Below are 144179 nucleotides of genomic sequence, written 5' to 3'. Positions count from 1 at the left end.
CGGATCGATCAGCCTAAACCATAACAAAGAGTCGGAAGGATACCTTTTAGACTGACAAGAATTATCACCAATGAGAGGTCCGAAGGAAGGGGAGGGTGATTTCTCTTCCTGATTTTCCGGCGAATTCCTGCCACGTTTGCAGTAAGGGAGTGCCTGGAACGGAAGACTCTCTATAACACCCTCTCTATCATTGGAACTAAAACAACAGGAAGTAGCCGCGGGGCTGAATATCCGTCGCACTCGAGTTACTTTCAAATCATTCCTGAAGGAATAACCATCGAGAAGAGGCGATAGAAGGTCTGCAGCACTAGTAACTTCCTGTTTACTTCCTGATTAATCCGATCTAGAGCGACCGAAAAAACTCACTGGTATTTTAAAACTTTAAAATGCAATTTTAAAGCCAATTTCGACTCTTTTCAACCCGAAAAAATTACTAGGCTGATCTTTGAACTATCATCTTTTAACCAGCACCTTAAAGGCCCTGTCGGTGGACATGTATTTTACCAGCTTTTTTTGAATGTAAATGTCTCGACCCCGCTCTGGCTCACTACATAGCCCTGCCTATACTAAATTAAGGGACTCTTTACAAACCTCGACCATGGAAAAAAAGTTACAGGATATGCTAACTAAACAAACTGAGGCAACAAATAAACAGTTTGAACAGATGTCTGCACAGATGGCACAGTTGACTTCTATGATGACAAATCTTGGTCAAGCATCCCAAGCTATTAATCAGAAGTTGGATGTGGTCACTGGAGACTTGAAAGAAGTAAAAACTCAAATGACTGTTATGAAGACAGATATGCAAGCGATGGATGTATCAATTAAGAAAGTGATGGATGAGCACAAGGACACAAAGAAAAAATTAACAAGCCAAGAAAAACAGATTGAAACAATACAAGCGGATCAGATGGCGGCAAAAAATCAAATGGCAATGATGGAGATGAGAGTGAAAGAGACCAACCTTCGTATACGCAATTTTCCAGATATGATGGGAGATAATAAAGAATCTGCAATACCAAATTTGGCCTACTTATTTCAGATAGATGAACAAGAATTAAAACAAGCCATTAATAGAATATACAGGATACCACTACCTGCTAGAATGAGAAGATCTAAGCCAAGAGATTTGATGATAGTGTTCTATGACACCAGAGTTAAAGACAAGATTATGAAGATTCATTATGAAAATCCAGTGTCAGCAGGAGACTCCTCTCTTATACTATTGAAGGATATTCCAAGGCATCTACTTTCACAGAGGAATAACTACAAAGATTTTGTGTCTATACTGAAAGCTAATGGCATCAAATATCGTTGGATTATGCCACAAGGTTTGGCTTTCACCTATAAGGAAGTGAAAACGACAATTCTATCCCAAGCAGATGTGGGGAAATTTTTGAGAAAATATAAAATGGACCTTAAAGAATTACCTGGAGAGAAGGAGGAAGAAGAAGAGGAAGAAGAAGAAGTACAGGGTGCAGAAGGTGGTACTAAACTATAGACTTTTTATTTTGCTAAAAAATACTACATTATGGCAAAAGCAATTTCTTGGAATGTAAATGGACTGAATGAGAAAACTAAAAGGGCCAGAATCTTCAAATATCTACAGAAATATAAATACTCCCTAATTTGCCTACAAGAAACCCATATAGCTTCAAAGCATAAAAAATACTTGGAGAAACAGATGCTTGGACAAGCATTTATTGCTTCTGCTAAAACTAAAACAAAGGGAGTGGTAATCTATGCCCACCCCAGTCTCTGTCCAGAACTAGTATATAAAGACAATGAAGGAAGAATTGTAATTATCAGAACTAAAATATTGGGACAAAGGACAATAGTGGTTGGAATCTATGCACCCAATGAAGGGAAAAAATCCTTCTATGAAAAATTACATGACCTGATAACCCAGTACGCACAAGACCAAATTTTACTGATGGGCGACTTCAATGGAATTATTCTCCCATCTCTGGACAAAAAATCAAAAGCAAAAGATATCAATGATGGATGCTTGCCTAAAACTTTCTTTGCCATGGCTTCAGAATTAGAATTACAAGACATTTGGAGAACAATGAATACAACAGCTAAAGAATACACCTTTTATTCAGCAAGACATGATTCACACTCCAGAATCGATATGATATGGGCCAGTAAATCAATTTTCACGCAACTACGTAAAATTCATATTTTACCTAGAACTTTTTCTGATCACAATCCTGTTACCTTTGATTGGAACAATAAACAAGCATTTAGATGGCGAATGAACGATAAACTTTTAAAAGACAATAAGATACAAAAGGAATTACAGGTTTTAATGAAAGACTTTTTTGAAATTAACCTTAATGGGGAAACTTCTTTAAATACAGTTTGGGACGCATTCAAAGCTGTTCTGAGAGGTTTTATGATACAGAAACACTCGGCCTGGAAGAAGACTCAATTGCAATTTACAAACAACATACTCTGGAATTTACAAAATTTGGAGCAGAAATTGGTAATGGTAACACAGGAAGAGGAGAGAAGAGAAATTCAAATACAGATTTCTGCATCTAAACACCAATTAAATTTGGTAATAATGGAGGAAATGAATAAAAATCTGAAACTTGCTAAACAAAAGTATTTTGAATATGCAAATAAACCAGGAAAATTTTTAGCAACACAACTGAAGGACTCATTTCAAAAGAAGATTATAACAAAAATCCAAACTGCTAAAGGACCAGTTTATTCAACTTCAGAAATTCAGAAAGAATTTGTTTCATTTTACTCTAAGTTATATCAGAAAGAAAATACTCCAAAACAGAAAATAGACAAATTTCTAAACTCAATACAGATGAAAGCTTTGTCAATGACCCAGAGAGAATGTATTGAAGCTCCAGTAACAAGGGAAGAAATACAAGAAGCAATACTGAGACAGAAAACGGATAAAACACCTGGACCAGATGGAATTACTGCACTATTTTATAGAACTTTTAGTGACAATTTAGTTGGATTTTTTGGTTCACTTTACAATGCAATTTTGGACGAGGGAACATCCCCGGAGACTTGGTCACACGCATTTATATCACTGATACCCAAAGAAGGAAGAGATCCAGAAAAAACATCTAATTACAGACCTATATCGCTCTTAAATGTGGATTACAAAATTTTTGCTTCGGTTTTGGCATGTAGGATAAAGCAATTTATTAAGGATCTTATACATGAGGACCAAGCAGGTTTTATACCAGGAAGGCAAATAAAAGACAATGTAAGAATTTTACTAGATTCACTGGAATATTATGACCATAATATTCAACAAACTGCGGCTTTTGTATTTTTGGATGCAGAAAAAGCCTTTGATATGGTCTCTTGGAACTTTTTGAAACGGATTTTGGATAAATTGAATTTTGGAGATCGTTTTCAGAAAGGTATATCGGCTATTTATACCTCCCAACAAGCTAAAATTTTGGTTAATGAATCAATGTCAGATAACTGCCAAATCACGAAAGGGACTAGACAGGGATGTCCCTTGTCTCCACTTTTATTTTTGTTGGTGTTGGAACCGCTATGTGTGAAACTAAGAAGTATGGAGGACATCCGCGGGCTAAGAATTAAAAAACATGAATTTAAGTTGAGAGCATTCGCGGATGACCTACTGCTAATTTTGGAAAACCCAACACAGTCAATGAATATACTTCAGGAGACATTGGATGATTTTGGAAAAGTATCAGGCTTTAAAGTGAATCAAGAAAAAACAAAGATAATATTTAAAAATTTATCGGAAATACAACAACAGGAATTTATATCATATACTGGCTGGGAGAAAGCTAACAAAGTTAAATACCTGGGAATTTGGATCACTGCAAAGAATAAAGATCTGTTAACCAACAATTACCTCAAGTTATGGGGTAAGATTAAAACTGATATGATTATATGGTCAAACAAAAAATTGTCATTAATGGGACGTATCTCAACGATCCAAATGAATGTCTTACCGAGGATGCTCTTCTTATTCCAAAATTTACCAATAATATCACAAACAAAATATTTTGAAACTTGGAGGAAAGACATTTCAAACTTCATCTGGCAAGGAAAAAAACCAAGGACTGCTTATAAATACTTGGTGGATCTAAAAACTAGAGGAGGTTTAGCACTGCCTAACTTTCAACTCTATGCTGAAGCGGTAGCTTTAGTATGGCTAAAAGACTGGATGAATTTGTCAAATGTACGTTTGCTAGACTTGGAAGGTTATAATAACTTAAGTGGATGGCATGGTTATTTGTGGTATGATAAAATTAAATTACAAGCAACATTCCGTAATCATATAATCAGGTCCTCTCTACTTCGTATTTGGATGAGATATAAACACATTTTGGAACCAGAAACACCGATGTGGATATCGCCCCAAGAAATGCTAACTTTGCGCCCACTTAGACCAGACAAATTTATTACTTATCAAGATCTAACTAATTGGGAAGGAATGCTCACTAAAAGACTTTCAACTGCTTAAGGATGATTTACAATGGCTTCAATATTACCAAATCAAATCAGTTTTTGTACAAGACGCAAAAAAAGGTTTCTCTAAAGAAAAATCTCCTTTTCAAAGGATTCTACTAGACAATAATACAAAGCTGATTTCTAAAATGTATAATCTCCTTTTAACAATATATTGTGAGCAGGACACGATTAAACCAACTATGATCGATTGGGCTCAAAATGTGGGACATGATATTGTTTTAAATAAATGGGAAAGATTATGGTCTAAAGATTTAAAAGGAATAAAAGCACAGTCAGTGCGAGAAAACATCTATAAAATGATGTATAGATGGTATTTAACACCCAAGAAAATTGCAAAGATTTATAAAACGATGTCCCCTACTTGTTGGAAATGTAACAAAGAAATTGGTTCCTTTTATCACATGTGGTGGACCTGTGACAAAGCCAAAGACTTCTGGGACATGATTTATAACGAATTGAGATTAATACTACAAAAGAATATATCCAAAACACCAGAAATGATGTTATTGAGTATGATTCCAGACGACTTAGCAACACAAAGAACCTTTTTGATATATGCCACAACAGCTGCGAGACTGCTTTATGCAGCGAAATGGAAAGGGCTAGAAACTCCAGAGAAAAAAGACTGGATTGTTAAAATGTTTGAAGTGGCAGAAATGGCAAAACTCACAGCTATTCTAAATGAAGAAAATGACGTTCGGTTTTTGGGGGAATGGGGGGCGTGGATGCATTATTGTGAATATGAGTTAAAATTGGGAAGAATGGAAGAATATTTTCTAATCTGATCCAGAGGATTATTTTTGATTTTTTTTTATATTGAATAAGCATAATTATATTTACTAACAGATTATGGTTTTTTATATATGGTATTGATATTTTATCAAGATTAGATTACCTATGACGGGAGGAACTTTTTATTAAGAGGCAGATAGAGGTGATGGGGAAGTCAAAAAATTTTCCATTTCTTTTTTTTCTTTTTTCTTTTCTCTTTTTTATTATATGATATGGAATTATAACAACTTTAGGTTAGAATTGAAATTCGATATTGTTATAGATGTTGTTTAATGCAATGGAAAATTTCTATCATAAAACCCAATAAAATTTATATAAAAAAAAAAAGAAAAATGTGCCTTTGACATAGTGAACTACTAGGGAACTATTCTAATCCAGCAAATACATTAATATCAAGTAAATGGTACGGGCATGAGCTTCTTGCACTGAAACAACATATCATTACATTTTGGAAAACTAAGGATATGGCAAACATAAGTGAATTTATACATCTGATAGATGAAAGGAAACATATAGAAACTTTCCAAAAAGCCTTTGACAATATTTCCAAAAATAGTTCACATCTTTAATTTCTGGATCCAGTTAGGAATGCTTGTAGCTTTTTTCTACTATGTAATTTCTAGATTTGTATTTGTGATGTTTTCCCATTAAAAATAGAAAAATATATGCTTGAATTAACAATAGGAGGCCAAACACAGAGGCCTCAAAAAACACCCTGCCCTCTTGAGTAGAGGATACACCTCGCTGGTGAACATGAGTCTGTCTCAGCCAGTATTAGGACTTGGGAGTACATGTCAAATTAGAATATTGCAAAGAGATTCAGGCCCTAAAAGGTTTGGAAATCACTGCATCCAACTGTGTGTATGTAAAGGGCTGTCAAGTCGCAGCCGACTTACGGCTAACTCCACTAACCCAACAGAAAAAAAGAGGATCTTTGTTTATGGGGAAGGCCTTTACAACGGATATTAAAATAAAGCACAATTGCTTATTTCCACTTTAACATGTTTGTGGGTCTAGGTAACTTTAGTCTGGAAGTTAATGGCTCTGCTAGGGAAACAAAACTTTCTCCTGAAAGCACTAGTTTTTGGCTCCAATCCCATTTGCTAACCATGAAGTATGGCATTGTTCCTTTTCTGGAACTGCAATAAGATCTTGTTTACATTTTCTTTTGAAATAGGTTATTTGTGACAGCTTTCATATACATCCAAGCTGTGAAGAACAACTTGTTTGTTCCAAAAAAATGCTTATATTTCATGCAATTTAGATTAAATTACCGGTTTAAGGTAGGATTCATAGATTCCCACTGTCATATAAAAAATAGAGAGTACAAAAATACTGTGGGATATATAGATATGCAGTTGCAAGTCCTGTCTGTAAGCATGTTGACTATTTGTATATGTGGGCATGACTGGGGGTGGGGAACATAACAAAATCCTCAGTATCCGGAAATAAACAATAGATCTGACCAACCAATTTTATACAGTGTGAAGCCACAGTGATTTCGCAGGGAAAGATAAACCATGCTTAAACCACTTCTTCTTAAGAAGTGTGTGGACCTGATCCAAAGAAATGTGCTTACATTTAAAGCTTTTGATATCAATCAGATTTCGGTTAGCAGTAGCTAACTTGCAGTGGATATGTTTTGTTGAATCTTGCCATGTAAGTTTAAAACAGTTCTTAACTTTTGCTAGTTTGGAAAAAAATATATTCTTAGAAGATTACACGTTAGGAAATTTCCCTCAAATCCAAACTTCCTTCTCCGATGTTCCCTCTCTCTCTGATTTTGTTTCCCCATCTTTTGCTGACTCGGAACTAGGGATGCCAGCCTCCAGGTGGGACCTGGGGATCTTCCGGAATTACGGCTCACCTCCAGACGATAGAGATCAGTTCCTCTGCAAAAAATGGATGATGTGGAGGGGGGACTATATGGCATTGTACCCCACTGAGGTCCCTGTCCTCCCCAGGCACCATCCCCAAATCTCAAGGAGTTTCCCAACCTGGATCTGGCAACCCTACCCCCATCCCCCACTGGTGGCCAAGGGGGGACCTGGCAATGCTACTCGCAACTGCTCCCAACATTACACTGGCAATTGACACAAGCCTCATCAGGCAGTTTCGGGAGTGGACTTAGGCAGTCCTCCAAGTTCTTATCAACCTATTACTTGTCTGCAGCTGGCACCATTTTGTTTCATTGCTTTCTTGATAGGCTCTCAACTATGAAAGTTACTATTAAAGAGGAAATTGCAGGGATAGTGGAGGAATAAACCATTTGGAATTTCCCCCCCCCCCAACACACAAATGTCGCCCTCTGACATACTATAGGCCTTTGGGGGGCTTGAACAAGCTGATTTCTTCTCCCTACTTGTTCCCACTTTCACTGGTTCTCAGGAGTTCTCAGCTTTCCATGCGTTTCGCTGAATGTGCGTTTGATCCTGGCTGAATCCTGGCTGAAACAGGGAATAAAGGAGGCTAAAGCGACCATGCGTTTTCGCCCCATATTTCAGGACTTATCAGCCATTTTTTTAATTTCCCCCCTCTTTTCATTAATTTACAAAGTCTTTTAGATAGATAGATAGATAGATAGATAGATAGATAGATAGATAGATAGATAGATAGATAGATATTTGTCTGTGGATGGCCTGATTTTGCTGCTTTGTGATTGGAATGAGCCACCCACTTTACTGTTAGGTGCAGCAACAAGAATAGGCATTTAAAACCTTATTTCGAAACATGTTATCTATTTAATATTGCATGTGTGTGTAAAATATTACCAAGCATTTATATATTGCTGGTTTTCATTATTCTGAAAATGAAAGCATTATCTCTGTTTGCTGCTCCCACATTATAAATTTACAAATCTAATAATTCACAATATTCTTCTGTTGATTCCAATAATTGTTCCTCTCCATCTTCATCCTGTCCCATTTACCTGAAATGGCACTGGATAGGAAAATAAAACCCATATTATTGATACTGTCCATTCTCTTAAGTTTTCCTAGAATTGTCAAAGTATATATTTATGTTCACCTGACTTGGATAGCCCAGGCTAGCCCAATCTTGGCAGATCTCAGAAGCTAAGCAGGGTTGGTGCTGTTCCGTATTTGGATGGGAGACCACTGAGGGTAGCTATGGAAAGGCAGGCAAGGGCTAACCACCTCTGAACATCTCTTGCCTTGAAACCCCTACAAAGTTGCCATAAGTCAAATGTGACTTAACCACACACAAAAAATCTTTATGTTGTTTTGCCCTTTCATATGTCATATCTGACAAAGGATAAGAATCCTGAAGGCTGCATTTGTTCATATTTACATGGTTATACTGTTCCTTCTATCCAATCCTAGAACTGAAATAGCTATATAAAGAGCTGGTGTGGTGTGGTAGTGGGACCTGTCTATAAATTTCCACTCGGCCCAATCACCTTAGGCCTGGCATTCTCTCGAACTAACCTGCCATGCACTTTGTTATGAGGATAAAATAGAGGTGGTGACACTAGGCACCCCACTCTAAGCTCCTCGGAAGAAGGGCACCTTTAAAGAACCCTTAAGAAATTCAAGAACATTCTAAGATTTCCCCTTTGCAAACCTCTTCTTAGTTGTCAACTTGAGCCTGGTTTTTTTGGAGGCCCTGAGAGATGGTTTGAGTACCTTTAAGAGCTCCTGTGATGGTCACCAAAATACGTTGTGTAATCCCTGGGAGATTCTTTGTTTTTATTTATATGTAACCACACAATGTCATTACTAGAATTCAAGAGGAGGGGAAATTCAAGCAAATCCTCCTAATTTGTATTTGCTTGCAAAAACTCAAAGGAATCTCATGGTGCCTTTAAGACATTGTGGCATAAGCTTTCACAGACTAGGGCTCATCGTCAGATGCTTGCAATGTTATCCTCAGGCGACTGTGAAGGCAACAAAATGGCAGTAATACAGTCTGTAAAACTTCTGTGTAAAGCTCAGTTGTACATAGGAAGAGAATAGTGACTGTTCATGGTAACAGTAACAAGTGATAACACTATCTTCTAAGACTTGTTAAATTAAGCTAACAGTTGTAATGAGCTAGGAATCCATAGCCCTTATTGAGTCCTAGGGCGAAAACGCATGGTCGCTTTATCCTCCTTTAATCCCTGTTTCAGCCAGGATTCAGCCAGGATCGAATGCATGCATTTCGCCTAATATGCGTTCGATCCTGGCTAAAACAAGGATTAAAGGAGGAGAAAGCGACCATGCGTTTTCACCCCATGTGAGATAGATTAGGGCTAGTTACTGAATTTTAATTCAGCAGTCTCATTCTTGAATCTATCTTTGAAGTTCTTTTATTGAAGAATGGCAACTTTTACACTGTGGCATCCCAAAACCAGTAATTTACGTTTTGCCAGTTCAATTTTTATTTCAGTGTTGCTAATTATGGCTACTGTTAGATTTTAAAAGGGAGGTATAAAGGTTGCATCTGGCATGTTGATATCTAACATTAATTGTGTTAAAATTCCTCAGTAAGGCTTCCCTTTTTTACTGTGCATGAAGCACTTTCAAATGCTTGAAATGTACTTATAAATGCTAATCGTCTGACTGTTTTTGCTATATTGTTACTCAAAGTATCCTTCAGTCTTATTTCAAAATCAAATATAACCATGCTGATAATGCAAAGATGTTGAATCGGGATCTCAGCTGAACTTTCTTGCTAAATGGGGCTGTCACATCACAGAAATCAATGGGGGAAAATTAAAACGAACACTCTTTTAGCATCTTGTTGTCAAGCCCAAGGTTCTATGTGTATCTGAACTGCATCAGAAGCATATGGGATTAATAAAGCATGCTTAATCAAAAAAGTTATTATTAACTTCAGAAAATTTTACATATTTATAACAATCACCTTTCTTTAAAAAAATACATTTATTCTTATTGTTTCGAACACCTTCCCATGATTAGAGTCTACCAGGAGATTTCCCCCCCCCCCGATAATCTAAGGGGTGAAAAATACACAATCAATATTTTTTTATAATATATATATTTATTTTTCTTCATTTAATATATCAACAGAAACAATATAATAGTAATAATAAAAAGAAAAACAAGTAATATCTCTAGTTTAACAATCAAATGACTTCTCCCTCTCCCTCTTCCATCTAAAATTAAATCGTATAGACTTTTGCTAACGGAACTAATCCCAATATTATTTTAATTAACCTGTTCTCATCGTATCCAATATTATTGAATCAATACCTAATATAAAAATTAATACAAAATATAAATAAGGGATTAGATCAAAGAATACCCTTTAAATTGTCCCGTTAAAAAATGATTTTCACAGTACATTCTCCAAACCTCCCATTCCCCCCAAAATTGTACATTATCATTCTGTTTTATCAAAGCTGTAAGTTTCGCCATCTCGGTCAGTTCCAGCATCTTTTTTATCCAGTCTTTTTTGTCTGGTATCTCAACTGTCTTCCATTTAGCTGCATATATCAATCGAGCAGCCGTGGTGGCATAAATCAAAAAGTTATGTGAGTAAAAATGGTATCCGGTATCATACTTAATAGCATCATTTCAGGTGTTATAAGAATATTTTGTTGTAAAATCAACCTTATTTCATTATATATCATCTCCCAAAATTTCTTAGCTTTTTTACAAGTCCACCACATATGATGAAAAGATCCTATTTCTTTATTACATTTCCAACAATTTGGTGACATTGAAGCATATGATTTTGCTAATTTCTTCGGTGTTAAATACCATTTATACATCATTTTGTATACATTTTCTCTTAGTAGTTGCGAAGATATAAGTTTCAGATCTCTCGTCCAAAGCTTCGGACGATCGATAATTTTGTGTGGGCTGAACCGTGTGGATCGGATGGGTAGAATTTGGAGCACTTCCAGTGTGCGGGAGGTAAAACTAGCCACCAATTACTTTGAAAAACACACAGAACCATTCCTATTCTTAAAAAAAGAGCCCCATTCTTCAAATGGAAACAGTGAAAAGTGCACCCCACTGGTCCTACCCTTACCAGGGTGATATGTTTGCAGTCTAGTTACAAAGGGCATCCACAATGACTTTCAGATGTTGATTGGAGTGTAAGGAACTAAATTCAGCCACTGTCCCCATACTGAACAGTTCATCACCATTTCCCCCCTATTCTGAGAACTGCAAGCATATATTCAGACTGAGGTTGCCAACCTGGCAACCTGCAGGAGACCAGGAGGGAATGAGAAGACAGCCATCAACAATGAGGTGATGTCACTTCCAGAAAAACCCAGAAGTGACATTAGGACTTTCTAGGAATCGTTAGAAACTCTATGGTCCTTTATGCATGGGTACTTGGACTCACATTCACCCCCTGTCTGACTCGGTTGTTCCTTGGAGTTCTGCATGAGTTTTCCATCCATTCGAAATGACTTCGCTGCCAGCCCTCGCAATGTCTGGGTCTTCCCGTTCCTCTGTTAACCTGACTCTTCCCTCTCCCATGAGCTCAGCTCAGCTGAAATTGCCCTGCAGAAGGCAAAGTGCGGGCCACAGGAAGATTGCTTTCTCTCACAGCCAATCCCAAAGCAGTGTGTAAAGAGGTGGGGATTCAAATACTTCCTGCTTCCTCTGAGCTCTTTTTGAGCAGAAGAAAGGCTTTTTAAAATCGAGGCTTGGATTTCTCCCCCTCCCCCTTTCAGATTGCTCTGTGTTTTTGTTTTTGTTGTTGTTGTTCTTAAAATACTTTTTTATGTGGCAATTGGGTTTGGGGGGATCTTCTCTCACAGTGAGCACTGCGAAGTAAGCCAATTACAAAGCAGCATTTAAAAGGGGCGCACTTGATTTGAGTTTGGAGACTGCTGGTGCAGAGATTCCCAACTGGAAAGTGTGGGTCCAGCCAGCAACGAACCTTAGGTAAAACTCCCATGCATAAATGACCTATGGTAAAACTACAGGGTTTGGAGTGATTCCTAGAGAGGTGTGATGTCACTTCAGGATTTCGGCTGGAAAACCCCTGGTTGGAGACTGGCAACCCTCAGGAGAACTGCCAGCAGATCAGCTATTTGTGCATGCAGGTCTTCATCCTGTTAAAAATAGATCTGTGAAAGCCAAGCTGGATGAGGACAAGCCAAGCTGGATGAGGACAAAAAAAGTCACATTTGGACTTTGAAATTTGGCCAAATTGATTTGTGTGCTGTTTTATTTCACTTCCAGATTGAATGCATTCTCTGATAGTGAAATATTTGGTGAAGCTAGACTCGTTTTAGGCTTTTAATACCAAGGCTTTTCTTCAGCTGTTGAAGCATTAAGAAACTTTTCTGTGAAAGATATGGTGGAGGAAACTAATTTAGACAACAATTATTAATATGATTCTGGTTACAAGATTGTAGATTGCAGCAAATTGCTCAGTGCAGTATAGTGCTTAGAGTGTTGGACTGGAAACCCAGGTTCAAATCCTCACTTTTCCATGGAAGTTTGTTGGGTGCCCTTGGGCTAATCTCTCTCTCTCTCTCTCAGCTGAACCTATTTCCCAAGGTTGTTGTGAAGATAAAATGTAGGAAGGAAAACAATACTATAAGTCAGTATTGGGTCCCTATCAGGAATGCCAGCTTCCTAGTGGGATCTGGAGATCTCATCTCCAGACTGCAGAGATTAGTTCCCCTGGTGAAAATGGATGTTTTAGAGCAGGAGTGGGGAACCTTTTTCATGCCAAGGGCCATTTCCATATTTATAACATCATTTGGGGGCCACACCAGTCGAAGATCTCCCGGGGGGGGGGGAGGCTAGGGTTGCCAGGTCTCCAGCCACCACCTGGAGGTTGACAACCCTAGGAGAAACTGCAGAGAAGGAAGGGGAGGGAAGGAAAGAAGGAAGGAAAGGAAGGAAGAAAAGAGAGGGAAGGAAAGAGAGAGAGAAAGGGAGAGGTTCCCAGCCTCGGCAGCTTCCCCCGCCTTTGCGCACGCGCACACACACACACACACACAAGCCAGCCCACTCCCAGCTGCGTGAGTGGAGCGATCAAGGAGAAGCCTCCGCGGCTTCCCCCACCTTCGCATGCATGCATACACACAAGCAAGCCAGCAAGCCAGCCAACCAGCCAGCCCCCTGCTGCGTGAGTGGTCAGGAGTGATCGAGGAGAAGCCTCCACTGTTTCCCCCTGCTTCACGCATGAGCACGCACACAAAGCACACTCAAACAAGCCAGCCAGCCCCCAGCTGCACGAGTGGTGGAAGCAATGGGGGAGAAACCTCCACCTTTGCGCGCGGGCATACACACACATACTTTACCATTGGCCTCGGGGGAGAATGCAGGGAGGGCTGCATAGGAGCCCACCGAGCCAGCGGAGGGTGCAGAGTGGCCATTGGCAGGGCGATGAGAGCGGGGGAGAGTGGCAGGAGATTCGGGTGCCCCCAACAACGTTAAAATGGGGCACCGCCGCCAGCATGCATGTCGGGGAGAGCAGCAGGAGATTCGGGTGCCCTAACAACTTTCTCTCCAGGAACAGGAAGCAGGGAGACTTGGGGAAAACGCCCCCACAGTCACCCAATCAGCTTTTAGTTTTGTTCGCATGCTCTCCTGCCTCCCTGCAAAGCCCAAAGCGCTGAGAGAAGGGCCTGGCTTGCAATAGCTAGCTCCTGGCCTCGCCAGGTAGGCCATGGTGCTCCCGGCCTCGGCAGGCGGGCTGGGAGCCGGATAAAATGGTCTCGCAGGCCGGATGCGGCCTGGTGGCCAGAGGTTCCCCACCCCTTTTAGAGGGTGGACTCTGTGGCATTGTACCCCATTGAGGTCCCTGTCCTCCCCAGGCTCCATCCCCAACTCTCCAGGAGTTTTCCAACCTGGATCTGGCAACTCTACCTCCTCCCCCACGGCCAGTGACCAGGGGGACCTGGCAAACCCTAGTCCCTGTTGGAGCAAAAAACAGGGTATAAGTAAATTAACATGTCCAGGGAAGATGCTCCAGGGTGTCTGGAATAATTTAGTGCAATTTGGAAAATACCCTAAATGACAAAAAATATTGTGTAAGAGATTGGGTGAAAATGTACAGTTCTGCAGATAAATTTGTTGAAGGGTGTTCTTTATTTATTACGTATCAGAACTTTAAATTACAAGATGGTCTTTGTCCACATGCATTTTTTAAAAAACGGTATAATATTATAAATTATTTATGTGCGTGTTTTGTTTCTTAGAATCATAGAGTTGGAAGGGATCACCAGGGTCATCTAGTCCAACACCCTGCATAATGCAGGAATTTCACAACTACCTCCCACACACACACCCAGTGACCCCTACTCCATGCCCAGAAGATGGCCAAGATGCCCTCCCTGTCACAATCTACCTAAGGTCATAGAATCAGCATTGCTGACAGGTGGCCATCTAGCCTCTGCTTAAAAACCTCTAGGGAAGGAGAGCCCATCATTTCCCGAGGAAGCCTGTTCCACTGAGGAACCGCTCTGTTAGAAAATTCTTCCTAATGTCTAGATGGAAACTCTTTTAATTTAATTTTAACCCGTTGATCCTGGTCCGACCTTCTGGGGCAACAGAAAACACTGATTGCTTAATTTAAACACTGATTGCTTAATTAAAATATAATAACTTACAAAACTGGTCTATTGTAAATAAACGGCAAGGGAGAACACCCTAGACTTTGGCACCTCCTAAATCCCAAGTTGCCTTTGTCATTTCTCGGGCTGTGATTGTGCTAATGTTAATGAATTGTTGACTGTCCGCCCTCTGTCTCCTGCAAGGAATGGATGTCATCTTTTAACATTATTTAGCAAGGCATTCCTCTCTTTTTGGTCTGTGGCTCGTACAAAAATAAAAATGGAGCGGAGCTAACAGCAAGGGTTGGAGGATGGGTGAGGGGGGGGGGGGGAAGATGGTTCATTGACTGAGAATTCCATCTCTGTAGCCAGAGCCCGGTTCTAGCTGAAATACAGCATTAGTTGACTTTAGGAATCAAAGCTCTGCGGGCCACACAAAGAAGAGTTTGTAATTGCTGCCTGATGCTAATCCCATTGGCATGTATTAGTGAAACATGCTCAGCGCTGCAGGGAAGTTGTCAGGATCTGGTTGCAGGAGCCAGCCTTCAGGCGAGAGTCTCGGGCGGAGCTGAGACGGCCGGCATCGCCACCCGTGAGTCAAGAGTCCATCTGCTTCGTTGACTGACAGCATTTCCAGCCTCAGACAATGGTCATGAAAAAGGACATGGCTCTTTTGCTGCGGCTCCATTGTGCCTCCGATTTAGCTTCTTAACCCCATTGCCTGCCAAAGTTTCATTCCCTATAGAAAAGGTCTCTTGTCGCAGCGCTGATTAAATTTCCCTTCCTTGCAAAATGGGATTATGTAGCACTGAACAGCTTACATGATTCTAAAGAATATTGGGGAAACAGGGCTGGTTCTTTAGTAGCCAATCATTCCTAATTATAATATTTAGGATTTTTGTTTTTGCTTTATAGGGGACCAAAAGGGGCACAAAGCCCATTTTCTGGTGATTTTATATGTGTGTGTGTGTGTGTTAAGTGCCCTCAAGTCACTTCTGACTCAAGGCGACCCTATGAATCAATGTCCTCTAAAATGTCCTATCTTCACCAGCCTTGCTCAGATCTTGCAAACTGAGGATTGTGGCTTCCTTTATTGAGTCAATCCATCTCTTGTTGGGTCTTCCTCTTTTCCTGCTGCCCTCAACTTTTCCTAGCATGATTGTCTTTTCCAGTGACTCTTCTCTTCTCATAATGTGACCAAAATACGATAGCCTCAGTTTAGTCATTTTAGCTTCTAGGGTCAGTTCAGGCTTGATTTGATCTAGAACCTACTGATTTGTTTTTTGTTTTTTTTGGCAGTCCACAGTATCTGTAACACTCTCCTCCAACACCACATTGGCAACCCTAGCAACCAAAATGGGTCAGTGGAATGTGGATGTCAGGCACTGCCCTCCCAGGATTCTTTCAAAGTACACCTTTGGACCTATAGACGGAATGTCTCTGACTTTTTAAATGCTTCTTTCTTATTTAACAATTGTTTGCCCCATATATTGGAGACAGTGGCACAGTTTTAAAAGCTTGTTTTAAAAGTCCGCCAAACAGTTAACTAGATGGCACTACTCAATATAATTGTCTTTTAACCATTTTGTAAAGGCTACATTTAATATTTCCATTCCTTTTTGTAACCCTTTAAATTGTGATTTTATGCCAGTAAAGGAATGATGATGATGATGATCCTTTGGACCTGCTCTTTGAATTCACTTAGCACATAAATGTTAAAACAAGAATTGAAGAGGCTTCATACAGGTTCTGGATCCCAAATACAAAACATATCATAAGCACCACCAGCCCTGACACTAAAAGTACAGATGTTATAATATTATGGTGTGGTCATTTATTGGCAAAACTCATAATGGGAATGAATCGAATTAATGAGAATGAGACAGAATGTGCACAAATATTACTTAAGCTTCCAAAGACATTGCACGTGACTCGTGACCTGAGAAACCTCAGAAAGTTCGCTGCTTGTTCTGAGCTGGAAATACAGATAGCACTGAATGATGTGGCTGTTTAATGAACCTCACAACAGGAGCAATATTTTAAAACATCAGCTGGTCAGCCCTGTTGTTTTTCCCCCACTGCCTGTGTTATTTCAGATTAGTTTTCAGGCGGTGTTGTTTTCAATGGGTTGGATCCAGCCAACATTTTTGCTCAATCTCACCCCAACTTCTCCCCCTCTGCTTATTAACACCCGATCCCATCTGGCTTTGGTCCATGTAGTTCCTGTGAGCCCCTGGCATAACTTTTTTGGTGGTCAATTTTGAACAAAGAGGACCCTTTAAACAAAGGGGACCCTCTTCTCCTTTTTTTATCCAGTGGAAAAGCTGGTTGGACACAACCCAGCATTGCCACAATTAAAATTTGGAGTATACAAGCAGGAACCCACAAGAACTTGCGGGAGACATCTCTTTCCCCATGCACTATTTTCTCTTTCTCTTCCCTGAAAGCCCCCATAGCCTCTTCCCTTTTCTTGCTTCCTTCTCTCTTTCCCATCCAACAGTTAACCTGCATTTATCTACCCCTCTGTCTTCAGCTTTCCCTCTTCCTCGGCAGTCTCTACGTAGGAAAACAATTACCTAGTTGTGTGGTGCCAGCCATTGGGCCAGGCCCACTTACATGGTAGAGAACTCTCAAGGACTTGTGAGGTGGCACCTCACTTTTCCCTCTATCCCCCCATACACTATTTCCTCTTTCCCTCCTCTTGGCAACCCCCATATCCTCTCCCCTTTCCCTTCCTCATTCTTCTCAGCCACTCACCAACCCACCTTTTATCTGCCCCCCCCATTTTCAGCTATATTTATTATTTATTTACTTCATTTATACCCCACCTTTCTCCACAATGGGGACCAAAGCAGTTGACATTATTCTCCTCTCCTCCTTTTTTCTCCTCACAACAAGCCAACGAGGTAGGTTAGGCTGAAAGTATGTGACTAGCCCCAAATTACCCAGTGACTTTCCACAGCAAGATGGGGATTCGAACCTGGGTGTCTCAGACCCTACTCTGTAGCTGAGCTCTGAACGCTATACCACACTGGCTTTCATAGGGTAGCTGCTATTGAAGAGTAGCAAGCAGCCAGGCCTAGGTGAGTCACGCAAGTCAAGTGGTATTAACCCAACGATTACTGTCAGGCCTGGTCCCAATGAGTCTTCCTTCAAAGGCCAAAACAGCCCTGGAAAGGATCATGCCCCCTCCAACTGTCCTTTACTCACAGAAACCAAGCCTTGGAATGCTGTGATTGCCTAGCAACGGGCACTGATGTGATCGATTTGTTCAAGCCACAGGTGCTCCTTTTATTATTATTATTATTATTTTAAACCTCCAATGTATTTTTTTATAGGCCCGTGAAACTTGTGGAGGGGCGAATCCCATCTTCCCACCTTTGCTTCCTCTTTTCTCCCTCTACTTCTCTTGGTTTCTCCCTCTTTCTCCCTCTCACCACCACTTTTCTTACTCTCCACATGCCTGTCACTTCCTTTCTCTCTCTGGCCCCCCACCCCACCCCATCCCTCTCTCTTTCTGCCTCCCCACCTCACCACTCTTTCTCTCTCTTTTTGCCCTCTACCCCATCACTGTCTCTTTCTGTTCCCCACCCCATGATTCTCTCTTTCTGCCCCATCACTCTCACAGCCACCCACTTGCTTCTCCTCGCACAGCAGCACCACTCCCAGCTCCTCGCCTGCTTGCCCCCCACACACACAGCAGCATAAACAGTGCTCCTGGCCTCCTGCCTACTTTCTCCCGCACAGCAATGGCAGTGTTTTTCTCCCTCTCCCATAATACTAGAACACGGGGTCATCTGCTAAAGCTGGAGGGTGAGAGATTCAAAACAGATTAAAGGAAGTATTTTTTCACACAACGCATAGTTAAATTGTGGAACTCCCTGCCCCAGGATGTGGTGATGGCTGCCAGCTTGGAGGGCTTTAAGAGGGGAGTGGACATATTCATGGAGGAGAGGGGTATTCATGGCTGTTAGTTAGAATGGGGACTAGTCATGCTGCATACCTATTCTCTCTAGTATCAGAGGAGCATGCCTATTATTTTGGGTGCGGTGGAACACAGGCAGGATGGTGCTGCTGCACTCGTCTTCCTAGAGGCACCTGGTTGGCCATTGTGTGAACAGACTTCTGGACTTGATGGGCCTTGGTCTGATCCAGCAGGGCCTTTCTTATGTTCTTATGTGTTCCAGGCCACCCACCTGCTTCCTCCCCACATAGGGCTGCCAACCTCCAGGTACTAGCTGGCGAGCTCCTGCTATTAAGACTGATCTCCAGCCAACAGAGATCAGTTCACCTGGAAAAAATGGCCGCTTTGGCAATTGGACTCTATGGCATTGAAGTCCCTCCCCTTCCCAAACCCCGCCCTCTTCAGGCTCTCCCCCCAATATCTCCCGCTGGTGGGAAAGAGGGACCTGGAAACCTGCTGGGGCCAGGTGAGTCTTCTGCCCTGGGTGGTTGTAGGCATGGAGCACCTCAACTGCCTGAGCTTGCTCTGCCTGCTGTGGTTCCTCCCCATCAATGGAAGCAGTTTCCAGATCTTGTACTCCTGAGGAAGCCTCAGCAGACTGATCTCTGGCAGATGCTTCCACAGGCTGACCCATGACAGCCTCCTGAGATGCTGGTGCAGGGATGCAGGCATCCCAGGAGGCATTACCGGGGTATTCCAGTGCCAGGAGAACATTGGTGGGAGGTCATACTGGTGTTCGGGGGGTGGGGGGCGCTGCCGACGTGGTCCAGGGGGACTGCCGTGAGTACCTCTATGCCGGCAACCATGCCAGTTTGCACAGTGCAAGTGGCATGGACACAGGCATAGGGGGTCACACCACCTTCTAAGACCATTTCCCCACCCTTCAGGAATGCACTGTAATTATGATTTCATTCATGCTAGCACTGGCGTCTGATAAACTGGCCAGTTATGCGTGCAACTCACCTTCTGATTTTATACACACAAACTCCTTTAGAGGGCAATGAAGAAACTGTCCAAGCAGTTTGGTGATTAGAGGAACAAAGTCATGTTAGGAGGAGACTTATTTTAATGGTTAAAGTCTGCAAAATGTCAAGATGAAGAGTGTATACTTTTTTATGGAGACAAACTGTTTCAAATACTTGACATTTTCTACTTGTACAAGTAAAGTTTTTTTTATGCTGTTAAAGGCAGGCCTGCGGATTTCCAAAACCATAAGAAACTCTAAACGGAAACCACCCTATTGTATGCATGTTTACTCAGAACTGTGTGCTACTGAGTTCAATGGGGTTTAATCATAAGTAAGTGTGTATAATTGGCAGCCCAGGACTGTAACTAAGTTTAAAGCTTATTTCCAAGAGAGCCCAAGACTGTAATTCAATGTAAACTTGCCTTGGAGAAGGTCCTATTGAGTTTGAGCTATGGTAGCAATCCTACAGATACACCTCAGCAGAAATTTCAGCTGGTTCAGAATGCAGCAGTCTGCTAGCCAAGAGGAACCTATCTCCCTGCCAATTTCTTTCTGAACTCAATTCAAGATGCTGGTTATAACCTTTGAAATCCTTCAGTGCCTACAACCTAAATAATACACCTACAGGACTGTCTCCTCTCATATATCCCTGTATGCCAAGTAAGCCCCAGGCTACCAGATACTGTCTTGAACCATGAAGAAAGGCGGGAAGTAAATAGTTTAATATAAATAATTAATTAAACATTTAGTCTCCTTCTTAGAGTCTATGTGGGAAGGAGATCAATCCACCAAACCAGGTGGAAACATATTTTCCACAGAGTCCATCTGTAGTCTTTCCTCCATTATTATGTTAAAATCCTCCCCCTTTCCCAGTGTCTCCTTCAAGACTCTGGGCCCAACTAGGCAAGATGCTGGAGGATCCATGACTACCTCTTCCCAGTGTTTCAAAAAAATGGGTATTAGCTGATGCTCAATTTGGATCAAGATCATAGAGTGGTGTGAGAAGGGATTTAACCCTTTCACCCCTGAAAATAAAAAAAGCGTTTTCCATTGCTAATCACAGCATTGTGTGGTAGGCTTGCCATTTGCCCACTGACAGCAGGCAAACCTCCACCTTTAACCCTCCACCATCAAAGATTTGAGGGTCAGGGGAAAATGGAGGCAATAGCATTGATAGTGATGTTCTAGGAATTTCCTCAATCTCTATGGAAAAAAACCACAGAAATTGGAAGGATTCCTGAAATGTCACCTGGAAATGACATTACACACATCCAACCTCCACCTGGAAGTGATGTCACATCTTCCATGACACTCTAGGTATTTTCTCAGTCTCTCTGGTCTTTACCATTACTAGACCATCATGGAGGATGTAATGTCATATCTCCTAAAACTCCACTTTCCCCAGGCACCATCCCCAAAATCTGGGATTTGCCTGCACTGGCCTGGAAATGGGAGTTTCCGGCACTGGTGCCCAGTGGAAGACTGCAGAAAGTGGGGACAGAGCAAATCAGTGTCACACCAACACTGTCACATTTACCATAGAGTTTTTTTTGGGGGGAATCCTAGACTATTGTGTTGACACAGTGACTTTTTAGGTTTGTGCCAGAAGTGACATTGTGGATTTGACTCATTGCCACTTCACCTCCCCCCCCAAGAGGCAGGGACAGAGGGTTCAGGGTAGGAGGCCTCCCACCATAGTGGGAGACCTGGCAGTCCTACTGGCAACTCTGCTGTTGGCGGTGGGGAGGAAGAAATTTTTTTCGATTAGTGAAAGTGTGCTTGGCCAGATGGAAGGGTTAAACTCTGTCTTAGTTTGCATGCCAGAAGCAAGTGTGCGTAGCTAATTTGCATGGGTTGTAACACAGTACAAAATGAGGCTCTGAGCTAGGGTTGCCAGGTCCCTCTTTGCAACCGGCGGGAGGTTTTTGGGATGGAGCCTGAGGAGGGCGGGGTTTGGGGAGGGTCTTCAATGCCATAGAGTTCAATTGCCAAAGTGGCCATTTTCTCCAGGTGAACTGATCTCTAACGGCTGGAGATCAGTTGTAATAGCAGGATATCTCCAGCTACTACCTGGTGGTTGGCAACCCTACCCTGAGCCCATGCAAAGTCACAGGGGAAAGACCTCTTTGTCTTAACCAGCTTCAAGACCTCAGAGACAGCTTACAGCCTTAAACTGGAGAAACTGAAGTAGTATATCAGGTCAAAGGTACAGCTTTGTTGCCTCCACAAGGGTCAAAGGCCAGTCTTCCAATATTTAGTCTAGCCAATCTGGAGGCTTCATACTGTCTGCTAATAGCATGGGCTGATGTTTCATGTCTTCTCTGCACCCAATGGAAAATCTAAGGCCTGTACATACAACAGACAATTCAGAGTCGATAATCACTTTAAACAGTAGAGTCTGTCTTCAGAATAGATCGAAAGCTACTCACATATTTTTTGCCTGTTTTGCTTATGGAATGTGGTAGCCAAACAATCGTGATTATTCCTTCCTCTTCTTTATTAGGGTATTTTGTCCTCTAAGGTAAAATACTCCTTCCTCTTCCCCTTATGGTGGTACATATACTTATTTAAAAACTCTTATAATATGATTCCCTGTGCTGTTGCCGTGAGATGACCTCTTACAGTGTCTCAAGGCAGACTCTAATTCTTTTCCAAAGTACTGGATTCTTTGGAGCGTTTTAAAAAAACGGTATGTGAACCGGAGAGGATGGTACAGCATTGACAAACACAACCCCTCTATGCGTGGTCTAGCAGCCACCCTGCTAAGATCGGTTTTGATCAATAAAAGCTAAAAGATGTCGAAAAGCGGCTGTTAAACCAGGCCACATAGCTGTACCCTCTTCTTAATGGTACAAGAACAAAGCAAAGGTCCAGTTTCAGCACTCCTTGTGCATCCCAAGTGTTCGCTGACTCCATTTACAACTATAAAGTCAATTGGAGTCAAAAGGCACTTGGAATGCTCCAGGGTCAAAAGATAAGGCTCCGAGGACCTTTATGACCTTTGGACTGGACTAGCACAGCTCTGTATACCAAAAATATGAGGGCTGGCCAGTAAAAGCTTCAATTAGTGTAAAACTCAGCAGGCCTGCCCCTCAGCCACACCAGGCCCTGAGAGCATACCACCCCAGTCTCCTGTTCGCCCCATCGATAGCAGGTCACATTCAAGGACATCGTGTTAATCTTTAAGACTCTCCGCGGAATTGGTGTGAGGTAGCTCAAAGAGGCCCTTCTGTTTGTTGTGACGGCCTCCTTCCACATGTCTGTTCCTCGGAAACTATGAAGCTGTCAACCTCCCGGGTGAAGCCTGTGAGAACGAGACGCAGGGCTTTCTCGCCAACAGGGGCAAGGCTTTGGAACCCATTACTCAGGGAGATAAGAAGGGCCACAATTTTTTCGCAGCTTCCAGAACAAAGGGGAGAGCTTCCAGGTTCGATATAGCTGTTCCCACAGCTGTTGCTATAAAGAGAAGCCAAAGAAAGGAGAAGGAACACTAAAGGAAAGGAAAGAGGAAAGTATAATCGGTGAAAAGATAGGAAAGATTTTCTTTAATAGGGAAACGTAACCTACGTAGAAACACATTCAGAATTCGTGGTGACATATTTAGAAGAGGGAAGCTGAAAGGTAACATATTTAGAAAAGGGATGTTTTGGATATGTATTTGTCCTCTGTAATCTGGAATGCTGAAATTCTGAGAATCTTGTTGTGGGCTGACAAGTGGTTAGATGCTTTATTTTTCTTTTCTTTTTTTTGTAAACACGAACTCTGTCTCTTTGCTTGAGAAGGATGCAGAGAGAAAGCTTGCTTGAGGAACCCCATCAGATAGTTTTGAAAATAGTTTTAAAGTTATAGTTGCAGATTTGGGCCTTGCTTTATGTTCTGAACAACTTGGAAATGCTTATATTGAAGGGATGTTAATACAAGTCAATTATATGGGATTTAACATGGCCGACACCCAAGTATTTGGGTTTTTAATGGTTACGACATTACTAGTTCATACCTTTACACTGAATGGAATTTTCTCTCAGGTGGGGCTGAGAGAGTCCTGAGCGAACTGTGACTGGCCCAAGGTCACCCAGCAGGCTTCATGTGGAGGAGTGGGGAAATCAACCCGGTTCTCCAGATTAGAATTCGCTGCTCTTAACCACTACGCCATGCTGAGTTTCTTGAGGAAAGGACACTGAGAGAATGAGGCTGTACCTTTGCTGGACATTTTACTGAAAAACTGTAACTGGGCTCCTCTCCATACTGCTACAGTATGTTACAGCTTAAATATGTAATGCACCATGTTGTGGAACCATACTTCGGAAGTTCCAACCCTGATCCCCAGACTGCTGAGTTATTGCCTGTTACCACCTGTTGAGTGGTGACTGCTATCTCACGGGGTCCATCCCATGCCATTCTAGCTGGAATGCAAAAACTACGTGGGCAGATACCACAGTAGGAACCATGAGCATTAAAGGCAGGTTGGACTGTGCCATGGATTTTCTGGTGCGTTCCTGAGCATTCAAATATTTATGCATGCCCACAGTTGGTACCATACAGACTGAAAAAGCATGTACAAGCAAAAATAACCGGATTGTGAAGGAAGACTGTATCAACTTGGAAGCTGTAGTGGGTAGAAGATACCACGATGTTTGAGTCATGCTATAATGGTCCTCTGCAGTATTTATCACCAAATTATCAACTTTCCATTTGATACAGTATTTTGGCTTTTGTATCTTATGTGATTAAACAGACAGCTGGACCCTGGACAGATTTGCCTGCAGTCACTATATTTAGAACCATTATTTTTGGTCCCTGCTCAACAGTTGTGAGAAGCTTCCTCTGCTGAATTTTGTGAAATCTGTTACGAGTATTAGTGTATCTCGAGTTAGTGCATTGTTTTTGTTTAGGGATTATCATGGTCATACAGTAGCTGTAGTTCAATCCTATGCAAAGGATTCAATCAATGAGACTGGAATAATAATAAATACGACTGCTCTGATAATTTAATATGTAGAGGACACACTGATAGAATTTTTTTGTCATTTATGATGAAAAGGGTCATCATGAGCAGATTACACCAGTCCCCCGACATCAGAATTGTCTTCCTGTTGCCTTCCATATTCAATTCAAGATGCTCATTAAGGCATACAATATAAAGACTTAAATGACCTGGGCACAACACGACTGACTGTCCTAAGCAGAGTTACACCCTTTTAAACCGATTGGATTTAGAAGGTTCTGACTCTGCTGTAGGGACTGTAGATCCCTTTCTCTGCCTTGATATTCCAACTATGTTACAAGGACTCAGAGTGGTGTTCTTCATAGCTGCCATTCACTCACAGAATACCCTTCCCCAAAACTTTTGCCAACTGGTCCTGGATGGCCCAGGCAGGGCTGATCTCACCAGATCTCAGAAACTAAGCAGGGTCGGCCCTAGTTAGTATTTGGATGGGAGACTGCTGAGGAATACCACTGAGAGGAAGGGCTGTGGCTCTGAGGTAGAGCATCTGTTTGGCATGCAGAAGGTCCCAGGTTCAATCCCCAGCATCTCCAGTTGAAAGAACCAGGCAGTAGGTGATGTGAAAAACCTCTGCCTGAGACCCTGGAGAGCCGCTGCCGGTCTGAGTAGACAATACTGATTTTGATGGACCAAGGGTCTGATTCAGTATAAGGCAGCTTCATGTGTTCATGTGTACCAGGATCACTAAGCAGAGGAAGGCAATGTCAAACCACCTCTGTTTGTCTCTTGCCCTAAGAACCCAACAGGGTTACCATAAATCAGCTGCAACTTGACAATACTTTGCTCCACCAAACTCTTGCCCAACCCCAAGCTTGAGCATCTTTCAGGATCAATGTAAACCTTTTCTACTTCAATTGGCTTTTGATGGTCAAAGAGTTAGATACTATGAAGATTTGGTCTGTGCATACATTGCCACTGGCCCATTCAAATGGAGCAGGCAGACATTGAAAAGGGAGGCTCCCATGCCTAAGTACTTCTGCCAGTCACATCTCCTGGAAGCCACATCCAGAACATCTTGCTTTCTAAATATTGTCAAAGGCTTTCACGGTCAGAGTTCATTGGTTCTTGTAGGTTATCCGGGCTGTGTAACCGTGGGCTTGGAATTTTCTTTCCTGACGTTTCGCCAGCAACTGTGGCAGGCATCTTCAGAGTAGTAACACTGAAGGACAGTGTCTCTCAGTGTCAAGTGTGTAGGAAGATATAGTCAGAAAGGGGTTGGGTTTGAGCTGAGTCATTGTCCTGCAAAAGTAATGTGCTAATCATTGTCCTGTAAGTATCAAGATAATGTGCTAATGAGGGTATGGTATGTTAATATGGAACCATTGTATTCTGAAGTGATCTGTTAATGTGTGAAGTCCAAAGCTAATCTCCATGGCTATTGTTGACTATAGTCTTTGTTAGTCTTGTCCTAAAAACCTCCAGACTAAAAAAGACTATAGTCAACAATAGCCATGGAGATTAGCTTTGGACTTCACACATTAACAGATCACTTCAGGATACAATGGTTCCATATTAACATACCACACCGTCATTAGCACCTTATCTTGATACTTACAGGACAATGATTAGCACATTACTTTTGCAGGACAATGACTCAGCTCAAACCCAACCCCTTTCTGACTATATCTTCCTACACACTTGACATTGAGAGACACTGTCCTTCAGTGTTACTACTCTGAAGATGCCGCCACAGTTGCTGGCAAAACGTCAGGAAAGAAAATTCCAAGACCACGGTTACACAGCCCGGGTAACCTACGAGAACCAATCTTGCTTTCTAGTTTCAGATAAATGAAAAGAGGCAACAGCTAATCAAATGTGGCTCAAAGACACTCTTCACATGCCCGGAGGCACTACATTAATGTATATGTTTTGTGGCTCAGTCATAGTACTGAAAGATTATTCCAGGTTTAAGCACTGATGTTTAGGGCATTTTAGGGCCAATTAACCACACAATATTGATACAACAACCAGAGTAATCTGGGCGTTTATGTATTATGGAATTTGCACGTTTATTCTGACGTGTAAGGTCAGAGAATCTTACAGCTGAACCATATTGAATTTATTAACATTAACTCTTATGTTGAAAATATCTTGACAGTCCATTGTTTGTTGGTATGTGGAGTTTTTATATTTGAGACTGTTGACAATGGAAAGTAACAAAAAGAAATTGATGTCTGCAACCAAAGGATCCAAAGCATACAAATGAAAATGGTAAGGGACCAGTGGAATGAAAAAAACAAAGCAAAAACTAAAGCTGAATTCCTACCTCCTCCTCCTGAGCAAAGAAAAGAGAATGATCATGAAATATAACCATACCCAGGATGAAAAGACGTATGTTAAAGGGCCTTTCTTAAAAGATTTCACTGCCTATGTTGGAAACATATATAGCTTTTCTCTGCGAAGATTTGGTTTATTAGTAAAAGTCTGGGTAAAATTTCAGGATTTAAGAGACTACCAATAAAGTGAAGATTGACATTAACCAGACCAGGCTATAAATACCACACAAAGAGACCAAACAAACCCTCTACTGAGTGAACTGGCCAGCACAGTACTTTATCACTAAGCTAATAATAAACCAAATAAGGAAGAAACCTGTTGTCTTTATAGCATCTGTTCAATCAAACACGGTTAGTTTGGTATGATATAAAGAGCTTCTGAGGACTCTTCTGAGGGCTCTTCTATGTCCCGCATTACAGTCAGCTGATCTAACTTAGAGTTCAACTGGGCTAGCCCAACTAAGGACCCATAGAAGGGTGGCATCCAGCCCAACGTCACACAGTGAAGGGAGAGGAAACACCCTGCAACATAACGATATTATCATCTGATCTCCTTAGGGTTGCCAACCTCCTGGTGGTGGCTGGAGATCTCCCACTATTACAACTGATTTCCAGTCAACAGAGATCAGTTCACCTGGAGAAAATAGCTACTATTGGAAGGTGGACTCTATGGCATTATGCCCCATTGAAGTCCCTCCCCTCCCCAAACCCCATCCTCCTCAAGAACCACCCCCAAAATCTCCCAGTATTTCCCAACTCAGAGCTGGCAACCCTAGATCCCCCCCGCAATAGTTATTTTTAATATTGAAGAAACTATTGGAGACCTAATCATGGACAGGCAATATGGAGTGGTTATGAGAGTGTTGATCTAAGCTCTAGGAGACCTGGGATCAAAACCCACTTTGACTTGACGCTCACTGGCTGACCTCAGGTCAGTTGTTTAGCCTCAATTAGAGTGAATAAAGACCAATAACCTGAAGCTCGATTGGGATCAGACTAATGAACTAGCCATGTAGACATAACCCCACCACCTGTTAACTGAATGCATGGAGAGGGAGAACGGGCATGAGATTGTTGGTCCCACTATCACCTCTAGGTAGGATTGACAGCTCTGGGTTGGAAAATACCTGGAGATTTTAGGGGTGGAGTCTGAGAAGGGTGGGGTTTGAGGAGGGGAGGGACTTCAATAGGGTGTAGTGGCCACCATCCAAAGTGGCCATTTTTCTCCAGGTGAACTGATCTCTGTCACCTGGAGATCCGTTGTAATAGCAGGGGATCTCCAGCCACCACCTGGAGGCTAGCGACCCTACTTCCAGGCTCATAATCAAGGTGCCTTCACACAAAGGCTGTGTCGACATTAGGGTTGCCAGGTCCCTCTTTGTAACCGACGGGAGGTTTTTGGGATGGACCTGAGGAGGTGGGGTTTGGGAAGGGGAGGGACTTCAATGCCGTAGAGTCCAATTGCCAAAGCGGTCATTTTCTCCAGGTGAACTGATCTCTATCGGCTGGAGATCAGTTGTAATAGCAGGAGATCTCCAGCTAGTACCTGGAGGTTTGCAACCCTAGTCTACATATACACAACATCCCTGTGATTGGGGATGCTGCTTTCTGAACGTTGCTGACTGGAGGGTTATAGAGTTAGCCAGTTCTGTTCCGGATTGTACTTCCTTTCAATTAGCCAGGACTCTTACATCTAGACCCCCAGATGTAGCTCCAGGTATGCTCTGTAACTTTTGTGCAGCTTTAGCTGGTATTACCTGGTGTTTACAACTGCACCTTTTCCTCAGTAGGCAGTTAAAGACCTGTACCTGAGGCCCTGGAGAGCTGCTGTCAGTCAGAGTAGACAATACTGACCTTAAGAGATGAATGGTCTGACTTCATGCATACTTAAGACCATTCTTTTCTCTTACATACGTGGTAAGGTTCCCCCACCCACCAGTGATGGGGCTTCCTCTGTGGTAGCACCTTTACTTCTGCAGATATTGACCTAGTACCTAGCATGTACAGTTTTAGGCTCCAGGTAAAAACATTTCCTCTTTTCTCCTAAAGGCGTTTAGCTGATTTTTCTTTGTTTCCCCTTGTGTTTTTAGCCATTTATTTCTATTGCCCTTTTATTGGTGTTTTATGGTTGTGTTTAGCTACTTCTCCACCAGATTTTATGGCTGTCATGTTATTATTATATTGTTTGTTTACTTAAGGGTTTTTTGTGTGTAGATTTTTAATGATTATATTGGAAGCTGCCGCAGGAACCTTTCCTGGCTTAAGAATAAAGCAGATAAGTAGTCAAATCACTCAGTCAATGCCTATCTGAATTTTACAGTGCTTTTCAAATACAGATAAAGAGCGGAAAGGCAAATATCTAGGTTAAGGTGAATCATAGAATCATGGGGTTGGAAGGGGCCATACAGGCCATCTAGTCCAACCCCCTGCTTAATGTAGGATCAGCCTAGAGCACCCCTGAGAAGTGTTTGTCCAGACTCTGCTTAAAGACTGCCAGTGCTCAAAAGTAGGGTTGTCTGTATTAACTAGAAGAGAATAACTAGACTGGGGAAACATTTCAAACTAATTCCTCAAATACTAGGGTTGCCAGGTCCCTCTTCACTATTGGCAGGAGTTTTTTAGGGTGGAGCCTGAGGAGAGCAGGGTTTGGGGAGGGGAGGGACTTCAATGTCATAGAGTCCAATTGCCAAAGTGGCCATTTTCTCCAGGTGAACTGATCTCTGTCGACTGGAGATCAGTTATAATAGCAGAAGATCTCCAGCTAGAACCTGAAGGTTGGCAACCCTATCTAATACATATTTGCTTGAATGCAGATGTGCATAGATTGCACTTGGTATAAAACATTATATTCATGGTTTATGAAGGAAGGATCATTAGATCTCAGAAGCTAAACAGGGTCAGTGTTTGGATGAGAGACCACCAAGGAAGGCTCTGCAGTGGAATGCAATGGTGCACTACCTCTGCTTCTCACTTGCTGTGAAAGCCTCTTTCTGGGGTCTCCATAAGTCAGTTGCAACTTGATGGTACTTATGTATGCACACATGCAAGAGGGTATTTATGTATGCAGGCATGCAAGAGGGAGGCTTACTTCTGTACCTTACTGCAATGCCAGAGACAAGGATTAGAGGGGGCAATTCAGACAAGGCACCTTAGTCGGGTGGGGCATGGCAGTTGAAGCCTGATTAATGTGTCTGAAAAGTTCTCATCTCCCATGGGTCCCAAACGGGGCTTGTTGGCAGACATGTTCTGGGAGTTCAGTGCTGAGAGCTTAATTCCAGGCACATTTGGGCCCAATTCAGACAGTGCACAATGAGAGGGGTCTTAAGCCTTCCTCCCTCCACCATTTTTCCAGCCTCAAATGATCCTGGAGAGCTGCTCCTTGCTCCATTGGGGACATTCTGTGTGCTGATAGGCGACACCAAAGATCCTCCAGTTGGCTCCCTGGGGTTGTTTCAGGTCAGGGAAATGATGGAGGGATGAAGGCTTCAGTCAGCATGCTGGGCCCCCAATCTGGATCTGGGACACATGCCCCTAGGAATTACATCCTGAGCATAGGTCTCCCGGTGTTTGCAGGCCAATAGGACCTGTAACAGAGATGTGGGGGATGCAATAGCTGGAGATCTCCCTCTATTTCAACTGATCTCCAGGCAACAGAGATAACCTGGAAAAAATGGCCACTTCGGAGGGTGGACTCGTTGGCATTATGCCCCATTGAAGTCCTTCCCCTCCCCCAAACCCCACTCTCCTCAGGCTCCACCCCCAACATCTCCAGGTTTTTCCAAACCCTGAGCTGGCAACTCTAGGACAAGAACTCTGTAAGGTGAGAATCAGGTTGAGAATTTTCTCACGCCACCCCTAACTTTCTTGGGCACTCTAAATGGTGGTGCTATTGGATGGTGAGCTAGGATTTCCTGGCTGATCCTGGCAAACAGTGGGAATGTTGGGTGGTGGGGACATGGGGTGTGTGTGATGTCAGCAATGTTTCTGACATCACTGTGTCACTTTTGGGTACAACCTAGGAGTGACAATGGGTAGCTCTAGGAGTTCCACTGGAACTACCCAATGTCATTTCTGGTTTGCACCTGGAAGTGACGAACCAGTGAAGAGGTTGATGGCATTTTAAAAATTATTCTCCCGCTGCCATTCTGAGCGGTAGCAGGCAGTGGTGAAGATGGTGGGAGGCCTCCTACAGGCAACCCTACGGTGGGCCCTTTGCAGTCTTGGAAGCCCCCAATATTTGACTTAACTGCCCTCTGAATCTAGGCCATGGCCAGTCCCATGTATGTCTCAGTCTTCTTTAAAAAGCAACATGGATGAAATCAAATGCAAAATAATTATATCTTCCCAGTCATCATAAGGAGCACTAGGGCATATTTTGTGAACCTAATAATGGAATTGGGGGTTCTGAGGGCCAATACAAATCATGTGTTTCCAGTGAGGGTCCTGTAGCCATTATACAGTCAGTGTAAAGTCTCAGCTGGCGGGGGCAGCCTTTGATCTGACAACTGGTGGATAAGGTCCTAAATCCTGTACAGTTTTAGACAAAATAAAAGGGAGCATTTTCTTTCTTTCTTTCTTTCTTTCTTTCTCTTTCTGTTTAAATTTGGAGCCAACCGCAGCCCAGATTGGTTGTCAAAATTAGGACAAGTGTCTGTATTATCTGGGTAGTATATCAGATGTCTAAACTTCCTCCTTAGAATAACAAAAATAACCTTTATGGTGCCATAGGTCCTCTGTGACCTTTTTAGTAGTCATAACAATGACTGATAAGCAACAAAGATATATCAAGGCGGTGGCTATAAGCTAGAAGCTGGAGGAGGAGGGCTTGAATTTTACCCTTAAAGCTTGGACCCTAGCAATACAGGGGATGTTTTCAGGACAAATCCATGACCTTGAGGTGACGCCAAAGCATACTGTTTAAGATGTACTAAACACTCATTTTACTTTTCAATATCATGCACATTTTCAGAACACTCTTTTTTTAGAGTACCACAGGTAGCAAAATTTAAAAAGAAATTGAAACAGCCACACATTTTGCAGCTCAAATCAGGAAAACTAAATAGCTTGGAATCTCTTACTTAATGGACTGTTGATTTATTCAGAGATGATTTATGCTGAGCTGAATTTTTAATTTTAAAAAACATTTGCCTTAAAATTAGCCCATTCATTGCAGATTACTAAAAAAAGTCTTGCCGAACATTCGTATTTTTGAGATGCTATAGGATGCCATTTTGTTTCCCTGCTTGCCGCTTCTCATAGCCACCACTTGGTTTCTGCTTTCTGAGCCTTCAGCCTTGTTTGCCCAGTAGGGTTGCAAGCTCCAAGTTGGAAAATACTTGGAGATTTTGGAGGTGGAGCCTGAGGAGGGCAAGCTTTGAGAAGAGGTGGGACTTCAATGAGGTATAATGGCAGACTCCACCTTCCAAAGTGGCCATTTTCTCCAGGTGAAGTGATCTCTGTCTCCTGGAGATCAGTTGTAATAGCAGATATCCAGCCACCCCCTGTGGGTTGGCAACCCTATTGCCCAGGCTGACATCATGCTGGACTGTTAATAGCAACAAACTGGTTTGTGATGCTATTTTAATGATGTCATCAGCAAGTATCATGTGAGTAGCTACTGGAAAACGGGGCTGAACATTGTAGGGGGCAAAGAAGAAGGCAAGGAAAATAAGGCCACAATGATGAACATCAAAACATGAATGTTCTTGGAAGTGTTGAATGTTGCTGAAAAACAGAGGCACTTTTTGATGAAAGAGAACATGCAACAAAGTCATTATATACAGCTCAGGCCAAGATGTCATTTGGAGCACGTTCTAGAATAACCCTCAATTTTTTTTTCCACAGCCTTACAGTCAAACTAAGCAAGATGGACGATCTTTTGTTTTTAGTCAAAAGGAGCCCTTTTGGGGCTCCTTGGTCTTGGGGAGGTTTTATTACCCCTTTCCCCATATCATTGTCCTGATCTTTATTGCTTGCTCCTGCAAACTACTATGTGCTCTGAGGAAGAAAAAGGGGTACTTGCACAGAACATGTGTTTTTCCCATGGGGCAAATCACAGAGGGTGATTTGTATTAGGGAACATACTGTGGGAAAGCATTGCCCCTATCCAATTTGAGTTACCACACAGCTGCTTTTAACTGCAAATAATGCCCCCAGAGAGAGCTGATCACGGATTTCCCCACCTCTTGTCTTGTTTGGTCATTAAAGAAAGTATATACCAGTTTCCAGAGGATACCATCTATGGGTGTCCAAAATAACCTCGATCACTAACATACTCCACATTGTTTTAAGAAATAAAACCACTCATGCTTGTTCAAAGCCATTTTGTTTTTAAAACAAGTTTGTTTTGTTTCTAGTTTCTAGCCCACCCTTCGGCAAGGCTGCTTATAACATATCTCACTCTGACAAAGTGCAGAGGAATGAAGCTGAAATGGATCTATTCCATTGGTTAGCAACTAGTTTTCCTGGAGAGAAGCTTCATTTCTCAAGATGAGCAGGCGGGAGCCAGTTCATCCTGGGAATCATGGAAATGCCTTGGCACTGTTGTTAAGTTTCGCTATTGAAGATGTACATTTCCCTTAGTACATTTGATACTTTAGGAGCCTTTTGAGCATGCATGCAGACAGCATCAGAGACAGAGACCTGGCGATGGATCAGTCCTATAATGGGCAATTCAGCGTGGATAATTTCTTCAGCTCCTGGAACTACCATATATGGAATGCATTACCTTCATTATTTCACAGCTGAAAACAGAGTAGGGTTGCCAGGTCCCTCTTCGCCACCGGCGGGAGATTTTGGGGGCGAAGCCTGAGGAGGGTGGAGTTTGGGGAGGGAAGGGACTTCAATGCCATAGAGTTCAATAGCCAAAGCGGCCATTTTTCTCCAGGTGATCTGATCTCTATTGGCTGGAGATCAGTTGAATTAGCAGGAGATCTCCTGCTGCTACCTGGCAGTTGGCAACCCTAAAACAGAGGCATGCTTAGCACCCCAGTTCTCATCCCAAGGCTCACTGCCTGAATGCCTCCTCCTTGAATGTGGCCAAAGGCTTTTCTCCTCCAGTTTTATACGGGAGTGTTTTTCTTTGCAGCAGCTTATTCTTCACTGGCTTAAATGCTATTAGGACGGTGTTGGCTAAAGGTATATTCGACAAACCAAACTGTCCTACCATATGTTATCAGCACTCAAAATATTCTTTGGCATCTGTAGTGTGTGAAAGGGTATTTCATGGCATCACAAGCCATTAATGTGTTGGGAGGATGGAGCTCACCAGTCACACATATCTGGATCATATCCCCATGATGCACCTGATATGTGTAGTCACCCTTATCTTGCAAACTGGGCAATATGTGAATTTTCCATGCAGGTATGGCTTCCATTCATGCAAACCAGAATCCTGGAAAATCAAGAGTTCTGGTTTGCATGAATGGAAGGTGTACCTGCTCTATCTAAATAATATGGTGATTGATGGGCTCCCACAAAAGTATACCATTGTAACATCTGCCTTAGCATGCATGCAATTAACCATCTCATTTTTTTATTCCACCCTTTCTCCAAGGAGCTTCAGGTAGTGTACCTGGTTCTTCCTTCCCCCATTTTTTCTTTACAATAACCTGGTGAGGGAGTCTAGACTGTGAGAGAGTAGGACTGACCTAACGTCATCCAGTGAGTTTCATAGCTGAGTGGGGCTTTGAGCTTTCACTTCTTCTTGTCTAACACTCTCACCGCTATGCAACACCGATATCACCACACCTATATGTCCACTAGAGACCACTGAACAACGCAGGGCCAAACCAAATGACATCTCATTAGGGTTGTCAGGTCCCTCTTCTCCATTGGCAGGAGGTTGTTGGGGCAGAGCCTGAGGAGGGAAGGGTTTGGGGAGGGAAGGGACTTCCGTGCCATAGAGTCCAGTTGCCAAAGTGGCCATTTTCTCCAGGGGAATTGATTGGCTGGAGATCAGTTGTAATAGCAGGAGATCTCCAGCTAGTATTTGGAGGTGGCAACCCTACTTTCCATCCCTTAGTCTGCTACTGAGCCATGGCAACATTTTATAGACTTTTAAAATCACTGTGGGGGCCCAATCCTCCTGGAGGCTGTAGTGCAGGAGAGGGGGGATGAAGGGCTCCTGTCTGTCCCTGTGCCACTTCTAGAAACACAGGGAAAGAGCTGAACAACAACACTAACCATTCACACAACCCTTCATTTTAGCCACAAGGTAGAAACCAAGAACCTAAATAAACGTGGCGATTTGTTGGAGTACTTTCCAGAACATAAAACAGGAGTACTATCCATGACACCTTAAAGATTAACAAACCTTATTTCAGCATAAGCTTTCATGAAATTCACAAAATCTGATGCTGGGAAGCTGTTGCAAGTCTTTCACATGCCAATGTACTCCTTTTTTATTCTGCCAGTGCCTTCCCCAGTCATCTTCTTTTTACCCCCAGCAAGCTGGGTACTCATTTTACCGACCTCGGAAGGATGGAAGGCTGAGTCAACCTTGAGCCAGCTACCTGAACCCGACTTCCGTCGGGATTGAACTCAGGTTGTGAGCAGCTTTTGACTGCAGTACTGCAGCTTACCACTCTGCGCCACGGGGCTCCTAATGTGTAGTTAGGCTCTCATAAAGGTAAAATAAATAAATAGATTGAGCTTTGCAGTAGCATGGCATTTTCTTCTCCATAAATAAGAAATACCATCCACATTAGAAGGAAATCGTCACGATCAGCCTGACCCAAAAGGAGCAGGAAACATCAGTGTTATCAATAACATTTATGGAAGACGGGAGAACACCATCGCTGCCAACAGCACCCTCTGTTGAATAAGTATGTTTCTCTGCAATTAAATCATGACCACAAAATATTATTTATATAGATCTCTCCCCAGCGTGGATTGAGGTGTTGTTTAGACAAACCTTATTAGAGGGGGAAATAAAAACGTCTATCAAGAAATTACGCAAAAGGGAAAATGGACGCACCAGCTGGGTAAATCTATCATATGCTGGCAAAAAGAAAAGAAAAGAAGGGCACAAGCACTTTTAATTAGCTGAGTGGATCTCATTTGCTGAATGCTGAAAGCCCAGCCTCCTTGCTCATATTAAAATGTGCCTAATTTTCTGTGTGTGGGGAAAAAAAGTCCCATCTGAACAGCCCTGACCACAGTCAATCATACTAAAAGCCAATGGTGCTTAATTTGATTTACCAATATAAAATGCAAATGAGGTGATTTAAGCAGAGTGGCAGACAGAGCCAGGCCTCTTTCAAACCATCAAGTTAAATGCGAGCAGACAGCAAACTGCCTGGGCAAAGAAAATTTTAGCATATTCGTTTGATTAGCGCTACAAAAATTTAATTAGATTGGCTAATTACTTGACAAATTGTTCCACACTAGAGAAAAGGCAGAACATTTTTTATTCGCGAGGGAAAGGATTGGGGAGTGGGGGGGGGAACACTCCTCTGTGTATTTGAGTCCAAATGCTATTTGCCAATTTGCAAAAGCTTTATTAATTGAATGCAAGATGCTACACCGGTCTACCACACAATGCCAAATTGTATACTGCATATAATTGGACCAGGCACATGCGGCTATATCCGTGTGCCCAGGATCTCTCCTGTCTAGTAAAATTAAATACAATATTTCTTGGGAAACACTGTCAAAACAGATTATTACAAGATACTTGGATCTTTCTAAGTAGTGCAGTCATTGGCAGAAAGTATGACTTATTTCAAAACGAGCGTTTACTGAAATGAAATTAAAGCTCTTCAACCAGAGCAGCTCTGCTTGGCGTATAAGTGTAGCACACTAAAATCAAAGCCCTCCCCCCAATATTCAGTGTATTCAGCAGCTACCGCTAATATATGTGCCAAGAACAAAAAAAATCCAATTACTTGGCATTTGCAGTAGATAAATGCGACAAATTGATTACATTTTATGGTTCTTCCAGTGCTGGAGGATAAACATTGCCAGAGGCGCAATACACTGGGTTTCATTCTTGTATTACCTTCACTGAAATAAATGGGAAAAATTCTAGGGCAATCCTAAGCATTGAGTTAAATGGACTTAGAAAGGTCGAACTCTTCTTAGGATTGCACTATTAGTAATCATAATAGTGCTCATTACATATGTGCCGTCAAGTTGCTTCTGACTGACAGTGATCCTATGAATGAATGACCTCTGGAACATCCTATCATTAACAGCCTTGCTCAGGTCTTGCAAACTGAATCACTATTACACATATTTTATATGTATTTTATATTGTTCGTAGTGCATCACATATATGATCGCAGTAATCTTTATGACACTCTTGTAAGGTAGAGAAGGATGATCCTCTCCAAGAACATAAGAACAGCCATGTTGGATCAGACCAAGGCCCATCAAGTCCAGTAATCTGTTCACACAGTGGCCAGCCAGGTGCCTCTAGGAAGCCCACAAAAAAGACAACTGCAGCAGCATTATCCTGCTTGTGTTCCACTGCACCTAATATAATATGTGTGCTCCTCTGATCCTGGAGAGAATATGTATGCATCATGACTAGTATCCATTTTGACTAGTAGTCATGCATAGCCCTATTCTCCATGAACATGTCCACTCCCCTCTTAAAGCCTTCCAAGCCATCACCACATCATGGAACAGGGAGTTCCACAATTTACCAGTACCAAAACCTTTAATGGCATAAAGACACAATATAACTATATTGATGTTGGTTAGGGTTGTGCAAAAATAAATAAATAAATAGGTAAATTTCTGGTTCGGATTTATCGGGCCTCATTTTTTTCGGTAAACCCAGAATAAGTCGAATACCCATACTGGTAAATTTTGGTATTCGGTTTTTCCGGGAATCGCCAGTTCAGTTTCGAGGAGATCCCCAGGTTTTGGCATTTGGTAAACCTGAAAATTACTGAAAACAGCTAATTTCAGGCTTATTTTCAGTTTTTGTTTATCAATATGCACAACCCTAATGTTGGCCCAAAGCTAGGGCTAAGAGATAGCAGCTGAGAAAGAGAAGCTTAATAAATTAAATTTATTTAGATATTTATATTATACTACCTTTTCTCCCCAATAGGGATATAAAGCAGCTTACAGCACCATTCTCCCCTTCTCCATGTTACTCTCACACCAACAACTCTGTGAGGTAAATTAGGCTGAAAGAGAGTGGTTGGCTCAAGGTCACACTGCACACTTCCATAGCAGTGTGGATTCGAACCTGTGTCTCCCAAATTCTAGTCTGACATTCTAACCACTACACCACAGTTGTGGAAGTATACATGACAGAAGAGAGATTTTGATGTAGGCCATCATTCTCTCCTGCTTTGCAAAGTTGTCATCAAGCTTAATGAGATAATGTTGTATGAAGCAATTTGAACAATGAAAAGCGCCATGTAAACAATGATGAAGAAGAAGAAGAGTTGGTTTTTATACCCGCTTTTTTCTGCCTTTAGAAGTCTCAAAGCAGCTTACAATTGCCATCCCTCCCTCTCCCCACAACAGGCACCTTTTGAGGTAGGTGGGGCTGAGAGAGTTTGGAGAGAATACTACTAGCCCAAGGCCACCCAGCAGGCTTCATGGAAGGAATGGGGAATTCAACCTGGTTCTCCAGATTAGAATCCGCCGCTCTTAACCACTATGCCACGCTGGCTCTCTGAACATTACCATCATCGAGCATCTCCACTTTACATTACATTACGAGAGAGTAACTACATGTTTTGTGCAAATGCATTACAGCACCAAGACTGTTTTTAAAGAAAAGCAGCTTAGGGACAGTATGATCATTACCCTTGAAAGATTCATTTGACACTAGAAGGGAAGGGAAGAGAAGAAAAATATTTTGGAGTGGCAAATTGATGTGGGGAAATATTGAGTGGGAAAAGGGTAAAGCCTTTCCGAACTGCTGTCTTTTATTTTATTTTTAAAAATACCATGGGTGGAAGGCTCTATCACATACATTTGCGTGCAACATCTAGCTAGCACTTCCACCACTGCAATACAACCTGCTCACCTCCCTTCCTGCAAATCCCATAACAGGTAGGGTTGCTGCAATTTCACCACAAATGTGTTTGACAGTCAAACCACGTTCAAAGCTGTCGATCAGATGTGCGCCAATCACACCGTCTGTTCAGTTCATGCCGAACAGTTGCAAACACCAGCTGAACAGGTTCACATTGAATTTTTGCAATATTGTGCATGCAGAAATATGTGGCCGATTCAAACTGATCAGCAGTCATTAGCATCACCAGCGACTAATTAAGCAAACATGGAATGATGAAAATGCAGCATATATTTATGACTGATTTATATGGTTTGAAGTCACAAATCATTTAATTTGTCTATTTAATCAACTGCCTGAAAAGTGGAGCAGTTACACAGCAAAGCTGGGGATAGTGGTGGGGATTAGAACTCAGTTGAGCTGTGTGAAAACGTGCAGGCAGGGAAAGGCAATTGTGTCGTACTGCATTGTTTGCAAGGGATATAGTGAAGCAAGCTGCTGAAGTCATGAGCAGGTCAACAAACACGCTGGAGAGCCAGTGGGGTGTAATGGTTAAGATTGGTGGTTAGGAGTGGTGGACTCTAATCTGGAGAACTGGGTTTGATTCCCCACTCCTCCACATGAACGGTGGACTCTAATCTGGTGAACTAGGTTTATTTCCCCAGTCCTAAACATGAAGCCTGCTGGGTGACCTGGGGCTAGTTACAGTTCTCTCAGAACTTTCTTAGCTCCACCTACCTCACAATGTGTCTGTTGTGGGGAGGGGAAGGGAAGGAGATTGTAAGCTGTTTTGATTCTCCTTTTAAAAAAGGTAGAGAAAATCAGCATATAAAAATCACTCTTCTTCTTCTTTATCATCATAAAAAAACAACTCCATATTTGTGACCAGCAAACAGGATGTGAGCTGAACTGGCACATGAGCTGAACTGGCATATGTCCACCTAATTACTGGTGGAGCAGCCTGAATACCCCAGACTTGCCTGAGCTTGTCAGAACTTGGAAACTCAGCAGGGTCAGCCATGGTTAATACTTGGCTAGGAGGCCACCGGAGAAGACCAGGGTTGCTATGCAGAAGAAGGCTTTTTTCTTGTTTGTGGGCTTCCTAGAGGCACCTGGTTGGCCACTGTGTGAACAGACTGCTAGACTTGATGAACCTTGGTCTGATCCAGCATGGCCTTTCATATGTTCTTATGTTCTTAAGGCAATGAGAAACCATCTCTGATCATCTCTTGCCTTGACAACCCCCATGATGGGTCACCAGACGTTGGTTGTGACTTGACAGCACTTAATCTTTTATTGACAATTGGTGGACTATTCCAAGATTTCAGTCTCTTTTGCTGCAGTTTTGTGGTTGTAACTAAACAAGTCGTCCCTTTGGCAGAAGACGGAGAAATCAGCTTGCGGAATATTTCAGTTTTCTGTTTCATAAAAATGCATCTTGCCATCTCCTTAAAGCAAGAATAAGATTAGAAACACATGGGGATGCCTCACAAAACATCTTAGAAGTGATTCAGGCAAGGGGATGAGAATCCACGGATGGAGGTGGGATTCAGCGTTGTGACCGATAATTATGCAAACATATAAATCTGCTTTGGGTGCAAAGCATCTAGCTTTTCATCCTGCCCGGTTTGGCTCCAAAAAGGAGCTGAATTTTCGATTGCACGGATTTAGGCGCCGTTCTGATTGCGCCCAATGAATACAGAGATCACGCTCCTTGCATTTTGTCTTTTCATTTCCACGTGCTGCACCAGTTCCCATCTCTTTCAGGAGGCTGCATCTGCTTCCGCTGGCTTCCAGCGTACCTAATCAACCTCTAGTGACTCAACCATCATGATAATATAAATAGATACCCACTTTATCTGCTCAAGTGGAAAAAAAATAAGGATCAGATTGTATAAACATAACACATTGCAGCGAGCAATTAGATCCTACATTTAACTCAGGTTAAAGTACCAGGAGCGGAAGCCATGGGAGGATACATGAGACCGGTGCGAATGCGGCTCCTCTGTGTTCATACAGGCATAAAATGGCATTTCTTACAATTAGCCATTCTCAACATCTGGCCCAGAATGCCAATTGGTTTTAAAACGTATAATTCTTTTTGTTTAAAGAAACTGAACATCCTCAGAATTGAGGGAAATGGATAATGAAACCCCAAGCCAAGGCAATTAAAATAAATATTGCTAGGTGAGCAGTGCACTTACCAATGGAGCACGGTTGTGTTAGTTTGCATCTAAAGCAGTGAGTTGGAGAACAATATAAGCTTTGATCTGAGAAGTCTTGTGTTCAACCTCTTAACCTCAGTTTGGAATACCCAAATTAGTAAATGCATGACACTGCCTTATATTGATTGTGTGTGTGTGTGTGTGTGTGTGTGTGCGCCGTCAAGTCACAGCTGACTTATGGAGATCCCGTAAGGTTTTCAAGGCAAGAGACATTCAGAGGTGGTTTGCCATTACCTGCTTCCATGCGGGCTGAGAGAGTTCTGAGAGAAGAGTGATAGTGCCAAGGTCACCCAGCAGGCTTCATGTGTGGGGAGAGTGGAGAATCGAACACAGTTCTCCAGATTAGAGTCCACCGTTCTTAACCACTACACCATGTTGGTTTTATACCAATCGACACTTGGTCTATCAAGGTGATTCTTGTCCCCTGTGACTGGCAGCAGCTCTCCAGGGTCTCAGGGAGAGGTTTTTCACAACACTTACTACCTGATCCTTGTAAGTGGAGATGTAGGGGATTGAACCTGGGAGCTTCTATATGCAATGCAGATATGCTACTGCTGAGCCACGGCCCAAAACAAAACCCAATAGAACTGTGATTTCAGTTGCAAGCGGCCCTGACTAAAAAAGTGCTGTGTATGGAGGTGAGAGGGAGGGAAGGCAGCATGGTATAGCCCGATCTCATCAGATCTCAGAAGCTAAGCAGGGTCAGTGCTTGGAAACGAGACCTCTGAGGAAGACTCTGCAGAGGAAGGCAATGGCTAACCACCTCTGCTTCTCACTTTCCTCGGAAGTCCCTTGCTGGGGTTGACTTGACAGCACTTTACACATACATGGAGGTGAGAGGAGCCTTAATCTTTCCTTACATGATTTAATTTATCAATATGACTGCCCCAAACAGCCTATTAGACTTAGACAGATAACACAGATGGGTGTTCATCTTGGGGTTTTCCCCCTTTCAGTACCAACAGGAGGTCAGAGTGTGTGTTGCAATGAGCCAAACTATTTGCTCTGGAAAAGTTGTGCTATCTTTGCACGTCTGACCTTACTAACCTAAATTGTAGGGTTGTCATTAGGATTCCTGAATTACTGTATGTAAAGTAGGGCTGTTGGAAAAAAAAATGCAGCATAGTTCGGATTCAGCCGAATTCGGCCCGTCTGGATTCGGCATATGCCGAAGTCCGAACTCCCCCACTTTGGGTCTGTGCAATTCGGCGCGAATTCAAAGTTCGGGAAAAAATTCGGCCGAATAAAGCCATTAAAAACACAACCGCGCCTTTCCGCGGCTCCGGGGGGGCATTTTTGGGGGTAGAGGTCCCAAAATTTCAGCGGAGCTTCAAAGGACGCTTCTTGCCAGACCCCCCAAGTTTTGTAAAGATTGGGTCAGGGGGGGGCTGAGATATGGGCCCCGAAAGGGGTCCCCCCACCCTTAATGTGCATCTGTGAGCAGAGCTTGCTGCCCACGCACAAAGCTCCCAGCCCCGACAAACAGCTGAGCTGCGGGGAGCAAGGGCGGGGCAGGTGCGAAGAAGTTTGCAAAGCAACACAACTGCAAAGCAACACAACTGCAAAGCAACACAACCATGCAAAGCAACACGTTTGCAACCATGCAAAGCAACACCTGACACCTGGGAGTTTGCAAACCATGGAAAGGGACAGAGGCAGCTAGCTATGCATAATGAGCAGGAGGGGGTGGAATTTCCCCTTTTGCATCGGACTCGAGTCGGGACCAGGCAAATGCATTCTTTAAGTCACCATTTGAAAACCAGTTTTGAGCAAGCATTAAAATAGAGACTCGAGGGGGCACACACACCCCAGGCAGAACGGGCGAAAGCCCCCTTTGGCTTCCCCTCCACCCACAGAAACTGCTCCCTCCCCACACACACACAGACTCGGCTTCCCCCCCACACACACACACAGGAGAAAAATTATAGATTAAAGCCCCCAAAGGGGTCTTACTATTGCTGTCTTCTGTTCCATCAGGAGGGGCTGGGAGGAATGGGTAATACAATACGATTCTATTTAAGCACAGGAGGTTTTGCCTTGGATTTGCCGCTCTGGAGATGCATACAAGATTGGGTGATCCATTCTTCCCAATAGGGAAAAGGGGAAAGCCCACATCTCGGGACCCCCTGACCCAATGTTTACAAAACTTGGGGGATCTCTTAAGAAGGCTTGTCTGAAGCTATGCTGAATGTTTGGGGGTTGCACCCCAAAAATGTGCCCCCTGCAGCCACGGAAAGAGAAAAGGGGGGAGCACATATTTCTGCCCCCACTGAACCCATCTTTACAAAACTTGGGGGGGGGTCTCTTAAGAAGGCTTGTCTGAAGCTATGCTGAAAGTTTGGGGGCTGCACCCCCAAAAAGCGCCCCCTGCAGCCACGGAAATGGAAAGGGGGGAGGGAAAAGGGGTAGAGCCCGTAACTCGGGACCCCCTGACCCAATGTTTACAAAGCTTGGGGGGGTCTCTTAAGAAGGCTCGTCTGAAGCTCTGCTGAAAGTTTGGGATCTCTACCCCCAAAAATGCACCCCCTGCAGCCACGGAAAGGAGCGAATGTGCTCACCCCCCCACGAGGATTTCTCTCTCTTTCTCTCCCCAGCCTGGCCGCGCAGCAGCTGATTCCTTCAGTACTCAATCCTGACTGATTGGCCAGAAGAAGACCCAGCTTGGCCACCGATTGGCCGGGGGAGAATGCTGCTTACTGACGGTTATGCTGCTGCGCCCAGAATTTGCCTAATTTATCTGTGAACTCCCGAACTCGCTGAATTCGGCTCCCCCATTTTCCCGCCATTTTTTTAGTTCGGTTCGTCCCGAACTAAAAACTGCTGAATCGGGAAATTCGGCTGTTTTTCGGTTCAGGCCGAACTGAATCGACAGCCCTAATGTAAAGTGTTTAGAACTCTTGAAAGGTGCTTTGCTGGCTGGGTATAGGCAAAATTAAATTCTATGAAGGCTGTTATATACTTTGCTGGCTCTTAATAGATTTTGATGGGTCACAACTACCATGCTAGCCGCTGGATATACTCCAATATGTTTGTGCCATAGCTGTAGGAAAGAGTCTGGCAGTTAGTGCGAATATCGTGGATAACAGTCAGGGTTTTCCAACTTGAGTTCCAAGAAGCTTGGAAGAGGGGGGAATCAACCCTCAGGTACCCAAACTGTTAGTGTGAGCCAATGTGCACATGAATAGATCTCGACCCATATGAGCTACGCAGGGGGGGGGGCATAGATGGAATGCGTACACACCAGAAGGCAGTGGAGATTGTGGTAGGCTAGTCTAGTTCTATAGGTAGAGTTGCCAACCTCCAGGTACTGGCGGCACGAAGGCTCAAAGAAAACAATTGTGTTGAATAAAGCAATTTAGTAGAAAGGTATACAGGCATTAATCTCATGCCCATAAAAATTATTATACAATAATACAATTACAGACTGATATATAGTCGCAAGTATCAATCACTATAACAAACCAAAACACCCATAATGGTAACTCCCGCCCGGGAGAAAACTAAAGTCCAAAGTAAAGCCTCTGAGGTGGAAACCTCCAGACGAGGAGTCGTAGTTCATAAGCTGAGGAAACCTCAGTGGCTTTACTTTGGACTATAGTTTTCTCCCGGGCAGGAGTTACCATTAAGGGTGTTTTGGTTTGTTATAGTGATTGATACTTGCGACTATATATCGGTCTGTAATTGTATTATTGTATAATAATTTTTATGGGCATGAGATTAATGCCTGTATACCTTTCTACTAAATTGCTTTATTCAACACAGTTGTTTTCTTTGAGCCTTCGTGCCGCCATTTTCTTCAATTTATATTAATTGTGGCACAGGTGTTTCCACTTATAGTAACCTCCAGGTACTAGCTGGAGATCTCCCACTATTACAATTGATCTCCAGCTGATAGAGATCAGTTCACCTGGAGAAAAATGGCTGCTTTGGAAATTGGACTCTATGGCTTGAAGTCCCTCCCCTCCCCAAGTCCTGCCCTCCTCAGGCTCTGTCCCAAAAATCTCCAGGTATTTCCAAACCCGGAGCTGGCAACTGTATCCATAGGAAAGCAAAACTGCCTTAGATGCTGTTTGCTCTCAGCTTCCCCTGGTGTATCTTATTACATTTTCCAACACTAAGATTTATGGCAGTTTTACAGCAGTTATGCAGCACTGTAAATTACTGAGACAAACAGGTGCGTCCCAAACACTATGATGCCAGAAGGGCAGGGGTGTGTGCCCGGGACAGGAAGTGGCACACCAAACAGCTCCCCTGGCACCAGCGCTACCACTGGAAATCTGCTTTCATGGCCTGCCTTCCTCATCCCTGAAAGGAGGAAGGGAGAAGGAAGAGTGGGCAAGTGCTAGCTCAGATGTCGCCGCTGCTCGGCTTCCCATTCATCTGGTTTGTGGCTCAGTTCACCTGCTCTCTCTCCCAAGTCTGTGGCTTCAGTAGGGTTCCAGGTCCCTCTTTGCAACCGGCAGGAGATTTTGGGGCGGAGCCTGAAGAGGGCGGGGTTTGGGGAGGGGAGGAACTTCAATGCCATGGAGTTCAATTGCCAAAGCGGCCATTTTTCTCCAGGTGATCTGATCTCTATCGGCTGGAGATCAGTTGAATTAGCAGGAGATCTCCTGCTACTACCTGGCAGTTGGCAACCCTAGGCTTCCGTGAAACAGCTCGGGGCACAGAAGCTTGGATCTGAGTGTGGTGGTTATGCCTAGGGTGCTGAAGACCCATGAGCTCGCCCTGGAGATAAACAACTTCCTGTTGGAGCCAGTCTGCTGTTTTAATGTAAGGGATGCAGGAGGAGTTAGGCTTGAATACACTTAAGTATAGGGTTGCCTGGTTCTCTTCACCACCAGTGGGAGGTTTTGGAACCTGAGGAGAGCGGGGTTTGTGGAGGGGAGGGACTTCAATGCCACAGAGTCCAATTGCCAAAGTGGCCATTTTCTCCAGGTGTAGGGCTGTCAAAAAAAAAATTCGGTACAGTTCGGATTCGGCCGAATTTGACCCTTGTGGGTTCGGTACGTGCCGAAGTCCGAACTCCCCCGCTTAGGATCCCCGGTAATTCGGGGGGATCCGGAGTTCGGGGGAAAATTCGGCCCCAGCGCGCCTTCAGAGGGATTCCCTGAAGGCGCGCGGGGGCCCTTTAAACTGATCTGAGCCTCCCAGCTGGGAGGCACAGATCAATTTAAAGGACAGCCCGCCCCCCTTCAGTGGGCTCCGCTGGAGAGGCGCGGGCTGCCCTTTAAACTGACCTGCGCCTCCCGACCAGGAGGCGCAGATCAGTTTAAATGACAGCCCGAGCCTCTCCAGCGGAGCCCGCTGAAGGGGGGCAGGCTGCCCTTTAAACTGATCTGCGCCTCCCAGCCGGGAGGCGCAGGTCAGTTTAAAGGGCAGCCCGCGCCTCTCCAGCGGAGCCCGCTGAAAGGTGCGGGCTGCCCTTTAAACTGATCTGCGCCTCCCGGCCGGGAGCCGCACATCAGTTTAAATGACAGCCCGAGCCTCTCCAGTGGAGCCTGCTGAAGGGGGGCGGGCTGCCCTTTTAACCTGATCTGTGCCTCCCAGCCGGGAGGCGCAAGTCAGTTTAAAGGGCAGCCCGCGCCTCTCCAGCAAAGCCCGCTGAAAGGTGCGGGCTGCCCTTTAAACTGATCTGTGCCTCCCGGCCGGGAGGCACAGATCAGTTTAAATGACAGCCCGAGCCTCTCCAGCGGAGCCCGCTGAAGGGGGGCGGGCTGTCCTTTAAACTGATCTGCGCCTCCCAGCTGGGAGGCTCAGATCAGTTTAAAGGGCAGCCCGTGCCTTTCAGCGGGCTCCCCTGAAGGGGGGCCGAATTTGCCGGATTTATTCGCGAACTCCCGAACTCGCTGAATTCGGCCCCCCGTTTGCCCGCCAGTTTTGAGTTCGGATCCGTCCGAACAGAAAATCACCGAATCAGGGGAAATTCGGTTGATTTTCAGTTCGGACCGAACCGAATTGACAGCCCTATCCAGGTGAACTGATCTCTGTCAGCTGGGGATCGTTGTAATAGCAGGACATCTCCAGCTAGTATCTGGAGGTTGGCAGCCCTACTCATATAATTGTGAAACTGGCTTGCACATTATCAATTCCCCCCCAGAGCTTTCAGAGAGTTGTATCAATAATTTTTTTCCAATTTAGCATATTGCTGTGTTGTCTCATGATACAATGGCCCTTGGCTAGGGTTGCCAGCTCTGAGTTGGGAAATCTCTGGAGATTTTAGGGGTGGAGCCTGAGGAGGGCAGAGCTTGGAGAGGGGAGGGACTTCAATGCCATAGAGTCCAGTTGGCAAAGCGGCCATTTTGTCCAGGTGAACTGATCTCTGTCAGCTGGGGATCAGTTGTAATAGCAGAAGATCTCCAGTCACCATCTGGTGGTTGGCAACCCTACCCTTGGCCCATATTAACCTATAGGTTTGACTTCTGGTCTATGAATTTCTTTGTAATAGCAAGTCATAAAGAGAAAACTCTTAGTTATTAATTCAGATTTCTTCTGAGCTGTTTGGGTGATTTATATTGTGGTGCATTGTAGAGCCCAGTGTGCTTTGTTACATTGCCTTAAAGTCCTTCATTTTAACTCGTTTACATACACATAAAGAAGAGGAGAAACTGGCCTGCAATACCACATCCTGACCCCTGTAGGAAATCCTTTCCTCCTCTGACAATGTCTCCAAAGCCAAATTCTAAAGCCCGGAATGCTTCGGAGAAAGGATATGACCTACTTTTGTTCACGTGTAAAGGAGAATTCTTTGTTGATACAAAGGTGGGTAAATGGTCACCCTGAACATTATAGGTACTCACTCAGGCATCCCAAATATATTCATGACTTGAAATGGTATATCATGAAAAAAAACTCCAAATGCTTTATACAAGTGTGTAACTAATACTTCAGGGAATATTGAGAAATAAAAGACGGCAGGCATTTTATCAGACGCCACCGTGAGACAGTTGAGCGTGATTGACAAATGAACTGCTGATCATGTTTTATTAGTAACATTGCTCAGGAAGTACTTTGTTGATCCTCATCAACCGGCTGTCTTTTGTCCTTACATTCCGTAGTCAGTCTAACGCAGCTTTAGCTGAGACCCTTTCCGAGCCTTTGAGCACTTCCCAGTGGTAGCACAGTTCAGGGCCATCTCTCTCTTTTTGTTTTTTTACCATTTCAGCTTTTGGCTGGTGCACTTCGAAAAGAAATATCGTTCCGACGGACAGGAAATGAGACGCTAATGAAGACGAGGCAGACATTGGCAACCATGCTGGCCAACAGACCAACTTAGATGAGAGGACAGGACCCAAATCCTTTGGATCAGGGTTTCCAGCATGGTGTAGTGGTTAAGAGCGGTGGTTTGGAGTGGTGGACTCTAATTGGGAGAACTGGGTTTGATTCCTCTCTCCTCCACATGAGTGGCGGATGCTACTCTGGTGAACCGGTTTGGTTTCCTCACTCCTACACAAAAGGCCAGCTGGGTGACCTTGGGCAAGTCACTAGGGTTGCCAGCTCTTGGTTGGGAAATACCTGGAGATTTTGGGGGGTGGAGCCTAAGGAGGGCAGGGTTTGGGGAGGGGATGGACTTCAGTGCCATAGAGTCCAATTGCCAAAGTGGCCATTTTCTCCAGGGGAACTGACCTGTATTGGCTGGAGATCAGTTGTAATAGCAAGAGATCTCCAGCTAGTACCTGGAGGTTGGCACAGTCTCTCCAAACTCTCTCAGCCCTACCTACCTCACAGAGTGTCTGTTGTGGGGAGGGAAAGGTGATTGTAAGCCTGTTTGAGTCTCCCTTAAGTGGTAGAGAAAGTTGGCATATAAAAACCAAATCTTCTTCTTCTAAAGCCCTTTCTCCTCACTGCAGGTGGCAGTGACCCTCCCTCAACATCCTGTCAACACAAACACCAGAACTTGTTTCAACCAAGAGGGAAAGAAGAAAAACGACAGAGAACAAGAGAGAGGAAAAAAGGAAAGAAGGAAGGTATTTGATATGCACTTTATTTATTGATTTGTCTGTCACATTTTCTTTCTATGGGGACCCAAAAGCAGCTTGCAAAATACAATATAAATAAACAGCCCCCACCCCCCAAGGTATATTAAACATTCTGAGCTAGACTGGGAATCCACTAGGGATCAGCTCCAAAGGCTTGCACCTGTGGCCATGACAACGCTTTAAGTACCTGCAGCAGGAGGGTTGGGAGCTCAGCCTCTAACTGAAAGAGTTGTGAGCTATTCCGTACCATTTCCCTTCCCTTGAGGAAAAAGCCTCTGGTCATATGCAGGGTTGAAGTACCTGCAACAAGACAGAAACAAAAACCCAGCCTCAATTTTAATCAAGAGCCAGGGACACATAAGTAGGGTTGCCAACTTCCAGGTACTAGCTGGAGATTTCCTGCTATTAAAACTGATATCCAGCCAATAGAGCTCAGTTCACCCGGAGAAAATGGCAATTTAACTCTATGGCACTGAAGCCCCTCCCCTCCCCAAACCCCGCGCACCTCAGGCTCCGGCCCAAAAACCTCCCACCGGTGGTGAAGAGGGATCTGGCAACCCTAATTACAACTGACCTCCAGGCAACAAAGATCTGTTCACCTGGAGAAAATAGCCACTGTTGGAAGGTGGACTCTATGTCATTATACCCCATTGAAGTCCCTCCCCTCCCTAAACCCCATCCTCCTCAAGGTCCCCGCCCCAAAATCTCCCGGTATTTCCCAACTTGGAGCTGGCAACTCTAGATTCCCCCCTCGTCTGTAGTTATTTTTAACACTGAAGAAAATATTGGAGATCTAGTCATGGACAGGCAACATGGAGTAGTTATGAGAGTGTTGATCTAAGCTCTAAGAGGGACCTGGCAACCCTACACATAAGGCTGCCCCCCATTCTTTTCATATAATACATAAGATGAGGCATGTTGGATTGGCCCAAAGGAAGTTCTGATACGATGGTCAGATGCCTTCAAAAAAAGCCCTTCATATTTACTTATCTCTGGCATCTGGTATTGAGAGAGATGCCTTTGAACACAGAAGTTCCATTTAACTAGTGTGTCTAACAGTTCTATCATCCATCTCATTTAAATGCCGCCTAAGCTGGTGACCCAGTTACCCCCATGGGTGCAGCCACCCCATTCTATTTTTTTTTTAAATCCAGTATTTTCGATTCATAATCTTTTCTGATTCTCACATCTCATCTGTGTCTTGTGAGTATCAGGAAAGGGAAAACAAGTACCACAATATCTGAATTTGTTTTGCTTATGACCAGTTGGTCCCCAAGCATAAAGAATGGAATAAAGGAAAAGTACCACAGTAAATGGTTACCTTTTTCTTATCCAACTCCCCCCCCCCCCAACCCGGCAGACAACAAAGACATGTATGCAGACAACTTTACAACTGTGAAATGTGAGGATGGAACTACATCTCCATAAGGCTGTGCAAAATTGTGTATGCCTGAAATAAGATCAATAACAGAAACAACACACAATAAGACTTTTAAAAAACATGCAATGGTCTACCTTCAGCCCTCCTGGATGGCAGATATCACCGCATTCCTCTTTCCCAATGACTTTGTCCATGCAGAACAGGGAAAGTGGAAACCATAGAACATGTCTTGCTGCATTGCCTTTTTATAACAACATTAGATTGCAGTATATTGTCCTCATTCTGTCAACCTTTCCTGGAAGATGTGAAGAATATTATGTTTCCCTTCTTCTTGCAGACTTTTCTCGGGAGATAACCATCCAAGTAGCCAAATTCTGTTTCCGGATGTGTGGGACGTGTGGCTGACTGAAATCAATAATCTTATTCCATAGATCGCACTACCTCCCTTTTTATAGCTTTATAAAAACTTAAAATTATTATTATTGATATTGCTAATCTGCTATTAATACTTTTAATCTAACTTTAACTTCAGTGCCTTTTATTTATACATGGAGCTGATTCTGTATCGGAAAAAATATTGATTGATAAAAACAGTTTTTGTAATTGCTGACTGATGTATTGATTTGCTCACTATTTATATGATTGGCTGCTGCTTGGCAGATCATGACAACAGGTTGGTAGCACAGGGGGAGGGGAAATAGGATTCTCATTGGGCTGTGTGAGAATTTTCATGCGTGAAATAGTGCTGAATGCACTGCAACATGCTGTTTTAATACCTGAAAAGTATCCAGATGAAGAGGTTCAAAGTGTTTGTGAACAGCTAAATTGACTGGCAAAAAATTGGCTCCTTGTTCATAACCGGTGAACAGAATGTCAGCATTCCTGCACATCACCTCCTACGGGCAGAGCTAGACACTGCGGGGGAAATGTATTTGTGTTTGCAGATGTGGAGGTGTAAGTGTGGGATCCTTGGAAAGGGAGAATTGGCAGGTTAGGAGTGTGGTACTTAACAGCATTGTTAGGCAAAATTGTCTTAATTCCTCTTTATTCAATTTCTCTCTGAAATCAAATAAATCCATTCCCCTTCCTCTTTTTTAGGAATTTGGAGTCAGTTTCAAATCAATTCCATTTTGGTCAAAAGAGAAATTCCAAAAGAGGATAGGCATGATGGGAGGTTTTGCAAAATGTCAGCATTTCACTCTGCAGGTGCTCAGAGGCAGGTAACATCTGCCCAAACCGTCCTTTCCCACTGCTAGAGCACCACCCTGTGGTGTGTAACCAACAAAGACCCAACCCCCTGCAAGGGATGAAGTTATGTAAGGATGCATATATGGGTAACAGGAAACTACAAAGATACATCAAGGAATACAGATGCCCCATTTTATAATGTAAGAAAGCAAGACAATACTGATAACAATACATGATGGGCAGCCCATTCCTGAAGTGGGGGACAGTTAGGCAGCGGCCAGGAGTGGCACAGCCACACTGCCTCCACAGAGGCTTCTTGGCCAGAAAAAATAAAAATAAAAGCAATGAATTAATTAAAAAGTTAGAAAAATGCCCCATAGATTTTAGCGAGGCTATGCCAGCTATTTTGCTGGCATAGTTCCGTTGCAGCATGGAGAGGCATTCCTGGGGCAAAAGGGGTTAGGAAGTTGCCTAAAGGCAGCTCTGCCCCAAGGAATGCCCTGGGAATGCCTCCAAGGGCGCCAGCATGGGGAGATACACCAGGGACACGCAAGTGGGATGCTGCGCTGCCGTCCAAGAGCCATCTGCCGTTGCGGTCTAGGGGGACCTGCATAAGTCACCCTACGCTGCTGTCCATGCCAGTTTGCATGGCGCAAGTAGCAAAGACGCAGGCGTAGGGGGTCACACCAGCTCCTATGGGCATTTGCCCTCCCCTTCAGGATTGCATGGAAAATGTAATCGATACTAAAATTTAAGTTTGCGATAGATCTGAAAAATATGTTGCTAAAAACTTTACCAAAGTAACATCCCAAAAATATATAGCAAATTATTTAAGTATATGGTGACAGTGTCAAGAGTAACAGCAAAACATAGGGCAGAGAAATACCCAGATTATGGCAAAATTTACATCCTTTATACATAATAGACAAATTTCAGAATTTCAGAGGAAATGGAATGTCTTTTTTTATTATATTGTTGAAAATTAAGAAGAAAATTAAGTTAAAATAGATGAAGAAAATATTAGGCAATATACGTTCTATAATAAATATGTTATTAGATGGGAAGATATATTGAGAATATAGAGTAATGTAATTCAAAGACATGAACTGCTAAAATGTAATTTTAAAAAGTGAGCTTCATATAAATTATAATAATATGATTGTGTTTAAATATTATACAGTGAGGGGAAAAGTATTTGATCCCCTGCTAAATTTGCCCGTTTGCCCTCTGACGAAGAAATGACCAGTCCATAATTTTAATGGTAGGTTTGTTGTAGCTGTGAGAGACAGAATAACAACAGGAAAACCCCCAGAAACCCAGAAGACAAAAGTCAGAGATTGATGTGCATTATAATGAGGGAAATAAGTATTTGATCCCCCATCAACCAGCCAGATCCTAACCCTAACCCTAACCCTCAACCTCCCTAGGTCTGGGACCCCATGCAAGATCTCATCTCGTGGAGTTGCAATGATCATGAGAACGGTGATGAAGCAGCCCAGAACTACACAGGGGGAACTTGTCAATGATCTCAGGGCAGCTGGGACCATAGTCACCATGAAAACAGTTGGTAACACACTACGCCGTGAAGGACTGAGATCTTGCAGAGCCCACAAGGTCCCCTTGCTCAAGACAGCACATATACAGGCCCGTCTGCAGTTTGCCAATGCACATCTGAATCACCCAGTTTTCCTCTTTTCCCTCACTGTATGTTTTTCCCCTCACTGTATGTTTGTGTATAGAAATAAAAGTTTTAAAAATTAAAAAAAGAAATCAAGGAGATATTGAAGAGAAACCCCCCCCCTTTTTTTTTTTTGGAAGAGAAGAAGAATAAATGTCTATATTTAAAATAGTGAATTTTGGTAAAACAACGCTAGTGCTTAACCATCGACACCTGCATTTTCCTGCTGCTAATGTACTCCAGCTCAAGGCTGACTCAGCCTTCCATCCTTCCGAGGTCAGTAAAATGAGTGCCCAGCTTGCTGGGGGTAAAGTGTAGATGACTAGGGAAGGCACTGGCAAACCACCCCATAAACAAAGTCTGCCTAGTAAACGTCGGGATGTGACATCACTCCATGGGTCAGGAATGACCTGGTGCTTGCACAGGGGACCACCTTTACCTTTAATGTACTCCGGGACATTTTAAACCATATTTTTCCCAATTCCAAATCTGGATGTAGCCCATCTTGGTGGAAGAAATGGTCCGGAGTTGCAATCGCAAAAGAGAAGGAAGAGTTAAACCCAAGGTAGTTAAAAAAATAATAATAATTCAGGTGACAGTCATACTTTGAGGGTGAGGAGGAAGTCAGAAACTCTTTGCCTATTGTTGAACTAATCTAAATACAGCTGTTTATTTGATCAGGACGGTTATGCTGTTCAGCGAGCATTCGGGAAAGTACAAATGTTGAAAAGGAGGTTAAAAAAAAGCATAGTGTTTCATTTGCATCTTAAGAACAAAGACTCAAATGAAAATGCGACTATTGTCTTTTCAGCACTGTTATTGTACGTAGTATCCATTTATAATCTTTGCTTGTAATGATACTTAATAGCTGCCTTCGAGATATTAATGGAAATTGTCACAGACAAGGGAGGTATTACTGCATCTAATGAAGCAAAGTAGGACTAAAAGGAGGGAGGGAGGAGCAATAAGTAAAACACGAGCAAATAAAATAATGTAAAACATTTCTAAAAATTTAACCCTGCCTTGGTCTCACCGGAACCAAAGGAACATTTCTGATATCTGTGGGTCTTGTATGGAGGCAAGGCTTCTTTATAGCCTTCATTTATATCAATAGGGCACACAACTGATCTATAGGGCAAACAACTGCTGGCTGCAGACTGTTATACCGATGAACGGCGCCAATTATATTAGTTTTAATGTCAGATAATGCTGGTTTTTATTGAATTGGAATTATTTTCTATAGTATGTATTGATGTTATATGAATTTTAATAGATGTTAGCCACTCTGAGCCCGGCCTTGGGCTGGGAAGAGCGGGATGTAACTGTAAAGAATAAGAAAAAGGATTGCCTGAAAGTCTGACTGAAAGAAAAATTCCTTCTCTGCTCTAACAGTCATCCAGGTATTAAAGCAAAACCTGCCTATTAAATCCAAAACAAAATCTGCAGAAGTGGGAAAGTGGGTGTGGTCTGGAGCTAGGGTTGCCAGGTCCCTCTTCGCCACTGGTGGGAGGTTTTGGCGGCAGAGCCTGAGGAGGGCAGGGTTTGGGGAGGGTCCAATTGCCAAGGCGGCCATTTTCTCCAGGGAAACTGCTCTCAATCGGCTGGAGATCAGTTGTAATAGCGGGAGATCTGCCACCACCTGGAGGTTGGCAACCCTATCTGGAGCCCTGCATGGGTCCCTGCTTTTCCAAACATCCCCTCAAAGATGAATGCATGCACACATGTTCTGTCTGTCTATCATACAAAAACAAGCACATTTGCACACATCCATGACCTTTCCTTTTTTAATAATATTTTATTACATACATAAAATTCAATCACAATTACATCCCATTACAGATAAAAGTAATAATAATAACAAAAAAAAAAACAAAGAAAAAAAAACTACACATATTAAGGTGAGCAAAAACATTACTCCTCTTACTCTCTGTGTAAGAGAGAGATTGGAGATTTTTGGGGGGGTCCAAACATGATCCAGATCTTTCAAATCTTTATCCTTTTTATAACAGGTCAGCTTAATTAATACATAAGTTTGTTTAACCTTATCTATCTAGTTATTTAGATCTGGGATTTTTATTCCTTTCCAATATCTTGCAAAGTTAATTCTAGCTGTTGTTATCATATGAAGGAATATGTCTCAAACAGCCATGACCCTATCTGTTGCTGCGCTGGCAAGCCAGATCGTCTTTTTCCTTTCCTTTGCTAATGGTGGCAGCAGGCGAGCCTCCCAGGACAGGCAGCCTGACTGCTGTGATCAGGAGAAAAAAGAGCCATTTCCTGCCCAGGGTAACTGGCCTGGACATCGAAAAGGGGCCACCAGCCTCCGCCCCTATGCTCTACGGGCCACAGCTCAGAAGCGTCCTGCTCTGCCTTCAGAATATCTAATGGTGCTGATTTGCGCCCGGCACACAGGTGAGACAGGACAGTCATGTCAATCTGAAATTTATAGCTCAACTGTGATGGATGTTTTGTCTGCCTCTGCCCTTCAACTCATTCAACATTCTCCTTCGGCTGCCCCTTACAAGGGAAGATCAGGAGTGCGAGACAAGCAAGCGATGCTGAATGAACTGCTAATAAATACGACTGTTGGGGCCTATGTAATACCTTCAGGTTCCCCCCCCACACAACCGATAACCTGTTGCTGCTGCTCTGTTTTAATCGCTGTGGCTGTTTTTAGTTATTCACATTTTAATGCCGTTCTCTGAATTGTTTTGACTTAAGAAAAATGATTTGCAAACCCCTCGGTTGCCTTTGGGCTTAGAGGGCAGCCGAGAGAAGAAAGCAAAATAAACAAGACAAAAACCATTAGATTTCAAATGTCAAGAACAAAGACGGGTTCTCTCGTGCTAAATATTGAGTATCTTCCAATCAGTTTCTCGTTGTTGGGTCAGTAGCAGCAGCCTGCGCCACCACTGGGCCAGAGGTGCTGTTGGTTCCACAATCCACTCCCGCCACCTCTTTTTCTCAGCCCCGCATGCCAGCACAGCGACTTCACTTCCCCCCCCCTCCCAGCGAGAAATGCAGTTTCTAATCGGTATGCTACGTCTGTAGCAGACACACACATGCATTCTCCATATAAGGGATTCTGAATTGATCAGCCGCAAAAGCCACGTTCTGTTTCATTCCCCTTGATCAATACAGGAGAACAAGAAAACATGGCAAGCCTTAAAAATAAAAGAAAAAATCCTCCTCGTCACTGCCAGACAGGTTATGAAGCATTCCCTGCATTTTCAGACAATCGGTTAATACTTAGCCTCTGCTTAAGCAGAATTGCTTTGGCTCCTCTTTTTCTTCAGTTGTGCATATTACAAACAGAGATTAGTGGCCTTTCACTTCTGAGCTGTCAGCGTTCAAGTGACATAAGCTATTAACATTCTATTTGTAAGTGGCCAGCAGCTTCCTTTGACATTCTTGTAAAAAGGCCACTGAACTCTGCAGTTGGTGCTGTTTTCGCTGAGATAATCCATTCCTGTCCCATTTGATTGGCTAGTGACATACAGTCTGTCAGAATTACCGATGATCCTATGCAGTAATATATTTTTTTTAGAAAAAGAGAGAGGCAGGAAAGAAGTCAGAGAGAAAGAGAGAGAGAGAAAGAGAGAGAGAGACTGGGGTGTCACATTGATGATGCCATGACGTTATGCCATAATGCTAACACCGTCCTTCTGAGCAACCAGGAAAGTTCACAATCCAAATGCCAATTTCCGCTTCAAAGACAAGCAGTACTTTAAAAGGTTTTGGCATTTTCCACTTAAAATATGTATGCCAAATTAAACTGTCAACTGTACCAAACAGCTGTCTTTCTGAACCAAACACTAATAACGTTGTTCATCAAATTTATAACCCGGCAGGTTCTAATCTGCAAATAGCAGATAGTACCAATCATGTTAAAAGAGGGGAGAGGGAGAAGGAGAGCCTGGATTCAGGGTTCAGGTGCATGGCGTTTTCTATGCTGACTGTCCTGGTCCATGGGGAAATGTGTTCAGACCATATCCAACAAGAGTTTCTATATGCACGCCCCAAGTTGCATGAGGGAGAGGATTATCATGCCACACTGAAAAAAATGGTCGCATCAAACCCATCCAGACAGCTCATCCTTCTGCTTCCAACTCAACAATCATAATGGATGGGATGGATTAGCCTAACATCAGCTGGATGTCTCCACTAGCCATTAACTAGGATCTTTATACCATTTTGTACATTCTGGGGTATTTTGGGGAGTACACTTAAAAGGTCTTGCGTGGATGAGATGGGTCCAGATACCATATAAGTAATGCACCACAGAACCAAGATGAACAGTAGTTTCCTGTCCAGCAGTCACTTGGTCGCAAAGCTGCGTTTATTGCCATGTAGGTGTGGATAGCCCCTAACCAGAAAACCAGGGCAGCTTCTCATATCCTTGCTTTCATGAATAACACTCCAAAGTAAATCCAGCCTCCTGTGAGATGAAGGCATATGCCAGTTTTGCTGTGTGCATAAACAATAAGAGTACACGCCACCAGCCATGCTTGGAATGCTTCCTGCTTTCCTCTCTGGTCCTGCAACCCTTCTGACCCCCTAGGAAGATCATTCCTGGAGTTGCAGGATCTGTGCAAAGGAACACCTGTGTAGGCTTGTTGTGAGGAGATGAGGGATAAGGAGATGACATGAATCTGTCTCCTCAGCAGTGCTGCGCTTGAAGAAGAGGAAGGAGGATTGAATTCAGTGGCAGATGCTGCCAATTTTTGCCGCAAACAGGTTGAACAAAAAAAAACTTATTGGGTTGGAAGGTGTGGGCCAGACACCAGCTGATCATTCAGCATGTTTGGTTCATGCTGAAGAGCTGTGAACATCTGCTGAACAGGTTTGTACCCCTTGGTTTTTGTTTTTTCGCAAAATTGTGCATGTGCAAAAACGCTGCTGATTCAAACTGACTGGTGGCTATTATTGCCACTGAGGATTAGTTAGCCAAACACGGAAGGGTAGTATTTTAAGTAAAATATCGCATTTATTTATAGGATTTGTGACGGATGTAATTGTCTATTTAAACCATTGCCTGCTGAACGGATCATTTACAAAGTCAGGATGGGGGGAGGGTAGTACAACTCATTCCAGTTGTGTGAAAGCATACATTTTGTAGTTGATTTCTGTAGTCTTAGGATTTCACTTTAAGGAGAACAGAAAAGCACCCTTTCTTGGCTTTTATATAAATACATAAAGGTTAACACCTGTCTATAGCCACTTAACAAAACACCACCTTCCTTGTCTCTTTTTACTTTATTTCTCAACTATTGTGTTCTCCTATTCTCTCTCCCTCTCTTTCTTCCTTATCTTAGTTTTGAAGCGCTTTAATGAGGCTTTTATATGGTGTTGATATTTTCTCGCCACCTCGTATAAAACCTGTTAAAAGAGCCATGCCAGCCCTTCTCCTGGGTAAGATGTTTTACACTCGAAGCATGGCTAAAGGAGATTGCCCTTTAAAAGTCTTTTAAAATGCTGTTAAAGAAGCAATAACTTTATTAACAGCCTTCAGGGCTGAATCTCTTCAGCATTGTCTTCTGCCCTGGCTCTGGGAGGAATAGGCTGGTTTGCTTTTAAAGGCTTTTAAAAGATACTATGAAAATTAGCTGCAGGATTCAGAGCCTTTGAAAGCTCCCCCCAGGTCCTTCTTCTAGTTTCTCTAGTAGGAGCTTTGCATGTGGTGAGGTGTTCACTTCATAGTGATGATGAGAAGGCATAAATTACAACCTGAGTTTGCTCACTCAGGAGGGCTTTCTCCCAGCCTCCGTACTCTGCTTCCCTCCATTCTATAATAAACTAGCAAAATGTCTGCCCTGGTGATCGTTGGACTGTTTGTGAGGGGTGTGAGAGAGCTTTTGGTTCATTTTTGGGTTTTGCTCAAGTTTGCTTATTTACCTTTATTTTTGTGATTGTGCTTGGTTCAGCAAGCCCAGCAGTTGTCGCCATTCTGCCCTCTGTGGGAGGTAGGGTCGCTAGCTCCAGGTGGGGAAATACCTGGAGATTTTGGGGGTGGAGCGTCAGGAGAGTGGGCTTTGGGGAGGGGAAGGACTTCAATGAGGTGTAATGCCATGGAGTCCACCATCCAAAGTGGCCATTTTCTCCAGGTGAAGTGATCTCTGTCACCTGGAGGTCAGTTGTAATAGTGGGAGAACTCTAGCCACCACCTGGAGGTTGGCAACCCTAGAGGAGGAAGATGTATTAGGCCCTCTCTTTTTCTTCCCACGTGCATTCCAGAGAATTAAAACAACCCATTGCCCTTTCTCACCTGCAGGTTTTAGTGCCAATGCTCAGAAAGTAGAAGAAAACAATTGCCCTTGGGCAGAACAGCACCAGAGCAGAAATTAAATATCAAACAAACAGGCCACACATCTGTGTATATACCGGTATTATGAAATCAAGATGGCCTCCTTCAGGGATGGGAGGAAAGAAGAAATGTTATGCGTATTCAGGGTTTCCAGGTCCCTCTTCTCCAACCGCAGTAGATTTTTGGGGTGGAGCCTGAGGAGGGCAGGGTTTGGAGAGGGGAGGGACTTCAATGCCATAGAGTCCAATTGCCAAAGTAGCCATTTTTCTCCAGGTGTACTCATCCCTATCAGCTGGAGATCAGTTGTAATAGTAGAAGATCTCCAGACAGTACCTGGAGGTTGGCAACCCTAGGCATGTTGTCAGAAGCTGCAGCTGCTGGGTTGGACCTTGGAACTTGGGCCACCCCTTTGTGTCCTTTGTAGGAGGTCTTTGTGGCCTCAATATTGGGAGACAAGGAGGTTGAACTTACCTTGTCCTTTCTCTCCGATGAACCTCTGTGCAGCCTAGCAGAGAGAGCCCTGTCACATCCTCCCTGGTCTCTGCCTGGCTCACCTTATAAAGGAGTTACTGAAGCCCTATCCATCCAGAAAATCCCAGGGAAATCCCATGGGACTGAGTATTGCTGTGAGATTTGATATGGGGTGTTGCTTTATCCTAGGGTTGCCAGATCCCCCCTGGCCACCGGTTGGGGATGTGGGGGGGGGGGTAGGGTTGCCAGATCCAGGTTGGGAAATTCCTGGAGATTTGGAGATGGAGACTGGGGAGGGCAGAGACCTCAGCAATGTACAATGCCACACAGTCCACCTTCCAAAGCAGCCATTTTCTCCAGGGGAACTGATCTCTGTAGTCTGGAGATGAGCTGTAATTCTGGGGGACCCCCAGGTCCCACCTAGAGGCTGGCGTCCCTACTTCATCCCTCACAAGTAGAGTTGCTAGCTCCAGGTTAGAAAATACCTGGAGATTTTGGGGGTGGAGCCTGAGGAGGGCGGGGGTTTGGAGAGCGGAGGGACTTCAATGCCATTGATCTCAATTGCCGAAGCTGCCATTTTCTCCAGGTGAACTGATCTCTATGGTCTGGAGTTGTAATAGCGGGAGATCTCCAGCCACCACCTGGAGGTTAGCAGCCCTACTCACAGGGCAATTACCCTAGGGTTGCCAACTGCCAGGTAGTAGCAGGAGATCTCCTGCTAATTCAGCTGATCTCCAGCTGATAGAAATCAGATCACCCGGAGAAAAATTGCCGCTTTGGCAATTAAACTCTATGGCATTGAAGTCCCTCCCCAAACCCCACCCTCTTCAGGCTCCGCCCCCAAAATCTCCCGCCGGTTGCGAAGAGGGACCTGGCAACCCTAAATTCCCCTAATCATCTTCTGGGCCTGGGACCAACTTGCAACAGGCCAAGATACTAGGCAGGGCTCCTAAAAGAAGCCACATGGCTTTACCAGCACTACTGGCCTTTTGAGCACTGTTCCAGGGCCTGCCAGCTCCCCCTTGGTAGGCAAAACGATGCCGTTGGACCCAGTGGGTGGCAGGTGGTTGCTCCCTCCATCTGCCAGCCTTGGTAAGTGTAAGGGTAAGTGCACATACAAATACTCATTAGAAGGATCCTCTGCTAATTAGGGTTGTGCAACAAAAAAACAATTGGTAAATTTCAGGTTCGAGTTTATTGGGCCTGATTTTTTTCAGTAAACCCGGAATAAGCTGAATAACCATACCGGTAAAGGGGTATTTCGGCTTTATTTCCGGCTTTACCAAAAAAATTCAGGTCCATTATATTCTATGGGGATTTTTTTTTCCAAAGCTCCTGTGGGGGCATTTATGGAGTTAGAGTTCCCAAATTTTCAGGGTGGCTTCAAGGGACTCTCCTTGCATGAACCTCAAAGTTTTGTGAAGACTGGATCAGGGTGTTGGATTTTATGGAGTCCTGAAGGGGTTGCCCCCTCCATAAAATTGGACCCCCTGACCTAATTTTACCAAACTTTGGGGTTCATGCAAGGAGAGTCCCTTGCAAGTACATTGCCAAGTTGGTGACTCTACCTTAAAAAATCCCCCCTGGGAAAATTTTAAAAGTACTTACTTTTCATAAGGGGTTACTGCACTTGTATTCCCAGCGATGTATTCAGAGTTTGAAAACGTTATAAAAAAATACTGTTCGCACTTTCTATGTATTCCCACCGATATATTAAGAGTTTGAAAACATTATAAAAAATACTGTTCGCACTTTGTTTGGCCCCTTTAGCTGTGAAGATGTCTTCCAACCATTTATAAGCCGTGGTATCCAAAAACCCTTTTAAAAGCGATGTTTTTTATAACATTTTCAAACTCTTAATGCATCGCTGGGAAGTGCGGTAACCCCCATATTCTGTAATGGCCGCCTGCTTCCTCACCCAAGAATGTGGGAAAACTCAGTTTCCCATGAATGCTTGAAATGGGCCCACTCATTGCTACCCATAGCTTTGCTAACTGCACTGACTGTTAATATGATGGTTGATAGAAAGATAGGATGCGGTAAAATTTAAGCACTTTCAATCCTATTGAAAAAGGTGAGATAATTCCCCCATTGAAATCAGTTTAAGTTAAAAGTGCTTCATGATTGGCTAGAAAGTTTCTATATCATTAGTAGGGTTGCCAGCTCTGGGTTGGGAAATACCTGGAGATTTTGGGGGTGGAGCCTGAGGAGGCCAGGGTTTGGAGAGGGGAGGGATTTCAGTGCCATAGTGTCCAATTTCTCCAGGTGAACTGATCTCTATGGGCTGGAGATCGGTTGTAATAGTGGGAGATCTCCAGCTACTACCTGGAGGTTGGCAACACTATTTGTTAGCAAATATGTGCTAGAAGATATTTCCATCTTAAATTCCTTCCTGTTGCTTTTCTTGAGCTAGGACCATTGCAGAAATTGAGCAGCAGCCTAAAAATGACCTCTCTTTGTTTTGAGATCGCCTGTGCTGACTAGATCCAAATTCTATGTATTTTTTTAATTTAAAAAAATCCACGTGCCCCCACACGGGAAATTGTTATTGTGCTTCAAGCTGAATGTGCATCTTCTGTTCTTTCAACACTGCTCCTAAGTAATAAAAATGCTTATTTCAGCCGGAGGAGTCTGGCAGTGCCCCTTGCGAATCAAGAGATACATGTCTTACAATTCATACACAAATGAAACGCCATGAAATATTCATGAGGAATACTCTAAATTATGTACCAAACAACCAGACTACTGTCGTTGTCGCACTTTTCATCTGGTAAATATCCCGGCGGGCACAATGAATTCGCTTATATCTCACAAAGAGTTTCCCAACATGTTTAAATTATTTATCTTATGGTGTCAGCCCCTTTTTTAAAAAAGTATATTATGTGTGTGTGTACACACACATTTGCCATACTATATTAGATTTGGGGGGAAATTAAAATATCAAGGATCAGGTAAGTATTTTGATTGTGACTTGAATAATTTAGGCCGAATTCTAGTCTTTTCTCTATCAATGGGTTCTACAGAATGCATTTGTAGGTCTTGAGCTAGAGCTAAGTAACCTTGGCCTTAGTGGTCTTTCTCTAATCTACATCATGTAGGAGCATGCAGAGAATTTATCTTGAAGCCATCTGGAGGAAGGCAGATGTTTTATAAGATGCAACAAGTTTATCATGTAATAACATGAATGGTGTCATTTGTAACTTTGTAAAAGGCAGATGAAGATAAAGATAGGGGTCATGTATCAGTAAGGGAAAATCTGTTTTGCATGCAGAAGGCCCCATGTTTAATCCCCAGCATCTCCAGTTTAAGAATAGTTTTTTCAAGATCATGGAAGGAGTATTGGGGGAAGAGTAAACCCTCTGTGGCAAGCTTCACTTTGGGATGTTTTTGTGGCTATATTTACACATAAAATGATTTGCTCACAGATGCCCAACATCACATGCAATTTATCTCTGAGGCTTCTGTTGCTCCATCCACCTCAACCCATCAATCAGTGGGAAGTTATACAAATAATGTCCAGTAAAGGAAATATTTTTGACCAGAGCAATTCCACCACCAATATGATACCATGAAAATTCAAAACAATGAAGTACTGTCCATGTACCATTTAAGCCTGAGAAGCATTGAAGTAACCTTAATATTTCCATATGGCAAACATACAGAAATTTGCCTAGTGAAAATCCCAGCATTTGCCCACCTATCTTGATTTTGAAGCAAGTGCCTTATAGAGCACTGTAGTCTTTGATAAACATCATGTAGGATAGGTTCCTTTTCCTCAAAGGAGGTTATATTTAAACTTGAGAACACTATAGGGAGAGCTCTGCTAGATCAGACAGACTCCATCTAATCCAGCAACTTCTTCCCAAGAAGGGCTAACAGTGCAATCCTGAAGGGGGGGGACAGAACTGCTTAGGAGCTGGTGTGACCCCATTGCTGGCTTTTGTGTCACTTGTGCCATGCAAAGTGGCACGGACGCCAGCACAGGGTGACCTACGCTAGCTCTGGGGAGCAATGCAGCAGTGTGAGCCCTGGCGGCATTTTTCCAGTGCAAATGCTTGCCTTTAGCCAGCTTTCAAAGCCCTTTCACCCCAGGAACGCACCATTTTGCAGTCGTAGCCCCATGAAAATCAATGGGAGAGTTTCATGGCTTGTTTTGTTTTTTAAAATCCATTTTGAATTATTTTTTCCCAGCTCGAGAGCCTCTCAGGAGGTGGCATGACTGTGCCATCCCTGGCCATCAACTAACTACCCCCCTTCAAGAATGGGCTGTGAGAGACACTTTTAGAAAACTTAGGGCATTCCTCCATGATGTTGTCTTGACCTGAAATGGCTGGCGGGAACATGTGGCTTTCCCCAGTGGGCTCACTGGGTCTCCAAGATTGCACAAGAGCTAAGGACAACTCACAAATAGGGTTGTGCATATCAATAAACCCAAATGGAAAATAAACCCAAAATTAGCTGTTTTGGTAAATTTCGGGTTTGGGGTTTACCGAATGCAAAAACCTGGAGATAAAGCAAAAGCCGAATAGGCGCCTCTCAGAAAAGCTGAATAGATATTCGACTTTTTGGGTTCGGCTATTCGCCTTTGCTCAGAGCCATGTCTCTGTGCTTTTCCCCCTTTTTTTCTTTTTTTTTGACTGGTTTTGTTGTTCAGGTTAAAATATGGGGCTCACCCAGTCCTGTCTAGAGGAATATACCCTCCAACTAAAAGAGCCGGCTTCAACAGCCACCCCACCAGTCTTCCAAAGGATGTTTCTTCATCTACATGGATGAGCAGTCTTCTTCAGACAGCCCCCGTGGTCATTACTTCATTCAGCTCCAATATCACCAGCCCCTCCCCATGAAAATCGGCTGTCCAAAAGAAGGTTGCCCTGAGTAGAGGCTTCGTTTCCAATCCTCCCCCCCCCCCCCCCCCGGTGACCATCTCTTTGAATCAGATTTTTCATGAACTCAATAAAGGACTGCTCAGAGGATGTCATTTGACACCAAAAGGAATGTTTTCGGAGCCTTATTTCTCTTGCATTTAAGCCTTTTCCCTCCATTTGGAAGCTCATTTGCATGGACATCATGCAAAGTGACCCAGAAACGAAGGCAGAGCCCAGACTTTGAGAAGTCAGCCTGGAATCGCCTCTTTTCATCCATCCTTGGCAACACTGAACTTTTGAACCTGATGGACAGCTCGGCTCACAATTTAAATGCCTGGAGGTTGGGGGCAACCCCTTTGCGGGCCCATAAAACTGGACCCCCTGTCTCAAAGTTCACCAGCCTTTGGTGGCCATCTAAGGTAGGCCCTTGCTGCCATGCTGCAAATTTGGGGACTCTACCTCTCAAAATGCCCCCCCCCCCAGGAGCTTCAAAAAATCCCCATAGACTATAATGTGCCTGAAATTTTCAGGAACCCCAAAAATAAGCTCAATACCCATATTTACCAGTATGGGTATTCAGCTTATTTTGGGTTTACCGAAAAAAATCAGGCTGAAAAAACTTGAACCCGAAATGCATCCCCCAATTTTTTTTGCACAACCCTACTCACAAGTCACATGTGACTGTTACACAAACCTAGCTTATGTACACTGCAATGTTTGTATTGTATATATACTTCCTCTGAACACAGAGGTTCCATGATAACTATGGATGAACATCATCTATAAATTTCTACAATTCCCTTTTAAAGCCATCTAATCCACAGTCTCATGGAAAGCATTTAGCAAAAGGTTCTGACAATTTTTTGCTTACCATTGTGTACATAGATTTGTTGCATTAGATACTATTCTTGTTTTCATTAGTTGGACAAGGTTTGTGGTCTAAGAACCATATTTACATACAAGTAAGTCGGAAGTCCTGCTGAGTTTAGTGGGATTTACTCCCTGACCAGTGTGTATAGGATTATATCCTAACATGTTTTAAAGGAAGCCATCTTGCCCTGTATATTTCCTTTGACTCTTCTTATTAACTATGTTTCATCTTCCTGGAATTGTGTACCTTTTCCATTCCATGGTGTACATTTTATCTTCTTCTACTGTAATGATTTGATCCTAAGCATAGTTAGGAATATGCTCTGTTGAAATCAACTAAACCTCCTTCCATGTAAATTTTAGGATTGAAGAACCTCTATGGAAAACAAAACAAAACAAAAAACCTTCAAACCTTATCTGATTTGCAGTAAACACTATATCCAAGAAGTCAATCATGAATCCTGCAATGTTTTACCAACAAACAATTAAGCCTAAGAGATTTTCTCCTTTATGCCTAATTTTATCCTCACATCTCTCCCCATTAGCAAGATGAGATGCCTCAGGATGAGTAGTATATAAACATGTTTCTCCCCCCTTCTCTTTTAAACTAAGTAATTACAACCTCTCATAGAGTCTTGAGTCCTGGCATTGTACATTGTGGTGGAGGGTGGAGGAGAACTATCAATACATGCTATTAAATTTCAAGTGGACTAGAAGCTTCCCTTTTATGTGACAGTTCAGTGTCTGACAGATGTTATGGCTATTGACCGGTATTCTTAAATTTAAGACAAGGGCATCTTATTTTTTTCCATTATTGTTTTCTTTCTAGGATTAAAGAAATGAAGAAATGAGAAGGTAATACAGCTGAAATACATTTATGTTTCTTGCATGTGTTGTCAAAGGTATGATAAAAGATAGTGGAAATACTGTGTGATTAAAGGGCAATAGGAACTAAATTTGAAATACAAAATGCTTAAATTAGCATTCTATCTATATCTGTCTGTCTGTCTACCTACCTATCTATCCTAATAACACTTTACTGAGAGTAAACCCCATTGAAAAAAAATACCAGCAGCCCGTAGCATTTGGGCTACTTAGGGTTGCCAGGTGGTACAAATCAGCCAGCTCACAACAAGGATCGAGCATGCGCATGGCCGCAAGCAATGTGATCCTGTCACTTCCAGTTTACTTCTGGAAGCACTGCAGTGCAAAGGGATGATGTACCACTCGAATGGGGGTTTGAGTGGTAAATCATCCCGTTGTACTGCAGCGCTTCCGGAAGTAAACCGGAAGTAATGAGATTGCATTGCTCGCAGCCGCACGTGTGTGATCTGTGCCGCAAATGTCTCCTGCCAGAGGAGATGGGACACATGGCAACTCTAGGGCTACTGCATCTAAAACATGTGGCTCTGAGATCATATGGGATCAAATTTAGTACATCATTTAGGTTCCAGTAGGCAGAAAGCCCGAGATCTGCTATGAGAATATGTCCTGTAGTGGGAGAGCCAAAGTAGTAGATAGGGACACAGCATGGTGAGCACAGTAATCAACGGCAGGCCCCTTGTATCTATAGAAGCCATCATAATTGTGTAAAAGAAGCAGGAGCAGTTTTCCTTTCCAGACAAGCTGTGCCTGCCAAAAATACCCTCCTCATTTTGCACAGGTTTGTACAGCCTGTGCCTCTCAATATTACTCTCTATACGCCATGTGTCTAATTTTGGAGTTTTATATTTATGCACACACATATATGTCTACCAATATATGAGACACTTCTTACATCTGAGGAACTGGGCTCTAGTTCACAAAAACTATCATGTCATAATAAATCTTTAGTGAGTAAATCAGTAAGAAATCTATTTTGGTTTACCCTTGTACCTTTACCTAGCACAAAAGCAGGGGCAAACTGGGTTATGTAGTAGAGCTGGATGATAAGTACTGGGATCATTGGGATTGATTTTGCTGACACTATCTAAAAAGATTCTGTCATTTTTCATATAGCAAAGTAGCCTTTACCAAGAGCCATTAGATGTTCCACCAAAACTATAATTATAATAACAACCCAGTGCCTGAACTGGGAGTTTTAACTTCTATTCTACATGTATAACTGCTAAAACAGATTAACATGCCATTACCCAGCAATTACTGTAGCAGACATCAGCTGTGCTGGTTTGTCTTGCCTTGCTCCAAGTGCTAGCTTGGTTGATGGGCTTAGCATAACCTGTTAGGCAGGGGTTTGCTTCATCCATGCAGAAAGTGGAGGCTAGCCTTTTACTATGTTCTGCCTTCCCTGCTCCCCTAGTGGTTGGAGCACAGAACTGCATTAAAAGTAAAATGAAATGCATTTGGTTGGATACAGCCCTGACACTAACTTCAGCAACCCTGCAGATGACTTGGGCCCTGGAACCTTTGTCCCCCCAGTGGCCCAGACTGTTGTGTTTATGAGGAAGATCATGGCTGAGTCTTTTGATTTGTCAGATGGTTAAACAGAGAGCAGTTCATTTGAAAATGCTGGACAAAATTGGATCGCCGTACAACCACCTATTCAACACGGACTGATTCAATTCTTGATGAGCAGACTGTGGATTCCTGCTTTCCTCCTTCTGTAACATATGGCATTTGAGCATATAGGTTGGGATACCTGATACTGTCCCTTTGTGCTCTGGATCTGAAATGGTGCTCATGTGACCTTTTTTTGTTAGATGCTGTCAACGATTCCTTGATGAAGAACCTATGCAGGGTGTTTCGTAGTGAATATAGGTTACACGGTTCCTCTGTTAGCAGCATATAATATTTAAAGTATATATGAGTGTGCATATGAGACAGTGCAAAAGATACAGCTACAATAAGCTGAATGGTCTCAGATCATTGCTGGGGAGTCTAAAAAAGATAAATATACCAAAAGCAGAGTCTACTTTGAAAATGCTAATCAAAGGAAGAAATATTGACAACTGGAGTAAACAGATATACATTATTTCATCTAGTTTTTAACTGTTTCTCTGGCTATGAGACATTTCAAAGTAGTCTATGCAATTATCATCAAAATGATTTTTAACATAATTTTAGTTTTCTCTAGTCCTAAAATAATTTTCAGCCTTGTACAAATAAGTTTTCTGTTTCTGTGCCTTCTTTCTTTGTCTTCTCCCACCAAGTAACGCCATCCCTTGATAGTCACTGACAAGAAAACCGCACACAATAAAATTATAGTTTGAAAACAATGGCTTTGAGTAATGCCAGGATCATTGACAATTTTTCTTTTCTGTCACTAATATACACAAAAAAGAATCCAAAGATGAATACCATATGAGGTGGCCAAAACATTAACCAGACATTCTTGATGCTCTGCAAAGGACTTAGCCAAGAGTATGTCCAGGAGGTGGGGGGAGAGATGTGGTAGTTTGAACAGAGCCATTAAAATACACACACACAATGCTGGTATCTTTGCTTACATGTTGTAGTGATGTAGACAGAAGTGCTGATGCTAGCCCCAGAAACAGTAGGAGTGATGTCTTCATCCCATTCAAAACTAATCCTGGCCTCTTTAAAAGACAGATATGCAAGTTTATGGGCACTTGCATGCAAACCAGTAGCGAAATGTATAACTTTATGGCTGCTCAGCCTGTAGAAGCACTTTGACAGCAAACATTGAGACATCACTAATTTAAAGGCAAGCTATGGTACCCCTAATCACAACTTTTAAGTGCACCATGGATTTCCCAAGAGCTTACTGGGAAGGCCGGTGAGGTGTATCTGACACCAATCCAGCATGCACTGCTTCTCTGGACTCCGGGGAAGCGGCACGGGCTGGATTACTGTCAGAAGCAGGTAAGTAAGGGGGGACAGAAGACGACATGAAAAAAAAATCATCATTATTCGCAATCCACTTTTTTCGGCTCCCTTTATTGTTGCCTTTTTTATATTGATAAAATAAAACCCGAAAAATATCAAATCAAATTTATTAATATAGTCAGTCAGACCAGTAAAAAATTGGAAAGGTATTTTTCTGGTTTTAAATTTTTGCGGGGATACTAATATGCACACCCCTAAGTAGCAGAAGCCCCGTGGCGCAGAGTAGTAAGTTGCAGTACTGCAGTCAAAAGCTCTGCTCACGACCTGAGTTTGATCCTGATGGAAGTCGGTTTCAGGTAGCTGGCTCAAGGTTGACTCAGCCTTCCATCCTTCCAAAGTCGGTAAAATGAGTACCCAGCTTGCTGGGGGTAAAGTGTAGATGACTGCAGAAGGCAATGGCAAACCACCCCATAAACACAGTCTGCCTAGTAAACATCGGGATGTGACGTCACCCCATGGGTCAGCAATGACCTGGTGCTTGCACAGAGGACTAACTTTACCTTTAAGTAGCAGAACTACAGGGATTTGGCTCGACTTTCTCCTGGCTTCCTAGACAGCTTTGCTTGTAGAAGGGCTTTGAAAGAATACACAGAGCCAAAATATTATTTAAAACCAGGCTACAGTACCCCCCAATCACACCTTTCAATAGCACCATGGATTGTGCCCCACCGGGAATTTCCCCTGTAAGTTAAATGGCCAGCCTGCCCCTGTAAAGCAGAATCCAAACTGCACTCTAAACAAGTGGGTGCCGAACTGGCTGTAATCAGTTAGAGATCTTGAGGTGATAATAAAAGGAAAATGTCAACACTGTGTGCTGAAATGGGGGAAAAACTCACAATATGGGGTGGGTTGACCTTCCACACAATCAGTTGTGACCTTCTGCAGGCATGCTCACATGGAGAATCATTGTGAATCAGACAATCACAGATATGTCCAGCAGTAATAACTATAATCACAGCAGCACCTTTTCTGTCATCCAGGGAACTGCTGCAGAGACCTCATCCATCAAGCAAGGTATTCCTCTTTATATTAGACTTGATCTTCTGGTCTTAGTGCTTGAAGGGATGCATTACCAACATCTAAGTGTAAAGACCAGAACTACACATGCAATCACACGGCATGGGTTGAAGAGGAATTTCTTGATATCATTCTGGCCCTGATCTAAATGTACCCATGTGCAGTGGCTCTAGTTGTACATGTGTAGATTAATGGTGAGAGTGAAAGGCATTTGAGGGAGGCAAGGACAGGGACTGAAAAACCTAAACAGATTATCGGTATTCTGTGTCTGGGCCAAGTTGATGAATGAAATTGATGGGCCATAGATTCCGGATGGGCAAAAAGAAAGACTTATGTACTCAACAAGCAATTAAGATGAGGAATTCACTGCCAAAGGAAGTAGTGATGGCCACAAGCACAGATGGCTTTAAAAGGGAATTAGATAAATTCATGGAGGATAGGTTACTAACCATGGTGACTAAAAGGCAGTAAACCTCTGAATACCAGTGCCAGGAGAAAACATCTGGGGAATGTCTTGGCCACTACGCCCTCAAGCATAGCCAGCATGGTGTTGTGGTTAACAGTGATGGTTTGGAGTGGTGGACTCTAATCTGGTGAACTGGGTTTGATTCCCCCCTCCTCCACATAAGGCCAGCTAGGTGACCTTGGGCTAGTCACAGCTCTCTCAGCTCTCCCACCGACCCCACCTACCTCACAGGGTGTCTGCTGTGGGGAGGGGAAAGGAAGGTGATTGTAAGCTGCTTTGATTCTCCCTTAAGTGGTAGAGGAAGTCGGTGTATTAAAAAACCAACTCTTCTCTCTTCCGTTTCTCAAGAATAACTGGTTAGCCACCTTGTGAGAGAGGATGCTGGACTAGATGAACAACTGGTCTGATCCAACAGGGCTCTTCTTACGTTCTTATGTTCCTATGTCCATAGACAAAGATAACAGTGTGATCTTAAGCAGAAGAATTACACTATCCTATGCCCACAGACTTAAAATATATAACTCTGCTTGGGTTATACTGTTGACCTGCCCCTCCTGAACAGTCACTCATTCACTTTCTTAATTTTCTGTCTATATCTCTACACATGCAGCCATGGAAGCTGGAATGGACCAAGAGCCATGCACATCACATCATGGACAATTAATTGTTCAGAAAGAATGCATGTGTAAAAACCCAGTTCTGTGAGCATGTATCTGTAGGTGGAAATTGGGAGCAATGAAACTGAAAACAGGGACATGGTTTCAAATTTCCAATTCCAAACATTGCAGGCCGCACACTGTGAAGTTGAATTTCTAAAACTGTTTTGTGAATGGCCTAGACGGTGCGCCACACAACAGCTCTCCAATGCTTTAATATAATACCTAACACGGTGCCTGGTTTTTATGCGCCAGTTATTGCATGGCACTATTGGCAGCATGTCTCCCCGGCAACACATATTAGACTAATTACCATTAAACAATAACCGCTTCTGCTCTTTTCTTGGCTCAAAGTTCAGGAGATCTTCTCCCCCCCTTCCCTTCCCTTCCCTTCCTTCTCTTTTTGCTCTGTAGTGCACGCTTGCCAGATTTCACAGAATTCCCAGGGCTTTCGGGGTAATCTAACACCTGACATGAAATCATTTCAATAAAGTCACTGTTCCATCACAGAAATGATCCCAACGCCGGCTCCAGTCTCCCCACTCTTTGTGAATGGCACTTTGCCCTTCCCCACCTGTTTCATGTTTCTCCTCCTCCTTTTATCTGCCTTGTCCACACAACAAGACAATCCAAAGTGTGTGCCATTTAGGTGTCACCAGGTCTACGAGGCTCGAAAAGCTCTGCCGGGGAGCATAAAAAAAGCGAAAATCACTGGCAGTTCGGTGGAATCAAATTTCTCTGTCGTAAGGAAAGTTGAGAAGCAGGGAAAGGTAGCTATAGAATGCAAGTTTGAATGAGGACACTTTGTCGGTGAATGGAAACTCTACATTCTTTGTTATTTTAACAGGCTGTGTCTGTTCTCGAAAGAAATTGTATGAGAGAAGATTGGATTAAGTAGTTTTTATTTTATTTCAATGCGCTTGTTCACTTTTACAAAGATCAACTTACTTAGCCATGTAATAAACTCTTGTTTTACAATAATAGTAATGTATATTATATCACTGTAGGTACCTGCAAAGCACAGAATTAGAGGAGGCAAAGAAAACAGTTGTTTCTTTGGTGAATGAAGCATATATCATTACTTCCATTCACTAGGTTAGATATAACGTGAGCCTTTGCGAGCTATTCAAAACACTATCCAGCTGCCAGTTAATCAGCTTTAACATAAGAGGGAAATAAAAGGTTTATGCCCATTCTGTTCATTTTAAACATCTTTCTCCGTTTTTACCCCTTTGCTGTGAATGCGAAGGCTTGATTTTAAGTCTAGAGTAAATCTGCTTTCATTTGGAATTATAAAATAAGAAGTGTATACTTATGCTATAACATCCCAGGCTTCTGAAAAAAAAAAAATCTATGGAAAGGCAGCTCCTCCTTTGGGAGGGATGGGATTTTTAACCTGGTCCCTCTAGCTTTGCCTTTTGACATCAGTTTCATCAGCTGCCATTAGCAGGTGATGTTTGTTTATTTATTTATTTAAAATCTCTGTATCCCACCTTATCTCCACAAACTCACAGTATCTAAAAATAGCAAAAGTGTCAGGATGCAGACATTGGAAGTGTCCGACAAATTAAAACTGCTGTTCAGTTAGACACCGTTAGAAGCTGAGACACAGTTAAAAGTGTATGCAGTTAAAATAGCCAGAGATGGTTTATCCCCACCCCCCAATGCCCTGAGGAACAGAAGAGGAGACTTACATACATTCCTTGATATAGGAAGTGGCCTATCACATCCACTCTGGTAAGCCATTTCAGAGGAATGGACTATAGAAAATGACTGCAAACTGACTATTGCCAAATGGGCCATACTTAGTGAAGGTACCACTAGGAGCAGGCTGTTTTAGGAACACCACTGGTGCTAAGGTTGCCAACCTCCAGGTACTAGCTGGAGATCTCTTGCTATTACAACTGATCTCCAGCCGACAGAGACCAGTTCACCAGGAGAAAATGGCTGCTTTGGCAATTGGACTCTAAGGCATTGAAGCCCCTCCCCTCCCCAACCCTGCCCTCCTCAGGCTCCACCCAAAAACCTCCCGCTGGTTGCAAAGACCTGATGACTTTAACTGGTGCACAGGAGTATACCGGGGGATTTAGTTTTAGAGAGATGAAGACACCGGGCTAATTTAGTTCCATGCCAGGAAAAGCTTTAGCAGCAGATTTATGCATATTAAACCTCTATTAACAGGACAGGACATTTCCCCCTGACCAGGTGACAACCTTATCACCACTTCATGCACAAGGTTGGATAAGATTCAGTTTTTAGATGAAGTCTGTAACTCTCCTCCCTAGCTTGTGGGCTATTTTTTTTTAAAGCTAATCCAGAGAGAAGTTTGCAGGAGTAGTTGGAGTCAGATATGCCTAAGGTGTACAATGTTATTTTATCAGCTGACTTCAAAGTTATCCCAGAAGTGTCAGGACTTAATAACAATGTAGATATTCAATGAGGAGATGCCAACCTGGGCATGACAGGAGGATGATAGGGCTGTCAGAGGTAATGGGGAAAGGCGGAGGGAGGGAGGAAGATCTGAATGTTAAGATAAGCCCCAGTTTTAAATGTGTTTTGCTTGAATTGCTGCCTGGACACTCAAAAGGAGACACTGGAGAGGTGGGGATGCTTCAGTGGTTACCAGGTGAAAGGCCACAGTGGAAGAGGTAGCGTTAGGAACCTTAAATGCATGGTTGACAGTTGAACCAATAGGATTAAACTAGATGCCCTTGAGAAAAAATATAGAGAGAGGCTGTGATAGAAAAAGAGCTATTTTCACAGTTTTCTGCCACCTACAAGAATTAGGAAATAATTAGGTGGGTTTTGTAAGAATTAACTACTTCTAATTGAGCTTACCTGTGTTGATTGCCTTTCTTTCCAATTGAACTACTCTATCATCATAGATAATTTTCTTTCCAATACACGCACCCTGTTATCATAGATGACTTTCTAACACCTTTGGGAGAAAGGAAGGAAAGGGATGGAGTTGCTTTTGACTGTACACGACTGCAACTATTTCATTTCTCCATGGAGACATTCAGGTAGGATGAACACATGAAGCTGCCTTATACTGAGTCAGACCCTTGGTCCATCAAAGTCAGTATTTTCTACTCAGACTAGCAGCACCTCTCCAGAGTCTTAGGCAGGGGTCTTTCACATCACCTACTTGCCTAGTCCCTTAAACTGGAGATGCCGGGGACTGAACTTGGGACCTTCTGCATGCCAAGCAGATGCTCTACCACTGAGCCACAGCCCCACCCCTAAGGTGTGTGTGTGTGTGTGTGTGTGTGTGAGTGTGATGGGGGACATAGAGATTTAAAGGCTGGTTCAAGGAACACTGTTACCCCAAGCAAGGCCTTGTACTCCACTGCTCTTGCAGCTGTTCAGGTCCAAAAGGTAATACCCATCACTTCCCACACTGACAACTACTAGGAACAAGCTGAGCTTCAGTGGTGCAGCAGCTCCATGTTCATGGTTCTGGTTCAATAGTTGCTTGGGTGACTGGACCAGAGAACTAGCCCTGGTACATTTCTTTAGGGGTATACTCAGTGGTAGAGCCAATGTTTTGCATGCAGGAGTGCCCAGGATCTCTCCCTGGCTTGTCCAGTTGAATTAAGGCTCCTGTGAATTTTGTGTTGAATGCTTTGGACAGATAAAAAACAGAAGAAAAGCCATGCTGGATCAGACCAAGGGCCATCAAGAGCACCTAATATAATAGGCATGCTCCTCTGATACTAGAGAGAATAGGTATGCATCGTGACTGGTATTCATTTTGACTAGCAGCCATGGTTAGCCCTCTCCTCCATTAATATGTCCTCTCCCCTCTTAAAACCTTCCAAATTGGCAGCCACCAGCACATCCTGGGCCAGGGAGTTCCACAATTTAATAATTAAGTCACACATTTGACTGTGATGATCAGATGTCAGCCGTTCACCGGATCTTTTTGGTTGAGCACAACATGACTTGAACCCCTACTAAACAGGATTGCATCTTTATTCAAAACTGAGCAGGAAATGCTGCTGATCCAAAGAGACTGGCAATCATTAATATTATAGACAAACACCAAATCGTAGGATTTAAAAACAACAACAACAGTGTTTCTGAATGATTGATTTGACTTGTGATGGATATATTTAAATGAGTTTCTACTGAGCAGAGGAGCAGCACAGCAAGGACTGGAGGAGTAGGTCTCATGGAGGAGAGAAGCTGCATGTGAATGTGCATGAGCAAAAGAACTGACTGTCTTGTGCTGCACTGGTAGGAATGAACAGAGGCAGGCAACCTGCCAAAGAGCCATGACTGGGTCAACCAACAGAAGAACTGTCCATCAAAAAATTGGCTCCTTGCTTGTGGCTGCCAAACAAAATGTGGGATGAACGACTGGGAGTTTGTGGCTGAACTGTCCCTAGAAACTAAAATGAATAAACTCAGACTATTGTACTTTGGCCACATTATGAGAAGACAGGAGTCACCAGAAAAGACAATCATGCTGGGAAAAGTTGAAGGAAGCAGAAAAAGAGGAAGACTCATCATGAGATGGATTGATTCAATCAAGGAAGCCACAGCCAGTTTGTAAGACCTGAACAAGGCTGTTAACGATAGGAAGTTTTGGAGGACATTAATTCATAGGGTTGCCATGAGTTGGAAGCAACTTGACTGTGCTTCACACACACACAGGTAGAAGGACATGAGTGAGCAGAGCAAGAAAAGACCCTGAGACCCTGGCAAAACATTGTCATTCAGTACTAATTGGCATGGATGAATGCTCTGATTCAGAATATTGGTCAGTTTAGTAATATTAAAAAGGAAGCCAATATGTAGTTCAGACAGATAAATGGCAGCACAGAGAATAAGGAGGAACCCTGGAGGGGGGAAAAAGTATAGTAAAAAATCATGTTAGGGAATTTAGAAGTCATCAGTAGGGCTGTCGATTCGGTTTGTCCCAAACCGAAAAACAGCCGTATTTTTCCTGATTTGGCGGTTTCTAGTTCGGATGGAACCAAATTTTAAAAAGGCGGGAAAACAACGAGCCGAATTCGGCGAGTTTGGGGCGATCGCTGAATAAATTTGGCAAATTCGGGGCTTCAAATCAGCAGCATAACTATACAGGCATGAAAAACACATTCGCTCCTTTCCGCGGCTCTGGGGGGGGGCATGTTTGGAGGTGGAGGTCCCAAACTTTCAGTGTAGCTTGAGGGGACCTTTCTTGCAAGAACTGCCAAGTTGGCGGCAGGGGTCCCAAGTTAAGGGGCCCGAAAGGGGTCCCCCCAATCATCTGCCCATTACAGCCTTTAAAAACACATTCGAGTTGGGGCGTACCATTACAGGCCCAGGAGACTGGTTGCCTCGGCAGTTGGGCCATACCATTACCCCGGCCTGGGGGTCTGGTTGCCTCGGCAGTTGGGCCGTACCATTACCCCTGCCCGGGGGTCTCACAAAAAGCCAATTAATCCCGAGTTATGGGGTCCCCCCCATCCACCCATTGGAATGAATGGGAGTAGGCAATCCTTAATGTGCATCTAGAGAGCGGCAAATCCAAGGCAACACCTCCCGTGCCAGAGAGTATGTGTGTGTGAGTCTGCGAGAATCATATTGGATTACTCCTGAGTCCCCCCAGTCCCTGCTCCTGATAGAAGAGAAGAAGACATCCACAGTAAGACACATTTGGGGGCTTTTCTCTATAATTCTCTATAATTTTTTTCCTGTGTGTGTGTATGTGGGGGGGATTCTGTGTGTGTGTGTGTGTGTGTGTGTGAGGGGGGGAGCCAAAGGGGGGTGGGTTTACCTGTTCTGCTGGGGGGTGGGCTCTATTGCCTCTGTGTGGGACTGTGCTTTCTACTGTTTTCACAGGTTGCCAACTTTGTGTGGAGTTAACTGTGGGTCAGTGAGTCTCTCTCTGGCTGGTTCCTATTGTTTCCAATGGGCTGTGTAGCCACTCCTGTTGTTTCGAATGGGCTAGCCTGTCATTCGTTTTAGTACATCCCCTGTAATGTATTTCAGTGGAGTCAATGCAAGTCAACCGACATTCCCCTCTCCCATTACCTTCAATGGGCTGGGCAGCCTCTCCCATTGCTTCCAATGGGCTGACTTGTCATTCATTTTAGTGCATCCCTTTTAATGGCTTTATTCCAACGGGCAGATGGGGGGACCCCTTCCGGGCCCCATAACTCGGGGGCCCTGACCCAATCTTCACAAAACTTGGGGGTTCTTGCGAGAAGGGTTTCCTCAAGGTACACTGAGATTTTGGGATGTCTACCTGCAAACATGCCCCCCCCCAGAGCTGCGGAAAGTCATGAATGTGTTTTTAATACCTTTATTCCTGTGGGCGATTATTGGGGGGGACCCCTTCCGGGCCCCATATCTCGGGACCCCCTGACCCAATCTTTACAACACTTGGGGGTTCTTGCAAGAAGGGTTCCCTCAAGCTACACTGAAATTTTGGGACCTCTACTCCAAAAATGCTCCCCGCGGAGCCGCGAAAATGCGTGAATGTGTTTTTAATGGCTTTATTCGGCCAAATTTTCCCCCAAACTCGGAACTTAGTGCCAAATTCCACGGATCCGAATCGGGAGAGTTTGGACGTAGGCATTTCCTGAATCAAAACGGGCTGAATTTTGCCAAACCCGAATTTTACCGAATTGTTTTTTTCAACAGCCCTAGTCATCAGCAAATGCAAACTTGTCCATACAGCTGGCACCACACACGAGTGATTTAGAGCCTTTGAAAAAGTAGCTTTGATATGCCTTTTTATCTTTATTTAAAATATGAGCAATTGGAATAGATGTAGACAATGCATCTCAGGGCTCGCTGGGCAAAAAGGACTGTGAGAGCTGAAACAGACGGGATTTGTTTTATGACCTTCCTCCAAACATTTTTTTTTTTGTCAAAGAAATTCTTTCCCCTGAACATTCCCCTGCTAGTGTGGGCCGAATTGAGGCCCAAGTGGCCATGTCTCTTTTTTTTCCCCCAAGCAAAGTGACGTTGTCAGTGTGCTGGAAGTATCAAAAGAGCAGATGTTGGAGTGGGTTGGGAGGTAAGAAGCAAGGCTGCGTGTGCGGCGGCAAACAATAGGCTCAGCGAATGGAACCAAAACCCTAGAAAATTACAGCCTTGAGAGAGAGAGAGAGAGAGAGAGATCAGTTCACCTGGAGAAAATGGCCACCTTGGCAATTGGACTCTATGGCATTGAAGTCTCTCCCCTCCCCAAACCCCGCCCTCCTCAGGCTCCACCCCAATCCTCCCACCAGTTGTTAAGAGGGACATAGCAACCCTATTTGGGGAGGGGAGGGTCTTAAATGGGGTATAATTAGGGTTGCCAACCTCCAGGTACTAGCTGGGGATCCCTTGCTATTACAACTGATCTCCAGCTGACAGAGATCAGTTACCCTGGAGAAAATGGCTGCTTGGGCAATTGGACTCTACGGCCTTGAATAATTGATAATTGAGGTGTCTGATTTTTAGAGCCAATATATTGTTGAACTCAGGGAGCTGCTCAGTATTTGGCCAGACCATTGGTGTCTTGAGATCAATACTGTTTACTCTGACTGGCAGCAGCCCTCCAGGGTTTAAGGTGGAGATCTTTCACATCACCTGATTGTCTTAGCTGGAGATGCTGGGGATTGAACCTGAGACTTTCTGCATGCAAAACTGATGCTTGGCGTCTGAGTCATGCCCCCTCCCTTATATACAACATAATGGATGCCTTTTTTATTGTTAGTGTAATGGCTTAGAATATGACCCAGAATGTCCAGGACAATTCTCATATCAGTTAATGATTCAATCCAAACATGATGTTGGAAGAGACCAAGAAGACTTCTGGTAATGTTTTCAGAATTAATAACAATCACAGGGAGCACATGTGGAAATTGGCTTAGACCTGGTTAATAGCATTTTGCCAGAGAAGGGTTTGTTTTGCTTTTCTCCCTGTGCCAGCCAGAACAAAGGCAGGAGTCAAAAAATGTACTCGGTAGGTACCATATTCCAAATGTAAATCAATCCTCCTCTAGAACTGTGAGTTGCCCAGCAGGGGTGTGAGGCTCCTTCCTTAAAGGCCCTGTCTAATGTCCATCTGATGTTGCAATGACTCCTGCCTGGGAGGCTTCCTAGGCCTCAGATGGGGCAAGGAGGGGGTTTAAATGCACCCGGTTCCTCTGTTGCCCTGGCCAGGTGGCTCCTTCCATCGAGAGCCCAGTAGCCTGTATCCTTTCTGGCCCTCAGGAAGCCTCCCTATTTCAAAGGGCTGTTGCTAAGATCCCTAATTTCATCCAGCAACTCAGGTCCTTCAAGGGTAGTTAGCAGGTAAAGAATCTGAGCTGTTATGAAAAGTGCATTACAAAAAATAGAAGAAGAAGGTTTGGTTTTTATACCCTGCTTTTCTCTAACATAAAGAGTCTCAAAGCAGCTTACAAACTGCCCCCCCCCAACAGGCACCTTGTGAAGTAGGTGAGGCTCAGAGAGTTCTGAGAGAACTGTGACTGGCCCAAGGACTCCCAGCAGGCTTCATGTGGAGGAGTGGGGAATCAAACCCGGTTCTCCAGATTAGAATCTGATGCTCTTAACCATTACACCATGCTGGTTGTCAATAGGGCATTCTCAGTTTTATGGCAGCTTATCTTAATTGTCTGTAATATCATTCAGAAGCCTCAATAAAGGTGAAAATGATTAGAGGAGAGTAAATAAACCAGTTTTCATTGCCGGCGTCAAAAACATCACAATAAAAAGCTTATGTTGGAGAGCTGGTCTGGTTATAACCAAACCAATGAAACACCAACACCTTTCTGAACAACAGTTGCTTGCAAAGAGCAAGATCTGAGATCGGTACCGCATTAGAGACCAGCAAGACTTCCAGGTTACAAGCTCTTCTACAGCAGATCCACCTGAAATGAAGGCCTTTTATGCATGGCTGTTTCCCTCTGACAACTCTGGGCCTTTGTTTTAATTAAGAATGCCATTTCTGACCATCAGAGGTTGCCTCCCTCTCCCTCTGCATTTCCTCATGTTTTGCCCGCGTTTTCAGGGATCTGTTTTAACTCAACATTGAAAACGTGGGGAAATGGCATGCATAATCAACATAAATACTTGAAGACGTCGGAGGGGTGACTGCAAGGGAAACAGCTTTGCATAAAAGGCAAAGGTTGCTTTCAAATGTGACTTTGGTGATAAAGAAGCTACAAACGTCAGGTAAGTTAGTGGCAGAATTTTAGCTGGTGCTTTCCTTAATGCAGACTTGGGTAAGTATATAATTTATACCTCATAAGACCATGTGTGTATTATATTGCAGCAAACCCAGGGTAGCCGCTGGGGATCAAAATAGATGTGACAAAGACTAAGGATGCTGTGAATATTGCCATGAACACTTTTGACAGTCAAATTTACTGAATTTGAAGGTATTGTTCAAAGGAGAACGGATCACCTGATCTGTTTGGTGTGAACCAAACAGCTGTGAGTGCCTGCTGAACTGGTATTGCACAAGGTTTTCGCAAAACTGATTCAAACAGATTGGTGGCCATTAGCATCACTAAGAAACACAGAAGGGTATGATTTTATTGAAATACAGCATTTATTTATGATTGATTTATATGATTTGTGAGTGATCTAATTGTCCGATTAAACAATTGTCTGTTATGCAACAGAGTAGTTATGCAGCAAGGATGGGGGGGCAGTAATCGATTGGGCTATGTGAGAATATATGCATGAAAATTCAAATCTCTCTTTGCCACCAGCAAACAGGATAGAAACCAAACTGGTGTGTGTTTGAGCATCTCTAACAGAGGCTTATGGATCTTGGTAAGGCTGAGCAAAAAAAAATAATTCGGTAAATTTCAGGTTCAGGTCCCCCCTCCCCCCGTAAACCCGAAATAAGTGAATAGTCGAACTTGAAAAAGCTTAATATTTATTTGGCTTTTCCAGGAATCGCCTATTTGGCTTCGGGGAGATCCCCAGGTTTTGGTGTTTGGTAAACACGAAACCCGAATATTGCCGAAATGGCTAATTTCCGGTTGATTTCCGGTTTGGGTTTATCGATATGCACACCCCTAACCTCGGTCTATAAAGAAGTAAAATGTGTGCTTCTGCAGCTCTGATTTGGATCAGGGTCATTTGGAAGGAGGATTTCATTGCAACCCTACTGTCTTCTTAGCAATTTTAAAGGGGAAAAAAGAGATGCCCATTTAAAACATTTTTCCCTATTAAATGCACGTTGTGGAACAACTTCCCAGAACAAATGAAGGGAAACACCTACCCTTGGAGACTTCTAGTAAGGCTGTAAGGCAAAATTATTTAAAAGAGTTGATGGGGGCCGCTTTAAAGGGCTCTAGCTTAACTGTACTTTTTGTTTTAGAGAGCCAGAGTGGTGTAGCGGTCAGAGTGTTGAACTAGGATCTGGGAAAGCCAGGTTTGAATCCCCACTCTGTCATGGAAGCTTGTAGGGTTGTCAGCTTCGAGTTGGGAAATACCTGGAGATTTTGGGAATGGAGCCTGAGGAGGGCAGAGTTTGGGGAGGGGAGGGACTTCAATGGGGTATAATGCCATACAGTCTACCATCCAAAGCCTGGAGATCAATTGCAGTAGCGGGAGATCTCCAGCCACCACCTGGAGCAATCCTATTGCATAGTGACTTTGGCCCAATCACAAACTCAGCCTAACCTACTTCACAAGGTTGTTGTGATGATAATATGGAGGCGAGAAGAGTGATGTAAGCTGGTTTGGATCCCCACTGGGGAGAAAGGTGAGGTATGAATGAAGTAAATAAATTGACTGCAATCCTAAGGACACTTGCCTGAGGGTGAGCCCTGTTCAATTACGTGGGACTTACTTACCTGCTTAGGAGCACCCTCTTAATGATATTTTTACTTGCTTGTGTCTAGCTACGTCTTTTAACCACTTTAGGGGGTGTACAAATGTTCATAATCAGTCAATTAATTAACGCAGGAAGCCAGGTTTTGATGAGCAAAACAAAATTGGATTGGATCACGTTTTCCCCTTCCCCTATAGCCCCAATCCAAGTTGCACCTATGTTTGCCTTGGACAGACTATCTGAGGTGTGTGATGTCTGTCCCATTGTTTTGGTCCTGAGCATGGCAGAGCCTTGCTAAACCAAACATCATATGAAAATAGATCATGTGGCTGGTCCCTGGACTCCCAGGGTGAAATGAGTACCTGAAATCCCTCCCTCTCCATTGCTGAAATGTTTCACATTCATCCTTGCTTCTGCCTTTCCTTCTTCATCCTCACCCCTCCCCAACTTTTGCATGCCCCTTGTCCCATTGAAATAAATAGGACAACCATTCGCTGAATCCCCCCTGATTTTCAATGGGATTTAGACACGTCTACCTTCCTTTGAGATAGATCATGATGGGTAGCCATGTTAGTCTGTCTGTAGCATAAGAAAACAGAAAGGCCATTTATGCAGGGTCAATTTTGATGCCCGCTCAAAGCTCTTTTTTAAAATGCAACCTTTAAAATGCCTATTCACGGTCCCGATGCAGAAGGAGAAATTCCACCCCCACTCGCCTGCTCCTTTGTTCCTTCCATTAGCAACAGCCATTTGCACAGCTAACGCGCGGCTGTAATTTTGCATGCTTCCTTGAAGGGATGCTTCGAGGCAGGGGCAGAGCAAACACAAAAGGTATCGTTAAAGGGGCTCTTAAGAAATGCAAAGCAGGTATGCGCTGGCTTTGCAGTCACTTTCTAAATGACAGTTCAGCGTGAAAAACTCAAAAAAAAATATGCGGGGCACTTCAGCCTGGAATGCGCTGCTAATTATCAAGCATAAATGGCCTAAGAGTCCAATAGCACCTTAAAGACTGACAAAAGTTCTGGCAGGGTGAGTTGTGACTCATGAAAGCTCATACCTTGCCAGAGATTTTGTCAGTCTTTAAGGTGCTATTGGATTCTTGCTCTTTTCTACCTTCCTTTGGATTACATTCTTTGCTTTTTCCATCCACAGAAAAGCCAAATTTAACTGTTGTTCAAGCTTTCTTTGAACAGGAATAAAGGAAGGGGAGGAAAGCCATGCTTCTCCCCTCCCCTTAAAATACAGGCAGAGAGTGATGTGTGTATTCCCCCCACCCCCATGAACTGGGTTTCAGAAAGGCCTTTATTAGAAGCACGAAGCATGTTTGACAATTTGGCCTTACATGAAGGAGGAAACAAAATCTTGATTCCTTTATTGTTCGGGCTCTTTCTTTTTTGTTTGTTTTTGGTTCTATATTGTACAGGTGCCCGCCTGTGCACAGCTGTCTCTCTTCCCCTGCCAAGACTTGTGCTGTAAATAAAAATATTTGCCAGCTTTGCTTTTACAACAGCAAGAACAACAATGGAAATGTATTTATTCCTCTCTGCCCTATGGGCTTCCGAGTGACGCTCCTTCACTGCCCACGACCCAGGAATCTGGCACGTGGCTGTGCTTTGCAGGCTGCCGGCCAAAGCATTTTGTTCAGACTCAGGCTGGTAACAGTTTCCCTGCCAAACGGCTTGTCTTCATCTCAGAGGCCAGAGGCAGACATCCAAGAAGGGATTGGGAAGTCACCAGGGGGCTCTCCCTCGCTTGTCATTTCCCGGACTCCCAAGTGCCAGCTTGGATGCTCGTCGTGAATCAGTGTGACCACCTAAGGCCTAGGGTTGCCAGCCTCCAGGTACTAGCTGGAGATCTCCTGCTATTACAACTGATATCTAGCTGATAGGGTAGCAAGGATCTTTGCCACCAACGGGAGGTTTTTGGGGTGGAGCCTGAGGAGGGTGGGGTTTGGGGAGGGGAGGGACTTCAATGCCATAGAGTCCAATTGCCAAAGCGGCCATTTTCTCCAGGTAAACTGATCTCTATCGGGTGGAGATCAGTTGAAATAGCAGGAGATCACCAGCTACTACCTGGAGGTTGGCAACCTTACTGATAGAGATCAGTTCCCCTGGAGATTTGGCAATTGGATTCTATGGCATTGAAGTCCCTCCCCTCAGGGTTTGCTTGCTGGGTCTTAATTTTGCTTTTTTTTTTTCATTTCTGCGTGATTGTTCCTTGGGTATGTCCACTGGCAGCAGTTGTTGGAATGAATACATAATCTGAGAGCCAGTGTGGTGTAGTATAGGGCTGCAAACCTCCAGGTACTAGCTGGAGATCTCCTGCTTTATAACTGATCTCCAGCCAACAGAGATCAGTTCCCCTGGAGAAAATGGCTGCTTTGGCAATGGGACTCTATGGCATTGAAGTCCCTCCCCTCCCCAAACCCTGCCCCTCCTCAGGCTCCGCCCCAAAAACCTCCCACCAGTGGCAAAGAGGGACCTTGCAACCCTAGCAAGTGTAGGACTAGGATCTGGGAGACCCAGGTTCTAATCCCCACTCCACAATGGATGTTTGCTGGATGACCTCGGGCCAGTCACATGGGCTCAGCCCGTCCTACCTCATGGTGTTAAAACGCTTAGGGCTGTGTCAGGCATGGCCTGAGAAAGGAATGTTGTGGTTTCTCCAGCTGCTGGCCAAGGCCAGCTATAGCCCTGCAAACAACGTGTTTAGACTGAACTCTGTGGGAATGCCGGTAGAGTCCTACCTCCCTGACAGATCCTGGGAGGGGGGTTGCCATGGCATCCAGATCTACCCCGTACTGTGCTTGTAGTTTTCCATATATGCCCTGTACTGGGCTTGTAGTTTTCATTAGTGCCCATTTGACTCTTAGCTTCTGTAAACCTGTGGATTTTCCAGTAAATCAACTCTCTTTGGACTGCTTGTCTATGGATGTCTGTTTATGGGATTATTATGGGACTAGAGCTCACAGGCTGTTTAGTTTGGAAAGAAGGCGGTTAAGGGGAGACATGATAGAGGTCTGTAAAATTATGCATGGTATGGAGAGAGTGGACAGGGAGAAGCTTTTCTCCCTCATAATACTATTACGTGGGGACATCTCCTGAAGCTGGAGGATGAGAGATTCAAAACAGATAAAAATAATTATTTCTTCACGCAACGTGTAGTAAAACTGTGGAACTCCCTGCCCCAGGATGTGGTGATGCCTGCCAGCTTGGATGACTTTAAGAGGGGAGTGGACATGTTCATGGAGAAGAGGGCTCTTCATGGCTACTAGTAAAAATGGCTACTAGTCAAGATGCATACCTATTCTCTCCAGGATCAGAGGAGCATGCCTATTATATTAGGTGCTGCGGGACACAGGCAGGATGCTGCTGCAGTCGTCTTGTTTGTGGGCTTCCTAGTAGGGTTGCCAACCTCCAGGTACTAGTTGGAGATCTCCTGCTATTAAAATCTATCTCTGCGCCTGCAAAAAGGGGTGTTCCCGGGCCAAAAGGGCTTTGGGAGCTGACTAACATCAGCTCCACCTCCTGGGAACACCCCTGTTGATGCCAGTGCAAGCCTCTGCGGCAGGAATATGCTGCTGGCAAGGTAGCGCCGGAACCTGAGGCTCACACTGCTGCACGGCTCCCCAAAGCCAGCATGAGTGCCCCAGCGCCAGCGTTGGTGCCACTTTAGCGGGCACAAGTAGCACTAACGCCGGCTCCATACCCCTTTCGCCCCTCCCCCCTTGGAAGTATTAAGACAAGTTCATGTTAATAAATTATTAAGTCGGAGAGAAAGGGAATAATAAAAATTCACCCATTTTTGGGGATGCTTGAAATGACTGCTTTTGTCTTAGACCAGTAGTTATTTGTACTTCTTGAACTGTCACCATCCATATTATGATGGTGTAGGTGGTGAAGGAACACCCTTGGTGCTGAGCAGCAGCATCCCAAGCCTGGTAGCGGCTTAGGGTTGCCAACCTCCAGGTCCTAGCTGGAGATCTCCTGCTATTACAACGGATCTCCAGTTGATAGAGATCAGTCCACCTGGAGAAAATGGCCGCTTTGGCCACTGGACTCTGTGGCATTGAAGGCTTATAAATGCAGGCTTATAAATGTTTTGAACAATGCAGGCTTATAAATGTTTTGAACAAACAAATATATAAATGGCATGCCCAAATCTCTCCCTCGAATAGACACTTCATGGGGAGAGGGAAGTTGCAGAGTCTCTCTCCTGCAGTGATTGGTGGTGGAGGAAAGGCCGACACCAAGGGTTGCCAACCTCCAGGTAGTCAAACCAGGTAGTAGCAGGAGATCTCCTGCTATTATAACTGATCTCCAGCCGATTCAGTGTGACCACCTAAGGTCTAGGGTTGCCAAACTTCAGGTACTAAGCTGGAGATCTCCTGCTATTACAACTGATCTCCAGCCGACAGAGACCAGTTCACCGGGAGAAAATGGCCGCCTTGGCAATTGGACTCTGCGGCATTGAAGTCCCTCCCCTCCTCAAACCCCGCCCTCCTCAGGCTCCACCCCAAAAAACCTCCCGCCGGTGGCAAAGAGGCATCTGTCAACCCTACCAACACCCTTCATTCTGTCACTTTGGGTGGGCAAGGGATCAGCTCTGACTTCCATTCCGCCATTGTGGAAGGAGGACTGGGCTCTGAGGCAGAGCACCAAAGCATGCAAATCCCTCTCCGCAACTGTCAGCTAAAGATAAAGGGAGTCCAAAGTGTCTGTGGGGAGGAAGAAACTCCCAAATAGCGATCTTTTTTGTTTGTTTGTTACCACACACTGATACGTGTTTTCCCAGGAATACTCCGACAAAACTGGCAAAGTATCATTGTGTGGTTTTCCTGGTCAGCTGCAGTAATTGGACAGAGAACTGGGCAATTTTTTTTTTTTTTCAAGTAGAGGACATTTGGAAGGAAGAAAAATCTGTGTGCAATACCTTGCGTTCGCCACGTTCCCAGCACCTCATTCAAAACTGAAATGTGTATTGAAATGCAGCTCATGTTGTGCCAAATGTCAAAATATTTAAAAATAGTTGAGGAATTTAGTTCATTTAATTTGACACAGTATAATTAATGCAACCCAGTTTCCTTTTTAACTGGATGTTTCCTTCAGCAAAAAAGTTAGAATTATAGTATTTAAACAGTGCAAATTAAGAACTAAAATTACATCCTGACTCCCCTAGAGCAGGCCGACACGTATGCAATAGAGTGTATAAACTTATGTCATCTTTCCAACATCCACAAATGTATGCTAGAGAACTCACGACATTAAACTGGGAAACAGGCTCTTTTAATGTCTCTCCCATAATGCAGGATTTTCTCCAGAATGGCAACATGCTTGTTACAAACCCACCTGTTATAACATAGATATTGACATTGCCAATCTGGTTCATTTTCATTTCATTCATTTATTAATTTCACATCCTTCCCAGTGACTGATTAGGCTTTTAGAGGGATTTATACCAGCAAACCAATCAATGTTCAAAAAACCCTAGAAACAATTCAAGTTAAAAACACTGTAAAATTTCAACAATTCAATGAAACGCACAAAAAGGGTCAAAATCACCTCGCGGAAATTCGTTGCTGACCTGCATGCATGCACATTAGAAAATGGAATAATTACACCCAAAATGTCTTTTTGGCTGGCTTATGGTTGGTTCTTATAATAAAGATGATTGCTAAAATTAATAAAAATGGGATATATCACTTCTAGTCCCTGCACAGTTTGCTGAGGCGGAAGGCAGGGAGACAGGGGGAGGGAGAGTGTGAGTCAGCAAATAATGTACATATGAAGCATTTTATTGACCCAAAAGAAGTGGCTGATATTCCTGCCAAAGCAGGTTGCATTGAGAGGGCTCTCTATGCAAAGTTTTCCACCAAGAGTGTTTCAGAGGGGTAGAAAATGACTGCCAAAGCAATCCTAAAGGGGGGGGGGGTTAGTGCCTGGGGACAGTGCAGCTGCTTTGCTTCCTGAGTGGCTTGCAATGGCATACTAAGTATAATACCCCCAAAGAGCATTACGCTCCGCTGACAATAATCTGTTGGGGGTCCCTGGCCCGAGGAATGTGTGGCTGTCCTTGGCCAGGGCCAGGGCCAATGCTCTGCCTAATAACATCAGGGCCCTGCGGGACCTAAAGGAATTCCACAGGGCCTGCAAGACAGAGCTCTTCCGCCAGGCCTATGGTTGAGGACGGCCACAGGTGAGATTAAGTGAGATCAGTGTTGGCCTCCCTACTCCCCACCCTCTCATTTTAGTGTACGATCTATTTTGCGGGTGGATAGCCGAACCAATTATGTGTTATTGTGTATGGTTGGCATCATCCGCCGCAGGGAGCACTTACATATGGCGACCATCTTTAAAATTAATTGAAGCTGTTTCATGGTTTTATATTTCATTGTTATATTGTAAACTTTTAAATGTTGTAACCTGCCCTGAGCCCAGCCTGGCTGGAGGAGGGCAGGCTAGAAGTATGAAAAATAAATAAATGAAATAAATAAATAATAAAATAAATTCTTCCCTCCAAGCCCTGTGAAACTGCTCCATGGAGTTTCATGGGGCTACACCATAATTTTTGCAGGCACATGTTTACGCCTGCAAAAGGGGGTGTTCCCAGGGTGAAAGGTCTTAGGGAGATGACTAAATTCAGCCCCACCCCTGGGAATGCCCCCTTTGACGCTAGTGCAAACCCTTGTGGTGGAGATACGCTGCCACCACAGCTGCTCTGGTACCTGAGTATGGCCCTGCTGCACTGCTCCCCAGTGCTGCATGAGTGCCAGTTTTGCCGGTGCAAGTGGCACTAATGCTGGTGCGGGGGGCACGCTGCCCCCCTTTGTGGATTGCTCTGTAAGACTTTTCTGTACAAGCTAGCAATGCTGCACAGTTTTCCTACCCTCAGGTATGTGCATCTCTCACTGTAACCAAACATTTGCACATTGGATGGGTTAACGATGGTTTATTAAAATATTTTAACTGCACCTGAAAACTAAATCAGTTAATGTGGGTTCCTAAAAGACTTCCCAATCTGGTTTGCCAGCAAGTGGGCAATCTACCCTGGTTCAAAGTTCGTCATGGCATGGCCATGCCTCGTGTCTCCTTGCTTGACTAAAATTGTGCAGAGAGATACTGCCCATCATAATCCTCACTGAGCAGCAGCATGGGATTTACCTCTCCAAGCCCTCTGGTATCGTCCATTCCTGGTTTGGGTGCATAGACCCCATCCATAGATGTTTCAGGGTCTTTGCCAATCTAAATAACAACAAGCATCACCCCACACTAAACCTGGCACCCCACTAGGACCGAACCAATCCCTTATGGACCAGACCTATTTAAACTATCTTCTTGGAAACAGTGATGGGAAGCAACCAATCCCTAATGGACCATACCTGTTTAAACTACTGTAATGTGTTTAGTTGGTGCAAGGACTATGCTGAACTATTGAACTATTGAATTGCTGAACTGTTGAACTCAGCTGTGCTGAACTGTGTTGAGCTTGAGGCTCTGCTCCAGGCTCCGTCGTCTGTTTTTCCTATTGGACGGTGGACTTTGGCCATCCAACCACGGACTGGGCGGGTGGCTCCGGGTGGTTGGGAACTGCATATAAGTTGGGGTGTTTTGCAGTTAATTTAGTTCTCTCTTCCCTGTTAGCTGAATAAAGCGGTTGCTGTTGGAACTCTGTCTCCAGCTTCGTGGGTAACCTATGCATACATAATAACTACCTTCTTGGAAACAGTGATGTGAAGCAACCAAAAAAATGCAACCACTCAGGTCAATTGAGAGCCAGCATGGTGTAGTGGCTAGAATGTCAGACTAAGATCTGGAAGACCCAGGTTCAAATCCCCACTTTGCCATGGAGGCTGCTGGATGACTTTGGGCCAGTCACATGGGCTCCTATCCTACCTTACAGTATTGTTGTTGTGAGGATACAATGGAGGACAGGAGAATGATATAAGCCACTTTGGGTCCTGCTTGGGGAGAAAAGTAGGGTATAAATGAAGTAAATACATAAATGAGAAGGAGCCTTAAAATTCTTGCTCGGCCCTGTGGCTACAAGTTCATTCCACACGGCTGTCCAGGGAGGAATGAGTGGGAAGCTCCAAATCAAAGATGAGTTAAAATAGGAAGAAAGAGATTAAAAAACAGTATATATATTGGCCAGGCAATCGACAGCCATCCCAACCCCATGTACCAATTTGCCTTTAAGTCTTCCTATGGGATTTTGACAAATTTGCCCCTGCCCACTGGGACATGGAATGGTATAGCATAGCCCGACCTCATGAGATCTCGGAAGCTAAGCTAGGTCGGTACTTGGAAGGGAGACCTCCAAGGGAGACTCTGCAGAGGAAGGGAATGGCCAACCACCTCTGCTTAATCTCTTGTCTGGAAAAACCCACCAGGGTTCGCTAGACTTCAGCTGCAACTTGATGGCACTTTATACACACACACCCCGCCCACAGCTAAAGCAGGAAACATGCTTCTCTGCAGATACAACTGCTGGCAAGGGAATCAGAGGGAAGCGGGCATCAGTGCATTGCGCCTCCCCACCTCTAGCTGTGCCTGACCACCAGCTTGTGAGAACAGAGTCTACGTACATACCAAGTGAGTGTGTGCAGGCTACATCCCTGTGATCAGTCATGCTGCTTTTTAAAATGTGCCCAGTCTTGGGAGATGGAGCACATCGCATACATAGCACGCTTAGCTGGCAAGCGTGTCTAGGCAGAGGATGGGCCAGCATGCTCATGGGCACTTCACTCTATGTGCACTAATTTCAGTGTACATAATGTTGTCTGCAGAGGGCTTCTTCAGCATTCCATTGCTATTAGCTATTGCTTGCTAATAGCCAGCATGGTGTAGTGGTTAACAGTGGTGGTTTAGAGCGGTGGACTGAACTTTGGTTTATTGGCTCTCATCTGTCCCATTGCCTTATCCAGCCACTTGTCCAGGATTTCCACAAATAATCATGCATACTTTAGCCACTGTGCATGTATAATACAGGTCACACACACACACAGAGAGAGAATAATGCACTTTCAATGTACTTTAGTGATAGTTTGTGACTGGATTTTGCCATTTCATACAATAAAATACAGTTGCAAAATGCACTGAATGTGGAAAGAAAGTGCATTGTTCAGGACTAATTCATAGGTCAAAGCTTCTTAAAATATGCGTCTGAATGTGGTAACTGAATGTGGGGGTCACAAAAAAATTGGCAACAGTAAATAGTAAAATAATATGTATACCAAAGAAATGTTTTAAAATAAATTTCTTTATGATTTATTCTCAGTAAATGTTTGATTTGTATACCTATTTTATATACTTGTGTACCCGGAGTCGCATAAAAATTTCTCAGGGGGAAAAGAGGTCATGAGTGGAAAAAGTTTAAGAAGCCCTGCTATAGGTAATATTGACTAGGTAATCAATATATTTGTGGCTATTAATATGAGCCATGGGAATTTCTGATTTTTGACTGTTTTCCTTTGAATGATCCATATCCTTAACCTTAATAAACATGCTACATAAGTGCTGAGATACATAGTATTGGGCTAAATACAATTTGTCTGCCTAAAAAAAAATCAGTTAAGGGGAGGATGGAACGTTTTCAAGGGATTAAAGATTTACTTCTTTTTTCTCTCTCTCCCAGCAGTTGAAGGTGGATTAATTTCAGTGGGAAAGCATGCAGCTACAACTCAGCGTATATATGAACCTTTCAGAAAGCTTGTTTTAAAGAGGAGGGAAGGGGGGGGCTTTTCGGTTGTTTTTTTGGTGTGAGCTCCAACTGACAGCTATAGCAATAAATGATGGAAATAAAAACTTCAAGAAAGAAAGAAAGAAAGAAAGAAAGAAAGAAAGACAGAAAGACAGAAAGACAGGAGCGTCCTTCCGGAGAGAGAGAAATTTGTCATGGTCTCACCTCCCCAAAGAAGTAGGATTTCCTACCAGGAAGAGTGCACTTTAGAAAATTGTATTATGCATACTGACCATTTAAGCCTATTTAGTAAGTGTTCTCCGTGTGAAAAACATGTAGCCGTGGAGTTTAATTGGGCTACAGCTGGTGTTGATTGGTATGGGCATTTATTTTTCAAAACCTCTTAAAATACTAAAGAGTACCCGAGAAAGTGTTCTCTAAATGTAGAGCTCTAATATGCAACATTGTGTGTAGGCTGAAAGTTAACAGTGGAAATGCTTGCATATTAATTTCTTTTGACTCTTATAAATTGAATTGATAAATGGCATGCATGCTGGATGGAAGGCTATATTGCCCTTTTCATCTGGAGGGTGCGGGTTCAAAGGGTTACTTTCCTCATCCCTATGGAAGCTGTCCATAGAGTAAAGGAGGCTATTCATTTTCATTTATTCGGTTTGTACTTAAAGGGTTGGCTGGGCAAGCTCGCCGAAATGGCCATCTCCAGAGGGATCTCACACTAAGGGCCAAACTACATGAGATGTGGGAGTGTTTTTAAAGGGGTTCTTTCAGCTGTACAGGAACCCCAGGTTGGGCTGGGGAAGGGATGAACACACACGGACCTGCCGTAGACTGAATCAGATAAAGAAAAAGACAATCCTTCAAAATAAGCTACAAAAAAGTGGAACAGCACAAAAGGGGGGGAACCTCCCACTACCCAGCATGGTGTAGTGGTTAAGAGCGGTGGACTGTAAGCTGGAGAACCGGGTTTGATTCCCTGCTCCTGCACACTAAGCCTGCTGGGTGACCTTGGGCTAGTCACAGTTCTCTCAGAACTCTCTCAACCCCCACCTACCTTACAAGGTGTCTGTTATGGGGGGAGAGGAGGCGATTGTAAGCCACTTTGAGACTCCTTACAGTACAGAAAAGCAGGGTATAAAACAAACTCTTCTTCTTCAATGAAAAATATATAAAAATACATTTTGAAAAACATACAGATACATAGGAAAACATGCACAACTACTTGGAAGAAATGAATGTTAGGAACAGGAAAATCCACCGGCAACTCACAAGCAAACATGAATGAGAAAGTTGCACAAGAAGAACTGAGTAACATCATTGTACAGTCAGCCACAAATCAAAAAGCTGAAACTGTGTGAATAACACACACACACACACACACACACAATGGCTACTAGCAGGACATTTCAAATTATCTTGTTCAGATATATAAATGTTATTCTTTTCCTCAGACATAATGCATGTTTTTTCCTTGTATGAAGACACCAATCAAATGACAAGCTGAAGATCCCAGTTTCTCTCTAACAGGCAGCTGAGACTTTGCACTGAGCGAAAGAGAAACTTGCCTTTTAGAGATGTTACTCAGTTTTTCCCCTTCCCCTATTGTGCTGTTAGACATAATACGACCATTGGCCTATCAAGGCCAGTATTGTCTACTCAGACCTGCAGCAACTCTCCAGGGTGTCAGGGTGAGACCTTTCACATCACCTACCATCTAAGCCTTTTTCAACCAGCAGTTGAACCTGGGACCTTCTGCATACAAAGCAGATGTTCTGCCTCTGAGTCAAAGCCTTTCTCCTAAATTGTTATAGACATTAACCCCCGTTTTCCCAAAAAACTGTTATATCCCCATGGCTGTGCGGGAAAAGACTTTCCAGAGCTAATAACAACATAGATGGTCAGTTTGGATGGGCAAAACTGTTCAAGATGTAAAGGGTTGAGTCTCCTTTCTCTCAGCACCATGACTCTGATCCAAACTGGGGCCCAATGTGCTCTGGCTAGTTTGGCCCTTAATTAATGTACAAACAGATTGTAAAGAAACAACTTTGACATTTAAAACAAGAATAAGAGTTCATTTTTATACCCTGCTTTTCTCTACCATAAGGAGTCTCAAAGTGGCATACAATTGCCTTTCCTTCCCCTCCCCACAACAGGCACCTTGTGAGGTAGGTGGGGCTGAGAGAGTTCGGAGAGAACTGTGACTAGCCCGAGACCCAGTTCACCAGATTAGAGTCTGCCACTCATGTGGAAGAGTGGGGAATCATACCCGGTTCTCCAGATTAGAGTCCACTGCTCTTAACCACTACAGCCCTCTGGCTCTCAGCTACAACTTATATCAACCAGTCCTAAATAAATACTGTGGGTTTTTTTTTGGGGGGGGGGATCCTACCATTCCTTGCTCATCTGAGTCATCCTTAGCCATGTTAACAGCTGTTTAGATCAGCAGCATTTTCATTCCTGTACAGTTGTGCAAAAGCCATGGGCAAAGGTGTTTGGCAGGCATCGGAGTATTCTGGAGCTGAACTGAACAGATCTGGCAATTGGCTTTGATTGAAGAGAAATTGATGGCATCCTGCATTTTACCCTAGGATCACAGTCCTGATCTAAATTGGCGGCTCACATGGCTACTTTTTTAATATTGAAGGAAGGGCCAGGTGATTTGATTATGGACCTATCATTTAACAGTTTGGATCTCAGAAAACATTGGCTGTCACTTCAGTGCTGTACTGTGCTATGGTACACACCTCCACACACCCCGAGCCTGAGCCCTTTGTATTGCACTAGGCACTAGCAATGCAAGATGCCAAGGTGACGGCTGGTTTTTCTTGCTTCCTTTTAAGAATGGCAGTTATTCTTTCCCAGCTCAGAAAGTTCAAGTCAGAGCCCCTTACCCCAGGCTGTTCTTCTTCTCTGCTGCTGTGGGACTGTGGGTACAGTCCTCAACTGCCTGATGGTTAGGGTTGCCAACCTCCAGGTACTAACTGGAGATCTCCTGCTATTACAACTGATCTCCAGCCAACAGGGGTCAGTTCCCCTGAAGAAAATGGCCACTTCGGCAATTGGATTCTGTGGCATTAAAGTCCCCTCCCCAAACCCCGCCCTCCTCAGGCTCCACCCCAAAAACCTCCCACCGGAGGCAAAGAGGGGCCTGGCAACCCTACTGTTGGTCCATGTCAGCATGGATATGTCACCTTCTTTTCAATGAAAGCAATGAAATGCATACAGTGGAGCATTTATTGAGCTCTGCAGAAGGTTCTTGGGCTGTAATCCGTGGATCACTAAATGGGAAAAGAGTATGGCAAAATGAGGAGGAAAAGTTATTCTTTGGATCTAAACTTTCCAGTGATAAATTTTCACCACAAAGTACTTACATTAATTCCTGGATTTCAGGGTGCACATTCTCATTTCCTCAGGTATAATTTGTAGTGAAGGCAAGCCTGTAATATCCATCCTAGGCACGAGAGTTTACTGCATCCCTTATAATAAGGATTGTCCTCTTCAGTATCATATGAAGGGACAAACTTGACACATTCCATACTTTTCATAAAGAAGATCTGGAAAATTCCACCTTCGGCAGCCTTGGCGAGGGCAGAAAGGTGGGATATAAGTTTTGTAAAATGAAATGTTAAAAGATAGGATGACCAACATGAATGGAGGCTCCTTGTGTTTGGTGGAGCTGCTAGCTCATTGTTGCAAAAGGAGATCGCTGTTATGTGTGTTTTAGAGGATTTGGGGGAGAGGGGTTGGGGCTGAGTTCATTCAGCTGTGGGAGCTCCTCTCGGCACAGATAAGAATGACTCGCTGCAAGTATCACCTGGTTTAACTAGGGGAGATTCGGCGCACCCATGTCAAAGCCCATTTAATGAAGTGCGGGATGAAATAGGGAGGAATTTAATGAAGTAGCGGGGAATATATTCAAAGGAAGAAGTTAGCCTTTTTCAGATTGACCCCTTTGCCAAAACTCTATTTCATGGGATATTTCTGGAATATCAAAGGACAGGTTTCTTTTAAGAATGGATGCAGACTACACCTGTGAGAATGTTTTTTTTTTTAATGCTCTGCAAAATACTTAGTCAGCTAAAATACAGATTAAAAATGGAAGCATTCAACACAGGATAATTTAGCTTCTGTCTGGTAACACCAGCTATGTTTATGAATTCAAAACAATGTCAGCTGAAGCTCTGTATGCTTGGTTTGTTTCCAGAAACAGCTTTTGAAATGATGTCTTCATTGTACATACTCTGTAGCCAGTTTGCACAGGACTCCAAAAAATGAACGGAAGCCTGTCATGTGTGTGATTTAAAAAACACACACCTGTTTTAGTGACCCTTACTCTAGTGAATTATTTCTAGCCCCACTTACTTAAAGGTTTGTGGATGTTGACAGAAATGTAATGGTTACCCCTGACATAAGAGGTGCATAGGCACATTGTTAGTTGTGGTGGGAGAGTACAGTGTGAGTATAATTCACACTGAGTATAAAAACGTTATAATTCCGGAAGACGTTTTCCATTCTACATTCTTCTGTAGTACCAGGATATTTCCCCCCCTTTTGTTCCATCCTTGTAGTCCACGAGGACTTTTTGACTCATCAGTATGGAAAAGTCTGCTTAGTCACCTTTAAAAGATCGCTGGATCTTCTGGCTCTTTGAAAAGTCTGTTGTGACACTTTTTTGGAGACATTGCAACTCTCTGCCTATCTTTGTTGTTGCCCTTGTACATTTATTGTATGTTTTTTTCTTGCTTGCACCTCACTATTGTAGTCGCTGTATTGTATAATATTTGATTATAACTGTTTGATACTTTTTGCAAATTTGAGTTGCGTGCTGGTTCTTATTTACCTCCAACCTCCAGGTACTAGCTGGAGATCTTTTGGGATGACAACTGACCTCCAGCTGATAGAGATCAATTCTCCTGAATAAAATGGCCCCATTAGAAGGTGGATTCTATGGCATTATACCCTATTGAAGTCCCTTCCCTCCCCAAACCCTGCCCTCCTCAGGCTCTGCCTCAGAAATCTCCAGGTATTTCCCAACCCGGAGCTGGCAACCCTGGAGGGAACATAGTGTCCTTCTGGCCTGACTTCCTAATGTGTACATTGCTAGGTCCCTCTTTGCCACTGGTGGGAGATTTGGGGGGCAGAGCCTGAGGAGGGAGGGGTTTGGGGAGGGACTTCAATGCCATAGAGTCAACTTGCCAAAGCAGCCATTTTTCCAGGTGAACTGATCTCCATTGATTGGAGATCAGTTGTAATAGCAGGAGATCTCCAGCTAGTACCTGAAGGTTGGACTAAGAAAACCTTGGAAGGAAAAGAAGCAGCCCAACTTGCGGCGCGTATGAACTTCATTATTACATGCTGAAGAAGCAGAACCCTGTGAAAAACGTTTACAAATTCCGGAAGATGTTTCCATCTCATCTAAAACATCAAACATCTTATAAAAAAATAACGGGATTTTTTTCCTTTTGAAAGCGCCAAGACGCAACTCAGTCTTTTCAGACATTTTTAAAGACCTTCTTATGTGTAACCTTTAAAAGTCTTTGTTTGGACTCACTAAGAAGAGTTACCAATATTGTGAGTATATAGAATTAATGTTTAGTTGTGGTTAAGTTTCTGTTTGCACTTCACTATTGTCTTCACTTTATTGTAATACACTGTTGTGATACATTTGCATACAGAGCTATGTGCTGTTTTTTTCTTTAGCATTACTTACCATACAGTACAGATGATTATTGTATTTGACCAGTACCTGGAGGTTGGCAACCCTGCTAGTGTGTAGTGTGCCAGTATGTTGTAGTGGTTACCATGCCAGATTAGGATCACTTTTGAATCCTTACTGTGCCATCGAAGCTTGTTGTGTAACCTTGGACAGTTGACACATTCTCAGCCTAACTTATCTCACAAGAGTTGTGAGGATAAAGTGGAGGAGAGGAGAATAATGCAAGTTGCTTTGGTCCCCACTAGGGAGAAAGTTAGGGTATAAATGAAGTAAGTAAATATATAAATCGATACAGTGGTTCTATTTGTACCTGTCTTGAAGGTACCAGAATGTGCTGTTGGGACATATCAATTCTGGACCAAAGGAACTGTGCCCAACACCACCCACAGATAAAGACACCTGGCAACCATTCTTCAATTTAACTAGTTTATTTAAATGGCTGATCTATGTCATAAGCGATTCACACATTTGGAAAGCTGGCTGCTCATGGCTACCATCATTTATTTGAGCAAGTCCACCCTAGCTCCAAATATGGCCAGCACTTAGTTGCTGGCTTTGTTTATCCTCACTTGAACATGAACTGTGAAGCATGGAACAAATAAGACCTTCCATGGTTGTTACCCATAGGCTGGCCAATTAACTGTCCCGGGCATTTAGGCCTTGTGACTTATTCAAATTATAGAAGGGGCTGGGACAATCCTACCCATATCCCCAAGATTTTCAGTATTGCCAGCTGTAGAATTGTCAATAGAGAGTTACTCTCCCTCCCTTTATCTAGTCTGAATTTTGGGTCATGGTATAGTTATAGATAACCCTGGCTTTTGCCTTTAGCACAGTGTACCGAGGAAAGGGGAGCAATGGCGGGAGGATAAGCCCAACTACCGTTGAAAACGGGCAAAGAAAGCACAGGGACGCTAAGCAGTACAGCCACAAAGGTCTGGGGCTGTAATTTCTTTTCACAAGGACTAGTTTAAGTGTGTAATAAACTTCCAAGGTCATCAACAGCAGAAGTTAGCATAAACAGTTTTATAAAGGAGCTAGACAGGAATTTCAAAGTAGCATCAGGGAGGGAGAATGCTCTGGAGCTTTACTGCTAACACAACAAAGGAGAGCAGATTAAGATATGTAGCTTGGCTCTCTCTCTCTCTCTCTCTCTCTCTCTCTCTCTCTCTCTCTCTCTCTCTCTCTCTCTCTCTCTCTCTCTCTCTCTCTCTCTCTCTCTCTTTCTGTGTGTGTGTGTGTGTGCGCGCGCGCATGTAAACATATTTCATTTTTCTATTTTTGCTAGATAATGTAGAAAATGTAACAGCAAATGCAGGATTCTTTCTCAGTATTTTATATGGTGTCTACAAACTATAATAATACTATACCTCTACTGTAGTAGTACTACTGTACTAATAATCTACTACTGCTGCTGCTGCGTACTATTATTCACATAGTGCATGTGTGTGTTATGCTTTACTTTCATAAAACAAGTTATCCACAAAAGGATGCAATCCGAGAACTAGAACATAATTAAATGTGGGACCTGAAAAATATCAAATCATCAATCTACTCATCTAGAACTGAAATCAAAGTCATTTCAGACCTATTGATGCTTCCCCACCACCACTGGTCAGCCAAGATCCGGCAAGCAGGCATGTTAATTGGTAGGCAATTGCCCGGCATTAACTGGCAAATGGGAACCCTAATGCCACCGTTCATCCAGAACAGCATTTTAGCTAGGGTTGCCAGGTCCCTCTTCACCACCGGCGGGAGGTTTTTGGGGTGGAACCTGAGGAGGGTGGGGTTTGGGGAGGGGAGCGACTTCAATGCCATAGAGTCCAATTGCCATTTTCTCCTGGTGAACTGATCTCTATCAGCTGGAGATCAGTTGTAATAGCAGGAGATCTCCAGCTAGTACCTGGAGGTTGGCAACCCTGATTTTAGCCTTCTACAAAAAGTAGTATTGCATTGCACATGTACAATGAAATATCACCACATACACATTAACCTGGGATAAGAAAGAGAAAAGGAAAAAAAATGGCTGGACCCATTGAGAGTAAAACGAGTTAGTGAGTCAGAGAAAGGTGAGTGGACAGATGGATGGTGCATGCACCTCTCTTTGGAACAAAAAGGTGGTGTGGGAAAAGCAGATCGGCTGCATGCGTGAATTTCAGAGAATGGCATTTTGTATCTATCTCCCCAAAATGCTATTATCTGAAATTCATGTATGTGTGTGCATGTGTGTGCTTGTTTGTAAAAAGAAAGCTTAAAATATAGCAAGGCCACCCACATCAACCAGATATAAATGTATTTAATTTGTCTGGTTGTGGATATTTTTTTCTATTTATATTTCAGCAAAAAAAAAAATGGTGTAATTCACAATCATGTTTTCATGGTTTATTTGGGTTGCCTTTAGTGAAGGAACTGTAACAGCTTAGGGTTTCCAGCTAGGGTTGCCAACCTCTAGGTAGTAGCTGGAGATTTCCCACTATTACAACTGATCTCCAGCCGACAAAGATCAGTTCCCCTGGAGAAAATGGCCACTTCGGCAATTGGACTCTATGGCACTGAAGTCCCTCCCCTCCCCAAACCCTGCTCTCCTCAGGCTTTGCCCCCAAAAATCTCCAGGTATTTCCCAACCCGGAGCTGGCAACCCTATATCCAACTTCCAGGAGAAGCCTAGAGTTCTCCTGGAATTACAACTGATCTCCAAACCACAGAGACCAGTTCCCCTGGAGGAAACGGCAGCTTCAGAAGGCAGGCTCTATTGTATCATATTCCCCTTGAACTCTCTTCCCAACTGTCCTCCCTAGACACTGCCACCCACATCTCCAGGAATTTCCCAAGCCAGAGTTGGCTAGTATCACAATGCAATTTTACTAAAATTCAAAATATATCACCTTTTGAACGTTTTATTTTGATATCAAAAACCACCATTCGGGTTTTGAAATCAAAATTTGTAACCAAAGACGGGAACCTCATTTCTTTGCTGAACAGATGCATGAATATGATATACATTTACTCAGTTCTGCAGCGAGTCAGCTATCAGAGATCATCAAATGTTGATTTGTGCGGGTCTGATACTGTCAAATATTCACACCTATTTCATGTCAGCTGTCTAAAACATACTGAATACAGCATGCCAGATACTGTCAAATACTGAGAGGTACTGCATTTCTGCTTTCAGTTACTACCGAGCATTGGCCTCAGCTGAAAAAAAAAACTATGGGTATAAAAATCAGATGGTGATGGCCGAAAGTGCCAACTTATGGTAGCCTTGTAGGGTTTTCAGGGCAAGAGGCAAACAAAGGTGGTTTGCTATTGCCTGCCTCTGTGTAGCAATGCTGGGCTTCTTTGGTGGTCTCCCATTCTAGGGCTGACCCTGCTTAGCTTCCAAGATCTGATGAGATCAGGCTAGCCTGGGCCATCATAAAATGCTGACAGTAAATTACAAATACTCGTTAAGGGACTAGTCATATTGCCAGAGAATATTCACAGAATAGTCACCATTAAAATGTGCTGAGGAGAATTCAGAAGGGGGCAAGTTTGCTGCAGTGCCCTGCTGTTTAATGGGGGCACTGAAGTTTATCAGTTGCTGCAAATACTCCGACAGCTGCTTCAAACAAAGAACCCCAGAATACTAACAGATTTTTAAAAAAATGCTAGCCTAGATAAGGGGAAACTAGCCAGCAATTCACCCAAGGGTTGTGTAAACTATTCTCTGTCATCCTGCCTACAGTGCTTCTATTTGTAACTAAGGATAGCAAAATTCACATTATTTAGAAGTTCCTTTTCCAGACACGTTCCTGTAGGTTTAGATGAGTATGTGAAGCATAACTATGTAGTATAGGGATTCTAGGTCTCCTGCTTCAGTTGGAGACTCCCATTCTCCTTCCCTGTTGCCTGCCAGACTGCTGAGGGCCGGCGGGGAGAAATGTTGAAAAAAGTGGGATTGTACCAATAGTGTGATGTCACTTCTGGCAAATACCTGGAAGTCATATTGTGTTGCTGGCATGATATGGATATAACACTTCAGGATTCTGGCAGAATTCTATGGTTTTATCCCATCCTCATCCCCTCCCTCTCCTTCTGGTTGCCAGCTGGTGACTGATAATATAGTACTGGGTTGGAACCTGTGGATCCACTAACAGTAGGGTTGCCAACTGATCTCCAACCGATAGAGATCAGTTCACCTGGAGAAAATGGCCTCTTTGGCAATTAGACTCTATGGTTTTGAAGTCCCTCCCCTCCCCAAACTCCACCTTCTTCAGGCTCTGTCCCAAAAATCTCCACGTATTTCCCAACCTGGAGCTGGCAACCCTAACTAACATTGGTGGTAAGAATCTGTTCTAGCTGTGGAAGTCAGTTGCATCACAGGAAGGCTCTTTGTACTGGAGAAGCCACCATTATGAGTGGTATGAATCTTCAGGATCAAACCCAATAGTTGTACGTCTAGGCAGGGAAAGAATCCATCGCAGTCACTAGTAATTGCAGTTTCCTTGGTGTAGTGCTTGTCAACTAATTTCTCATATTCTTGTTTAGCTAATGTTTAATTTGTATGGAAAATTAATTAAAATATTTTTTAAAAAGAAAATGTTGACCCAGTGTGTGGCAGGGATGAAAAAGGCAAACTCCCTCCTAGGAATTTTTAGGGAAGGGGCTGTCACTAGGGGAACGGCAACCCTATTGACCACCATGTGGAACAGGATGATGGGCTGAATGGATTGTTAATGTGATCCAACAGGCTGTTTTTATGTTCTTAAGCTGGAGGCCTGCAACTTCTGTTTGGGTTGGTTGGGAAGGACTTCAATGGGGTATAATGCCATAGAGTCCAATTGCCAAAGAGGCCATTTTCTCCACTGGAACTCTGTTGGCTGGAGATCAGTTGTAATAGCAGGAGATCTCTAGCTACTACCTGGATGTTGGCAACCCTAGGACAGGGACACAGGTGGGGGGGCATGTGATGTAGTTGATGTACCGGCGCAGAGGCTGGCGGCGATTTTTTTCTTTATTTTTCTCCTGCTTCCACTTGCAGCAGCAGCAGACAACAAAGATAACAGCAGAAATCCCCCTGCCATAGTGAGAGGCCTGGCAATTTTCAGCCTACCTGATCAGTGGACAGTGGCAGAATCTCTTTCTCTTTATATATGGAAATTCTGCATTTCCACTGACTACAAGTATGATCTGCAAGCTGGCATCTTCATGTGAATCTCCCTTGCTAGATTGAGGTACTTTTCTGTTAATCACATTTTCTCCCTTCAGCTCAGTAAATCACATCTCACCTCCTTTGTCAAAGAACAGCCAGTTTGAATTTGACAATATAATTTTGCCCACATTAAACAGAAAGTTGTTCTCCAAGCCACAATAAATGAGATAATTGAACACTTTCCCATAGCATCGTAGAGAGGATCAAAATTGTACCATTTGGGGTGCTTTAAGCTTATCCATTTGACTTTTTAAAAACTGCTCTTATTCAATAAGAAGAGTTTTGTCAAAGCACATCCTTTTCCGTTGATGACAAAGTGACTACAAAGAGCTAATCAGCAAACATTTTCAAGTATTGTTGCAATCAGATATATAAGAATAACAATTGTCCAGCACCATGCCATCCCTACCTTGGAGATTCCCGACAGTACAGCCAATAATATTAGATTACCAACATTGTTTAAATGGAAAGATAGGCAGCATTTTGTTCAGTAGCACCATATTTATCAAATTGTTAATGCACATCAAAAACTGTAAGCCAAATCTAAACAATGCAGTAATATATTCAGTGGCAGAGAGGAATTCTCAGGCGGATGTTTAGCATAATATGACGAAACTAAAAAGGCAACGTTTTATTAAGCAGAGAGTAAGACATTGCCTTTTCGCTTTGCCATACCTCTACATTTCTGGTATTTTAAAAGCCCGATGATCTAAGAGTGCACACATTTACTTATCTTTCAAAGACATAATCACGCTGTCATCCATTTCTGGACCACAAAAGATGAATGGCATAACACGGACTTAAAATGGGTTCATTAATTATCAGAAAAGATAAGTGTTTCATCAGGTATATACAGCAGATAATATTTATCTTTTCTCATAGAGGAAAGATTAAAGTAATCCTTATACCCATGCCGGAATAGCAAGAGGCTGCCCCATTGAATGTTTCAGAAAGTGACATTAGATAATGCCCCCTGCCTCCATAGACAACCTAACACAAACAGAGTCACAGATGATTTCCATCACATTCAATGCAATGTCAGAATGAAACTCTTGTTTTGGAAGGGTTGCTGCTTTGTGGAGACTCTCAGAATCCATGCAGCCCAATTCTTTGCACATTTAATCAGAAGTTCAGCAGGACTTATCTTGTACCTAGAATTTCAGCCTTTGCATTGCCCAGAAAGAGATTTCCCCCCCCAGATGTTTGCATGATCAGAAAACAGATGGTTTAGTTGCAGAGACTGCTTGTAAGTTCACACTTTACAAAAATGTGTACTAGTTAGTATGCCCCAAACACATTTCTGTTAATTGTTTGCAGCATACTGTAGAATCTAAATGGGAAAAAGAAAAAAAAACTCACCATCTTCTATTTTCAGCAAAAAATATTCCCTCCCTGGTCATCCAGAGCAAGTGTCCCTCACCTTCTGCAAACAGATCACTTGCTGTTGACAAGTCTGGCTTACACAAAACTGGAAATTTAAGCAAACCTATTTGGGATTTTGGGCTTGCTATTTTACCTTTGGTTTTAGCTGGGGATGTTTTACCTATTATTGTAAGCCGCCTTGAACCTAGAGGAAAGGCGGGATATAAATGTTTGCATAAATAAATAAATAAACCTAAATCTATAATAAAATCACAAGTGCATATCAGTGATTTAAAATTAATTTTGGTTGACACGTATATACTAACATTAATTACACGTATTTATATTGCATGCACATTGGACGGAATGCCTTGTTGAACCAAACGTGAGCCAAGGCATTGTGTTTCCAGTTTTCCATTTTATATCAAGACTGATATCTCTCTCCAAGTTCTTAATTCTAGAAGTTGTTATTATGAGGGGGACCTGAAGGGGCTCATGGGAAAGGATAAACCGACATTCCCCAATGGCTGCTGGCTCCAATTCTGCTCCCTGACCACAGCCACTAGAAGAAGAAGAAGAGTTGGGTTTTATATGCCAACTTTCCCTTTTAAGGAGAATCAAACCGGCTTATAATCACCTTCCCTTCCCCTCCCCACAACAGACACCCTGTGAGGTAGGTGGGGCTGAGAGAGTTCAGAAATAACTGTGACTAGCTGGCTTCATGTGTAGGAGCGGGGAAACCAACCCAGTTCACCAGATTAGAGTCCACCGCTCTTAACCACCATACCACACTACACCACATTGGCTCCTTACCCCTCCTGCTGCCACCTACAGCTCACCTCCAGCCCTGACCCCCACCTCCTGGTTCTTGCCGCCACCTCTGGTATGTCACCAAGTTTCATTTTGAGTTGCTATAGGTAAAGGTGGGGGTTCATTTTACTGACCTCGGACGTATGGAAGGCTGATTCAATACCAACATAAAATGCTGTCTGAATTATGGTGGTGTGATGTGGGGGGGAGGGAGTTAGCAACACATGCCATGGCTGGGCACATTAAACAAATTTGTCTATCCACAAGAGAGCCAGCCTTTGGCTATTAGGTAGAGGGATATTATTTTTATGAACATTATAATCTCTGTATCGGTTCAGTTAATGTAATTGTTTTGTTGAACAGATCAAGAAGCAGTGAAAAGTGGAAAAAAATGAGTCATGAGAACAAGCAATATGGATCAACATTATTATCATCCCAGAAACCAAATAAAGACCATTTTATAATTAATGTCATATTTGCCTTCCTTATTAATTGGATCATAGTTGTATCTTAGTTGCAGCATCCTTGATTTTGGAACCCTGCCTAACAAGCAATAGTAAACGGAGTTTGTCAAGAAGTAACATGTTACACAACAGTTAGATTCCTAATGAAAAAGTAAATTTAATTCTAAGGTAGAAAATGGATGTTGAAGAGGGAGAACAGTGGGTTGTATGTTGAAGATATATCTTGTAATGGGTGTGTGTGTGTGTGGGGGGGGTGTTGCTCTACAAACCAGTTAGCTGCAAAATCACATTCCTTCCATGTAATCTATCCAGAATGAAAAGAAATATTTGAAGAGCGCATCCCTACTAGCCATAGGCAAACCAATCTATGTCAGCCTCAGTTTTCTATTTGCAATCTGTAGATAATAATAGAAACATTAGATAAATAATAGAAACTAAAGCACTGTAGTAGTAATAGTAACAGTACCTGTCATAATGCTACTGCTAGTAGTAGTAACATATAGACATTCACTGCCACTCATCAGGACTGTATGGAAAGAAATGGATTTGGATGTTGTTTCATTCCTGAGCAGCACCATTTGATTTGGGTCAAACACAACACTGCTCTGCCTTATCTCTTCATTTCAGCTCATCATAAACATTCATTTGTCAAAAAAATATCACAGCAATGACAATAGCCTCCCTATGACCAGGATCAGGAGCACAGGTCGATGATTTCTGGAGACAGAGATTTCTTGAAAATGTTGTACTGACAGTACTTTTGCCAGCTTCCAAAGACCATTTTAATGGCACAGGAAACACCTCTGATGGTAAGATTAAGGAAATACCCTTTGCTTGGTGCCCATAGCACTGGGAAGTGTATTTTTATCCTGTTTCAGGTTAAAAGCAGAGAGCCAGCCTTGACTTTGCAAAGAGAGAACAATGCACGCAAGACACTGCAAAGGAACATACCTCAAATTAGCTCCAAATGCTCATATTTTCCCCATTAAAGGATCAACCAATTAAACAGTTAAGGGATGGCAAATGCGACCGAGTTTAATTTCTGTCCAGCTAAAAGGGACAGGCAATGTTTAACTGGAGCGCTGTATACATTCTTTCAAGTGTGTGAAGTACTGAGAATAGAGAGTTTGAAATGTAAATGTCTACAGGTTTATAAACACTGCCCGCGAAAAGTAATTAACACATTAATCGGTCCATAAAAGCCTAAGCAAGGACCTCCCAATTTCCAAAATTTGAAATGGATTTTGTTGATGCAGTACTCACTGAACCAAAAATCAGTGCACCTTTCTTAGTTAGCAGTCTTTGACCATAGCACAATCCAATATATTTATAAGTACACACACAAACACACACACATATAGGGTCTTCATTGCCTGTCAGCTGACACCCTCCTTTCCCTGATCCATAACATATTAACGTCGAGGTTAGACCTTGTTTATTTCGACAGCATTAACTTTTAACCAAAGTCCTCCATTCTGTTACATTATACTAATACGGTTCCTTTTCAGGTGTCAAACACCGTAGGAGTGCAGCTAAATGTGCTGGAAAAGGTTGAGGCAAAAATACACTTTGCATTCTCATGCATTAACAGCATCCTGTCTTTGCTCCAGTTTCCTGACTATGATGGTGTCAATAATATACTGCAGAAGTTCAAGGACCACAAAGCATGAACAACAGCCAATTTTCTGATTCCTGCCACCTTCGACAGTGCTCAAGATTACAGCTGGTACCTACCCATATGCTAATGAACCTCTCATTACAACCCCCACCCACCCCACCACTTGGCAATATACTGCTCTCATCAGTAAGATTACCTGACAAGCCCTTTTCACTGCAGTTCTGGCCCACCAAGGATCTTCACCCCTTTTCCCTGCTCGTCTTCTTTTTCTGCAAAGAGACCTGATCCCGTATAATCCCTGGAATAATGTAGCTTCTCTCTGGGAGGAGCTGGATCGCTCTTCCCTTTTTCTGCATCAGCCTAATGGAGCCAGTAGGTATTCTATTGATCTTTTCTCTATGTAGGTTCCTCAAGGATATGACAGATTTCCTTACAGGTTAAACATCCGAGCTATACTGACTTTGTATTTTGTTTTGGTTTTGGGGTTTTTTTCCCCCCCTTCTAATTTTTAAACTCCCCGCCCCAACTGTGAAATCCTTGCTCATCCATAATGTTTAATAGCTCAGTTGATACCCTGTGGAGTAAAGGCTTATTTCTTTGCCGAACTAATCTAGACACTGTCTACTGTTGAGTACAGTTGTCTGATTCAAATCTTCTGTTACAAAGCAGATGACATCTTGCTAGATGTCACGGGAAGACACTAACAATGACAATTCACTTATCCCATAGAAAGAATCAATTCTCCCACAATGCATTTGTCAGAGGACTCTCACTCAGTAAAGCAATTTTTCTAGCTGTCTGACACCGTAATTGCTCTTAAATTTTCAATGAACGTTTTACAAGAACTCCCCTGAACCATGATGAAAAACTTAAACTTTTTTTCCCCTCAAAAATGAGAAGCTGACAGGATGAAAGAGGCCTTTCTCTTTTAAAGGCTAGCTGCTCGAGTAGGAATTCTTTCATATCATCAACAAGCTGTTGAATAGAGGATAGATTACTTTCCATTTATTTCATCAATCCGATTAAAGACTCTCCTTCACAATGCCCTTTAAACAAGAGCTGTTCATGATGTCCTCCCAGGTTCGACTTTAATGCAGTATTAAATCACTTTGGACCATGAGGCAGGCAGAACACATAAATATGAGGAATATATGACAATATTTACATGTTGTGTGGAATAATAATAGGAATAATAATTACAGTTACAGTAATAACAACCATACCACCTTTGGCTTGTGCTTGTCCCTGACCAACTTCATCTATGTACATTGGAAACCTCCATTTCAAGAAGAAGAAAACCTTCCAAATATACATTTATTTATTTATTTAGAACATTTCTCTGCCCCCTTTTCAGGCGTTTCTCACAGAGGCGTCTGCTATAACACAGGGGAAAGAATTGGCTCTCTTGAATGCCTTCTCTTAATTAAAGTCTAGGAGATGAATTTATTTGGAAGTGTGAACAAGTTCTATTTTTAACTCCTCCTGATATGAAAACGAAACAGTAGCGATTGGGCCTTCTTTCATTTTTGCACACAACAGACCGCTTTTATTAGGCTGAGAAATATGTGCAAGCTACACTTGATTGCTCAGGAAAAATCAATATGACTTTTGGCTTTGTTATTGATTAGTCCATTAAAGGCACTACCCTTTAGTATATAGATAATAATGTCTCAATTCAATAATATTAAGCATGCTAAAAACCTATCATTTCAGCCCAGTAACTGTGAAATTACGCTGCACAATAATGCATTTTTGAAATTGTTTAAGATCACACAAAAGTTTAATAAAACATATAGAATTCCTAAATGCCAGTTATCTCCGACAGAAAAGGGATTCTAATGTGGTCATCAAACAAATAAGTACCTAGATGCGTATCAGACGTGTTGGTAATACATTTCCAAATGCAACAAGCATCTTTGGCAAAAACGATTTTACATTGTTTTAAATTTTATTTTTGATTTTTAAAATGCAGTCTTTTTTAAAAAAATACATCACACTTAACAGACTGATATTATTGAGTATAGTTAACCACGTGATGCAGTTAGTGGAAATTTTCACAGTTAAGTTCTGGACTACTGTCACAGAAATGAAACCCAAATTGTCAAGACTCTTCTCCTTTCAAGATGGTAATTTGCTAGGCATGAAAAAACGACCTTTAACTGCTCCTGTGCAGAAGGCATTGTGGGTTGAGTCCCAAAAACTTCTCGTTAAATAGATTTCACCTGCCCTCCCGCTTCTTGCTCAACTCCCTCCAGCCCTGAAAAGCTGCTCCTGAGGATCACTGCATCCTCCACAACAGAGCAGAATGTGGCATGGGGGCTACCCTTACAAGGGAAATCCATGGAAATTGCTGGCTGACTGCTAGTGGAAGCAGAAAGGCCTTCCACTTATTTAAGGACAGGGAGACAGATCTAGCCCAGGACTGGCACTATTGAACATTGACTAAGCAGCTACTACAGCTATCATGGTTGGACTCTCCATTGCAATGGCAAATGTTATTAGAGAATATATACATTTGGCACATACAGGTCATTTCTCCCTGTAATCCTGTACCAGAAGACACTAGAGTCTTTTTTGACCATGTGAACCATAGAGGTGGAAAGTGCCATCAAGTCACAGCTGGCTTAGGAGGGTTTTCAAGGCAAAAGATGAACAGAGGTAGTTTTCCCTTGCCTCCCTATGCACTGCAACCCTGGACTTCCTTGGTGGTCTCCTATGGAAGTCCTAGCCAGGCCCAACTTTGCTTAGCTTCAGAGAACTAGTGAGACTGGGCTAACCTGGATCACACACGTCAGGGCTTTGTAAATCATGAAGCTGTCTTATACTAAATCAGACCCTTCGTCCATCAAAGTCAGTATTGTCTACTCAGACTGGCAGTGGCTCTCCAGGGTCTCAGGCAGAGGTCTTTCACATCACCTACCTGCCTAGTCCCTTTAACTTGAGATGCTGGGGATTGAACCTGGGATCTTCTGCATGCCAAGCAGATGCTCTATCAGTGAACCACGGCCCCTCCCCAATCATATCTAAGGTTAAGCATATTCTCAGGGTAATTTAACATTAGTAAGCATATTTTTATCACAAGCTAAAGACAGCTTTTCCTGTAGTCACCTGTCAAAAAATGGTTTATGAGGAATAAATAAATGCACTTGAAGGCTTGTGAACATAGTGGGGATATTCTAGAATTAAGAACTTGGAGAGAGATATCAGTCTTGATATAAAATGGAAAACTGGAAACACAATGCCTTGGCTCACGTTTGGTTCAACAAGGCATACCACAATAAGAAGCATCCGGATGGTGGTAGGGGCCACTGAATCTTTTTTTTTTTTAATTTGCACATCAGGTAACTTATAGATTGCAATTTATCTGTGTTATGATTATTCACCTTTTTTGTTACTCATATTTTTATCTTGCCCCAAGGAGCTCAGCATAGTCTTCCCTTTTAATTCTATCAACAACTCAGTGAGGTAAATTAGGATAAGAGGTAGAGAATGGCCCAAGGTCATCTACTGAGAATCATCATGGCAGACTGGGGGTTGAAACAGGGTCTCCTCAGGCCCAGTACTCTGATTATGAGATGTGCTACATGCACCAAGACCTCAAGATCACCTTTCTTTACTTCTCCTGTCATTGCCTTTAGATTAATATGGTGTTTAAATGAATAATAATACTCAGTAGAAATGTGAGAACAATTACTTGAGGCAATTACTTATTAACTGATTAGGATAAAATAATGTTAAAACAAACTTGGATAAGAAGTTCAATTATATCATTACAGGAACTGGCAACAGAATTATTGACCACAGAATTATTGGAAACATGGTAAGATGAGGAAGCTCTGTGTGGAAGCATTTCCATTAAAAATGTTTATTTTATTTATATCCAAGCCTTTCTCCCCAACAAGGACCCAAAGTGGCTAACATCATTATCTTCTCTGTTATATCCTCATAACAACTCAGGTCAAGTCAGGTAGGCTAGGCTGGGAGAGAGTGACTGGGCTAAGATCATCTAGTGAACCTCCATGGCACAGTGAGGATTCAGACCTAGGTCTCCCAGATCCTAGTCCAGTACTATAACCACTACACCCCACTGGCTCTCACTGATTCTTTTAAATGCTTATATGCCATGTTACTGAGATGTAGATGGGGAAGGACATCTAGCTTGTTTTGTATCTACAATACTTGCTGCTAAAGGAAGAAGGCCCTTGGAGAGAAAAAAAAATTCTTTGGGGGGGAGGCATGAAGAAAGAACATTCTGCTCCCCATCCAGCTGCTGTCTATAGAAGAAGTCATAGGCAAAGTCCCAAAATGTAAAATAAAAAATAATACTACTAATTTTCCCTTTTGATAGGACAAAAGCATTTTGTAAAAATCCTTTGCTTCAAAATTCTACCTCAATGGAATTTTAAAGCTCAATCACATGTATCTTCTTCCAGTTTAACAGAGGAATTGTGTCTTCTTGCACCCCTCTTTGGTACAGCCACCCTTTTCTTCATTTGTAAGCTCTCCCATCAACTTTTATCTCTGATCCCTTCTCTGCAGGAAAGGGAAATGGATAAAGTATTTCATTCTTGAGTTGCATTTTTTTGGCTAGACTTGCAATAACTCTCTTCTGTGCCTGTTTCTTTTAAACACCCTAAGCAATTGGCATTTTTTTTTGGGGGGGGGTAAATGAGCTCTGGTTCACAGAGGAATCTTCCATTCACTGAAGAACTCCCATGAATGAAGGGATGCCTTTAGATCCAGTGCTATGTGTGGGGTGGAATGACTGTTACTATATTGGCCAGTTCCAATTTCTTGATGCACTTGTTATTCATGGAATAGCACACAAAGACTGCCTTATATTGAGCCAGCAGTGGTCTATCATGAAGGTCTGAATGGCTGTGCTTGTGCATGGTCTCAGGTCAAGGTATTTCACATCCTATTACTTGATCCATTTGACTGGAGAGGCTGGGGGTTAGCGTTACCAGGTCCCATCCCCCCCTTCCACTGGAGGGAGGTTTTTTTGGGCAGGGCTGGGGCAGTGATGCAATTATGTTGCTTCTGGGTTAACCCCGGAAGCCCCGTATTGTGATGACCCTTTAGCACTCAATAGCATGCTATAGCATTTTGGGAGGGAGGTTGAGTGCTAAAGCATCCCATTGTGATGTGGCGCTTCCAGGGGTAAAACCGGAAGTGACGTAATCTCATTGTGACGGCCATGTGCGCTTGCGATTGCCACTCTGAGGAGCCCGGTGGATTGGCAATTGCCTGCCAATCCCAGCAACCTGGCAACTCTACTGGAGATTAAACCTGGGACCTTCTGCATGTGAAGCAGATGCTCTACTACTGAGCCATGGTCCATCCCCTAACCAGGTTTTCTCAGGGATCTATATGCACAGGTGTGAATCAAATGAGTGGTTCATCATAATATTTGAGTCACGGACTGTGAGCCTACATGCATTAATCTGTAAAGACAGGAATCTAATTTGCAGTGTATGCTCATTGGAAAGGCTGATGGAACAATACTTACTAGCTCAACCAGAAGCCCCTGATGCATCAACATAGGAGTCTACTCTATTATTAAGAAAGAGGATAAGGAAGCTGCTTACTATTTATTTTTTTAAAAATTATTAAACTGCCCCCTCTTAATTTCAATGTTGCACCAACTTGTATCGAAGCAGCTCCGGTTTTCATGCTCTCCAGTGTGGAGCTGGAAAAAGAACTTTGTTTTCATTTCCACCCTGATTCCATGGAAAATCGGTCTGCCTACTTCTTCAGTATTGTTAATTGTTTCTAAAAAAAATTTAATACTGCATTTGTTTGGGAAAAAGAAGAAAACTTAAAGATGCTTATTACTGCATGTTTAAAATGAAACTACTTGGTCCAGGATAAATATGCAATGCATTTTGGAACCACCTCTAGAATGTTCAGAGAACATTGGTTAGTGCAGGAATAACAATATTTGATGCAATTTCCTTTCAAATGTATGTAAGTTCTGGTGGCAAATCTAATTCTTTCCCATCCTTAGAAATACTGTTTCTCCCTCTCTTTAGTGCATGGAAAAGAATTTAAAAACAACATGCTTTCAGGAGAAAGCTCAAGATGTTGGCCAGCAGACGTATTTAAGACTGTATGCTTTCAAAGTAGCAATTTGTTTAAACTGCAAAATGGACAGCTCCCATGTTGCATGCCACATAATCAACGTTCACATTTTGAAGGTATTTTTAGCTGCCCTTGTAGAAAGAGACCAGAGCTTAACTCTCTTGCTCTCTCAAACTGCTATAAGAAAAAAGCTACAATAGAGATTATAAAGGGGAATTGAATTAAATGAGAATGACACACGAGGAGGAGGAAATTATTAGTGGGAAAAATGCTTGACCTTTATATTACTTCCTTCGGAAGAATTCCACACTTTTCATGGATTCCGTCTCCAACCCACCTTGCCGTTCAGAAGGACATCAGGGTAGGCAATTAGGATGTTTCCGACCTTAAACTATGAAGCCATATTTCTACCACAGCCAACTGATTTTACATCTGGCATATTAACTGGATTTATGAAACCTGAATGTTGTCTTTGTCTGGCCTTTAATGCTTTACAGCACTAGAACGGAGGAGGTGAGAGGAATGATTCCTTTACATCATCTGCTAAATCCACAGAGGCAAAAGGTAAAACACAAATGGAATTCACGAACAAGTAATGGTGTTAGAAGGTATAGAAGAAATAGGTGTTGTGAAGCTAAGAGGCAACTTATAAAGCATTGCAACTTGCACAAAGGTTTGTGCCAAACTGAGGTAAGTTCAGCAAGTGTAGGTGTGATGAACAAAAAGTTAATCTTTGAGAGAAGCTCAGGGAAAAAAAACTGGCAGGGAGTGGGCGAAGCTAAGGAGCTCACTCTCTCTTTTCTGAAAAGGGAGGGAGTCTGTTCTTGGTAATCTGTGTGTTCAGTAACTGTTTTTTGACTATGGGAACCTGAGGGTTCAGATTTGCCCAAGTGGTTTTGAAACAACTCCTGTGGAGTGACAGGCAGAGACTGGGAGGAAAGGGACCCTTTCTCAGGTCACTGAAAGGGAATAGGCTCTGGGAAGGAGAAATTCCAGATACAGGGTTTTGTTAAGGGATTACTGCCACAAAAGTGGGGTAGATCTATACAGAGAACTGGAAGAGAGATTTGAGGAACAATCTCCATACTTCTTTGTTCTCTGGGGGGAGATAGACAGCAGAGTCTGAATAGGAACATCTATAGGAAGTTCTGTGAGCTGAATTTTGGAACTTAATAACTGTAATTCTGTATTAACTAAGCCATCAAAGATCTATGCCTTCTCTGTAGAAAAACTTATAAACTAGTTCTGGTTCTATACCTTCCCTACCTACCATTTTCCCTCCTAGTCCATCCCTTGTTTAATAAATCTCCGTTACTTGGTTGAAACTTGAAAAAGCCTCTGGTGTCTCAATTCTCCTGAGGTAAAATAAGTAAAGGGACAAAGGATAAAAATTAAAAACTCCAATTGAACATTTTGGAAAGCAGTCTCTTGCTTGATACGCACGGATCGTGATAGCAGGAAATGGACATACGGTATCATTTTTAGACGTTTTATTCCTATACAACTAAATGGCTCTAAATTGTCTTAAATCCAATTACTTCATCTTACTTGGACTGGGCTACCATCATCTTGAACAGCATTCCTTTTGTTTTTAGCAAAAAGAAATATACTATAATTCATTCCAGGAAATACTGAAGTTTGAATCCACAGTGTTTAAAAAAACAAACAAACATTCTTAGCAGTTTCCATCACAGTTGGGGTTGGATCCTTTCATAGGGTTGAGGCTCCTTTTATGCAACTGATCTTTCCTGTTTCCACCTACCAATCATTGTGGTCCCTGAAAAGTTGTCCCTGGGAGTCAGTGGATCTTCAGGAACAGTGCATATCGGGATCTGCAGTGGCTAAGGTTGCCAGCCTGTAGGTGGTGGCTGGAGATCTCCCAGAGATCAGTTCACCAGGAGAAAATGGCTGCTGTGGAAGGTGGTCTCGATGGCATGATGCCCCATCGAAGTCCCTCCCTCTCCAAACTCCACCCTCTTGAGGTTCCACCCTGCAAATCTCCAGGTATTTCCCAACCTGGAGCTGGCAACCCTAACAAGAGTGCATGAAGTAGAAAAGAGCAAGAGTTCAGTAGCACCTTAGAGACTAACAAAAATATTTTCTGTGGATAGCCGTGTTAGTCTGTCTGCAGTAGTAGAAAAGGGCAAGAGTCCAGAAGCACCTTAAAGACTAACAAAAATATTTTCTGGTAGGGTATGAGCTTTCGTGAGCCACAGCTCACTTCTTCAGATACAGCTAGAATGTGAATCCATCTGTCTTTAAGTAGAGGAGAGTGAATTCAGATAAGTATTAGTATGTAAATGTTAACAGTATGTAAATGTGAATAGCAGGCATGATGGGATTAGGTGTGGTATGCAGAAGAGTCTGTGATGTCCAGGGGAGAGATGGGTGTGGAGAAATCAGCATTGGTAATGAGCCATGAATGCAAGGTCTTTATTCAGCCCAGGTAAATGCATTGTCTTTAGTTTGAATATCAACTGTAATTCAACAGTTTCTCTTTCCAATCTCCCTTTGAAATTCCTTTCTAAGAGAACTGCTACTCTTAAATCTGCAACAGAATGTCCTGGAAGGTTGAAATGTTCTCCCACTGGTTTTTGAATATTGTGGTTTCTGATTCTGTTTCATGCATTAAGAGTGCATGAATACAGATAAGAGTTGTAAGCTGATCTGGAAACATTTATGATCAGTTTGGATCATGACAGACAAAGAATGCACCATTAGGTGAAGTGGAGTGAGGGTTTAGCCTCTGAACAAGGTTTTCCTCTGAGGGCTCCAGCAAGGCAAAGTGGCTCCAAGAATCAGGTTCAAAGACACTCAGTCCTAATAGCAGTCCTAATAATCCTAATGTTTTTTTATTTATGTAAAAATATCCTGTATGGTTGTGCTCAGCATAATATTCAGAAATTATGTTTTATTATAGTTGCAGGGCACCAGAATCTGGATTAGTTCCAGACTAGGTTTTGCTATTGGCTCTGGGTAAACCGGCTACGCAAGATGCTATGAAGGACTGGGTAAGGCTTTGTGTTCCTTTCTTTGCTTATTCTGAATAAATGTATACTCCCCCCCCCCTTTTACTTAGGAAGACCCTCAGCATGTTACTGGGTGATTGTGGCACATTGTCCTCACCTGTCTTTAAAGATTCCGATGGGATATAATGGAGGAATTTGTATGCATGCAGTATGAACCAAAAGGTATTTATTTCAAATTACTTTTTCTGGAGCATCCAGTTTGTGCTTTTGGAGCCATAAAATAAAATAAAGGTGCTGAGTGATCATGGCTATGCGAAGAGATGCTTTATCTGTTTGGCACTTGCATGGCTTCAATGTGTGAAGGACACATTTTCATAGTGTCAGCAAAAGTAGCTGTAGAGCTAAAGCAAGGGCATCTAGAGGTGGGGGAGGCTGGAGCAACTGATGAAGGGATGCAGAGGAGCTGGAATAGAAGCTAGCTATCTGTACGTCTCCCAAAAGGGGAGCTTTCCAGATGCTATACAAGCACATGTATAAAACAAGTAATCTTTTCTATATATTCACTTTTTTGTAATGGATTAAACTTGTTTCCAAGGGGAGCATATATAGATAGATGACAGACAGATAGATATAGATATAACCAGATAGATAGCGATAGAGAGAGAGAGAGAGAGACAGACAGACAGACAGACAGACAGACAGACAGAGGGTGAAAACACATGACTGTTTTGTTGTGAGTCTCCCGTGAACATAGTGAATTTCCATTGTCCAAATGCATGGACGTCTCCCTCCTATGGGACCAACCCACTCCTGTTATGAAACTTTACCTGGTTTTCCAATCCTAGTGTTGTTGCGATTTAAGATAAAGAATCACTGTAATTGGGAATTCTCGCTGGTGCATTTCAGTGCATGGGTCGACTCCCCTTCTTTCCAGTGCTTTTCGCTGCCCCCTCGACAGGCTCTCCTTGCTGCCGCCGCCTTCACCCACCTCCAGGACCCTTCCAAGGCAATGCCGTTGGGGTGGAGGAGTGCGAGGAACCTCACCACCAAGAGGCAGCCGTGGTGGCCAGGGCAGCAGGTGGCGGAGGCAGAGCGGCAGTGGCGCCTTCTGGCACCCCTTCTTTGTGCATAGAATGCCCCTGAACAGTTATGGTGGTGCTGGTGAAAGTAGTGGTGAGTGGAGTAGTGATTGTTGTTGTGTGAGCTTGTTTCTGGTGGCCGGGGCTGCTGCTCTTGTGGGTGAGAGGAGCAGGCAGCTTAGTGCTGCCCCCTCAGCAGGCTCTCTCCGTGTGTTCAATTTCTTGAATGTGGGGTATAAAAGCGTGAATCTAGATCTGAAGTTTATGTAGCCATTCACTTTTAAGCCTGGTGAAATAATACTTTAAAAAAATTACCAAATGAATGGCCATCATGAAAAGAAAAAAAAACCCTACAATTCTTCTGATGTTGCATGACAGCGTAATTTAAATTGTTTGGAGTACATATGCAAACAGAATGATGGCATTGCTATCACACAACATGGACCGACAACACACCAACAATTTTGAAGCGCGATCGCTGCATCTTCGTCTTAGATTGTAGGCACTTCTGAAAGGCAAAGGACGGCACTCTTCGGTTCGCAGTTCTACTGCCTACTTTAGGGTAGATTCAGTTTAATGTAGTTCAATTAGCAGGCTCATTTATTACCGACCAAGATGTGAAATTGCCGGGTGAGGTTAAAGTATCACCAAGGGTATCTTCATCACTTCGGTATCATTGCCTTAAAAAGCACTGACCAGAAGAAGTAGATGACCTCATTTCAAAATTATTACAGTACAGAGAACTCAGCTGCAACATTATAATTCATTTTCTTACAGAATATTTCAAATTTATTATCAGCTTCCTGACAAATAATGGCTAATCGTTAAGGACAGCCACTTTAACATAATATGAATACGCATTTCTCTATAGGTAGTACAATGGTTCTTACATTAGCATTATTGACTAAGGTGCATTTAACTTCTTCCCTAATACTTAATGGAAGGTTAATGTATAAGTCAGAGATTAAATGGCTTTTACTTAAAACAAGTATATTGATTAAAATAACTTAAGGAGGTTTTTAAAAGCTGATACTATAAAAGTAGTCACACTTTTAAATATTTTTATTTCATATTGCATGCAAAATGTGGGTGATGGCTCACCAAAATTACGGGAAGTTATCATACTAATTGTACCTTGAGCTAATTATTGCCCACAGGTACCAAATGGGTACTTCACAGGGAAAAAGGGCAGATCATCCTTGGAAAATTTAAAGCTTCCTAAATAAACTTTGTTCCATCTGTTTGCAAATTACCCTGGTTTCATCAGCAATGTCAAGTGATACCCTTCATGTGCAATCTTCAAGAACGTAAGCATTTTCAAGCTACTGATCCAAAGGACCATCTCGGGTAGCACTTTCCTTCCAACAGGGGTCCATGAGATGTCCTTGGGAAGGTCAGAAGGATGGGATGGTAGTGATCCCTTATTGCCTGTGCCTTCCATCTGATAACTGGAGATAAGCTGCCTCTGAATACAGAAGTCCCATATTTTTAGCTCTCAAGATAAATGCCCAGAGATAGACCTGCCCTTCATGAATTTGTCCTTTATAAAAAACCCATCTGGTTAAGTGGTCAACTGCAGTAGCAATGAATTCCAGGAGATAATTATTATTTTTATTATTTTATTTTGAAACCAACTCAGGCAGTTTCCTGGAAAGACAACATAATTCCCCCCTAAATTAAAACAAATAAATAAATAATGGGCCCCACCAATCCCAAGTACCACTTTATGCAGCAGTAAATACAGGGTTGCCATGGAATATGTGCATTCAGGAGAAAGCTGTAGCCATGTTTGGGTTCCTGACAAGTGTGCATATATTTCAAGCAAATATGTATTTGTCACATTGTAGTTTCATAGCTTGTACCCAGGACAGTTCTGCCAGTGGAAGGAACAGGCTTTTTCTGTCAATCCGCTGCTCTCACTGTAGATGTTCACATTGTACCTAGCACTGTTCTCAGGTATTTCCTATACTCCATGATGGACAGTATTTTGTACTGAGGACACTACAGTGGGAAGAGGAGGCAAAAAAGCTCCATTCTATAAGCTGTACTCCCCTCATGTTTCTCATTGAATACAAGCTTGTTTTGCTAAGATAACATTAAAAATACAATGCGTGCAGTGTCCCTGAACATCAGGTACACTGAATTCTAATTTTCGAGAGGAGATGGTTAATGTGTGGGGTCATATGAATGCAGGGCACTCCACTATCTATGTTTAGTCAGGCTATGCCAAATCAGGATTTATGATTTGAAGTTAGCTTAGTTTATTAAACACAATCTTGACTATTGTTTCATGGGACATAAACATGGACATCCTAGCTCTACCCTGCATGTTCCCTGGCACCATCCGTGCAGCAATTTATACCAGGAAATCAGCCTGGGGAAACAGCCAAGGTGTTAAAGCCAGTATCGATTGCATTAAACCCAGATTTGGATGATTGTCTGTGAACCAAAAGCTGGCTTTACAAACTAAATGTGGTTAAAAGAAACCATGGTTTCACATTAATAACATAAGAACATAAGAAAAGGCATGCCGGATCAGACCAAGGTCTTTCAAGTCCAACATTCTGTTCACACAGTGGCCAACCAGGTGCCTCTAGGAAGTAGGGCTGCCAGCTTCGGGTTGGAAAATACACGGAGAATTTTGGGGCGGAGCCTGAGGAAGGTGGGATTTGGGGAGGGTCTTCAGTGTCATAGAGTCCAATTGTCAAAGTGGCCATTTTCTCCAGGTGAACTGATCTCTATCAGTTGGAGATCAGTTTTAATAGCAGGAGATCTCCAGCTTGTACCTGGAGTTTGGCAACCCTACTAGGAAGTCCACAAACAAGACAACTGCAGCATCATTATCCTGTCCGTGTTCCACAGCATTTAATATAACAGGCATGCTCATCTGATCCTGGAGAGAATAGGTATGCATCATGACTAGTATTCATGTTGACTAGTAGACATGAATAACCCTATCCTCCATGAACATGTCCCCTCCCCTCTTAAAGCCTTCCAAGTTGGCGGCCATAACCACATCCTGGGGCAGGGAGTTCCACAGTTTAAGTTTTCTTCCACATTCTTCCACATTGAAGAAATACTTCCTTTTGTCTCTTTTGAATCTCTCACCTTCCAGCTTCAGCAGATGACCCCACGTTCTAGTATTATGAGAGAGGGAGAGAAGCTTCTCCCTGTCCACTATCTCCATACCATACCGTGCATAATTTTTTGGACTTGTATCATGTCTCCCCTTAACCGCCTTCTTTCCATATCCCTTTAACAGAGTTGTTGTCCTGCTTAATTTCAGTTTCGCGTGTCTGCTTCTTTATTTCTTTCCCACTGCAAGAGGACAATTCCTCTCTGCTTCCTTTCTCCACACCTTTTCGCAATTTCACCAGCCCCTTTTTTGTTTCCATATACCGGGCACCATTAAAGGATAAAGTAACCCGCCAAATACAGCCCAACCATCCAGTGCCTGTGAAATGTACTTCTAGTTTCCTTTCATGTCCATTGTTGTTATTATTATTTAAATGTGCATGTTAAACTTAATACCCTCCGCGCATACAATGGTTTAACTGAAGTTGCAGCGCTATTGGTAGGCAAATTGCACTGTTGCGATTCCTTTCTCCTTCTTTATTTAAACTCAGTAATCCCCCCTCCCCGGCATACAATACGTAGGAATTGACCTTGTATTCATGTGAAATAAGACACTGGGTGGGTCATTCACCTTCTCTGCTTCAGTTTCAGGCCTGTAAAAGGCTCATCCTGAGAATTTCGGTTTTAAGCCTACACAAGGGCGCACTGAGGACCCTTGCTCTATTGTCCTCTGAGGTTTTTGTCACTGGCACAGGATTGTTCTTATCCAGGGGGTGGGGGAATAAGCAGTTAGTGTGTGTAGGTTGGGAAAATAATGCAACAATTATAAAGAACACAGGTAGGCAACATCCTTGGATATTAATGGCAGTAGATTAAGTTTCCTGAGGCAGTTAGTGAATGTTGTTCATTTGGTAATGTGTATGCCCTGAGTTAACCATCAAGATCAGAAGAAGGGAAAGAAAGAATTCAGCTCCAGGTAATGCTAGCAGAGCCATTTTTTTTCCAAAGAAGAAGAGAAGGTAACGGCCAGGCGCAGAGTGGTAAACTGCAGTTAGGACTTCCAACCTCCAGGTAATAGCTTGAGATCTCCTGCTATGGCAACTGATCTCCAGCCGCTAGAGATCAGTTCACCTGGAGAAAATGGCCACTTTGGCAATTGGACCCTATGGCATTGAAGTCCCTCCCCTTCCCAAACCCCTTCTTCCTCAGGCTCTGCCCCAAAAACCTCCCACCGGTGGCCTGGGAACCCTAGCTGCAGTATTGCAGTCAAAAGTTGCTCACAACCTGAGCTCGATCCTGACAGAAGTCGGTTTCAGGTAGCCGGCTCAAGGTTGACTCAGCCTTCCATCCTTCCGAGGGTCAGTAAAATGAGTACCCAGCTTGCTGGGGGTAAAGTGTAGATGACTGGGGAAGGCACTGGCAAACCACCCCATGAACAAAGTCTGCCTCGTAAATGTCGGAATGTGATGTCACTCCATGAGTCAGGAATGCTTGCACAGGGGACTACCTTTACCTTTTTATGAAGCTAAGGCCGACTGGTGGGAACATGGGAAGGACTGCTACTTCCAGCACTGAGTGTAACTGAAGGGAATGGGGTGTGCAGTGATCTTACCGAGCTACATCAGGAGTGGTGATGGAGATTATGGGCTGAGACTGGAGCACTGTGCATAGTTAGTTATTTGCATATTTATCAATTCAATTCAATAACCTTTAATAGGCATAGTACAAAAGACAGCTCATACAGATTCTCACAATCGAAAAAAGATCACACAAATCTCTGATGAACAAACCAGGGCCCCTACAAAGTATAATATTTATCTATTTGGGCATTTTAAGTCACTCTTCTCCATTCAATGAGGGGTCAAAACTGCTTACGGAGAAAACAAAGACAAGCAAACAGACATAAAACAACATAGAACCATCAAATTCATAAAACACGGGCTACCTAACAACAAAACTGGCAATCTGTAGGGTGGAGAGGGGGCAGAGCAGGTGATAACCACTCTGCCCATGCTGGACTAGGGTTGCCAACCTCCAGGTAGTAGCTGGAGATCTCCTGCTATTACAACTGATCTCCAGCCGATAGAGATCAATTCACCTGGAGAAAATGACTGCTTTGGCAATTGGATTCTGTGGCATTGAAGTCCCTCCCCTCCCCAAACCCCGCCCTCCTCAGGCTCTGCTCCAAAATCCTCCCACCGGCTGCAAAGAGAGACCTGGCCACCCTATGCTGGATGCAGTCACCCCTCATCAAAATTGTGCTTTCTGGGGCCAGTTTCTGAAAGGCCAGGACTGAATGTGTTGAATTCAGCTTTTATCCCAAGCATATGTATGATGGACTCAATTCTTTCCAAGCAAACACATCTAGGGCTGCTTTGTCAACCAGCCAAATCCGAGTATTTTGGCTGGAATTCGCTGTGGGTCAAGTGGCATATTAATTAGCTTCACACCTCAGCCTACTTAGGCTCCCGTTGCAGGGAGCCATCCGTTTCCATCCAAGAATTATAACTTAAAGTGCCATGAAGTGTGTCACATAAATGGTCTAAAAAATTCTGTAAAAGACAGCAACATATTGGAGAACCAACAAGGGGTGGGTGGGAAATGTGCAAGACAAACAGGCGCACATGGATAGTGTTGCTAGGTCCCTCTTTGCCATAGAGTCCAATTGCCAAATCGGCCATTTTCTCCAGTTGTACTGATCTCTATTGGCTGGAGATCAGTTGTAATAGCAGGAGATCTCCAGCTAGTACCTGGAGGTTGGCAACCCTCTCCCGCTGGTGGCAAAGAGAGACCTGGCAACCCTCACTAACTGTTAGAATCTGGAGGTTACAACAAAACCTGACACAGAACGGCAAAATCGGCTTATAGTCTCTATATTATCACCTCTTACTCCCAAGAAAGTGTCATTAGGATTGCATCCTGCATGAGGCTGTTTTTGTCCAAATAACATACTGTCTTTTGTTTGCTACAAAAGTTTTCTATTTCAACTTTTAATTTTCCTACATCTCAGATGGCAAAAAATTAAGATTCATGCGCTAAAGTAACATCCGGTGCAGCTGTCTTTTTCTTCAGAATTGCATATACTTATAATTTTACTTGTGGAAAAGGAAAGCATTTATCCTTTTAAATTTCAGGAATATGCCAAAGAAGTACAATGCTGTATGTTATCTGTGTTATAAATTATGCATTTTATGCTGTTAAAGCAGTAAAATAAATTTAAGTTTGAGGTGAACGTTAGCATTGCATTTATTTCAATTTCCCCCAAATTTTCACCCCCTCCACCCAAAAATGGGGGGGGGGACTTTTGTTCCATACCTTCAAAATTTCTAGAAAGTATACATCTTTAATAGTGGCTAATCATAAGAACTACAAATAGGATAGGGATGTCAGCCTCCAGATGGGACCTGGGGATCCCCCTGGATTTACAGCTCATCTCCAGACTACAGAGATCATTTCCTTTGGAGAAAATGAATGCTTCGGAGGGTGGATTCTATGGCATTGTACTCCACTGAGGTCCCTGTCCTCCCCAGGCTCCATCCCCAAATCTCCAGGTGTTTCCCAACTTGCATCTGGCAACCCTACCGCCCCATCCCCTGCCGGTAGCCAGGGAGGACCTGGCAACCCTAAAGCAGGAAATGGTGGACAAAAGCTTTCCCTGTTGTTGCATCCAGCACTGGTATTCAGAGGCTTACTGCCTCGGAAGATTGCTCCATTTAGTCAGCATGGCTAACAGCCATTTATGGATTTACCGTTCATGAATTTGTCTGATCTCACTTGAAACCAATGAAATAATGGCTGTAACTATGACCTGGGGCAGTGAATTCCACAAGTTTATGCCTGTTTGCATGAAGAAGTTCTTTCTGTCCTACATCCATTGTCCTTCTTATATAGCTGATAGCCAGAGACAGCTATATCCACTGATTTTCACCATCCTACCAGGTTTCTGAAGTACCCTTTATATTTATCTCCTAATTTAACACAAAGCACTAACTCTCCCATCTTAGTTTGGAAGCTTGTAGCATTTGCATATAAACAACATTTTTTTTCTGCTTCAAATACTTTCCATATGTATACATCTCTTTGGTGCCTTTAAACAGCTAGCATTTCTGATAGCATAATCTCACTGCCCAGTTCTTAACTATCCCCACCTAGATTGCCTGGACCAGTGAATGTCATTTCATTATGGGGTTGGGAAACTCCTGGAGATTTCAGGATGGAGCCTGGGAAGGGTGGGGTTTGGGGAGAGGAGGGACCCCAGCAATTTATAATGCTTGATGGTCCGCCATTACCACCAGGGGAACTGATGTCTCTAGTCTGGAGATCTCATCAGTTGTAATTCCAGGAGAAATCCAGGCCCCACCTGGAGGGTGGCAAGCAACCCTATTCCATTGCGATGTGAGGTCTCAAATCAGATGCTTTTCATTTGCTGTTGGCTTTTCCTCGGGAGCTGCTTTAAAATCTACCCCACAACATTTTTTATACCTCCCCACAGAACAATCACTTGGACCAGAAAATGCATTTTCATTGAGAGGATCATGAACATGGAGGAAGTGAGAGAGAAAAAGACAAAAAAGTCATTCAGCCCATACAATCTTCAAGTGTACTGCAGGCACACAATCCGCACAGATGTTCCCACTTGGTGGCCCTGTCCATACATTAAAAAACATAGAAACTGGCATTTCAAGGATTAAAGGAGAACTCATGTTATGTTTCCTTACCTGGCTCAGCCTAACTCTTTAGAGAATCATAGTTTCAGATACTTCCCCATTTCATATAGGTCCTTGCAGATGCTGACTAAGCTAACATATCTGCTTGTGTTTCTTTGTCAACATCCAAATATTTATTGCTAGTACGTACATAATGGCTTTCAGTATCAAAGAAAACCCTCTTACCACCACACAATAAACTTGTACGTGAGCCTCGAGGAAGAGAAATGGGCTGACAGCTTGAAGCATGCAAACGGTCCCCATTAAACATGATGGCTGGTCCAGTAATGCTTCAGTACATATATGATGTGTGAATAGGGTTGCCAGGTCCCTCTTCGCCAACGGCAGGAGGTTTTTGGGGCATAGCCTGAGGAGGGCGGGGTTTGGGCAGGGGAGGGACTTCAGTGCCATAGTGTCCAATTGCCAAAGTGGCCATTTTCTCCAGGTGAACTGATTTCTTTCAGCTGGAGATCAGTTGTAATAGCAGGAGATCTCCAGCCACTACCTGGAGGTTGGCAACTCTATGTCCAAACAGTGGGGGGATGAGAGGTGCACGGCAGCAACTGTAGGCAAGTGGATTGTTTCCAGTGGTTTTCGGAATCCATCCTAAAGTTATTTGGATAAAATAGTTCCAAAGTATCCTATAAAAGTAATAATAAAAATTCAAGAGGCCAGTTTAATGCTTGTGGTTCATTACCATATTGGTTTATTCGGGAAATACAATTGCATGCTTTGAAAATCAATTTAAAATGTGCAATCATTACATAAATAATTTGAAACCTACCTTTTAGCAGTCACGGCAAAGCGCTGCAGCTTTTTAAATGCTCTTGAAACCCATGCTATGCATGAATAATTGCTATTTAACAAAATTATAGGTGGTAAGATAATGGAAACCAATACTCCCATGCTATAACCAGAAGAGACCTAACGCAAAGCACAAAAGGACACCATGCGAGAATTCTGTACCCGGAGCATCTACTTAATTTTCAAAAGTTCAAAAGACATTCAATCCCAACAGAATGTAAAAAATATCTTGTCAAGTTACATTGTTGCGCTGTCTAGCTTTTTAATCCTGGCATAATGTTAACGCTCCGAGTTTCTGCAAAGGCACACAGAGGTCAAGGATAGAAGAAGAAAATAAAAAAGAGGCAGGGACAAATTATACCTGCCAATTATTGTTTTTTTATGGAGCTTATCACAGAGTTGCAAATTTCCCAATGGCCTATCTTTTCGGCCTGTGGCCTGATGAGAAGATTATAAAAAATGATAATGTTACATATCCATACAGGTGAAGTTGCACAATCATTTCTGCTGGCTTGACATGAGTCTTTTTTACCAGCCTGCTCGTATGAGATATACGCTGGCCAGATATGGCACTAATACCTGGTTTGTTCATACATATAGACACTTTATCATCTGCCAGGATTCACAATGGTTGCCTTGAAGTGCATTAATCTCAGTGATACCACAGAGTCAACTACAAGTTCTTGACCCTGTGATTCCATTCCTAGTAGTATTTATTTTACTTAGCTTTATAGCTTGCCTTTTTCACTGAGACTCAAGGAGCATTACAGAATAAAGAAAGAGGAAAAAATGTAGTCGCGCAGCATAAGATATCTTATGAACAATGCAATAGGACTAGGAATGCAACATTCAATGACAACGAGAGCAACCATGTGAACAGCAAACTGCCTAAGGCAAGGTGTAGTGTGAGCAATGCAGAAAGTGGTATCACAAAGCTCAATGCAGTCACAACAAGATACCTACAATAATAATCATTGCAGAGGACTAGAGACCTATTCCCATATTAGGGTTGCCATGTCCCCCAATAAACCAGTGGGAGGTGGGGTGGGGACTTACAGCTGCAGAGGGAGGCCGACGCGACGATATCACTTCTGATTGTGACATTATCACATTGGTGAGGTCAAGGGAGTTGCTCTGGTATTTGGGCAAAAACTCTATGGTAGAGGCTGCTTTTACCACCGAGTTTTGCCCAGATACTAGAGTGTCCCTCTCAACGTTGCCAACATGATGGTGTCACTTCTGGAAGTGACATCATCATGCAGGTGGGGCCAAGACCTAGGACTCATTTTAAGCCCAGTAAGACCCCTGTCGGCCAGCTGCATGGTGCTGGGGGAGGGGGCCCAAATCAGGGGATCCCCGCCCCCGGTGGGGGTCTGGCAACCCTACCCCATATGTAGGTGGCTTTCTGTACTGTTCCATTCTAATTCCATTAGTAAAAGCCCAAGTGCTCATTGCATGAGACCTACACAGCTGAAATTGACAACTCTGTTCTTATGACTATTTATGGACAACCATTTCTGGATGAAGTGTATTGTTTGGATCCTTTCCAATCTAGTTTCAGGCCTGGTTATGGGACTTAGTCACCTTGGTGGATATTCTGTGCTGGGAGATGAAAAGTGGGAATGCAACTCTGTTGATGGTCCTGGACCTCTCAGCAGTTTTTGACATCATGGTATCCTTCTGGACTGTCTTTCCAAGCTGGGAGGTAGGTTTCAGAAGGTGGTGCTGGGGGACTGCTGCTCAGCCCCTTGGTCTTTGGTCTGTGGAGTCCAACAAGGCTTCATTTTGTCCCCTATGATTTTCAATATCTACCTGAAAGTGTTTGGTGAGGTCATCCAGAGATTTGGACTGGGTTGTCACTCAGCTCTATCTTGTTCTTCCAGTCAATTCCATTGAGACAGTAGAAATGCTGAGCCAGTGCCTGGAGGCAGTTTTGGAATGGAGGCTTAATCCTGACAAGGCAGAGGGGCGGTTGGTGAATGGAAGGTCTGACCCAGGACTTAAAGTGTTACCCATTGTGGATGGGGTTGTACTCCCTTTGAAGGAACAGGTCTGTAATTTGTGTGTGTTCTTGGATCCGTTTAAAAGTGTTGGGAAACTTCAATCGGTGCAGAATGCTGCCATCAAGATGTTGAATGAAGTGAGTCATAGAGACCATATCACTTCAATCTTTGCTCATCTCCCAGTCTTTTTGCAGGCAATTGGACTCTATGGCACCGAAGTCCCTCCCCTCTCCAAACCCTGCCCTCCTCAGGCTCCACCCCAAAAACCTCCCACCGATGGCAAAGAGAGACCTGGCAACTCTAATCCCACCCCCTGCTGAGCTGGCCCTAGACCCCTTAGAATCTGGGCCTAATTTAAACAGAGAGAGAGAGAGAGAGAGAGAGAGAGAGAGAGAGAGAGAGAGAGAGAGAGAGAGAGTTTGCATCTGTATTACAAATATTACAAATAAACATATTACAAATCAATAGGGTTTCCAGGACCCCCCTCGGCTCCGGTGGGAGGTTTTTGGGGCGGAGCTGAGGCAGGAGTCGTGTATGCACACAGCTGTGCCAATGCAATCATGTTGGTGCAACTGCGCGCGCATGTGCGATCCCCACTTCCAAGCCAGGCACCAATCTAAGCAACATGGCAACCTACAAATCAAACATAATTTTCCTGAGAAGTAATTCTGCAGCTTTAGGATGTAAATCCATAGTATATAGTGAGAAATATAGACTGTAAATACAGTAAATAAATAGTAACTGTAAATACAGTAAATAAATAGTGTTGCCAGGTCCCTCTCTGCAACCGGTGGGAGGTTTTTGTGGGGGAGCCTGAGGAAGGCGGGTTTTGAGAAGGGGAGGGACTTTGATGCCATAGAGTCCAATTGCCAAAGCAGCCATTTTCTCCAGGTGAACTGATCTCTATCGGCTGGAGATCAGTTGTAATAGCAGAAGATTTCCAGCTAGTACCTGGAGGTTGGCAAACCTATAAATAAATAAATAGTATGGTCTCTGTTAGGCCTTCTATTTTTAATTTTTTTTTCATAGCTTGTATTGAAACAACATCCAAAAAAACTTACCTCCCTCTGCTCTGTGATTAATGTCCGGGACTTGGACAAAAAAGATGTAATTTTTTGACAATAAGGTTCACTCAACTTTGCAAGTCAATTTGTAGCTCTAAAAAGTTGCTCTTGTTTTTACAAGCATTTCCACTGAGGCTTGAATCTAGTTCTGAATCTAGTGCTGGGAAGTTTGCCCATCACTAGATTAAAGAAATATCCCCTTAAAATTGATGGAATGCTGTACGCTAGAAAAGATATAGCTAGAACTGGATTTTAGTTGTGAGGGTATATACAGCAGCACCCCAGACGTGCATGGTAGAAGCCAGGGCTGGTGCCAGGGTGTGCATACCCTCACACATTGGTCAGGGTCTCGGTGCCCCAAGACAACCCCCACGTTCCTACTGCCCAGTAGCTCCTGCACATGAGTACAAGTGCAAACTAATTGAGTCACAGCAGCTCTTACTGGAAATGATACCTTACCAAGCAGTTGCTACCACTGTCTACCCAGTCACCCTCCCTTCCAAAGTAGGAAGGTGCCTTATACTGAGTCAGTCCACTAGTCTATCAAGATTGTATTGTCTATTCTGCTATCTTTGTGCTTCCTCAAACAGTCACAAGGATGGCTTCACTGGAAAACCCGGTGGTTTAAACAGCCCTCTGAACCTGTACATACTTGCAAAGGAGGAAGGTCTGTATATTGTTGGCAGCATGTGTGAGTACATGAATTCATGTCACTGCCAACACATTCTTCCTCCCTTTACTCCAGCTGTTTCTGGTTAAGAGCTCTGATGGTTCTGCTTGCACGTGAGTAGACTGCTGCTAGTAGTATCTGCTTAGGGCCATTGCCACTTGAGAGCAAGCATGTCATTGCTTGCTCAATCACTTCCCCACTCAGACGTTTTGTTTTTGGGTACCTAGATTGGGGCAGATGGGTGAGAGGTGAAGACCAACAGTGGCATCTTGCTGAAAGACCTCCAAATCCTGGAACTGTCACTGGTAAGGTCAGAACAAAGTAAAAGTGAATCATGAAATTGTCTAGACTTCAGGAAATGTTACTGACAATATGGCATATCTCTTCATTCCTAGAAATGTCTTCAAGGGAAGTAAAAGGGAAATAATAGGATTAAATCTGAAAGCAATTGTAGGTTAAACATTGTCAAATTTTGCTGGTTAAAAATCTGGCCATCTGGGCTCACTGTGTACTAATGTAACCTCATTAAGCCCATTCCTTTTTGGACTGTCTCTGCATGTTTGTTTGTCTTTGATAATAAAATTGCATTTGTTAAGTTGTACTGTAAAGTTGCTTCATGACTTCCCACCGCCAGAGTGGTAGGGGCATTCCAAAGGGAGGTGTTACAAAGTTAGTTTCCTTGAAAGGAGTAAAAAAAACAAAGGCTGTGTAATATCTATTTATAGATATACCAATTGAGCATGAGGGTGTAGGCAGGAATCAAAAGATGGACAGTGCTGATCTCTAAAGGATCATCAGATTCCTTTGCAGCAAACAGCTCTTCATTGGAGCAACCAGGTGACAGCAAAACAAAACAAAAAAAATCTGAGTTCTCATTGGTTTAAATTGTAGTTTCAGCTGTTTGTTTTCTTGACCAGGATTGCCATCCAATGGCTGGCACCCAACGAGAGATGAAGGAGCATGGGTGGGGTACCATCATCACATGTGCCATGGTGTCACTTTCAGGGGAAACCACCAGTGATACCACATTGCTCTAGGAGTTTCCAGAAGCTCCGTGGTAAAACCATAGAGTTTCCACCAATTCCTAAAACAACATAACATCACTTATTAGTCACAGCGTATACCAACAGCAATAATAAAAAAAAAACTCACAACATGCAAAGTAGCAAGCTGTGCAGATGGGAACTCTTCTGCAATAGCAGGAGGTCTGGGAACGCTATTTTTGACATGCACACTTTGGTGGAATATTCGTCTCATCTTCTAACCTGTAAGAAAGCACAACCTGGATTCTTAGCTCTAGAAACATCTGAAGCTTTGCACAGAAACTAAGAATATACAGACAACTAGAGGGGGGAAAGCTTGGCACTAAACCAAAGAGAACAAATGGTAGCCACCCACAGGGGTTCTTTCTGGTCTGATAGCTCTTCTTTCCATACAGACTAGCGTACTTGTATTACTAACATGAACTCAATTTTTATTCTGGAAGAAATCTTGATTCTTTAGGTAATTTACCTGGACCCTCAAATTCAGGATTCACTTGTACCTAGGGTTGCCAGCATCCAGGTGGTTAGCAAAAAAAAAAAAAAGGTCTATGCTGAAATAACAAAGTTAGTTGTAACAACCAGCATGTGGGCTCAGTATTGAAAGTAAGTGGTAAGTGCTATACCACTATATCACTACACTCTATAATAATAAACAAAGACTCTTTGGATAACAAAAAATTGGTGTTACTGTCACACGCAAATAATCTAGAAGAGTGTTAATTTCACACACATATATGTTACATAAACCTGAACACAATCCCAATATACCATCAGGCACAAAAGTATAAGTCCAAAAGGGAAAGAAAAAAATGTCTCGTGGCCAGGAGGGTGCAAAGTCCAGAAGGACGGGGAGACACAAAGCCCCAAGGGCTGAAGTACTCACGAAGTGGCAAAGCCGCGCCGAGATGGGAAAAAAGCAGCGGGGCTACTCAAGAGCTGGAACACCCTGGAGGATCATGAGTCCTCAATGTGGATCTCCTGGCTGGATATGTGTGCCGAAAACGGAAGTCTCCTGGAGGCAGGGAAGGAAATCCTGCAGGAACAGATGTCACTGTCGGAATGACGGAAGAGAAATGGAAAACACGTGAAGTCCAACTGACGCCACCTCTAGGTTGGTCGGCGTTTCGATGCTTCGTCAGCGAGTTGGTCTTCCTTTTATGTTTTATAATATTTAAAAGCGAATTTGCCCATTTATTTTGGTAGGGCGAAAAGCCTCTGTATATGGAAAAAGGACCTGCTTGGTTCCTAATTTGATGTATAGTGACCTGATAATGTATAGGACCTGATAATAGTGTACTTGCATGGAGAGTATGGGAATATACCTTCTGCTTTTGTTGTGCAACATCACTCAGCAGTGGAGACTATCCGTGTGTAGTATAGGCAGCTGCTCCTAATCTGAATTGAAAGGCTGAAAAAAAAAAACCCTACAGTTCCCACCAACCCCAGTGATCCAGTGAGCTGGAGATCTGCTATTACAACTGATCTCCATCCGATAGAGATCCGTTCACCTGGAGAAAATGGCCGCTTTGGCAATTGGACTCTATGGCGTTGAAGTCTCTCCCCTCTCCAAATCCTGCCCTCCTCAGGCACCGCCCCAAAATCTCCAAGTATTTCCCAGTCCAGAGCTGGCAACCCTACTTGTACCCAGCATTTAAAGCTCTCAGAGACCTCACTGAGACCCTATTTTGCCATCTCTTTTCCCCCAGTTTGAAATGAAAGTGAAATTAGCGGACATGACTTCTTATAATGATTTATTTCCTTCTAACTCTACAGATTTATCACCACATGTGCTTGCCCTTAAATACTGACCTTGGCTTGCATTTAGCACACCCTTTCCAAATTTTGGATTGGGAGGGAAAGAGGTTAGGGGAACCATCTTCATTCATTGTTTGTTGACCAAAATGTTGATACTCTGTAATTTCCTTGCTTACTCAGGAAAACAAAAGCAGCCAAGCCGACAGAGCAGCAGTTTTACAAGCTATAAATATTTGCTATTTGGAAGCCCTCAGTGAGAGCTCAGCTATTTAAAACAGAGGAAGAAAATGACAAATAATGATTGGTTTCAGGCTAATGAAATGTTTTTTATGTAAATACATGAACCCTTAAATATGACCTGGAAACAAAAGATTGCTTAACAGTTACTATTAAGCAATACATTAGAAGATCAATTAAAAAGAACTTCTTCTTAATGAGGAAGCTGTGGGAGAGTCTCCATGGAAACCTGGAATGAGAGGGATTCAGAATGCAAATGGCAGCAAAGAAACAAATAATATTTGTAAACATGTACCTTGGAATTGGTATAATCAGCAAACCGATGAAAGGCAGATTCAGTGCCTCTTGTGCCCTTTATGCAAGAAGAAAGAGACTCTTTGTGACAAAAGGAGCCATTTTAGTCAATATTTGGCTGGCACAAAACAAAGAGGTGCCAGGATTATACTTATGGAGCCCCTGACAATTTTGTAGACGTAATAATCATATTTGTAATTTATAATTTTAGTAGAAATGAAGACATTGGCTTGGATCCAGAGCTCCACGGGTGACTCTGAAGCTCACAAAAACCTTCCAGATGTGAAGGATGGCTCATATCAGGGAGCCTCTGGATTGGAGTGTCTGCCTTCGAGGACATGGTGAAGGACTGCTGTGGATGAAATGTATGCACAGAAATGATTATCTCCATGATACAGACCTCTTCACGCACCGAGTAAGCCAGTAGGCTTTTCAAGTCATTGTGACAAGCTGACGTGGTCCAAAGAGTTGCTGTGAGAAACATGGACCCAAATTCCTCTTTTATTTTTATTTTTTGCTGTCAAGTCAGCTGACTGTAGAGTTCTCTAGGCAAGAGATGTTTGAAGGTGGTTGGCCATTGCCTGCCTCCGCATCAGGATCTCAGCATTCCATGGAAGTCTCCAATCCAAATGCTAACCAAGGTTGAGGCTGAGAGTGTGCGACTGGCCCAAGGCCACCCAACAAGAATTCCATGGTGCAAGCAGGGATTTGAACCCGGGTTGCCAAGGTCCTAGTCCAACACCTTAACCATTACACCATGCTGGCTCTTACTGTGTGTTATTTCAGCATCAGATTTCCACCCATAAAACAGGAATCTTAGGATCCTTTGGAATATCTAATCAAATTTATTATTGCCAAGATGGTCATTCATAACAAATCAGATGCAATTAGCAGTGGCAATTCAGTATAGTAATTTGTGATGCTTTATAATGTGTTCAAAAATTGAACTTGCCCTGCTCAGAATGCCCAGTTGAATTTGTCTCTTGTTCAAGGAGCAAATATACTTGTATGGTTAACATTTAATTAAATACATAAATAAATGTAAAAGTGAGCCACATTTTGAGTGCATTGAGCATCCATCATGTCTATCGCCAGCTAGTGCTCAGAACTCACTGGATCACTGGGGTTGGTGGGAACTGTAGGGTTTTTTTTCAGCCTTTCAATTCAGATTAGGGAGCAAATGCCTATACTACACACAGATTGTCTCCACTGCTGAGTGATGTTGCACAAAAAAAGCAGAAGGTATATTCCCATGCTCTCCATGCAAGTACAGTATTATCAGGTCCTTCCAAGAAGCAGCAAAAAAAATATGATGTCTCTATATAAGCTCATGATTTAGCAGGTAGGGGCTCTGCAACCCCACATGAGGGTACTAAACTATGTGTTGAAGACCACTGGTATAGTCAATTCTGACTCTATTGCTTTGAACAGGATGCAGGTCATGATGTGCATTTCAACATACATGCCTATCCACATTTTCACACGGCCAGCTTCACATCAGGGATGTGGCATTATATTAGGGATTTGGTACAGGATAGTTCAATCTCATCAGAACCTGGAAGCTAAGCTGGGTCAGTACTTGGAAGGGAGACTAGGGCTGTTGCCCAATTTTTCCCCCGGTATTTTTCGGGTTCAGGTTTATTGAACCTGAAAATTTTCGGAAAATCCAGAAAACTCGGATTTTCTGAAAATTTTCGGGTGAATAAACCCGAACCTGAACAATAGCAAAAAAAATTCAGCACAGATCCACACTGCCAAGCGTTAGTCTGTCAGAAGCAGTAGAAAAGATCAAGAGTCCAGTAGCCACTTAAAGATTAACAACATTTCTCAGGATATGAGTTTTCGTGAGCCGCAGCTCACTTCTTCTGATAGCTCATACCCTGCCAGAAATTTTATTAGTCTTTAAGGTGCTACTGGATTCTTGATCTTTTCTATAAATAAATACAGGAATATTTACAATCTGTCATCCTAATTTTGAGGACACTTTCTTCCCTAACATCCCCTCCTTAACACTGAACATCTGAATCTTAGAGAAATTAGCATGTCATAAAAAGTATATTTTTAGCTAAGAATAAGTATAACATAATTGATAATTTCATATATAATGTGTTAAATATGCAATATTGTTGTTTCTTTAATATTGTGGGATATGCGAGGACAAAATAAGCCTTTTCAGGCTTCTGAAACAAATGAGACGCTGTTAAGCAATTATTAACTTGACGTGCTGTTTTCTGATCACCACCACCACCAGCTGGTCTTCAAGAAGGAAGTGGAAACACAAAAAGGAGAAAAAAAAATTAACCAATTCATGGCAGTCATTGCAGACGGAGAAGAAAAGAGTATTCTTTCTAAAAAAGAAATTCATTTAGTCTTCCACCTGGTAGGGAAGGCCATTCGGAGCAGCCCCAATGAGACAATCAAGAAATACAATTAGCTCGACAGAGAATTTACAAAGCTATTTTCACTGAAGGACACATAGCCGTAAAGCACAGCTAAATAAAATACCATTATCTGTCCCCCTATTGAGGAGATAACAACAACTGTTACTGCATACTGTTAATATGAGCAGATTTAACAGAGTTTAGCAAGAAAGGACACAATTAAAGCATAAAGCCCTTCTCTTTAAATCAGAGATACTTCCTGGGGGTAGCGGGGCTTGCACGCCGAGATTGTCCAAGTGCGTGCGCATTGTGCTTCTTCTTCAGCATAGCGCTTAATTAGGATCTTGATTTACTGACTGCTTTTTAATAACTAAATGTGCTAATTACCCATCATTTTCCAGGTTCGTAACCCTGTGACCTCCCCACATTAAAGCATAACAAAATTGATTTTGTGGCAGCCAATGTGCATTCAACACTCCCCTAAACTACTGAAATAGAGGTTTTCTTTATAGCCCTTAAACTATTGTGGGATAAACTTTTTCAAAGTGGCCTACATGTGGCAGGAGCCAAAGGACTCATCCATACTACAAGCAATTTAAATGGTTTATGGCCTTTGAAAAGTGCGGGGGGGGGGGGGGAATGCAAAATGTCTCTTTGATTTGAAATTGAATAGAATACATGGTAGTTACAATCTGGTCTAGTTGTATCTAGTTGGATCTCCTCTGGTAGGTGATGACTATGTTTGTGGTGGGCCAACATCGGGAGCCCTTACATAATAAACCCGGGGAGGGAGGGTACCACAGGCCCAATTCCGCAAAAGTTAAACATTTTTTAAGACCAATTAATTTTAATGAGATATAAAAACATGCTTAAGTCTCTCTCACTGACATGAAAAGGACTGAAAAAGCACTTTGCTTGGCTTGATTGTGCTTCATAACAGCAGAATGGAAAGCAGCTCTTAGGAAAAAAATCAAATCAATGAGAAAATACTTCATTGGCTTCGACTGCAGTATTCTGTCTCTCTGTCTCTGTCTCTGTCTCTCTCTCTGTGTGTGTGTCTCTCTCTGTCTCTCTGGATCTGTCTGTGATCATTTATGCAAGGGAGTTATACCTGAGGTTTGTTGCTCACTGGACCCACACTTTCCTGTTGGGAATCTATGCACCAGCAGTCTCCAAGCTCAAATCAGGAATTTGAAGTATTTGAATCCCTGCCCTTGAAAGGCTGCTTTGTAATTGGCTGTAGTGATAGAAAAGTCCCCCCCCCAAACCAAATTGCCACATAAAAAAGCATGTTCAGACTCATTCATGTTACGGTTACCATGGACCAACAAAAATAGATAAATAAGTGGGTTCAATCAAGCCTGAACTGTCCCTAGAAGCTAAAATGACTAAACTGAAGCTACCATACTTTGGTCACATTATGAGAAGTCACTGGAAAGGACAATCATGCTAGGAAAAGTCGAAGGCAGCAGGAAAGGAGGAAAACCCAACATGAGATGGATTGACTTCATAAAGGAAGCCATGGCCCTCAGTTTGCATGACCTGAGCAAGGCTGTTAACAATAGAACATTTTTGGAGGGCATTGATTCACAGAGTCGCCATGAGCTTGAAGCAACTTGACATAAGTAGAGCAATCTGAAAAGGCATTTTGGGAGTACATTTTTGGCTCAGGAAATTTAATGTGCACATCCCTGTGCCTTATTAATTTAAATAGAGGGAGCAAAACAAACATGAACAAGAATGCCCTTATTGATAGGCTTCTCTGTGTTTAATGAATGAGGCGCACTATCAGTGCATTCCTGAAGGGGGCCCAAATGCTCTGAGGAGTGGGCATGACCCCTACGCTACTGTCTGTGCCACTTGCGCCAGCTAGGATTGCCAACCTCCAGGTACAAGCTGGAGATCTACTGTTATTACAACTGATCTCCAAATAGAGATCAGTTCCCCTGGAGAAAATGGCCGCTTTGGCAATTGGACTTTATGGCATTGAAGTTAGGGCTATTGATTCGGTTCATCTCAAACCGAAAAACAGCCGAATTTCCCCCTATTCGGCAGTTTTCAGTTCGGATAGAGCCAAATTTTAAAAAAGGCAGGAAAATGAGGAGCCAAATTCGGCTACTTTGGGCGAACGCTGAATAAACTCAGCAAATTGGGGGGCTCCGAATCAGCAGCATAACCGTCAGTTAGTAAGCAATTAGCAGATTTGAATCCATGTCTCCCAGATCCTGACTCTCTAACCACTCCACCGCACTCGCTTTTCTTCAACTGGAGGTACCTTGGACGGAATGTGGAATTTTTATACATGCAAAGGATGTGCTCAACACTGAGCTAAAGTCCCTCCATGATAATACATGAAACTGACATACCGAGAAAGGCCATTGGTCCATCCAGCTCAATATTGTCTACTCTGACTGGGAGCAGCTCTCAAGCAGACAAGATCTTTCTCAACATCTGCTACCGAGATCCATTAACTGTAGGTTGCCAGGTCCCTCTTTGCCACCAGCGGGAGGTTTCTGGGGCAGAGCCTGAGGAGGGCGGGGTTTGGGGAGGCCATAGCATAGAGTCCAATTGCCAAAGCAGCCATTTTCTCCAGGTGAACTGATCTCTATCGGCTGGAGATTGGTTGTAATAGCAGGAGATCTCCAACTAGTACCTGGAGGTTGGCAACCCTAATTAACTGGAGATTCCAGGGATTGAACTGGGAACATTGTGCATACAAGCACACTATCCCTGAGCCATAGCCTTTCTTATCTGTCAAGTCATGCATAGAGTCCAATTGCCAAAGCAGCCATTTTATCTAGGTGAACTGATCTCTATCGGCTGGAGACTGGTTGTAATAGCAGGAGATCTTTAACTAGTACCTGGAGGTTGGCAACCCTAATTCTGGAGATCCCAGGGATTGAACTGAGAACATTGTGCATATCTCTGAGCCATGGCCCTTCTTATCTGTCAAGTCATGCAACAGATCAAGGAGCTATGTACGTTACTGAAGGCCTACACTCCCATTACTGAGAATTCTACTGACTAGCTGACTCTTGTAGCTTGGTAAATTTCAGGGTTATCCATTGCTTTTCACTGAATCTAAATACTGCTGCCTCAGCGTCTATTTTGAATAGAGTGGGAAATGATACACAACAAGTGTTTAATGTGCTGTGAGAACAAATTGACTATTTCTCTTCATATTGAACTGTTGCAGTTGATATAGCTTTACGCATAGAACCCTTGAATCGTGCTAAATTTTAAGCACTAATGACAAGGTGATTTTCTTACTGTTTGTTCTGTTTCCTTATAGTAAGCCATCATGGACAGCACCAAACTTCCTTTGTAAACAGCAGAGTGTTTTATTTTTTTCTTCCTTGGATCATAATAGTTTTGTATCCAGTTCCTTGTTGCACAAACAATCGCCTTAAAGTACGGACACATTCACAGTATTCTGATTGTCTCCATGTAAGATGGCAGGAAGTTGCATACTGTTAAATTATATGTACCTTATGCACACGGAACTAAAAAAAGAGAGTCAGAATCAAAATCAGCTCTCTGTGAGCGAGCCCCAAATACAAACCCCCCACTTTTTCCAAAATTCAAAATTGGATTGGAAATGGTCTGTGCATGTACACCCTCGCTCTGCTTTCTCAATCCCTGTTTTCTTTGTTATATGTCAAAAATATTAACAAAAGAAAAGGGGTGTGTTTCAACCCTTCTGGGTTTAGGCAAAAGCTGCTTGACTTCTCTCTGGTCTTTGCCTCAGCTGACTTGCTTTTTTCATTTGTGGTTAGGGTTGCCAGGTCTCTCTTCACCATCTGCTGGAGGTTTTTTGGGCGGAGCCTTAGGAGGGCAGGGTTTGGGGAGGGGAGAGACTTCAACGCCATAAAGTCCAATTGCCAAAGGAGCCATTTTCTCCAGGTGATCCGATCTCTATCGGCTGGAGATCAGTTGTGACAGCAGGAAATCTCCAGCTATTACCTGGAGATTGGCAACCTTATTCATGGAAATATTTGGTTCTGATCGTAAATACTTGGTATGTGTGTACTGTTGCACTGCTTTCCCCATAGCTGTCTCCCTCCTTCATCCACCCACCCAAAATAACCAGCAGAAGAGGAAAAATATTATGCGTGAGTTGCTCTTCATGGGAATCAAACCTGGTTTTTTTAGATTAGAATCCACCCCTCTTATCCATCACACCGAGCTCGCCTTTACTGTTCACTTAGTTACTGATTGTTTTCATTTGGTATTCATATTAAATTTTACTTGAGTAAATGTTCCAGTTGTTGGGAGAAGGGCAATATTTAAAAATAAATAAATACACAAATTGATTAATACCACCCACCGTACATAAGGACCATTTATTTGCTTCATTTATAGGCTGCCTTTCTCACTCAAGTGTAGCCTAACGGGTTGCCAATCTCCTGGACTGGTCATGGCAACCCCGGCAGATGTGTGCAGCAGCCTCTCCAGACCAAGTGGCAAGCCTGTACCGCCATGGAAAGGACTTCTCTTCATCCCTCGAAAACAGCAGTCAAAGAGCAGCAGCCAAAGTAGTCCCTCCAGCAAACCAGAGGGCAACCATGTTCCTGTGTATCCTGCTCTAGTTAAAGCCATATTGTAGGGAATATGTCCAGGCATGTAGCCTGCACCAGCACACACACACCCCCTTGCAACATCGGACTAGTTCAGCAAAGCCATTCAGCAGACATTAAGATAACAGTGACTCGCTCTTCAGCAACGATCTCCAGACATTAGCAGCGATCGCACCTTTTGTTTCAAGCCATTAAGCCAATCAGTGAGACTCCTGACTTCTCCTGGGGTTGCATAAGCCATTGGAATTATAATAGATTTCCAAATTCTCACTACCCCACAGCTTAATCCTTTGTCACCTTTTTGCCACCTGGGAACCTAGGAGGAGTTAAACCCTTCTCCCTGCCCCCAGAAAAACAGTATAACTGGAGTGCTCCCGCCCCATTCGCTCTCTCTCTTCCTTGGGCCTTCCCCTCCATACTGCCTGGCACTCTGCCAGAGTGGGTGTTCATGCTTGGACACCTAGCCCCCCCCCCCGTCCCCTTTTTATTCCCCAAAGCTGCATGGAATTCAGGACGAACAACTACTCTGAAGAGAGGTGCAGTATATTTCCTCCTCTGCCTGCCACATTGCGAAAGTTTCTTTATTCCTCTCTTTGATTCCTAGACTCTGTATGTTGTGTGATGTGTATGTGTAGTTTTGTATGTGCGTGTGAACATATAATCTGAGTAAATTACTTTTAACCTAATTCCATTGCTTCTTCCTCTTTACTGGTCATGGTATGGACTCTGGTAGACAAAGGTTGCATCTCAGCTCAAGTTATGCCCATTGCCGGTTATTGATTCGCTAATTTCCCCATATAACAATTCATAACCGGGCATTTTGGCTAACACAAGGCTCAAGGAGGAGTACAAAAATGAAAATGTAGTCAGACAGCATAATACATGCAATAAACCATGCAATAGGACTAGGATTAGAGAACTGCCAATCTATGGGGGAAAAGGAAACTGTCTAACGCTTTCATACATACTGCATATTGCACTTTCAATCCACTTTCAATGAATTTTAACAATAATTTGCAAGTAGATGGTTCACATCTGCACATGCTGAATAATGCACTTTCAATCCACTTTCAATGCACTTTAACGACAGTTTGCAAGTTGATTTTGCCATTCCGCACAGTAAAATCCAGCTGCAAAGTGCACTGAAAGTGGATTGAAAGTTCATTATTTGGCATATGTGAAAGACTGGCCCAAAAGACCTGCAAAATTATTTATTTATTTTTACATTTCTATCTCATCTATCTTTTATTAAATCCACGTTAGAAAACACAGGAATTTCTGGTGAAGTCTTCCATCCAGGTATTCACCACACCCATGTCTGCTTAGCTGTAGTTTGGGTTGCCAGCTATGGGTTGGAAAACACCTGGAGATTTTGGGGGTGGAGCCTGAAGAGGGCAGGGTTTGGGGAAGGGAGGGACTTTAATGGGGTATAATGCCATGCAGTCCACCTTCCAAAGCAGCCATTTTCTCCAGAGGAATTGATCTCTTTTGCCTGGAGATCAGTTTTATTAGCGGGAGATCTCCAGCCACCGACTGAAGGTTGGCAACGCTAGCTGTAGTGATTCTGCTGAGTCATGTATCATAATGCCACAAATGGCATTTAAACTGAAGGGATCCATGAAAGAATGGGGGGAAATATGATGGGAGGCTTTACAGCTCTCATTCTTTCTGTTCTAGTGGAGTGGCTGAGACATTTACTTTTTGAGCCAAGGACTTGGGCTCTGATCCAGTGGGTACTGTTGCTTAATACTTTTTTTTTTTTTTTGGCATTGAAAAGTGTGACTGTATTACACTATTGCTCGCTCTTAATTATTGCTGCCATATTAACCAAGTCATGTCAAGATGACTGAAAAACAACCCTCGGAAAGACAGTGTTTATGGCAGAGACATTAATACAATTGTGAAAACATGATTTGCTCTGGGATTAAAAATGGGGAAAAATTGTGTCCCAAGTCATAATGATTTACAGCTATTTTACAGAAACAGTTGAAATGCCCAAATTGAGTGGATGTTTCTGTAGATCTTGAGGGCTGCAAATGCACCAGAGTGGTTGACAAATACATTTAAATATCGTTAATGCTGCTAAACCTGGAAAGGCAATTAGGGGCAATAAAATTTGTATTGAATTTGGATAAATTTTAGGCAATTAGCCTTCTTCTAAATGTAATTTCTGGCCAAGTAATCCATAGGGACACATGACTTATCTACATTTATTACTCATTACAGCAGAGTAATGCCTGTCACAGCTGAACAGCGAGGGATTTATCATCATAAATTCAGATCTGCTAATGGAACTGAGTAGCCTTTTCCTCTGAAGCACAAATCCCTAGGCAGCAGATATGAAATATAAATTGACCATGGTGAAAGAACAGCTATAGAGTTCGTATATTTATGTACATGTTTTTTCCCCTTACATAATTTCAAAGATCACAAAACATGTTAAAGTCCAAATTGGGACCAATCATAGAGCACTGAGCTACCTTTCAAATGTAACAGTCCTTCATCTTGATAAGACCAAAAAGGGGGGAAATGAAGAAACAAGCAGGAGAAACATGATGCAACCACAGTCTGAAAGATATTGAGTCCTTCACAAATGAAGTTAGGTAAGATTGTGCCAAATGCAAGACAGCTTTAACCAAGATATATTGTAGGGATGTGCGATTGAAACTATTCTAATCAAGATCTGACCTGAACCACACCCAACTGTAAATACAAAAAATGTTTTCATTCTGAACAGAATGATTTCTGGTCTTCTGAGGCTGGAAAGCTGATTGGTACTTTGCTTTTTAGTTTGATTTTTAGGTATTTTTATTTTTCAATTTAATTTTCTCGGGCATCAAGCATAGGAGCAGTGAGGGAAGAGAGAGACTGAAAGTTATTGTTTTAATCAAAGTAAGCTAATAGGAGAAGTGGGAAGAGTGACTGAAATATGTGTCCAATCAGAACAATTAGTTGATCATCTCAACTGACGTTTCCATAGACAGTATTTCCAGTTTCCACCAATCATTGCAACAACTCTCTGGTTTTACGATTTTATCATATGCTACTATGATTCTGCTTTATACTATCAGGCTGAACCTGCTAAGCAGTGGCAAAGGGTTTGTTTGCAGCACTTGGTAGGCAGGCAAGGCTTCTGCCCCCATCTTCTAAGATTACACAGGTGACTACTTAGGAGAGGGCCTTCTCAGCTGTGGCATCAAAACACTGAAACTCTGTCCCCAGAGAGACTTGCCTGGCCCCTTCAGTTGTCTTTTTCCACCACTGGGTGAAAATGGTTTTTTCCATCATGGATTCTTTTTTGCCCGATTTTTAATTGTTGTTTTTATGCATGTGTATTTTATTGTATTGTATATTTTAACTTTGTTTTAATTGTTTTAATGATGAGTTTTTGTTTGGTTTTAATAGTTTTTCTGATGTGTTTTTATTATGCATGTTTTTAATCTGTTAGCAGTCTTAATGGCCATGATGAGGGCAGAAAAGTAGGGTATAAATCTTGTAAACACCTAAATACATGTGTACAAATCCAGAGGTTCACGTCTCTATCATTTTCTGTCAGTGGCTGTCAATAGGTTGCGGAAAGCTCTACCTTTCTTGGCTATTGCTCCACAATAATGCTTACTAGTGCTGTCCAAACAGAGTTGCATCCTTCTAAGCTCTTTAGAAGAGTTATCTCTGCTTAAGCATTGCGCTGCAAGAACACTAGCAAACAAACTCTCGTAATCAGCTAGTGCTGGGTTTTTCATGATTCAAAACAGACTTTCAGTACCCCAATTTACTTCCCTGTGTACACTTCAATATACATGTAAACCTTGACATCAATAAAGAGGAGAACTTTGAGCAGACACCCCTGAGCATATCACTAGCAGCACCCCACATTGAAATGTACTAGAAAG

Source organism: Euleptes europaea, chromosome 4 (assembly GCF_029931775.1).
Source record: "Euleptes europaea isolate rEulEur1 chromosome 4, rEulEur1.hap1, whole genome shotgun sequence".
NCBI classification, from domain to species: Eukaryota; Metazoa; Chordata; class Lepidosauria; order Squamata; family Sphaerodactylidae; genus Euleptes; species Euleptes europaea.
This window is presented reverse-complemented; position numbering follows the sequence as displayed.